The sequence below is a fragment of the Galendromus occidentalis genome, unplaced genomic scaffold, assembly GCF_000255335.2.
Source record: "Galendromus occidentalis unplaced genomic scaffold, Mocc_1.1 scf7180000077212, whole genome shotgun sequence".
Classification (NCBI taxonomy): domain Eukaryota; kingdom Metazoa; phylum Arthropoda; class Arachnida; order Mesostigmata; family Phytoseiidae; genus Galendromus; species Galendromus occidentalis.
In genome coordinates this window covers 49,339-183,354 of record NW_003805200.1, presented here as the reverse complement: position 1 = coordinate 183,354, position 134,016 = coordinate 49,339, and the positions used below count along the sequence as shown (strand labels likewise).

Here is a 134,016-nt window from a genome sequence, read left to right as displayed (position 1 = left end):
ATACATTGGAGCATTTCCCAAGCTCAGTAGGGAGACGAGGGCCTCGAGCTGTTTTCGAGTGAATAGTAGGAGCGTGGATAATAATCAGCCAGACATCTGGATTCTATTTGCGGGCGATGCCGTCGGGAACTCTATCTTCTTTCTGTCGCGTGTTCACCCTTCTGTCCACGTTCGAATGCAATATAATCCTAGGTTTTTCATCTTCACCTAGGGGCGGCTCGGAGAGACCTTTGAATACGGCTCGTAACTCATGAGTCGTGGGTGCATCGCGAGCGTAACGAACTAATGCCGAATAGTGACCCAAATCGATCTCGATATCTGCGCTATCGAACAGCGTCGGCCTCGCTTCGAGCTCGAATTTCAGTCGCGTTCGTACCGATGTGAACTAGTACGTTGATGGAAAATTAATAACAAGTCGTTCCGCGGACCACTTTCACTTTGGTCAATTCAGACAAGAAGCAGCTTGTTCCTCTGAAAATTCCTCGAAAAATTCTTGCCTTTTCCCACCGCTCAAGAGGGAGAAGTGAGAAACTCGCTTCGCTCGCTTAGAAGAGATTTCTCGGCAGTTGAATCGATCTCGCTCTGACCCCTCGATCCTCCCCCTCGGAAGCCTCGCGCGCCCCCTGATATCATTTGTCTGCTTATTCCGACGCCTGAAGCGTTTCCGAAACTCCCGGCCCGTCAGCTATCTACTCATGGACGTGGATATTTATCGCGATGAACTGGGATATATTATCTTATGAATACATAGATGCCGATTACGATACTAACCTCGGACATTGTAGGGGAACAGAGGTCGCGGAAAGATATACCAGAGCGATGATCACTGACCGAGATGCCACGCGCGGTGGCCCTGTCTTTCACAACGCGAGCTGCACGACGACGCGCACGTCGTTGAAGGAATAAACTTCCGCCTCGTGAGATCGACGAGTTTAACTTCGTTTCTCGGCTCCAGCGATACATGTGCCAAGATGAACACACGCACGTCATGTAGCGTTTTATAAACCTGATGCGTCTCGCGGCGTGTTTTGGCCTGGCTTATGAAGTCATAATACGTTTCGCTCAAAACATCACGGTAGGATGATCCTATGGCCCCACCAAAGGTGTCTCGGCATTCGACGGCGCCGATGGTGCAAAATGCAAGAGACCAGGAACAAAGGAATAGGCAGCTCAAGAGGGTTCATTCCCCCAAACTCAGGGGGAGCCAACTCCGGGAGTAGGTATTGTTAGTGTTCTGCGCCTGCTCTCCATAACTGCGCCTGCGCGCCTGATCAGGAACACTATCGTCGTCCTCTAGCAAAAGCATGAGCAGACAATAAAAACGGCCACTTTAATTTCGTCTACGACGGTTGACGCACGTGTCTTTCCTCATCCTAGGAAATCCCCGTAATTCTCAGTACCAAGGTCCTAATTCTAATAGGTATTCATCCTCGACGCCGTCGGCGGAGGCCATCATCAAGTAGAGATCAAAGCTCGAACGAAGCGCCGAGAGGTGTAGCTCACCCAGCCTCGACCGACTTTCCCCGAAGACCCTTCGACTGAGTACGGGAAGGGCTCAGCTTTGAGAGAATCTTTTCGCGACGGGGTTCGGTACTTGCCACCGCCGGTTTGACCGAGCGTTCCTCTCGATGGAATTTCGGAATCGATGCCGTGCTGTGCAGGAAACTAAGAATTGCTTCTCTCAAATCTTCGGCGAGATGAGAGGATGTCGATTCTATATCTTATAGTTGATCAACTGGTTTCGTAAGAAGCATGCAATCTTTGCAACTGATCCTCCCGCTTGGGTTCAGCGTGCAGCCGACTTCCCGGTGAAGTATTGATACTCCGAAAGCAGTCAAGAAAGTGAACTTGAACACAATAGTCGATGCTACCCATGAGGTTTCCGGTACACATGAGGCAGAGTTGAGCGAGCCGACTCCTGCGACGATATCGTGTGTGGTCATGGCGATACGATCGTCTCGGGCTCACAGGCTCGAGCCCTGTCAACACAGCTGAACAACAATCGACTCTCTCGACTTTTGTAAGGTCTGAAGTCTATATTGTTGATAGATCGGACGGAATCGCGGAGAAGACTCAAGATGAGATTCTCTGTACTGCACGGAGTCAACGTTTATTGAATGCCTTATGGAACTGCTCATAAAACGCTATCGATTCCGCGCTGATGCGCGGCCGCACTGCATCGAGCGCCTGGAGGAAGTGACGCTTTCCGATGGCCGAGATCTCGAACGACTCTTCCAGTGCCTTCATGACCGCCTCCTGGACCACGGCAACGATCTGAAAAGACGGAGTGAGATTCGGCCGACAGAGACACTTCATTCAGACGGAGAGGATGGAATAATGGAGACTTCCTTATGAGAATTTTTACCACCTACCTCTGCACCGGAGTATCCTTCGGTTTTCACAACGAGATCATCGATCAAAACGTCTTCAGCAGCCTGACGCTCACTCAGTTCGATACGGAGGATTTCTCGTCGGGTATCGGTGTCCGGTAGCGGAACGTAGACCACACAGTCCAGACGGCCAGGTCGTAGAAGAGCCTGCTCGGAAGAATGTCTTTACTAATCGGAGCAATAAATTGTATGATTTATTTGATGGGACAGCCGATGAGTTGGATATATTTATTGAGGAGCTTCGAGATATATCGTACTCGCACCTCATCAATCATATCCGGTCTATTAGTTGCGGCGATCAAGATGACATTCTCGAGGCCTTCGATACCATCGATTTCAGTGAGCAACTGGGCCAGAACTCGGTCTCCGACGCCACTGCCGCCGGACGACGTATTCCGTTTGGTTGCGATGGCATCTGCAAATCGGATTAGACCAGTGGATGAGCGCTGACGAGGATCTCCCTGTCAGATTCACGTGATTGCTCGGAGTCGATCCAGCAGATATCGATTGTGCGATAGAGGCAGAATTGCTTCGCTGTCAAGCGTAGTTCGAGGTCGAATATTCCTCATTGACCCGTGATGGTTTCTCGACATTTGAAACAGACCTATCTCATCGAAGAACACCACGGCGGGGGCCACATTCCGAGCTCTCCGGAACAGATCTCTCACAGCTTTCTCGCTATCGCCCACCCACTTCGAGAAGAGTTCGGAGCCGTTGACAGCCAAGAAATTCAATGAGCTCTCCGTGGCCAAGGCTCTAGCGATCATAGTCTTCGAGCATCCTGGAGGACCGTACATGAGCAATCCACTCGGAGGTTTGATCTTGAACCTGTATCATCCGAAACGTCCCATTATCGAATGGCAGGGCGAGTCGTTTATCGAGTACTTGTTCGACCCGGAGTCGGAGACTCGGGTCTGAGGCTCACATGGTGGAAATCAGCATGAGAGAGCTACCTCTGGAAGGCTTCCTTGTGTAGGATTGGCCACTCGACGCACTGCCGGAAACGTTTTTTCACGTCTTCCATTCCACCGATATCCTTCCAATTCACCTTCGGAATTTCCAGAACGACGTCGCGCATCTCGAGGGGCCGCACAACCTGGGCAACGGATTTTTTTAAGAGTCCTCCCGATGAGTTTCGAGGGAAGCATCGCCTTCCCCCAAGAATTCCAATGTCTGAATCGATAAGCGAATACTTCGTCGGCGGAGCGATCTTGGACCGTACCTTGACAGCTTGCTTCAGATGTCCAGCTCTGATGCAGATCTCTCCTGGGTCTCTCATCGACGTAGCCAGTGCCTCCCTCACCAATGTCTCGATATTCGCACCCGTATAGCCATGCAGTGACAGAGTTACCTGAGACCCGGAAAGATGACCAAGTTAATGGGGTTTGGTAGGGCTATCGAGCTGTGGCAAATGACGTTGTCGCTTTCAGTTATCTCACCTCGGTGAGCTCAAGGTCCGTAACATCGTGCGGCATATCACGTAGACTCAACTTGAGGATTTCAAGCCGCTCGTCGGAGGAGGGGATTGTTATCTCAATTTCTCGATCGAACAATGCTTGAAGAATTTCATCCACATTGGACGGCTTGTTGGTGGTCGCTATCACCAGCGTCTGGAAGGTCGAAATTATAGTTCAAGTCTCATCTCAGAGCATGGAAATCGAATAGTGTCGATGGTGGGCTCTGCACCGGATCACCTGCTCAGGGAGCCGTTTGAGGAATGCTACGAGTCTCCCTTGCGATTCCTTATCCTTCCTGCTGCTGAAGGCATCGAGGTTATCAACGAGAACTAGACTCGTCGAAGCCTTCTTCGCGAGGCGAGAGGTTTCGTGGGCGTCGCCGCCCAATCTGAGGATTGGAAGAAGATCCGATCAACTCCAGGGTGAGTGATCTCTTCTGTTAGAAGTAACAAATGAGAGTAGGAGATTCACCGAGCATTCACAAACACTCACACCTTGACAGCGTTCTCTGTGGTTACTTCCACGATCTCCAAGCTCAGATCGGCGGCGGCTGCCCTGACCAGGAGGGATTTTCCGGTACCCGGCGGACCTACCAGCAGAAGCCGTCGCGGAGGGAACTTGCCTGGGGACCAGAACCTTTTAACTCTTGGCAATCTCTGACAACAATAATTCATTCGAAAGACGCTCGAATATGTTGGCGGAGAATCGTCGTGGTCAAATATATCTATCTATCAGGGCAGCCATTCGGGCTGCGGGACGTACCGAGGTAGAGCAGTTTCCGGACTTTTTCTTCAGGTATCCGGGTCAGCCCTTGAAGTGTTTGCTTCTGAAGCCGGAGGCCGCCGATATCATCATAGCTCATTTGGTTTTCAGGATGCTCCTCATTCGGCTCCTGAGCTTTCGCGATAGTTATTTCAGTGCGCTGGCTCAACCTGTAGTATCAGGGATCATATCTATCAGCCGGGCAATTCGACTACACGGGTAGCGATCGGAGATTCCCTAAAAGCGAAACGATTTTCCCAATTCTATCGAAATCGTCCTACAGAAGAGTCAGAATACCTGAAGAAAAGATTGGACTCTCCATCGATAGAGAGGTTTCCGAGGGATGCCTCCAGGGAGCGATTTTCGGCCAGAGCTTTCCGTACTTTTAGTTGGACGATTTCGCATAAATGTGCGAGCTTTATCACGGATCCTCTCTGAAGGCAACTGGAAACTGGAAGAAGCCACGTTTGTCTGAGCGTTCCCCTGGAGTTTGATGAATATGTCTCTATGCAGCCAAAACTATATATATCAACGATAAATTCAAACGGATACATGGGATGGAAATCACGGAGAGAAGAAGCGAAGTCCCGCTGAAGAAGCGGATTCCCGATCTCGTATGTCGGTGGTAAGATTCGTACTTACAGAACTTTCTCCGGAAGGCCTCGATCAAGACACCGTCGTCATTGACCTCCCCGTCGAGCACTTCCAACTCCAGACTGGAGCATTCCGGAACTTTGGAGTCGTATGGCCGCAGCGCGATCCGGGTTCCGGAATGGATATTTCGGTCCGGCATCAGGGGACAAACGGCGAGGAAACTCAGCGCCTAAGGTTGCGGCAGCTCATTCGAAGACTTTCCCGAGCGATTTGATAGGGATGAGGATGAAAGAATATGGAGGTGCGAGCTCACCGAATTCGGCCAAGCGACTTTCAGAGAAGCGAGACCGGTTGCTGTCGAAACGTGAACATATCCACCGCATTTCGCGCCGCAAATTTTCATCGTTGACGGATTCAGGAAAATCGCCTGTTGCTGGAAGGGCATCGAGAGCTTCTCGAGGTCAGGATCTGCGGAATGAACGTACAATGGTCTGAATGATCAGAATTAGGTTTTCTCCAGCGGAGGGCCCATGCATTGGTCGTGGGAAGACTCGATTTATAGATGCTCTAGTCGAAATCACTAGCCCGAACTTACCTCGATTCCTGATCTCGCGAACAGTCGCGTGGAGTATTCCGTCCCGTATGAACTCGTAGTCGGGATCCGATTCAGCCGTCAGATTGCCGCAGTCAGCTTCGTGCTTCTCACGGTCTTTCGGTAAGACTAACACGGAGCACTTGGCACATTCACTGAGGTCGCACTTCTCTTCTCTCTTCTTGGCTGACATCCCAGGACCGGGTAGCACTTCAGAGAGATTCGCGAAAACTTCCGACGATGGTCTCGAACAGGAAAATTCTCTCAAAAACGAAGCCTTCCTGGCAGCAGACTCATACTACTAGGGGCACGTCTTCCTAATCGGTTCGAACAGAACAGCTTCCTTTATTTGTTTATCCTGTATCGTGACAGATATCGTCTGCTATAGTCGTCATTGACTGGCGGCGATCTCACGTATCAGAACCAAGGCCTGCCCGTCCGATCGATCCCGTCCGTTCACGGCAGGGTTCTCCCAGATGCGTTTTGAGCGTCGAGAAGGTGACTTGCCCCCACGGATTCAAACGCGTGCTCTGTGACATCACGCTCCTTGCTTCAGAGAGGGCCGTCGTCTGCTCTGAACAACAACAGCGCGAATAAAGACCGGAGTCCCGTCGTCGCCGACGAAGAACACGGCTGAGAAGCGGTAAAGCGCGTCCGGCACGCTGCTCTTGAGCGAAGAACCGGCTTATCTGTGATCTACCCGGTCGTTCCCGGTTCCACACAGGCGAACTGAGCCGAGAGAGCCGTCCTCAGTCGGAGACTCATGGGAGCAGTACCGTGCTACGACGAAGGAGGTGCTCATAGCAAGCAGGGACCCGAATGTTTTGGTATCTTCGAGGAGATCGGATGAATCTCCGATTGAGGATCCGATGATGACCCCCCCCTTTCCTCCGACCGATTCAGAGGAAGCAGCGAGGATACAGTCTTTTGAAAATCGTCAGAAGAGCAGTCGATCAGCTGGAAGGTCCAGATGGAGAGGGAAGAATCAGCCGACGGTCCCGCTACTGAGATGATCAGTTTAATCAGGGAGCTTCATCATGCCTCGGGCGGGGGGAGGACTTGCTTCACGTTTCCACGTTTCACGTTCATGGTTATTCACGTGCTTGAGTTCGACCCCTCTTCTGGCAGGAGGTTCGAAATCGACCGAACGAACTAGGTCTCTCTCGGGCTGAAGTATACATTACCCGGACACATTTTTACGGTATATAGAATTTTACGGTATATAGTGTTGTGCATGTAGATAGATCACGCATGAAACGCCGGATTTCCGGAAAACGGGGTTGACCAGCTCTCAGGCGGGACGGGTAAGTTTGACAATATGTGAACCTGGACTCGAGTCCGCAAACATTTTGACTCTGACGCGAAGATGAGGGAGGGAAAGAGGGACCTATCACCGACAACGAAAAAACAGGCTCATCAGGTTCAGATTTGAAAACGGGACACTTTTGTTCGGATAAAAACATATCATTGCCGCGCCACCATTCGTTTACCTATCGTATAAAATTGCTCGCATCTTGGAGAAGTTCTTGGGAAGTAGGCGAATCTGCGGGACAGTAGATCTCCGGATCATAAGCGAACAAGGGACAAGAGAAAAGTGACAGTCGGGGGAATAGCGTCGGATGTCGCATACGAGTACGAAACAGATATGGACGAGAGGACTTCATCTCCGGGGACCATTGAGTGCATTCCAGGATGCGTCTTCGAAGACGACCTTGTGGAACTCGAGTAGCAGCGATAGTCGCAGTGCTGATTGACGAGAGGTTGCTATGCATCCTAGAAGGAATTCTCCCGTGACTTGATCTGAGACTCAGCACAGTCGATTGTCTGACTTGGGTAGCTACGTGCGAACACTGAATTATCCCATCGGCGATCCACGGTGACGTCGGCTCCCTATGGTGGCTCCAGAAGCTGAATGATGCATAGTAGGCGCGCTCCGAAGCCTCTCGCGGTAGCACTAAGGCCATTCCCGTGATGAGATTTGGATCGAAGACTAGGGTTCGTTTTCTTCATTTTTTATTCGATTCTGGAGCATCTCTGATCGGGGAGCATGATGGGACAAGATTGGACGGAATACATTCCTCCTGGTCGCCCAGACCGGGTCCGGAAGACATTATCAATCTTCGACGCGCGTGTTAGGAACTGCACGTCGAGTGCCGTATCAATACTTGGCCGAGCTATGTATATCTGGCCGCGGATCTCTTCACGATACACGTTGCTGGAGGCCGGGGAACACATGGGAGAAGACTGGTGCAAAGGATGAACCTAGGATACGCTCACTATAATATTGTACCTCCACCGGCACAATACTACACATTTCACTGATGCTGATACATCTCCTCTCATGGCATCTAATGGGCTTGCCCGAAGCCCAGAAATCGTACTCCCCCCCCCGCCATCGGGATCCTTCATAAAATGAGAGATTTCGATGTTCCATCGAGCATTCGCTTCCGACTTGACGCGAGATTCAAGCCGAGCCAAACGGATTTCGATCTTCCCACAAGGCGACGCTCCCGTTCGGGAGAATTCCGGGATGCTAGCAGTTTCAAGCTCTGCGAATCCCTCATAAGAAGCATGGCTCCACATGAGGAGCACTACCCAAGACGGGAAGCTCCAAGTGTATTATTGCATTGCGAAAAGTAATTGTTCGTCCCGGCTTGTTTGACTGCCTCGTTGCTCCGACACCTGCGGAGGAATGTAGTTGCTTGCACTCGGATTGCAATTGCTGGAATTCGGTAGCTGCCCGACAAAGGCAAGAAGAGTCTACATAGTGCGACGCCGCATAGCAGAACCAAGACAGCGGACTCTGCGAAGAGCGAGGCATCTCGAGTGGGTGCGCGTCGTCATACGACGGTGTCTTATGATCTGGCGCTCCAGATATGAGGTCTCTCTCACTCGTCGCTGTCTCGAATCGGATGACATAACGATCTCTCGATAGTTGCATGCTTCGCCATGCTCGCAGCCCAGGGATATGAGCGTGTAGACATTTTCCGGGTTACATGAGGACCTTCCCGCGGCTGATCCCGTAACGATGAGCACGAACAAGCTGGCCGGCCGACCGACCCGGGGCATCACGCATTGACGTGCCGACGGACACAGTTCTTAGAATTTCATTCTACGACGTCGGCGTCGTACCGCGGGTCCGTCCACCGTTCGAGGTCTCGGTCGTCTACATCCGTAGAGTGCGAGTTTTGTCGATTCTTCAGTGCGGAACTTTCTCGAATTCATTCAGAGAAACGACGGGAATCCCTTGTCGTCCGGTCGATTTCGAGCCGAAAATATCTCTTCTGACAACCCGAGAATTGGATCGACTGATGTCGTTGGTGGTGTAATTCGGGGAGGGGCAGAGAGGGAGAGAGGGGAAGGGAAGCGAATAAGCGATGACGACGGGAGGACTATCGACGAAGGACGTCGTCGTCGGGGCAAGTGAGGAGTTAAGGCGCGGAGAGAATAGATGAGAACTTGTTCTCGGTGATGGCTGTTCTTTTCGGTAGGGCGTCCGATTACCATATTGAATAAAAGGAGGAAACAGAGCAATGGGAGTGGCCGCTTGGGGGAACACGAGCTCCATGGAGATCATGAACCAACGCGAATCAAGAAGAACACCCTCGAGATCCGGGAGGAAAAACGAAAAGCTCCGAAAGAGAGAGAGAGAGCGAGAGATTCTCCGGGTCAAGTGTGAGTAAGTGAGCGCCGCCCGTTGTACTGAAATTTGTCTAGGGAATTAGACCTCCCCTACTTCATCGCCTTTGAAAGGCCAATCCGGCGAAGGGTGACACGTCCTCGGACACGACTTAACGCGCATTCACTCTCCACCCAGGGTCGAGTGGGCATCTTGATATTGATGGAGTCTGAATGTTTCAGATCAAATCGCCCTGGTGGCCGCACGGGGAAGGTCAGAAGGCTGTTGCCGCGGCGAAACCTACTCTAATCCGTTCGTATGAGTTCGCATGGCGAAGCACCTTCGGCGCGTACCGAGCCACCCTCACGGTAATCTTAGCGTGGATATCTCGGTGTAGTCGCAGCAGAATATTCGCACTTAAAATGATCTCATTCACTGTTCTTACAAATCCCACAAGGGTTTCTGACGGCTGATTTTCTTGCACGTTTTCCTCACTACCGCTCTCATTCCGCTGTTCGCCTGATAGCTGGTTGCTACGCTTCCCACTATTCTTACCGACCGAAAACTCCCGTTTCCGAGAGAGAACATGTTTCTCTTTCTTTCACAAGCCCTCGCAGCTTACAAAGTGCAGTTTTCCACAACACGCGATCGATATTCAGTCGTCGATTGTGTGTTCCCCATGAGCATTTCGCTCAAACGGCATGGGGACCCTCTCACACCCCTCGATCGTTTATGGAATTAAAGATTGAATCCATCGCAAGCCGGTTCTGATTCCTCCGAAAAGATATTCGCCCGTCCCGAATTCCATGACGATTCCGCGGGCATGAGCGAGGAAGAAGTCGAATAGACCCAGGTGAAAAGGGGGAAACCCACAACCGAGAACAGGAAGCAGACCGTGAGGTTATTCCGAGGAGTCATGAAGATCGTCGAAGCAGACTTGATCCTCTGCTGAATCAAGCCGAGCCCTTCTCTGATGGGAGGCAGCACCAGCCCACCACAGCAGGGCTACGACTCCTTGGTTGGTTTTTCAAGCGAGGGTAAGTCAGTCGCCCCACGGCTCGCAATTTCGATCTCTACGCAGCGGCTGACGTGCACTCAACAGTCATGCTGCGTCGAACGCTATCTATGAGGACTGATTCGTTAGTCCCGTTAATTTTTTGAGTGGCGCCCTGTATCCGGCTGTCAATGTCGATTATCCCATACCCCATACCTGATCTCCGTATCTTGAGACCGCGTATGTCGTCTTGCCCTATCAAGGTATCCCGAGGTGGAAGATAGCAGAACTCTGATGGAGGGGGCAAATGGGACGCTACGCCTTGGATTCGAGATCCTAGGGATTGTTTAATTGCGTCAGAATGACGACATGAACGACGGCCCCGGGGACATGGATGCTGAGTGAGTCGCAGGGCAAGGAATTTCGTGACGATTTTCATTCAGGATCCGGCGGCACGGGAATCTGGAAAGCTGATGACGATGCTTAGACTTCCAGCACCGGAAGTCCCCACAGTGAAGTACAGGATAGTTGAGAACACGAGCAAAGTGGATCGGTTGAAATCAAGAGTGCTGCTTGGCGTTTTGTATGTGACATATGTGACGGCGATCAGAACGCATCCGATGATTCGACGTCCTCCCGTCGGTCGACGGCTTCCACCAATGGAAGAATCTCTGCTTGGAATACGCAAAAGTCTCGGCTGTTATCGGGAGATATTTCGTTGCACGCCGGCGTCGGATCGCGATGGAGACGCATTTTGATTCGTGGCTTGGCGGGGTGGCTTCTCTGGCTGGCTGCTTGCTTGGTGGGTAGCTTGGTCCGCCGGTCGCTCGGTCGATCAGTGAGGTTAGAAGATCCGCTCGCTATTCGAGGCAGTGAGCCGGAATAACCCGCCGGATGGATTCTTCCCCTATAGCCTTCGCTCAAATCCTCCATATTTCCTTCAACTAAATATGTCTGCTTTTATGGAGATAAGACACCCGGCCTAGCCTCCTCCCGTGCCCACATTCGCTCGCTCACTCGCATCAATCCACCCGCTCCCGCGCTCGCTCCTTCGCTCGCGCGTTCGTTTCTGCTTCCCTGCAACAGCTTCCTTGCGATTCTTACAAGCGGAGCGTTCTTACGACTGACCAACAAGTCTTTTGTGGAGTCGCAGGGAAACCCCCCTACGACCTTATTCCTCGGTTGCTGGCGCAACCGTACACATTGATCGAGATATCTGACATCAGTTCGGAATCCCCTCTCTCCTGGACGCTGCGCAAACAAATACCCGTCTGTGTTCTTCGTCGTTGGATTTGAGGGAAAATTCAACTAGCGTCGGAATCCCGCGATGTGACTGCGGTAAAATCAGATTCCTGACCGAGCGTAAAAACTTAGCTGCGAATTGATCCAATTTGAGATGCTCGCGAATCCTGGAAAGGTCGATGGGCAGACTAGGAAAGTTAGCGCGCGGTATAAAACTTGAGAGTCGCCGACAAGGTCGAGAGACGATTAGCTGTACACTGTGAACAACGTAGCTATGCAGCCAACCCAAGCGCATTCGCAATACCCTCCATCGGGCGTTTACGCCTCTAACATTTACCGCGTGAATCAGCACCCCGACGCCCACTACCATGGCGATGGTCGGTCCTACCTACCGCACCCCAGCCCCACGCACAATCACGCTGAAAAGAGAAATGCGCAACAGACCCCAACGAAGAAGGTCATCCGCATTCAGGACGATCCTCATCACTGCGATTGGGCTGAGAAGAGAATCCGGTAAGATTCTCCATCATCCGTGCACGTTCGAAGCGGAAGCAGTCACTATCGGTGACTACGTCTGACTTTCCGATGAGCCATTTGCTGGACTCTCACTCAGTCTGATTTCAATACGACCCTCGCGATATTTGAATGAGTTTCCCCTTGGATGAATTTCAGATCTCTTTCATTTTGCATTGTGGGCCTACTCTTCATCATGATCATCCAAGGCACTATTCAGGCGATGTTGGTGGACAAAGTCTACAACGGGAAACTTCTCGAGGCTATGAGCGAGAGGAATTAATCAAATGAATAAATCAATCTCCACTTATTATGAGGTGGAAAGACATTATTAGGAATCACTCGGATGGTGTCGAACAACAATATTGGCCGAGGAACAAGGTCAGGGATTCTACCTGACATAGGCCTCTGCTGAAGGCTAAAGAAGAAGAGCTTGCATTCCATCTTATGGAATCCATATGTCTACCACGAGTATGCGGAAAAATCCTCGAGAAATGAAGGAACTCTCGGGTCAGCACTCCGTTGCCGTTTATTATAATGGATGGATGAGAGAGATGGTCATCAGTCCGCGGGGCAGCGACGACGATTCGTCGAGCATCCTTCAGAAGTGTTTGTATTTCTGACTTTCTTGGAAAAAGCGATATGTCAGTGAGCAGAGGAATATCACATTGAGAACGAACACGACGAAAACGAACATCGAAGTCGGAATCGGCGACTCGTCGTGGACGCACTGTCTCCTGAGGATCAGGACCTTCGGAGGCGGGTCCTCCGCTTGTGGGCTGCAACGTGGATCGTCGCACACGTAACGGTTCTCGTTGAAGACTCTCGAAGGTTCGCATGGGTTTCCCGAGAAGCGGACATTCGCTGCGGAAACATCCGGGTACGACGGCGCATTCACGAGCGACTGCGGTCTGCGGAAATCTTGAGTCGGGTGGTAGGATCTCATGATGGGCTGCGCGGGCTCACCGGGTGGAGCTTGGTCGCTCGACGGATCGAAATTCGTCAGATCATCATTGACTTCCATCGCGAGTTCGAACGATGGGCTCCGCTGCGGTGGTTGCCCGTGGGACGGCGCGTTCTCAGGCGAAGTCGTCTCCGCGAATCCCAGGACTTTCCCCGGCGACGCTAGGCCGTCATGTTCAGGTTGGGTCTGCGGTACGTTCATGCGAACGTGCGGCGATGGTCGCGGGAGATTCACCGGTGTGGTCATTATGCGATTAAAGATGAAACCTTCTGCTCACAACTTCGTTATTCTAGCCTTCGAGCAGATGGATGGAATGACTGGAAGCGTAAAATAATCGGAGCGAATATTTATATCCGTCCCAATCTTCTCTTGTGATCTCTGGTCTCGCATTCTCGGAATCGATCGCTAGCGCATGCCGTAAGCTGTAGGCCCGAGAAGTTCTCTTTGGCAGCGTGGAGCTCATATCATTTTCCGGATTAGACGGCAGTGGGCAATCGTCCGAGCTTCTGACGCGAGGATCGGAAAGCACTTGGCGAAGCGCACGATGTTTTGAATCAGCGATTCCACTCCAACGTCGAGTCTTGGAGTCTCTGAAGAAGGCGGGGCATTTTCTCGCATCGGGAGGGTCGGGAGGTATTTGGGAAACTCCGACCGAGGCTCAGGACTCAGGTTTCTTCAAGACCGCGAGTCCTTGCGGAATCATCTGTCTGATACTTATTTCGGAGGGCAATGAATTTTTCGCCCGGGAGTGATGCTAATATTCTTTTCCACCAACTTTCCAGCATGCAGTCCATGTGCGAAGAACAACGATATGGCTTCTGGGAGAATTGATTGCGGTAAAACCGAGAAAATATGCGGCGCGAAGGATATTATATCGTTCATATCCATTTTCGCTGTTGTGTTTCTGCTGCTGATGGCCGTGGTAACCCTTATGACGGGAAACGACGATGACTTCCCTTTCGAATTAGAAGAAACAGCTGCTCAACGGCGAGCGAGGGGACCGGATTTGCTCCCAGATTATATCGATTCGCACCAGAAGCTCGGTATCGACGCCAAATGGAGAGATATCCAGAAAGAAACTGCAAACATAGCGGTCGATCATGGTGTGAACTTACAAGAGGACGATGAGAACTCGGTCCTCGCAGCTCGGGACGCCCAGGCCCCTTCGAACGTATTGAGCTCGATTGACGGGACAAGAAAAAGAGTCCCATGATAGAAACCCCGTTCGATGCGCGTTAGACTACGGGGTTGGAATCTCCGTGCCACAGGATCGGAAGTCGGGACACTTCGGAATCGCGATGTGACTCCGTGAGCAGGCGCGTCGTCGCGGAGCGCATGTTGTGCAGAATATTTTTCGTTGGTTTCGATTGTTCAACGCTGAAGTTCCCGGGTCTGACTCGTCTCGATCGCTGCGAACTTTAGTTCTTCTTCGGTGAATAACAACAGTGAATGACCGTCGGGCAAGGCAAGGCTACTGTGGAGCTGGGGGAGTCGAATTATCCGCGGCAAGAAAAATAAATCGTTGAAGACAACTCGTTCGCGCCATGATCACTAAATCACTACCACCAACAGAGGCGAGATGAATTCCGCACATCTTGGGGCGAGCTATTCCTCGAAATGAACGAAAATAATGCGGAACGCGGATTCACCTCGCTGGGTAAGAATCCTCCGCCTATTCGTCCGAAAGAGGCCGTCGGAATTCCAGCGTCGAGGGTCAGACATGTGAAGCTCGTCAGGGTAACGACGAGAACGAGGAGTCCTGATTTCCTTTCGGAAATAATGCAAAGATACAATCTGAGGGAAAGATTCGACTGCTCGAAGCCCGAATTTGCTCTAATTGTTTGGGTTGTGTTCTGCATGGCATTCCTAGGACTCTCGAGCCTCTCGAACATGAGGGAACCCGACGACTATGATCCAAAGTACCCTCTCATGCCTGACTATTACGAGGGCACCAAACTTTCGATCGGAGCCAAGTGGATTGACTATCGTAGGCGAATGGAGAGACAATATTCCGAAGATGTAGAAGAGCAAGCCGTGGAAATCGATTGGGACTTCGACTGATGACCATGGCGAGTATTGATCGGTTTGCGTGGCTAGAGGCTTGGGGCATCCCAGCATCCGTTGTGATAGTATTGGGGTTGCCCCCCCCTCCCCCCTGCAGTCGATGCTTTGCAAGTGTGAATATTCGTTCTTTCATTATTCATGAAATATAATTTTGGATACACTACTGTCCGTCTATTTGCTTTCCGGAACAGATATCCGTCGGAACGGCGACCGTAGTTCACTCGATGGGATCGTACTCGGGCGCTCGGCGCAGCTCTACTTTCGAAGTGAGCCGCATTCTTGCATAAGCAATTATGCCGGACAGGAATAATATGAGACCGCTCTATCGGGCATGTTCCCTGTTCTTTGATCTGTCGTTGCTGTGATTGTCTCGGTCACAAAGTCGAATGTTCTGCTCACGGTTGCTTGTATCTCTATTGCATGCGCACGATTTGCGCATAGCCTCCGCCGACAGTTTTGGGTTTCGACCAAATTAGTACTGCTTACATTTCCTGCGGGTACCCGCATTCGGGTACTTTACATTTTGATTCGCCGCCACGAAGGCTCCTCTCTCTCTCGCGCGCCATCCTCGTTCTTGATTTCAGCATGATATTTCCTGCTTGATTTCGCCTCCGTGGTCTTGTAATTCTCAGAGCTTCGCATTCTGGTCTAACTCATTATCAGTTGTTCGTCAGACGTTCCATATCCGCGACGCATGCCGCACGGGAGGTGCCGACAATCCGGAATGCCCCGTCTGGATTGACTCGACAATCCAATCCAATGATCATCTACTCCGGTGTCGTCCACTGAATCGGAACGACGAGTCTGATCAGGTGATCGATCGATCCAGCTATGTGTGTACGGCCGGCTTCACCTGATGTTGGCGAGTTTTCGACGAAATTCACTTATTGTTACGCTTCGGTCGACGGCGGCGGTGGTGGCGTTTAGGTAGCAATTTTAAAGCAATTTTGTGTGGGCGGCTCCTGTTCAGGGGGCTTCATCAAGTTCGCTTTCGGAGGCGTTCCCGTTTCACTCGCTTCGCTTATCTGCGGCTCTATGAACAAGAATGGATTAATGGCTCTCAATCGAAAGAGTCGATTAGAGAGAAATTCTGACATCGGTTCTCTGTTTGGTTCTCGTGCTCGGGATTGAGTTCCGAAGGGGCGAGACACGAAACTCGTACTTTCTGTACACCTGCTGAAGGGACCCACTCCCCGTGATTCCTATCGTCAGCTTTGTGGTGAATCGTCTGCCCAATTGATTTGAAGCGTTCGCGTCATGATTCCGAGCGAGCTCTGTTCAGTCCCCTCGGAAACGGAGAATTCAGAATTCCCTCATGCTGTCACTCTGTTATTCTGAATGCGGCAGCGTAGCGGCATTCGACTTGGGAGAGCTTTGGGTGTCTCCGCGGCATTGACAGTCTTAGGACAAGTTCCTCTGCGCATGCAGTATAGCTCTTTGAAAACTATATGTGTACAACTCCGCGAAACTTTGACCGGCTCTGTCGTCAAGATGGGAGAATGTCGATTCAGAGTGTACAGATTTGCCACGAACACATCCGACACATGTATCCGAGCTCGAGTTCATCGCGGAGTTACGGCCGGGCAGGCCTCTGACGAACTTTGGCGAGCCTACAGGGTCGCGTTCGAATTCTTTCCGAGCCAAAGGTCTCTTGTATGCGATGTGATGCAGATTCACGGCATAGCAAGCAAGTTGAGTCGCTGCTGCTGCCGACAAACATGCTATTACGTCGACGACGATCACTACCTTCTATGGAAAATTATACAGTTCGTTGTCGCCATTTAGCGAGTGAATCGAGTGGCGGCGTACAAACGCCGCCCCACTGAATCAGGGGCAATATCGGCTCACAGCTGCGTGCCAGCGCTATTAGGCTGGAATTTATTCGCAGAAATACAGACGTGTGCGTCAAACTCTTCGGAATCCACTCGATTGCCCAGCTTGAATAAGTACAAGAGCCGAGAGAGAGGAGAACGAGTCAACTACTGTTCGGGTATTGCTTTCCGTTGCCTGCAGTCCTTTCGTCGGTCGGTCGGTCCGACGAGACGGGCCGCGCTCGTCGTTCCATGAGTTCGACCGGCCATCTTCGATGTGAATGGGTATCGGCCGATCATTAACCGACGAGCAAGAAGGAGAGCAACGACAACTTCTCGAACCTTGTAAGACAGGGATCTGCTCGAATGAAGCCTCGCATCTGTGAAGTCATTCATTTTTTTCTCCTGAAGACTCGACAATGATACCGCAGAAGCATCGTGTCCGCTCCAAAACTTATTCCGTCCACGGAGTCCGCGAATCGAAGGCGGGACGGATGAGCTCCGGGAGCTCTCGGGGAGGACACTCGAGTCCTGAGCGATTTCGGCAATCTCGCTCGGAGCGCCATCCCTGAATCCAGGTTTCCGTTTCCCTCAAACACTACCCCGCATGAGACGCAGAAGCTGGTATTTTGAATTCCGTCCGGAATCCCAACGGTCGCTTCGGCCGCACATTAGCGGATGCTCCCGATCAGATATTCTGAGCGAGTCTCCGATATCAAACAGACATTACCTGGAGGACATCAAACGAAAGCCAAAAATACCCCAGCGGGACGACTCCGGGAGTACGGCGGATCGCAGCGAAATCTCCGACCTGATGTAATCCAGAATTCGGGAGCGAAGAGGAAAAAACCCCGAGTACATGTCCGTCCTCCGGTTGGCCGACCAAGCGGACTGCCGGACGTTCGCCCGCCGTTTTAAAGTCAACTCGGATCGGATCTCGAATGGCGAATGCCGTGGGGCTACCGCCGCGGAGGAGCCGCCGCACCTTTCGCAGTCGCTTGATGAGGTCGTTAGTGGTTCACGGATTCTTTTTCGTTTTAAACAAATATTAATGGCCTTTCTTTTTAGAGTGTCAAGAGCCGAGCGTCTGCTTTCAGGAGCGGGCCTGGCTTCCCATGGACAGGTCACACATGTTAATTATAAGGGATCTCTCTCTTGGGACCAGCTGACATCGCGTCCTTAACTGTTTCGCTATGTGACAGACGCCCTACTTCGCCTCATGGCAGACATCGACGACGACGTTGACGCGCGACGGCGCGGCCTTCCGAGCGGCTTCATCTCAAGCTGTGAACAGCACCGGGAAAGTGGCGAGAACTTAACCTCACGGACCGCCCCATGAACATCGGTGAGAGCGTCTCGAGTTTCGTCAGTGTTTCGGTCAACTGAATGGTTCGGTGAATAGATAGTTGAACCGGTGAGGGATGAACCTTCAGGCCCCCGGGCCCTTCTGTCACTTCTGTTTTTGCTCAAAGTTCCCAGACGAATCTTCAAGGAGGCCTGATACGATTTTTCCGTCTTCCACAGACGTATTTTATATGTCAACATGTAGTACAATATGTATCACGCCTACTCCTGTGTTGATGTTCGACTTTGCACTACAAGGTGGTTGCACATTCGAGTCGGAAGAGGCTGGATTTCGGAGGGAAAAGACTCTCTCTTTTAAGCCAAATCCATTCCGCAGCCGCTACCGCCCTGCGGAAGCCATTAATCTTAGCCATTGAAACTTGCTCCTTCCATTTGATAGATGGTCTGAACTATGAAACTCTGCGGCTTGATCGTCGACCGGCCCTCAGGACTGCAGCGGGGCGTGAAATACCGAGCTACAAGGAGATATTTCGACCATTCATCCATCCATTCATTTCAATTGATTACCAATCATCCTTCAGACGTGGGGAATCTATTACCGCTGCCTCTCTCGACGATGCCGTTCACCCCGCCTCTTGAGTTTTTTTCCTCGAACTGGAAAAAGCAGCGTACCGCTATCGTCATGGCTCCGACCTCATGTGCCTCTTATTGCGATACGAGCTGATCTGCGTACGCGCCGAACCGGGCGGAATCATATCGTAACCTTGAAGGGCGTCCTGATCGTTCGTCCAAGTCGTCTTCGCGTCCAATCTGGCGGGAAATGACCCCTCCACGCAAGTCTCTGCCGAGGGCTTCCCGACTTTTGCTGAAAATAATGGGCGAACAAGGGACTCGGCATTTGTGTTTCTTCTCGAATTCGGATTTCGTGCCCTCAAGATTTCGACGGGTGCGGAGATGTGTTTCATGAATCAGTGACGCGGTCTCTCCAACGAAATCCCCGACTCCGAGATAGCTCCAAGAGCACCTTGTTCCCCTTACCGAGCCGCATACAGATAGTCCAATCTCGATGCTGTCCGTCGTGAAGTCCCCATACGAGAGTGTCTCGGACAGGGAAACTGAATGTCGGCGAGCCCGGCAGCCGACAGTCAGCGCTATTCATTCGTTGTCCGAAGCCTCGGTCATAGCTGATGTTTTGCCGTCGACAGCTCCCACTCGGACGTTGGGTCGATGGATTGTAGTCATGCCGGTGCGCATCGTATTGCGGAAATGAGTCGCTGCTAGCGTCGTGAAAGAGTTTGCCGATCATCTTTCCGGGCCCAGACTCTGATCCCTCGAGTTTTGTTTCGACGATTCGGGGAAAATGTCCCGCTAAACGCACGAGCACGACTGGGGGACCGAGAAACATCCAAGAGAGGAACGGATCCTCTCGTCCGGAGGGCCTGATCCCTATGCGAGGCACTTCGCAATAATACTCGAATACCATGTAATCATTCAGTATGTGTGAGGATTTGGCCTTCGGCTGTAAGTGTATTCCGGTCCGAAATCCCACGGGCGTCGTCGACGCGATACCGGCAGAGCGGCTCACGCCGCGAAGGTCCACGTTACGCGGCTGAGTTGCTCGCTGTGGCAGAAGTATCCTCAGCTTAGAATGCCGACCGGATCTGTCTTTTGGTTGGTCTGTTGGTCGTTCCTTTGTTGGTCGGTTGGTGTTCGTCGGTCATAAAGGGAGCGCCAGCCGTCGGAGGGGCGCCCAATGGCCCAACCGGGAGTTGTTCCGGACAGCGTCCTGCACTCACCATAATGTGGTGGTCGAGCCAGGATTCGGCCAGTTGGGACACCTTGGCCACGTCGGCTTGTTCTTGCCAAACACCTTCAAGTGTGTCGAACCCAGTGCTGAGCAGAGTCCTGCAAGCAGGTTCTCGCAGGGAAGATTCCTGGTCGTGGCGGTATTTGATGAAAATTCGAAACTCTTCCGACTACGATTTTCCTACTATCAAATATCTTCCCGACAGTTTCGAAGTCCCTTGTCTCCGGCTCAAAACACCCGACCCACGTAGCGCTTGAACGCCTCGCGTCCGACTCGTGGTGCTCGACGCTCAAAACGTTCGGAGTTTACAACCAGCACGGCTGTCTTCGCAGCAACGAGAAGCAAGAGTTGGCAAGGTAGGGGCTGGGGCAATGATCGGGCGAGCCGGGAGGGCAAGATGGTAAACCCGAGAAAAGGTTGTCGTGTTCCGATCGTGACCTCTTCGTCGACGTTGTCGTCGTCCTGGTCGCTGTTGTCGTCGTGGGCGTCGTCGTCCTCTTCGTCCTCTCCGTCGTCGTCGTTCTCCTCCTCCCCCTCGTCTTGGATGTCGTTTTGTCTTTGATGTTAATCTGGTTACGACGGAGGCGTTTCTTGTGCCGAATCTCCTTTCTTTGATGTTGAGAGCCGAGTATTCTGCTCTTCGTATCCAACTACTATTCACCTTTCTCACAGATACAAACGGACTCGCTCCTCGACCTCCAGCTACCAATCCCGTTCGCTGTGTACTCCCGTCCGCCTACCTGCTGACTGACTGGCTGGCTGTCTATCCGTTTGTCAGTCCATCTATCCCTCATTCATTCATCCGTGCGTCCTTCTATCCATCCGAACGCGGCTTCTATCCATTCTCTCTTCGTGTTCATCCCTCTGTCGTCGATCGCTCGCTCGCTCAGAGGACGGTTGGAGGAAAAATCAAATTTGCGTTTTACCGGAAGGAGCTCAAGCACTCAAGGCGAATCGAGCGGCGGCGCTCCGTCAGAAGCTTTTTTACTTTTCTTCTTCGACTTCCACCCGTGTTAATTATGTATCCGACTCGCTCCACCGTTGCGCACCGTGTGTGGTTGTGTGCCACTGTGTCCCCGACTGTGCCTTTACGGCCCTCGATGTGAATTGTTGATTTGCAAATTGTGTTCGATCCTCCTTGACTGGATACCAGCAGTCACCAGATGGCGGTGGGCACGGAGTGGAGTGCAGACTAACTTCTTCATTCTCCTCGTTCATTTCGTATTCGACTGGTACGACATGCTCGTCGTGGACGAAACGGCGCGCCTCGATTCGTCAAGCTCCCGAAAAAAAACTGATTCCCTGATGTCTCGCGAGAGATGGAGCTCACGATTGGGAGCAGAATTCCAACCTTCGAGGAACTCCTTCCTGAAGAGCTCGTCGCTCTCGCTGCCGGTTATGAGTTTGATTCCAATCGGGGACTGACCGTACGACTTGTCATAGTGCGGAAGGAATGAGATCAACTGAAATACTCTCGCGATTGGAAAATCCCACTCTTTGCGGGAAGCCGCTCATCAGGCAACATGAAATGCATGGGGTCGAGCGTTTTTTTTCCCGATTGATAGTTCCTGACGGGCTGGGTCCAAAAAAGCTGCAACGAATTCTACAGATAAGCTCTATCACGCGGAAAAAGGTTCCTCGGGAGAAATTCTCATTTCCCGGCTCCGAAGCCCGACTCCCCCGAATTGAATTTGTCGTAGCTTCATCGGGCGCAGCTAGGACGCAGTCGAGAAGTATCGATAGAGGAGACAGTACTCAATTCGATTAATTTTTATCTTGCCCCATATCGTGCCCGATGAGTGGCTTCCCGAGCACAGTGAAGATCCCTAGTTGCCAGCACACATAAATTTCGGTTTCGGAGATTCAGGTTAGGTCGCCTCTCATCTGGGTCTGCGCCCACGGTGGCTTTCGATTTCCGAGGTTTCTCCCTCTTGAAAATCGGCGAGTTTTTTAATGTGGGCGGCGGTAGCTACGGCACTCCCTTGGCTGCTGTCGGTTTTTTCCGAATTTCTCTGAATTTCTGCTCGAACTTCAGGCTAGCGGTGAAATCTAATCGAACGAGCTCGCGAAGGCGGCCACCGTCTTTGGACTTTCTTTCATTTTCTTCATCATTTTCGTTAGTCTGCGCTCTCTTTCCCAATCGGACTACTGCGAGTGGCTCCACTGAGTAGATCATAGCGCACACACACACACATGTAGTTCGAAGAAAAGCCTTTCAATTTTCGACGTGCGCGAAGTTAGCTAACTACCGATCGAGCAAGCGAAGGAGCGATTGGGCCGTCGGTCACTCAGCGAGCAAGCGCCGGTCGCTCAGCTCAATTGGTCTTTCGCTTTCTCAAAGTAATTTAACGATTATTACGATTCACAGTTAGTCTGGATGACGTTCGGATCGATTGGGAGCACCAGAACGCCAACAACGAATCGGTTTCTCTAAATTGTTTTTTCGTTTGGTCTCTTGTTTGAAAATTACTCAGTTTCGATTATCGTCTAGAATTACTCAACGAATGAGAAAGCCGTACGGAGTCGGTGATTATCAATTAGCAAGCTCCGGGGACTGATTTCGGAGCGTACATCATACCGGGGCACAGCGAAAGAACTCGTGTGTCTCATCGGCATCTCAGGTTCCTCGAGCTCTTGTCCATCACTGGGGCGCTCCGATTGAATGGAAATCGGAAATTGGTCCCCGCAGATCGCGAACTCGATCGGGAGCTTGAGTTTGCCTGCTTGGCTTTTTCACCTAAATGAAAGAGTTCACGTTGGGTAGCATTTTTCGCGCTCAGATTCACGATTTGAAGCTCGAGCAGTCCAAGCGCATCACATTCCACAATCGGAATGTCCTCGGCGATTATAACTCAGAGTGATTATTATTGTACCTTCAACAGTAGGTGTACTCGTTCAACTCGTGCGCGTACCCATTATCATGCTGGCATTCGTAACAGATTCCGCCACGCGGTTTTGTGGACTTGCGTCGGCCGGCTCCTTGCCGCGTCCGTTTACGACTCGGAATCGTCCGCGTTCCGGTTTCAAGTTCCCCTACGTTTTGTTTTGTGGGGTCGGGTTTCATGGAGTATCGCGAATCACTTAAAGTCGAGTCGACTTGTCGAACAAACGACTCTCAATTCGATAAACGTTTTCTACGTTTCGGGGCAATTTGCTGAAGGTGGGAAGCAGCGTCATCGGACAGAAGCAATTTCGTTGTGTTCAGGTGGCCCGTTAGCCAATTCACTCAACGAACTCGAGTGAACATCTTTTCGCAGACTGCTCGGTTAGCCAAAGCTGCTGATCCAGTGGGGAATCCAAGAAGTAAAAATGCGTTTATCAAGAAGCTACTTGAACGGTATTTAACAATGACCGATCGTGGCTTCCATCGATGTCCTGATGGATCACGTCGCACAACTCGAAGAAGTGAAGAATATTTTTCAGAAGTCTCGAGAATAGACTACGAGGTAGAACGACGAAGACCAAACCGGGTCGAGGACGAACCCCATCGACTGATCATCATCCATGTTGCCGTACTGTGGAAGCAGAAAATATTCTTAGATATTCTCAGCAAACGGCGGGATTCGCGGCATCCCGCGGCCGTCATTGTACGTAACCCCATGGAAAATTATCGATGGCCACAGCTCTACCGATAAGGCACGTCGCTATGATAACTTACTGATCATTCCGGGAGCTCTTGAGCGATTCCGCCATCGAAATTAAACTATTCCCGCCGAATCGTATCAATGCAGCCATTCGAATCGGTCAGCGGGGGTCGAGTGATTTCCCGGCACGTTACCCGAAAGTGAGAGGATCGTAGCGCATTCCCAACTGGGATTGACCCTCCAAACTCGAGCCGAACTCCGTTCTTCTTAATACCGTGGAAAAAAACTTGCTGGAAGCTTTGCTGGAGAAAATTGGAGATCGACGCCGTTGCAGGCTCCTCGGTTGCGCTTCTGAAGGAAATCTATGGGGGAAAAAATGAGCCAAGAACACACGTCGACCGGCAGCGCGTAAAGAAGCCGAGGTGACAGGACCGAAAGAAAGCAGCGTCAAGCGGATCCGTGCGTTGGCTACCAGCGAGCCCGCGAGTGTGAGTGCTGAGTTTGAAATGTTTGCGAGCCATCCAACTGGCAAAATTGGCCGAAGCCAGCCGTCGTTGTCGTCGTCATACCCTGGAGAGAATCTGCTGCCGCTGCTGCTGCTGCCAGCGGTGCCCTTTTTCTTCCGCTCTATCTTCTCACGGCCTGTGCAACCTCTTTTTCCCACCAGCCTGAGATCTTCCCCGGAATGCACGACTCAATCCCGTCGCATCCTCATTGATCGTACCGTCCGCTAATTTCCATGAGGTTCCCAGAGGATCGACGAGGGGCCCAGATATTTTTCGCCCCGGCTCTTTTGAACTCCTCTCGCGGTCTTCCACCGGGTCAGCGATCGTCCACGGAGGGAGCGGGGGCAGCGCGGACCGGGGCGAGAGCGAAGATGAGCTCCAAATCCTTTGACGGGAATCCTGAGAGAAAGAAGGGAAGTTTTCGCTGGAACACCCTGTCTGCAATGATGCGGGATCGCTTGATTCGATAGCGAGAGAGTTGAATGGAACCGCTTGAGAGAGGTTTCGAGAGCTGGGATCGATACGGCACGGCGGAGCTAGGAGGGCAGCTAGGGACCAACGCGGACGGGGTTGAGAGAGGACGAGGGGGTGCTATGTTTGAGTTGCTCTCAACGTCCCGCGACTAGCTCGGTCGGTCGCCTCATTCGTTCGTTGATTCGTGATGTTTGGCGACCACTCTCAGAAGGGTAACCATTGCTAGGCGTTCTCCGAGTAGCCGATATTAACAATGCTCCTCCTGGCGACTAGCTTCCTTTGAGCGCAGTAAACATACCTCGCGAGACTTCATGACACACACCCACGTCTCATAAGACAGTTTACGAGTGGCGAAACTCGACAAACAACCATGTTTCTCTCGCTCATTCGATTAGAGCGAACTAGAGCAAATAATCGCCTCGATAGGGCTCCCCAGTGATAAACACCCGGAAGTTGCATGGATATTTCCAGGACTCCACTGGAAACGATACGGAGACCCCCTCCCGTCCCAATCGAGGTCTGCGCATTCCGTCCACGACGATCAACGACTCGCCACGCTTTCGAGTGTCGGATGCTCAGGTTCGGCGATGAAATGGAAATTCGGAACGACTCGTCCAGCAGACCCTCACCGATTCGCGAGTCATTTTGAGCAAGCGATTTAGGGACTTGCTCCGAGCCCTTATCTCGAGGGAAAGACTTGTCCTCGTTCAGAACGAAGTCTCGTTGAAGTTTATTCTTCTTGGAAAGCCACGAGTCCCGAGTCCCGAATCACTTCCGTGCAAGTCATATCTGAGTCGAACAGCCACCCTCGTCCCTCGACGAATCACAAGAGTTGACGCCGAACTAGCGAAGCTCGCGGTGAGCACAACCACAAGCCGACTCGGCGGAAACGAAGCGAAAATCGCTCGAACTGAATCGAATTATGGAATCGCCAATTCTCTGGCCATGGAATCTAAGGAATCAAGTATCGAGAAGAAACGACGTGAGGTCACTCACGAATCCTCATGAGTCCGATTTAGATAGTCGGGGGTAATATAATCATGCGAGAGGTATCTCTGGCTCGAATCAGATCCGGTGACTGGAAGTGATAAATGGTAGATGCTAATCGACCTGAGCGATCCGAGGTTTGCGATCGCGAGATCAAGCTGTGAAGCTGGTCTTTTAGTGAAGTGGGAGTTCACGCCCAGCTCTTATAGAGCTCGGAGATGCGCCTCCTGTCCCTGAGCCATCGAGCCCATTTCTATCTCTTTCGTCCATCCGTTCGTCTGCTCGAGTCTTTGTCACTCCGCAATAAATAAGCACAGAAGACCCACAGTGATTGTGGGCTACAACCATCATTCAGGTGATGGGTGCTCGCTCGCTCGATCGCCGTCTCCGACCAATCGCCGCGCCGTACCGAGCGGAGTCAAATGTCGACGACTCGAGCATGCTCACGGTAGGGATAGAGGAGCTGCTGGATCGAGTAGGCCTAACAATGCGACCCGAGCCCTAAATTCTGAGGTGATGATACCCATATTAATGGCTGCATTGTGCTCCGCGAGGGATGGGAAGGGACGGGACAGTGTGATCAAGAATGCTAGAAACTGTTTGCTCCGTCCCGGTCGGAGCGGCCGCCAGCGGTGTCGCGAATACCGCCGCCCTGTCAGCAGAAGGAGGGATTCTATGGCGAGTCTGACTGCATAGAATCCTGAGTGTCGCGGATGAGGAGTCGTCTAACGGGGGAACGTCGATCAGGGTGCCTATACATTTGCGCGCAAGTCAACTTGCGCGCAGCGTCGATTTGAGCGCAGGTACAACTAGCGCGCACCTTCAATTTGAGCGCAGCTTCGATCAGCGCGCACCTCCAATTTGAGCGCAGCTCCAACTAGCGCGCAGCTCCGAATTGAGCGCGGTACCGATATGAGCGCAGATACGATTTGCGCGCACCGCTGATTTGGCGGATAGATGATTCGTTGAGACTTTCGGAGGATATAGTCAGGAGTTAGATGTGAACGCGGGCAGTATGTAGAAGAAGAACAAAAAATTAATCACGTGAACTTCACACTCCATTCGACTGAACGTCAATTAATTCATTCAAGAAAATTCCGATGATCTGAGTCAGACTATCACAGACTATCGCACAAGCTTTTCTTCTGTCAGGACTAAGACTATTTCAGGACTAAAAGACACATCGATCCTCACAATTTTATATTGTGTGCAATGGCCTTCAAATATTCCAACCTCGGACGATTGGTATAGAATTCGACGACCTCTGCCAGCCGTTTCGTTCGATCTCGATAAAACTTCCTCGGTTTGCTGGTACGTTCTTGAGCGAGAGAGTTCGTTACCGTGAATTCTGTTTTAGCTTGCTCCACTCTCAGGCATTCCAAAAGCTTAGGCAGGGTTGGGTGCTGGGCGCCTAAACTCAGAAAAAATTACCTAAAGGAACTTAATAAACTCAGATCGACCCGCCACGGTTTACTCCAACGTTATTGAGTCTGTCGTCACCATCGCGGTTGGCGGGCAGGTAACTTCCCGTTTTTCGCAAGATCATGAGTGCTCATGACTAGTCTATAGCCGGGAGGTAGCGCAAGATAACAGTTGGTATCACCGTTCAATATGTGATTAGTGTGTTCGAGCTATTCCGAATAAATTAAGTGACGCTCCGTCTTTTTGCTGGCCTTCACATCTGAACCATTTCTCCACGAAAGTCTCAACGAATCATCTATCCGCCAAACCGCGGTGCGCGCAAATCGTATCTGCGCTCATATCGGTACCGCGCTCAATTTGGAGGCACGCGCTAATCGGAGCTGCGCTCAAGTTGGAGGTGCGCGCTGATCGAGGCTGCGCTCAAATTGGAGGTGCGCGCTAGTTGTACCTGCGCTCAAATCGACGCTGCGCGCAAGTTGACTTGCGCGCAAATGTATAGGCACCGTCGATCAGAGCTCCCGGACGTCCTCTGTCGATCCAAGTCTCCGTGATCCGTGGAAAAACGAGCTGATCCACTTTACCCATCCTTGATTGCTGTTCTTCGTCGAAGACTCATCCGAGACGCTATACTTCAGTCATTTTTTTTGTTCATCAGTGACTTGCTCGCTTGTTGACTCGGTCTTTGTTGCTGCTTGTTTGTTTCCTCTCCTGCCCAGCTCATTTTTCAGACCCAAACTCAAACACGCCCAATAGAATGCGACTGCCCGAAACGAAAACTTGGTGACAATGCCCGAAAGGGAGTCTATTGCTGTCCTGGCTGCTGTATTGCAGTGCGGACAAGAGTTGCGTGAAGAAAATGCTTCGAGAAAAAGAGAGAGCGTAACCAGCATTCTGAATGTCTTGCTAGTTTTGCTCAAAACACCCGAGCGAGACACGCCTTTATATCGTACTTTCCTCGTTACACCTCTGAATCACAAGTTTGGCTTTCTTTCGCAAACAAGTCATAGAGCTGAACAGGGGCTCGAACCCACGCTCGCAATCACAACTTTTTCCTTGCGCGCCCGCTCCCCCCTCTCCATTCAAGTCAGCTAAGTTCGGTCGCGATGCTATTATTTTTCGTCACTCTGATTTTTTCCCACTACCGATGAGTCTCTACCGGGAGGTCTGTCCGAAGCTGCTCAGGCTAGGCCGTTGCGAGTCATGAGGAACTGCTTTCGTGTTGCAGCGCTAACTCTGAGCTGATTTTACTCACATTGCGCGATCTCCAGGAGATGAGGGTGGACCAACGACCTTTGGATCGGCGTGAATCATCTCCCGACTACGAGACTGAGTTCCCACCAATTCTTCCCTAATTCCTAAGCATCATTGGTCTGAGCTAGCTAGCATGTCGGAAGGTATCTGCAATTCCCGACCCCTGACTCAAAACGGGGAACTCAAACTGAAAACGAATTTGGTTGATTGCGGAACGCGTCCCGAAATTTTCGGCTCTCTAAGCTCGGTGGGTACTCCCGGAATTCACCGAATTATTTTCCAGCTCCCGTCTCGGCCCTCAGTGCCTCTCCAAACATCGGGACTTCCAGTTTGCCGAGTCCACAATGGAGTCTCTCAGGTGAAGTTTTGTTTGAACTGATGATGGAGTAGATGATGAACTCTGCGCTCCTGTAGATGGAGACGGCGACTCCGGAGTCTTGAACACAACTAGCGATGTTATTGAGTTGAATGCAAACTCTGCTACGCTTCATTTAGCTTCGCGAATGCCTGGGATCGACCATGGGTGGTGACTGGAGGTGCTGGTTGGCTCGATGTCGTAGCTCGAGTCACCCGTATTCCGAGATCGACCAAAGAACGTATTGTTCTCTATAGGCGTGAAGCACTTGGCTGCGAGACCTCAGTAGCAGCAGCCGCATCAGCATCAGAATTCATGCTGACAATAAATCAGCGTCGCTGTTCACAACGCATTGCTCTGTTGTGACACCGGGCTTTTAGCAGTGTCGCTGGCAGGACGGACAGACGGACGGACAGGAGCACAACCAGACACAGGAAAGTCGAGGCGATCGGTATTCTGCGGGGAGAGGTACAGGCTCGGTGATAGTGGTGGCAGTGGCTTTGCTCAGTCGATTGTTCGGTTCTCCACTACTCGTCGAAACTGTCGGAGCGGAGAGCCAGCCTAGGCCACCTAGGGTGAGATCTCGGTGACTTATTGAGAAGAGCGAGAGCATTCGACAACGATCCGGGACCGAACGAGTTCCGAATCCGAATTCGACCAAAACCCGATTTGAAAACGGAAAACTTCCGTTAGAAATCCGTTCAGAGACTGAGAGTGTGGGGCTCGGGATGCTATTTCGATTGATTCATGAATTCCGCCTTCAATTGGAATTAATTATCATCAGTAAACAATTCGGAGTCCACAGGGAATAGCTTGGAGCTCACCGATCCGCGGACTGACAGCAGGGAGATTCTCGCGTTTTGCAGGCCAGATACCGCCGTCTTTCCATTCGCCGATCGTTCACCATTCAGATAGCAGTCGTCTTCTCCTGGTGATGGGCGGTGTTGCGGCTGAACCTCAAAACCGCAAACGCGCCAACCAATGGGATGGCAAAAGAGTGTTACCCAAGTACCCTCACCCGAAGGCGAGCCATCGACAGCCTGCCTGCCTGGCCGCGTTCCATCAACCGGCTGCTGCGGGCGTATGAAAAAGGAGACAGAGAGAGGTGCACTCTAACCGCAAAACCACAAAACTAAAAGGAGAAGACGACAGTCCATCCTCCTTCTTCCATCCTTCCCCTCCCATCGCTATAGATACGGGCCTCCCCGCCAACCGCTCTTTCGCCCTAAACCGCAGAGTCTGCCTACTTGTGGTTTTCAGGCGGAGTGAAAGACACCTCCTTAAATTATGATGCACGACCGACCATCCTTGTCCTGCCTCGCGGATTTCTGATTCCTCCTCTTTTCCCTCCTGTTTCGATCGAACGACTCTCGGATCTGCCTCGAATCGACTCGAAAGTTTCGGTCGACTCGCGCTCTCCTACATCGGATTTCATCAATTCGAATTTTCTTCTCGGCTCGCGAGCGTTCAATCAGTTCTCGCTTCCGAAATTTCGTCGACATCGATTTCGGCGGCGAACTCAACTGGCTGTGAAGCCTCTTCCGGAACCGCTTGGTGCGGATACCGTTGAAGTGATGGCTGCGGACATCGTTCACGATTCTCCGAGCGGTAGTCGTGGGCGATTGTGTCGTCGTATCGTTGACCGCTCACGGCTTCCATATGTCCGGCGATTGAATCTCGACCGATCCAAAATCAATGAGAGACGATGACGGCATTGTAGTCCGTGGAGGCGTCGTCGGTCCACTCTCTCCGCGGCCGACTGACTGCACATTCACGACACGAAAATATCCAGGCTGCGACTGACCAGCGACCGAGCACCGTTAGCGTGAGCGACTTCCTTCCGATGCTCGATGCGTGGGAGCCGCTCGTGCCTTCACGGCAACCTCAGCAGTTTTTTGCTCGATACCTCACTCTCACAGAGCCGAAAGCTCACTCATGCGCGGTTCTGTTCTGAGCGCGGTGCGCTAGCACGGCGAAGAGATTCGTGGCGAGGCGAAATTTTCAGATCCCTTCGTGCAATTGATTTCCTTCTCCGGTACCAAAATTTCATTTCTCGGAGCTCGAGGCCAAAATATAGACATTTGAAAAGTTCACCGATGTGGAAACCAAGTGGAATCTGCGCGAAATTATTTCGGATGACACATGCGCCCCTACAAAAAGGAGAAAGCCAATTGAGCTACCATTGAGGCAAAACACAAATGCACACCGAGGGTTGAGAATCGATTTCGTAATTGCGGTGAAATCTTCGCTGGCCAACGCGCAGACCGACGGCCGAGCATAAATCAAGAGAAGCCCGATGATGGATCCAACATTCATAATACTGTTACGTTCGCTTCTCTTTCTTTTCTCTCATAATCTGTTCGCTGGCTCATCGCAGTTGGCCAAGCGTCCGTTCGACGGCCAGGCCTCTCTCTGTGGGATCACGACCTCGCCCCGATCACGACCAGCTGGCTGCTAGCATTACTCACAATTATTTCGATTTCAAGTCGACTCTCGAGCGAACCAACAACAGAAAAGACAACGACAACCGACAGCAGGGGAGTGATACAGAAGATGGCGGGGTAAAGTTCAGCAGAAACTCGTCGAGCTAGAGACAGCACGAGCCATACCCCTCTGTTTCCTCAGAGGCCGCCCGAGACCACGACGACGCGGCGGCAACTCGTTATCGGCTTCCGTCTTGAAAAGCGGAGAGCGAACTTGCCCTATTGTTTGCCAAAGTCCTGGTTAGCCTCAGGCATTTCTTGAGCCGGGCCGGGAAGCAGGACCGAGAGTTTCTCAACGATCGACTGGCCCATATCTCCCACCGGAAACCATCGGAGGACGTGTACGAGCGCAAGACCGAAAAATGAGCAGAATGACCGAAAGATATACCGCTTCGAAAAAATGAATCTGAGCACCGCGGGGGGAAGGGAGGGGGGAACTCCGCACAGAATAAGCGAAACAACCAGCGGAATACATTGGGCAGCAACCTGGTGTTTCGTTCTGCCTGTTAGTACGCTAGGTACTAGGTGGTCCCCCACGCGAATTTCACGCCAATCGAGATTGCCATCGCGCACCGAGGATGCATCTGACCAGCCCGACAGGCTTGCTTTGCTTCCTCACATAAGCAGCACCTTCGAACAACGCAACAGAGATACGAGAAAACGAGGAAAAACCGAAGAACGGAATGGCACCTCCAGGGAATTCAAATCTGCAGCAAGAGGAACTTCTTTCATCAGGAAGCGTCGTCCCTGGTCCGACGGGGGTCTATCGGGCTACGGAGACGGATTATTCTCCAAGTTAAGGCCACTCGAATGAAGGTTGGACAACCCGGTTCAGGACAAGGAGTATTTTGGTGGGAACTCTGAGTCCGGAGACGGGCACCCCTTCCTGAGGTTGTCCACAGTTTCCCTCTCGCGATACTGCAAACAGATCGCTTGTTTGTATGGCTTGTCTGGTTTCTCGGTAGTTTAGAAAACAAGCTGCTGGCGTCCGAGCCATATTCCTCGGTGGTCTTGCGTCAGCGATGTTGTTCCTCCTGCAAACAATGCCGAAGGCGTTTGTCTGACTGAGACTCCATGCGTCTGTGTGCCGGCCTGCCACCCTCCTGGAGTTGAGTCTCACGCTAACGATGCTCAGAAGTGCCACGCGAGTTCCGACAGAGCTCAATACCTGCCTCCCGCGTTGACACTTGTGCGTTTAGCCACGTCGCAACTTTGTCAGTACAAGACGAACCATAAAACTATTCCCAGGAGGGAGTTTTGCTATTCCGGAATTTGATCGAGAGTGTCAAGGGGCGAAGCCATGATGATCGGGCAATCTAGACCTGACTTGAGGGAAGTAAAGTTGGACAAACGAAAGCACCGAGAATTTGATTCCATAGCCATTCTATGACAGGATCTGGGCTTTCTGCTGCGAGCGGTGTGCCTGTACCGGCTGTCTGTTTCCGCGGTATCTGATGAGCGAGTTGATGTATGATGCGGTTTTCGTGACTGGACGACGCTAAATTGCGATGAGGCCTTTGCACCGACCGCGAACGACGAAGAAGAAGCGTTTACACCATCACGAGTGGAAATTATCAGACTCTCATTCCTCCATTTCTCTGTCTGCCTGATCATCTATCCATCCATCTATCTCGACATCGGCCGCTGGCTCGCTTCTAGCGTCACGGGTTTCTGCGGCTGGCAATTTCCACCCGATGTCAACCCAGAACATCGCGAATATCCGAATGCTCTTCGACGATTCGAAGTTTGAGAAAAGAAATCGGTGACATCATTCATATCCTCGGCCTCCGGGTGAGTCCCGGACCGCTTCCGATGCATTTCTGTGAAAGCTTACATATAATGTAGGTACATTGCACGAAAAAAGAACGTGGAGATGAATTCCGCAGATTGGGGGGAATAGGCGAGGAAACTCCTAATCTGTCATCGAAATCCCTTAGATGTGCGGGCGGGACGTCGACGTAGCGGCTCTTGTCGGGAGCTTCAGGTCTGTACCCTCGCCCTTCGCGCCCAACGCGCAAAAGTCCAAAGTCTTGAAAGACGAAGTCTCTCTTTCTCAAGTTTGAGAGGAAAATACCTCCTATGGTCACACGGACGGTTTTGTCAAATATTAGCGCGTTCGTCAGAACCGTGCGACTTCATTTCACGGAGTTTGTCCCAATTATTTCCGCTTGAATGCTCGCGTTTAAATTTCTTTCGTCCTAAGAATTTCTACACTCGACTAGACCGTCCGAAGAGACGACCGACCGCTCAAACGAACGCGACTGAACGAGCCGACCCACAGCGATAATACAGACGTCACCGTCTGACGGCTACTGACTTCTGACTGATTGACTTCTTCGTTCAGCTTCACTTTTGAACTTCGTCACTTGTGGATCGACCGGCGAGCCGAGACCGAGAGAACCGGAGCGAACCGAACTCCCGACTGGCTGACGAATCGCTTCTCGCGGCAACTGGCACAATCTATCAGAAGCATTTGTTGGACAATTCGTTGATTTGCCTAATCTGATCCATCATTTTCTCCGCTCAATTCGTCCACGAGCTCCGTCCCGGCTCCGTCTTCAGAGAGTCGGACTTGTGAATTTCGAGCTTTAGAAACGACTTGGCAAGGAAGAAGCTTATCATTGTCCGCGGTGACGAAGGCTTTCGTGGTGGAGTCGTCGAATTGTGAAGGTTTTCGTAAGTCCGAGCGCGTGGGTCCAAACACTTCCATTGTTAGGTCGATTGAATGCGGCTTTGCTTCTGCTTTCTTCGAGGGTCTCAGACCGTCTCTTCCCGTTCGCGGTGACTCTTTCATTGTGCAGGTCAGCTTTTCCGCTCTCCGACTCATTTTCTCCATTCGCGGCCCTTGATTAGGCATGAGCCGATATTTTGACCTGATTCAGGTCCGGTTTGCTCGCTCTCCTCATTGATCCGCTGTGGTGGTAGAAGGAATTGGTGCGATCTCCCGAGGAATCGTGGGGAAACATACTACGGGAGGTACAGAAAACCAAACTTGTGCCTCGGACACAAGGTCTTTTTCGGAGGGAAGGGAGCCGAATGAGGAAGTCTCGTACCCATATGGCGGTTTCTCCGAGTTTGGTGGAAACGGGGAAGGGGAAATCAGAGATCAGACTGGGTCCAGTGAGGTGAGCTGGTCAGTGACTGAGCGTTTGCAGCCGTCCCGCACTGATCTTGTCGTTTGGGCGAGAGCGAGTGTGTCTTTTTATTTCTACTCGGAACTGGTCCGAGGAATGATGAGTCACGTTAATCCCTTGCTTCCCACACCGGTGCAAGTGCGGGCAGAGGCGGCGGGGAAGACGCACTCCCTCACTCTCCTCGGCTCGGGTCGATTGTGTCGCTATACTACGTCTATGACGCTCTCGCTTATTTGCTGCTTCGGTCTCCTCCGAGAACCGAGTGACCCATCGCATTACACTCATCCACGTCGATCTAAACTATCAGGCGATAGCAGGCTTGACCGGTATATCACTCCCTCGGACCCCGTTTCGCCATTACTCTTTCTGCTCGGTCGGTTTCTCTTCGGACACACTTCGATGATATGCGTGCTGTCTTTGAGCCAGAGATCCCTGCGCGATGGCTAGCACATCGATACTGGAGTTCACGCCGATCATATGCACAGAGTACGTCATCCACGTCCGGCGAAACGGACCAAAAAACCTAAAATATCTCTCCCACAGATGTTTCGAATCAGCTTACGATTCCAAGGACATTGAGTCTGTCACGAACTCGACTCCGAATCGAGATGAGCTCTCGGATTTTTCCCGTGATTTCGCTTTCCGACGATTCCGACAAAATTCGTGAGAGACTGAGCGAGCGTTATTGCTCTTCAATTTTCACCGGAAATTCTGCTTGGCAGGGAAACCGGTCATGCGGCGTGAGCAAGGAAGTCTGTGCCCCTCATGTCTTTCTCGCGAGCGTGTCTCCTCCCGCAAAAAGGAGAACAGCAAACGACATCGGGTTGGACGCTTCGGGTGCTCGCAGCTTTGCTCGATGCCTGTCGCTCCCTCTGGCGACTGCTAAGCGCACTGTTGTGGTCGTCATGATGGTGGTGGTGGTGGTAGTGGTGAGGATGGTCGTCGACGACGTCCTCTTCCCTTCAGGAGTAAGCTCGAGGGGAGGGGGAGCTCAAGAGATCCTTGAGCGTTCGTTGCAGCGCCGTGCAAGCCTCGACTCTTCCGCGGCGCTCATCCGCCAACCAACCGCGTCCCACCCTTTGGTATACCACTTCGAGCGGCTTCTTTCCTTCCTCCTTGCTGCTGCTGCTGCGGTGCGAGTGTGGCCGCCGGTTGTGTGGGACTCGAGCTTGCTCTCCCTGGTTTCTGCTGCTGCTCCCGCTGCCGCCGCTACTGGTGGCGGTGGTGCTGCCGCCGCCGCCGCCGTGAGTGTGTATCCTATCCATGGTGGTGCGACGGCGGCACGCAGCAGCAGCAGCAGCTGCAGCCGCTGTGGTGGTGTGGGGCGGCTATGCGCGCGGTGTGTGGTGGGACGGCTCGTGGAGAGGAGCTCCACAAGGGGGCTGGGCCATCCAGAGCAAGTCGGTCGGACTGAAGCTCTCTCAGCGTTCGCCTTCATCCACTGAGTGAGTGAGTGAGCCGCTCGCCACCAACCAGCGGCCAAAGCAAGCAACCAAACCGACCAACCAACAGAGCCTGGCGAGAAGGCATTCAGATAGGCGAGCCGTGCCGCCACAGGAGGAGGCAGTCGTCGCTTGCTTCGCAAAGCCTGAACCACTGTCAGCTGGCTGAGACCGGAGCGGTGTCCTGGGTCCGCGCAACCCCAGTGCCGGTTAACCCGGATAAGCGAGCGGAATTTCCTTAAATTCACCGAAAACCTGGACAATCAGTTTGGAAATCAGCAGTCGAGCAGCACGCGGTGCGTGTCGTGCCGCGTGACACGTTTGTGACCCCTTGTGATAGAACTGTTGCCTGTCAGGTGACCGAAGAACGTTCTGGGAGACGTGTCAGGTTTCTCGATGGATGGACAGTGAATCCAGTGCTTGATGAATTGATTGCCGGCCGGGAGAAGGAGCACCGAAACCGATCAGTCGACGCTGAAAGTCGATACTAAGGGCTCAATCGACTGAGTGACGGACTGAGTGACTGACTGGTTGACTGATTGATTGATCGATCGATCGATCACTCGATAGACTCGACCATTCGTTCATCGATCGACGATTGGTCTACGGTGACAACCCTGCTAACGGCTGACAAGGTGATGGTGGTGGTGGTGGTGTTGTCAACATCATCATCATCATCATCCGTGGCGGAATCCTCTTGTCATCGGAGAGTGACGACCAGCCAAACCGGTCGAATCTAATTTTTTCCCGGAGGAAACCAACGAAACCGACTCCAGAAGTGCCGGAGGGCGGCGAAGGTGAATTTTCGTGCAAAACAGTACAACAACCAAAAAAAAACAGGAAGGTCTGACGGTATCTCGCAAGAGATGTCGGCCGCGGCGATAGTCCCCATGTTGTCGTCTCCGTCGCCGCGAAGACGACGGACGACACGTAACGGAGAAACGACGAACGGTTCGCAGTCGGGGGCGAATCCGCAGGTTCTGGATGAGGCGCAACTGCTTCCGGGCGAGCGTGTTCTCAACCAGATCCTGTCGGAACACCCCGGTGAACTCTGTCGAACCGGAGCGCCCAATGTCGTTTGTTCGTCGCTACCGTCTCACTGGAGGTCTAACAAGACCCTTCCAGTGGCATTTAAGGTTGTTGTACTCAGTGATGTCTGTGATGGAACCCTGGTGACCCTGCGTGCCGGCAACGACGAGAACTACTGTGCGGAGCTCAGAAATTCAACTGCTGTTCTCAAGAATCAGGTGGCCAAGTTCAACGATCTCCGCTTTGTTGGAAGGAGTGGAAGAGGTGAGTTTCTGTTTTCCGTCCTTTGCCCCCCCTCCCTCTGCCATTCCCGCCATAAATAATAAGCTTTGGGAGCAACGGGAGATTTTCCGGACGTAGGGACGGGCGTCAGGACAAAACCCCTGTACACCCCGAGCGTGTGGTGCGCTCCTCGGCGCGGACGTCAGGTCGCTTTTGTCGATGACACGATCCCTATCAAACACCGCCATCCTTGTTATTAGGAGGCAACGCGAGCTGGGTGTCTGTATAACTGTTCGGCTGCGAGCCGATTCTCTCAGGATAACTAATCCTCTGGAACGACGACGAGGATCGCAGTAAAACAAAGCAAGCACTTTTGTCCGCCGCCTCCACCCCGGTTGCGTGTGCCGAGTAGGGTCTGAGCTCTCTGATATCCACGCTTGCAACTGTTGTCGACGGTCGGCGTGCTGTGTCAGATGCTTCGATGGACAACACTCCAAACGTTACAGCCATTGAGCCCCAGATCGAAAAATGAGTAGATCGATCAGTCGAGTTATCCAGAGTCGATCCAAGATGAACGAGTTGCACTCCAGGCAGACGGCACACTGAGCGGTTTACATGCTCCTAATTCTCGCCACAGTCTTCGAATAAGGGGCGGAAGATCGAGATCTTCCACCAGTAGGTATGAAACCCCTCCCTGGGACAATTGAACGAGGAGTTGAATTGAATCACATCCCTGAGTCCGTGGAAACCGATGAAGAACGGATCAGGAGACAGCTATGTGTCATTAGCGCTTAAGCGATTTATGTAACTGACACCGGTGTATGTACGTACGTGTCTCTTCGGTCACGTCGGGGTGACATAACACGACACCGACAGAGCCGCTAAGAGCTCTTCTACCCCGCTCTGTCAGGCTCCCCAGCATAAATTGATATCAGTCAAAGGGTAGCAGAGCTGTTGAATTAGTTTCGGATGCGTGAGCTCCTCATGATTCCATGCACGATAATAGCGACCGCGCGCGGGAGAGCCCCTCACCGCTCCAGCCACGACGAGCGCCTGCTCAACGAAGGACAAAGTTTACCGCAGAAACTGTCCGCAAACTTCCATTAGGGCTGTGACACGATCTTCGTGCCTCATGGGGGAAAACCCGACTCCTCTTGTCCTGCTACGGGGAAGCGCAGAGAGTCTCGCTGCATATGCGACAGTCCCGGTAAAATGTCGCGCTCTCGAGCTATTTGAATGGTGGCTTTCGCACGCGCGCGCGCAATAGAGTGATGGAGGAAGGATGAAAAGTTTAGGATGTTTAGCTTGCCGCCAGTGGTAGGCTTGTTGTAAAAGGCCAAGAGCAAGCCATAAATTGCGTTTGTAGAACAAGCAACTCAAACTGCCGCGGCGCCACTTTACCGCAAGCGAGGGGCAACCGGAGCAGTAGCGGCAGACATTCTGCCAACATTTATCAAGTCGGCAAAAGGCAAAATCGTCTCACTTGCATAGGCGCACCCGAAGTCTCGCTCTAACTCTCGGAGGGTACACACGGGCCCTACGCAGCCCGATCGAATCCGGGTCCAAACTCCAGCTCAGTGTTGACACCAGTGGAAAATAGTGGAATATAGCATGGAATAGAGAAACTTGAGGTAGCTTCGTACCGGAGAGGGGGAGGGGGGTTGGGAGGGAAGTTAGTTTCCCGGAGTTCGTATTTTATAAACCCCTTGGTCTTGGATCGGGAAGAACGAACGATTCGCTAATCAGGCAGCTGCGGGGTCTGAACCCCACCAGTTCGCCACTGAGCTGATGAGTTCTCGCGGAAAGAAGTAGACGTTGCTGAGTCAGTTCGTTGCGGTGGAAAGTTAGCTCGGTGGGGGAGGCATTTGGCTGAAAGACTTCTTTCGTTTGTTGTTGCGGTGGTCCCCAGTTTGCTGTCGCTGGCGGTAGATGTGGTGGTGGTATTGGTGGCGTGGTGAATAATTTGCACCTCGGCAGCTGTACAAGAGCAAACCAACAGATGGGGAAGGGGTGCAGGTGGGCTCGGGCCACCGATCGGGGCTCAGCTACGCAAAGGACGCTGGAACCAAACGCGGGGCTGGGTGGGTTTCTGGGGCGGCCACGACCGCTTTCATTACCTCCACCTAGTTCGGTCTGTCGGCGGCTCGATCACAAGCGAACGAGCGAATGAACGTACGAAGTAGCTCCAGCCACTGGTCGCCGCAAGGGTGCCAATTGACTTCCTGCCCGCCGACCCCAGTTTGCTCCCATTCTGTACGGACTTGCCAAACGCTCCAGCCCGGTAGACCAAGGTCTATCAGAGAGCTCATTGAAGGCCCGACACGTAAGGAACAGTCAAGCAGTAGTTGGCTAAGCGACCCGACCGGCGCCCTCCCTCACCGCGGGGCTAGCAGGATCAGTCTCCGAGATTCCATGACGGCCTCCGAGATAGTCAGCTGGTCCGGCTGAGCGGCTCCCGGGACGGGGGAAATCCCACACAAGATGTGCTGGGATTCCCCCGCAGACTCGCATGGAAAACGCGGAGAAAGAGACAAAGCGCCCGAACGGAATATTTGTCAACCGTTTGCTCAGTCGTTCGACCCAAACTCAGTAGCGTGCTCGAATGGCCGCTAACACCGATGCCGCCACGGATACCACCGGTACACGGAACGGAGCCACGCGGGTGATGGCACGCATCTCGACCTCTGTCTGAACACTCGGAAAGCTCGTCGGGACTTCCCTCGATCAGAGGACGTTTGCGATCGGACTCTCCGTCATCATCTCGCGTACTACGAGTGGAATCATTTTTTTCGAAAAACCAATTCTCAAGTCGATTGCGGGAAATGCTTTCGATGGGTTGCGAGCTCATTAATGCTTGACAGAGAACAGCGTGACCAGGTATCGGAAATCATCATGCGCTCCGATCTTAGCGAGTTTTTCTCTTTACCCTATGGTTCATTATGACCCTTTTGTCTGTGTCAATGTATTTAGCGAACTGGGCGTATGACCCTTAGTTGGAGGTTGGTCAAGTTGAAAGGATCGTGTCACGGATTGCGTGCCACCTTCATAGTCTACGCCCTTTCCGGCCGAACGACCGGTCGATCGACCGTTTGACTGTTTTCGATAGCAAGCCGAGCCCGGGTTGAAGAATCTATCATTATCATGCGGAGGACCACCGTCGCCGACAGCGAGGACTACAATCTCTCGGAGAAATTGAGAGGAAGCCAAACTTTAAAATGGGGCGGTTTGCCGGGGTCGAAGAAGGATGAGGGAGGGTACTAAGGAGAGTTTGAGAGGCGTCTCCGTCTTAAACACAAGCTCGGCGAACGGCTCGCTTTTCCCGAGTGTGGTTGCGAGACGCTCCCTCGGAAAAGAACTCGCTTGGACGGCTAACACGAATTGGAGGGCGTGACTCTTGTTTACCGACCACAAACGGAAACGACGGCCCAGCTGACCGAAACAGAGGGCGAACTGACCGACAGAGTGAGTCGAACAGAGAGTTTCTCAAGTCTCTCGCGGAGATGTCGTGACAGATCGATTTCTGGCGGTCATCCATCTGAGAGCTGGGATTTGCTCCATTCGACTAGCTCTGATCAAACGCAGTCGCTGCGTCCGACCGAGGCGAAACATGCTACAGAATAAAGTACATTCAAACTTCGGACATTCGACGCACGCACGCTCGCTCGCTTCACGACAAGGACTGTCGATGTTATATTCGATATATACGATCGAAGGACTCCGCCATCAATTCTTAAGCTCCTCTGTTCTGAGACCAGGCTCGTGGAGTATAGACCCCTCTGCAGAGCAGAGATCAGCCCACTGCGGATTTGGGGCTATCGATGACGCAAAATTATCGCTCGGCATCCTTCACCCGGATGATGCTGAGGAAAACCTGATCAAGGGCACCTTCGGAGACGAAAGCGTTCCGAGGTCGGCAGAGAGGATATATTTATTCCTCGTTGACATTCGATTAAGTCGAAGGGGAACCCGTGAGAATCCGAAACAAAAGACACGAGCTCACTAAATAAGCCTGCCCGTGATCAATGCCGAGGATCAGGAGGAAAAGGTAGACGGAGGAAGAAAAGACGAAATAGGAGTTCAGGGAGTGGTGAGGGACACAAAAGACGACACAAAAGGTTGGCGACACTGAATCCCCTGCTCGCTCTCCGAGCTCAATCGGGAGAGATATCGAGAGTGTTTGATAGCGAGAGTTTGAAACCGAAAAAGGACAAAAAAAATAAAGAGGAAAAGTCGACACCGACTCAACGAGCGGCCGGCCGACGGGAGAGGATACAACAAAGAAGAACGACGGGCAAACGGAGAAGAAGGCGGGCCCGATATCTTGGCCAGACCCTTCTGGACAGACCCACAGACATACGCACCGACTTCTTGACTCTTGGTTCGTCGTCGTCGTCGTTGTTTTGAATTGCAAATTTTGAAACGCTGCCGCCGCCGCTGCTACCACTACTACTACCACTACCACCAGCAACGGTAGCTGCCTCTACTAAAGCAGCGACGTCGATGGTGATTCGACGCTCGAGCCATTCTCACACAGATATTCTTCAACGACAACAACGGCGACGACGACGACGGCTACCACCACCGCACGAAATGCGAGTTTCGAGATCGAGCGGACGAGCGCCGTTTTCGGCCCAGGAAGCGGGAGTGAGCGAAGTGTGTGCGACAGTCAAGGTTGCCTTCCACGCTGGAAAGTTCGAGGCGGCGGTGGCGGCGGCGGCGGCTTCTTGTTCGTCAAGTCTTTGTGAACGGATGGGACGACCGTGTGTCATTATGATGAGCCGTTCTTCAAAAAAGTTTCGGCCAACGACGACCATGTCGTCCACTTGATTGTCGTCCACTCGCGGACCCGGCCATCCTCCATCTATGTAGTGGGGCGAGCTAACTAGTCGCGAGTTCCTCGACCATGAACAGGAAAAGAGAGCTCAGGGGTCTGCGTAAGCGGTGCACAAGGAAACTTGACCAACTGCGGAGGCGGTACATTTTCCTCTCCCTGGGACCGTCCCGACTACGACTCGCTCGACGACAGGGAATGTCCCACGCAGACATATCATGCTCGTGTCGCAGTAATTCTTGCGTGCCCCGTTGCCCTCGGCTCATGGAGCGTCATCTGCATGAATCCACCCGGATCGATTGTACAGTGGAGAATCATGTTTCTCAAGCTTCTTTACGGAATTACTCGAATTCACGCCTCTCAAGCCTTTCCTTTCCACGCGGATCCTCAAACCCGTTTCTGTCGTCTGCGGTGTCTGCGGTAGCGAGGCTGTGTTAAGATGCAAGGCAATACCTCAGGCTGTAACTGCCACTTGAAGAACAGACGAGTGGAGCAACGAACGTACAATTCACACGTAATTAATTTAACATTGCCGTTCTTTTCCCTGCCTGTCGAGCTCTTTTTCCTCCCTCAAGAGAACCAATCTCCTCGCGGCTGTGGAAGACCGCAGCCCTTTCATGGCAGCCAGCATTGAGGTGGCCTGATCCGGCGCTCGGTCCGTGAAGCAACGACGGCGACACTAGCGGAGCGGGGAGCGGAGGAACGCAAACTACCTTATCCAAACGAAATTCAGCGCCCTTCTCTCATCCTGATGCAATCCAGAGCGTCTCTAAGGATTCGTACAACTCGATCACTTTACAAACGCCCCGTCTCGCAAGTGAGAGCGCTCTTGCTGCTGCTGCTGCTGCTGCTGCTGCCATCACCGCAAGCAACCGACGGACCGACACAACAATAGCCTTCCTTTCCTCGAATTCACGCGGAGGGAAAAAATTAGGCACGAGGCAGGCAGAGAGCGGCAGGCACAAGCGATTCGAAGCTGTGACGGAAAACCAACGGAAACTCCCGTGTGGAATTTTTTTCTATCGAAATGAAGAACTCGCGCCGGAGGATCGCCATCGATCGAGATGACGAAATCGGGGCACGCTCCGATTCGTCTGAGATTCATCTGATGGAAAGCTTCAGGATGAGTCCATGCAGGCGGCTGAGCGGGCCGGTGATAGTGTGAGAGCGCAGGCGGACGACGCGAAGAATGTTAATCTTCGAATGCTATTTCTTTATTGCTATTGATTTATCAGTCTGAATCTCAGGCCTGCCTGCCCGGTTCCCGATCGTCGTCGTCGTCGTTGTCTTCCTGGCTCCTTCCTTTCTTCTCTTGAGTCTTCCTGGTTCAGCTCCATCCTCTGTCGTCTCCAAATCGACAAACAGACGAACGAACGAACGAAAGAACGATCGGTCGGCCGGCCGCACTGTCAGTGGAGCCAGTCACTGAGTTAATGATATTTCATCGGCCTACGCATTGAATACGAAAGAATCCTAATGGAACAAAAAGGCACCGACTACTCACTTAGATAAATCACCTCTCTTCAATACTATCAGCAGCTGCTGGTCCTGCAGTTGGGTCGATGGCGTCCGTGCGGCGATCGTATCGTCGTCCATTTAGCAACCTCATTCATCTGCTTTTTGATTCACTCTTCCGACTAGATACATTGTACTAAAGGATGCAACTGTGCGGAATAGCGGAGGGAAGAAAAAAGCGGCGGGAGCAATAAATTCCTATATTCCCGGGTCACCATGCTCCAAGTCTCTCGTCAATCGGATTAAATATTAATTTTGGTCGCTTACCAGTCTGCTCTGGAGAAATCCGGGGAATCGGCCCATTCCCGATGAGATTATCTGCGTGAGACATGGCGCTCTTCGTTGCGTTCTCGGCGGCTAGTTGCGCGCACCGCGTCTGCGGAACACCGTGGCTAAATTTCGAGTCGAAATATTCTGCGAAACTCTCGCGAGTACTTCTTCTCGCTCGAAGGGCTCCGCGACTGTGCCCGTGCGGATATCCGCGAAAAAGTACTCTTCCGGCGGTCCTCGACGGGAAAATGGAATCCCCGCTCGGAGGACGAGATTCAAGATCAAAAACGCGACAACTTTTCCGGCGCGACTGAACGCGAAGAGATAACAGAGTCTGCCAACTGATTGCTCCTCCGTCGCGAGCTGCTGTTTGCTCTCGGACTGTGAGTGAGTCAGTCCGTCAGTCTGTCCGTGATATCCCCCGCTGGTGTTGTTCGTTGCTTTCGGTTTAGCGATGTTGAAGTAGAGCCGAAACGAAGCGGAGCGTGAGATGCAGACAGCCACTAAAACACGAAGAGCAAAAATCTGTAATGAAAGATGACCCCCAGCGGACGCCCTCCAGTGGCTCGCAAGCGACAACAGGAGCCGCGCTTTTAATCTGGCATCTCTCAGCGGAATCCCGCTACAGTTTGCTTGCCACACGCTCTCTCGCTACCGAATTCCATGCGGCGGCGGAGGAAGAAACGCAAGAATGATTGAATGCTCATGAGAATAAATTCCGCGGTGGAATGACTCAGAACTCGTGTTCCCCTTAAATTCTGCACTGTGCCGATTTCGAACGAAATGAATCCTGGACTGGATCCGGCATTCCGATGTCGGATGCGATCCGAATTGCTGAGAATCGACTCGGATTCTACATTGATCACGGCGCAATGATCGCTGATCCTCGACGAGGTGCTTGCTTGAGGCCATAAGGAGCGCTTCCTGAAGGATGTCCCGGCTTACTCGGCGGCAGCCCTCGCAAGCCAGCCACTCGGTCGTCGTCGTCTGATACTGTATGCCGAGGAGGGAAACTGGTGCGAGGGGTAACGCATGGAGAAGGTCGACAAAGCACGCTCCGGGAGCGAGGAGCTCTCTCCGCTTGCAAGCTCGCAATCCTAGCTCGACTAGGTAGCTGGCTTACCATGGAGTGCTCAGCTGCAACGACTGTCTGGTGGGCGCTTGCTAATCTTCAATCTAGCTCTGGGTGAGCGGGCGCGTGGTGGGTAGGCAGGCAGGCAGGATGCTTTGCGGGAGGGTGGGTGCTCGCTCGCTCGGCCAGGGAGGTCGCCAGGTCGCCGACTAAGACGACGAACAGCAGCCGCCGCCGCCGCCACTACTACTACGGGAAGAGGGGAATCAAAAGAGGAAGATGATGACGCCGCGGCCGACAACAAAGAGAAGGATATCCGAGTAGGCCACTGCGCACAGCAAGAGGACAGACAGCCCAGCGAGCGAGACGGTCGAGCATCGAGCCATAAAAGGAACAAACAAAGGCTGGTCCGATAAACACAGCTTATGCGCCGACACATCCATGATTCATAATGAGTGAGATCACTCACTGCGCGGAGAGCACTGTTCTTTGAGAAACGATGACCGATAGAAAGAGCCTAAGGCAAGAAGCAGAATCCTGAGAGTGTCACGAACGATTTTCCTCCGGGAATCCTCGATTGAATGCTAATGATAAATCGTTCTCATTCCAGGTGAGTTCACATTTAGGAGGAATTGCGTCCATCGGTAGAATTCAAGGCATACTGTCAAGGAATGCGGGATTTGGCAGCATCTCGTATCGAGCTACAGTGACGCGCTATGGATGGAAGTCATCCGCCGCCGCCGCCGCAGTAGTCTCTTCCGCATCGCTCTTGCCGCCGCCACCACCGTTGCTAGAGCTAAAGAAGACTTGGCTGCATCGGAGGAGCTTTTTAACAGTCACTTGAGAATTGAGAGTGGCTGGTTGGCTTCTCCTTTTACCTGGGTACCTACCTCTTGCCATCCAATCGACTCCGCGGACGGCTCGACAAGGGCATCGTGCAATAGCAGCAGCAGCGAAAAGGCAAGCAAAAGTAGGCCTTGGTGGTGTTCTTTCGTCAGCCGACGCGCAAGTCCATAGACGGACAGGAAGGCAAGCAGGAAGCGGGTACGCAACGACCAGCCTAAGTAATCCCCAAGCCACACGGGATGGGAAACGAACAGCTAGCCAGGCAGCCAATCTTCCCACTGGCTGCAAGGCCCAAAAGAAACGGGGCCGGGCAAAGCTACTCAGTCGTTGGTTGGACCAAGCGACCCATCGATTCGGCCGCTCTCAACCGGCCTGCCGTGGCTGGCTAAATCAAAAGGACTGCTCAGTGGCGGATGACCACAATTGAAATGTACCTTAATTGTAGCCTACGTCCTGGAGGGTCTCGACCCCGAGATCGTTGTATCGCGACCCGGCCGGCCCGCCGGCTGACTAGCTGACTGGCTGGCTGGCTGCTCGGCTGCCTCGATCATCTATTCGCCTTTAACCACCACCAGCACCCACCACTGAACTAGTCAGTGAGGCAGGGCTCGCGGAGCTGCTCGCGTTCTACGAGCGGACGACCTACGGCGGGATGTGTCTGCGGGTAGTAGGCGGGAAAGTGGTGGTTATTAGCTCCAGCCAAGCAAGCTACCAACGAACCGAACCCGAGCGGGGGCAACCAACTTGCGAGGCAACCCGAGAAGCTGACTTGCTCGGCGAACCCACAAAAGCCCATTATTGCATGGTAGTAGGGGTAGGTAAGAGACGTGTGTGGACGTAGTTCGTCAGCCATACGAAACCATAGGCTAGTCGAGCTTAATGAATGGAATCTCGAGCGTAGGGGAGGCGAGGAATGCCGCCAGAAGGAAAAAAACTCCACCGACCCCAAGGCGGAGCGGAACAAGGACGAGTCCCGAAAAGAATGCCGAGCGAATTTTTCGGTTGGAGCTGTACCTTCTCGGTGAGCTCAAGGAGTGCACGGCGTCCTGGAAAAAGGAAAAAAAAACACTCATTGTCTGTACTAATCTTTGTCTGCGCACAACGATTTCCTGCGAAAATGACGCGTGGACAGCGGCAGTCATTTACTTACCTCCATCCGTCGGAAATTGAAAACGGAAAACTCGTGATTACGGCGAGTTACGCGGCGTGTTGAGCGACGGCCACGTCCGACCTTTTATTTCTCTTCTCTGCCACGCTCACATGGAAATCCGTTATTAACAGTCCGTGAAGATTGCCAAGTCCCCGGCCAATGATGAGGAATAACTCCTTTTCGAGATCATTCCTCTGACGGAGCATACGGACTGAGCTCGGGAGCGAGACGACCTAGTCGCCCGCCGAGTTTCCCATCTCTCGCTCAGCTGGTGCTGAGGAGCTGCTTTTTGCTGATAATTGCAGACGACACAGTAATTGATACTCTCCGCCAGCTCGGCAGCGATCGAGAAGCATCGTCATTGAGGTCTCGGCGGTGGTACTCGGTCGCATCTTCTCCACCACCACCGCACCGCTGTCGTCGTCGTTGCCGCAGCAGCCGCCGCTGCCACTGCCACCGCCACCACTACCATTCTTCGATTATGTCTGCGAGCAAGTCTGCTGCTCGACGTCTGTCCGACCGAGTGAGCGACTGGCAAGCTGACTGAGCTCCGACGGCATCGGAGACGACGACGGCGACCGACCGACCTGAGCAGCCGCTGGTTAAAATTGATTTCGAATGTTCTCCGCTTGAGATTTTTGTTCGAGAAGCAACCGAGCAGGGCGCTATTCAGGCACGCAGCCAGGCAAACCACCTATGCTTCTTGAGAACCTCTCTTGACCCCTGGGCCTCAATAATTGTGGATGGATTTCATTACGGATCGTTTCGTTCTTTTTAGCAACGACGTCGAGCAATGGCGGAGCTCGGCATGTGTTCGTACAGACAGTTGTTTCCTCGCTCGTTCGGTTATTGGGGAATTATGTTCGAGCGGTCTCGTTCGCATTCAGAGAAAAATGAATCGGAGGTGACTCGGAAACGCCTCCGAAGCCCATTCCACAAAATAAAAGGGCGAGAGCTGTGGCTCGAACTCTGTGGACTTTATCTAGTCCGATGTATCTCTGCCACATGGTGAAATGTTAAGAACACTCCGATACTTTGAAGTTTTGACAACTTTGATTGCGACATATCTTGTCACTCATTTTCCTCGCGAGGTGACCGAGTAACTCAATGAACGCTTCAATGGGCGGAACTCGATAGCTGTGACGACAATGATGACAACAATGGTGATGATGATTTTTTGCGGGTTCTTTCTTTGAATATCTGTTGGTTCCCTACTTTTTCTTTCACTCCTCGGCCTCGTTCCCCGCGTCCCGTCGTCGAAATTCTCGCTGTATTCCTCTCCGTGTGTGTCTTCCATTGTTCGTTCGGAGTTTCGACGCGAATATTTAAAAGTTAAACTAGCCAAGGAAAGCCAGCGACGAGACGGGTGCTCACTTTGACAAGTCAGTGAGGAGAGAGAAATGTGAGAGCAACAGATGGTCCGGGCTTGCAAACTTCCTCGACTACTCAAAAGCCGATGGATGTTCCCGAAACCAGCCGATAACCATCGTCCGTTGAGCACCGAAGCTCCAGAGACAGATCCCCCTTGCGTTGCCGTAATCCGCGGACAGCGCTGGTCTACGGAAGAGTGAATAGACAGACAGACAGACGGAGGATTCCCCAACGGACGTTTTTCTCGGACTTTCCACGAGCGATTATTATTCCATGCCATAAGCTGTATACGATGTTTCATGGAGCGATCTTGGTTCCTCCTACCACTGAAAGAGTGAGTTAGAGTTCCCTTCGGTATCTCTGTTGGATTCGGGTGGAGTTGTTGAGTCATCAGAGAGAGATCCCGAGAGTCAGCCAGTGACCAACCAACTCGAGGCGAGTGCGCGAGCGGGCGAGCCCGCGATGAATTTTAATATCCGCCCTCGACTGCGCATGAGCAAGAGTCTACGATAAATATCTCAGCCAGACCCTTAAAAAATATCGATCCGTCTCTGAATATGCCTTCAATGCCTCGTCGCTGTCGACAGCTGTCCGAATGACGACCGTCGCCACCAAACATTCTTATGCGGTTTCAAGGGTGTCACATAGCTACGCAAAGGGATCGCAGTGGTGGCAAACGAGCGGCATTGTTTGAAAATTCTCCAACCGATGTACGTAGGGGAAGTTGTTCTGCTTCTTTGTTGTGGCTCGTTTCCTGAAATGTACATAGAGTAGCACCACCAACATCCCGAACAACAACGAAGACTAGCACCAACACCACGACGAGACCCACAACACAAGGAGGAGGCAGCAGAGTTAGCTGGTATTGTGAAGTTGACGACTCAATTCCATGTTGGAGGGCGGATCGTGTATGGTCTGTGTGAGAATCCTAATCGTTTTGTCATTGTCTAGCCACTATTGGCTGCTGCTGGCAGCGAGCGGGCGGGCGGTCTGCGTTCAGTTCACCTCGAACATGTTGTAAAGTCGAGGAACGCCCCGTGGATGCTTCGTCGCTCATGCACAGTACCTACACATTTACACATGGACCCGGGCCAGCAGCTTGTTGAGGGGTGTGTATCATCCAACCCCTAGCTTTGTACCCACCACCCAGGACCTAGGTCTCGAACTTATTCACCTCTGTTTGTCAGTTCCGAAAAGAGCGGGAGCCCTGTCCCCTCGGACTGCCGGAGGTGGATGGTAGCGACTTGGGTATTCCGGTGCAATTCGAATATTTCGAATTATCTCGGTCTTCCAACCAGAACCGAGCGTCGGTTGTGACACCAGACGCCGTCGTGTGGAAAACCTGCAGAAGACCGACTCCTCGACTCATGGATGAGTTGATGGCTCGAGGCGACTTGTGAAGCGAGCTTCTATGCCGCAACTGCACAACCGTTATCTCGTGCCGCTAGGACTCGGAAAAACGGTGCTGTTGCTGCAGCAGCCGAACTCGGCTTCTCGTTCGACGCGCCGAGGCTTTTCTATGACGTTTTTCAGAGCGGCCAGAAAACAAGGCGCACAGCGTTTTTCCCTTCTTCTGAAGCCTCATGGTTTTGAGTGACGGACAGCCGAACGGGGGATGGCTGCCCGAGCGACGACGATGAATGGACGAACGGGAGCAAAAGTTGAAGGAGCCATTTTTCGGATCACTGCCGCCTTGTTGCTGCAGGGCTCTTTCCTTCGTTCGCTTGCTTCTCTGTCGTGGGCGTGCACGCTCCCGTACCTCAAGGCGATTTCAAGGCAAGGGCCATCGCACATCCTGAAGACACAGCGTTGGACCGACGGCCGACAGACCAACTGACCAAACGGATAAACGGAGTAGAAATGGAAGAGCGCTCGCTTCAGATGGCGCGATACGCGCGGTAGAGCCGCTCCGGAGCGAATAACTTCCAGAATCGGCGGACGGATGGATGGATGGACAGACAGACGTATAGTCTGAGTGACTGACGGCTTGCCCTGTTTGAATTTCTCGGCCAGAACAGCGGTATCTGATTCAGTGGGTGGGTGGGCGGTTGGGTGTGTGGTGTCTGTTAAACAAATGCCTCAAGATTAGACCGACGATAGATAGAGCGATAAATAGGGAAAACGACCTACGGACCGACGACGGCGGATAGACCGTTGTGATCGGGTCTGCGCTAGCTCGCCCGTCCGCCGGACAAACTCCTCCGTTCGAGTTGTTGGTTCAGAACAACGAGAAGATGATACTCTGGCTAAGTGGGTTAAGATGGAGATCCCTGGCGCCTTAGGGGCGCTTTCTCTCCCGCTGCCTTGTCCCTCTGTCAGCAGCCAGTCTCTGTATTCGGCAGTCCCAGCGAGCGAGCGAGCGTCCTTTCCAACCGGGTCATTGGATCCGTGTTAGAGCGGAGCCACCACCACCACCACGAAAACCACTTCTGTGATTGCGGCAGGCAACTCGGTTACTTGTTGGTCGCCGCGGTGGCAGCGTCGTCCTCGTAGTTCATGTTGCTTCAATCGAAGTTGCGGTCCCGACTCTCATTCCCGTAGTGGAGTCAATAGAAAATCGAGGAGAAGGGTAAAGCCAGCGACTTGTGAGTGAGTGGGGGTCCGTAGAGGAGAGAATCGCGACCAGTGTGACGACAACGGCGCGGCGTCGGGAGCGTCGGCTGCTGCGACCGGCGCGGCGGCGGCGGTCGTCGTCGTCGTCGACGAAAAGTCACAGCGGCCACGGCACGAGGAGGCTGCGGTGCCGCTTCATTGGTTATCGCCGGTGGTCGTAGACTCCGCCTCGTTCAATGTCTCAGTCACGCGCATGCGCTCCGATACCGCGCCGGGTCGATCCGCTCGCTCGCTCGCTCATTGCCAATTAGATCAATGTTGGTCGATGGATCGGATTTTGTTCCGGACGAGACGGATGACTTTGTTCAAGCTTTGATCGTCTTCTTTGCATTATTCCGTTGAACGCGATTTCGAGACCACGATGCGGGCCCCGAGGCCGCGTGTATTCGCACCTTCTATGGAGCTTGATGATCGCCGTTGTTAGATGCGTGTCCGAACCGCTCAAAATTCCACCCGGGCTCAGTCGGGAATCTTGGGGGAAATAAGGAAATTTACATTTTGAGCTCTCAATCCAATGTTCATCCCAGTGAATTTTTATTCCTCATTTCCTCGGGAGTTGTGGAAATTAATGAAGTGAGGCACGCTTGGAATATAAGAATATCTGACGTTCATTTTGAAAGTGAAGTCTCTCCGTGGTCGACAGCGTTGTCAATGCTGTCGTCGTCACTGTTGTCGTTGTTGTTGTTGCTGTTGACGACACTTGACATCGTCGTCCGGATCAAGACGGATGACCCGGCTCCTCGGTTGGCTCGTTGACTAGCCTCCGACTGACTCGCGGAACGACTTGCGCTTCGACATAGAAGACCCTCCCCGCTCCTCCGCTTGCCCAGCCGATCGGTGTCGCAACCGTACGCAGGATTCTCCGAGACCGAATTCGGAAACCCCGCCGTTAAGGCTCACTGTGTAGTCTGGGAGACGGGAGACAGTCTTGAGATGGGTATCCGGTGAACCTCTACGAAGATCCTGCGATATTTATCCGGACAGTTCCCTCACCGATGTGCTACAGGTATCCCGGCGCTTTCGATAAGCTCTCGAAACCACCGTCTGTTTCTGTCTGCTCGGTCTCAAGTGCGGAACGTCGTTTTAGCGTCGTCCGCTCAAAGGGCGACCCATGTCTCAGAGAGCGGGCGGAAAGAAAGCCTCTGATGGGAGGAGCACAAGAGCTTATTAATTTCGACGGTTTAAAGTAAGAGATCGGCTCTAGTTTGGAAAGTCAGCGACCACCATCCAGCGGCAGTTCCCGAGCGGTCCTCTTTCTTCCGGCGCAGAGAACGACTGACTGAGTGAAAAAGCGAGATAGGGAGGTTGGTTAGTTGGGCAACGAGCGACCGAGTGCACCCACCGCCAAGAGTCGTAATGGCCCGAGGCATATTGTCAAGCTGTGGAATGTAGAGAGCAGCTCTGAAGCTCTCTGCCGCGTACAATTATGAGCAGCAGCAGCAGCAGTAGAAGGGGCGCCTGCAGCGGGGGCAAGACCGACCATCCAACCACCGGGATATGAGGTTTGTCGACAGAGACCGCCTCGGGTCATGTATTGGAAGACGCTAATACACGAGCCGCGAAGACAGACGGACGAACGGAGAACGACTACAAGCAACTTTCGTTCGTTCGTTCTTTCGTTTTCGTTGTCGATCAAAATCGTCTCGTAGTCGGGAACGCAGCCTCGAACCGAACGCTGATTCGCTTGGAATTTCCATCCTCAGAAGGGGACACGGGAAGGAATCGCTGCTTGACTTCGAGCGACCGATATCTCCAGGTCCGGCATCCGTATCGAGCTGGAGACAGACAGCTCAAAAAAGAAGTTCCGTAACTCGACGAACTCCGTCGGACAGTGCGATGACGTGGACATTGATTGGGGAGAGGGGGAAATCTCCTTGATTTTGAGACGGGTTCCGAGGCGACACGCATCGAACAAAACGAACGGACAGGGGAACGAACAACGAGAGAAGTATCAATGAATTGGGACAGCGACCGGGCAGCGAGCTCGCCAGCTCCGTTGCCATTCAAGTGCTAATCGCTTAAGTGCATTACAAGGGATCCTCATCAAAGATTCACCAAGCAAGTGGACGTGGGAAGTTGGGAGTCGGTCGTTCGGTTTCTCGGTCGCCGTTCATCCGTTTGCTCGGTGGGAGATTTTGCCAACTGACCAAACGGGGTAGTCACCCAAAGCAGGCGCTAGATCGCAATCATGACGGCACGCCAGTGCTAACAGCATTAACGGCGGTCGAATGAACCGCGGAACGATGATGAGACGGGATCAAGGCGCAGAACTCATCAAATTCATCATTTCTGACCGGTGGCGGCGGCCACGGCGGCCGCTCGAGTCTTAAACGAGATGGTCCCCATCATCACGTGAGCAAATGATTCGTTCCCGCGGCGGTATGTTGCTGCAACTGGCGGAATGTGTAAATTTACTCTGGCTACTCGTAGCGTAGGACAGACTTAGCGATTCGATGACTTGCCCAGCGTGGGAGATGCAGGCAACGGTTCCCATGCTTGCCGAATCATTCCATCGGACGAGCGTTCTTCTCCCGCAACTCAGCCACTGAGCCGATTTACTCCGCAGCCCCGTGTGTAGTTTCGACGACCAGCGAATGCAGAATCTATCGCGACGATTACCCTTGCCTGATGGATTATATTTCTGGACGCTCATTCAGTCGCTCAGAAGTTTCGTTTCTCTCCCGACCGTCGAGTATCTAACTCTCGAAGGGAGAATTTCACTTTCGCGGGTTCTGTTCTCGGGTTGCTCTGGAAAAGCCCGAGAGCGATGCTCACCGACTAAATTAAGATAGAAAAGGAGCGAGCTGATTAAGTCGTTTATGCTTTCATGAACTGGACCTAGCATGAATAATTTCCAGAAGAAGACTGATTCTCGTTTTGATTCGCGGTAATTTCGCCACCGAAAATCGCCCGCCGTCTCGGTCCGTGCAATACTGTTCCCGCGCATTTTTCTTTGACGAGGGATATCTTCGTCTCGTGTTTTTTGAGCATTTTCCTTCTTCTTCTTTTTTTTCGGTTCTCCTGTTGTTCGGTGGCTGCGGCGGTCGCGGTTATCTGAGCCGATCTGAACATCAAGCGACACAGCAATTAGTTGTTAAGTGAGTTTAACGCCCGTCCTACACCGTCGTCCTCGTAGTTTCGCTCATCTTGTCCACGTCGTCGTCGTCCACGTTGTCGGGAGGCGACCGCGCGTCTGTTTCTGTTACCATAAAGCACCGAAACCGACTCCGGTGAGTGAGCCGGACTGTGAGCACCGAGAACGGGCGACCGAGCGACTTGATGTGGGGCAATTACGTGCGATAGCATCATCATCGTCTTCGTTGTCGTCGACGTCGTCGTCATCTGGTGCTGCTGGTGGTGTTCCGTGTTCTTCATGTCGACTTTGGTTGTTTGTCGTTGCTGGACGCTACTGCCACCGCCGACTACGTTTTCAGCGAGTACACAGTGAGAATTTTCTTAACATCGTAGCAACACTGACCCTCCATCGCTAATTCGTCTCTGACTGAGTGTAGATTCGGATTCAGATATCTCAGTAAAATTATGAAGACGCCCATCTGGAAACCAGCGGGTATGCGGTTGAGTTGTCCATTAACGACGGTTAGCAGCAACGATGGACCGTCCCGGGGCTCTATGAATGACCGACCAGATGATTGACGACTGGTCGTGCTCTTTTGCGTCTAACTAGACGATGATACATCCGAAACTTGCCCGCTCCTCCCGCTGCTGTTTCTGCTGCTGCTGCTGCTTGTGGATCGACGTCCCCTCCTCTCTGTCCTCGTTGGTCCGATATTCTGTCCCGTCGTGCATCGACTCACAAACCTAGCGATGATGATAATGAAGCCTATCAGGTGTATCTTCAGTGTTGTCCTGATGAGGCTGATTATCTTGAACGACCGCGGCGAGGAATAGGGTACTCGTCCGTCCACTCGGCTGTTAATAACACGTTGCGTCAAACTGATTCCATTAATAGGCGTCGTCGTCGACGACATTCGCCTCAATCGGCAATATCGAACTCGTATGCACTGACCGAGGGATGCCATTTCGGTTTTTTCTCCTCGAACGACTTGTCGTTCGGTCGGCAGGCCGGTGGGCTCGTTTGTGTATCGCTTGCTCGCTCGCTAGATCACTGGCGTAGAGAAGAGGCGGCGGTGGTAGCGGTGGTGGTGACGGTGGGTGTACCTAGCCTGCCCTTTACGGAGAAAAGGAACAACAACAACAGCCTTGGCGGCACCACCAGTAAGAGCAGGACGAATAGCAGAACACATGAAGAGGATCCTGACTGCAAGCCAACTCGCTTCATTGCGTCTGTTGTCCTATTTGATATGGCTCATTGTTTACTGTCTCTATCGCCCATGCCTCAGTCGCTCGGTCTCACCATCGTTGCATGTTCGTTCGGTCTTGCCCCTGGCGGACAGCTAGTCCCGGCACATTGTCCCGTTTTCCGGGGAAACAGCAGAGAGCTGAGGATGTCTACCTATCTGCTCATTCTTCGCTTGGACGACGTGATCGCTTTCTTATCGAGAAGCCAGTCATCACGGATCCGGTATGCTTCTCATCATCATGTTCGATTTAAGCCGCGGGAGAATAATGAGGAGCCCTGGATCCACATTCCGGATTCCTCGTCCCCCGGTCATTGCGGGAGGACTCGCATAATTTTTCGCGGGTTTCTTTCATTGCTCCGTCGCGACGCCGGTCAACGGGAGACTCTTTCGAACATGAATTATTCTCTTCGGCCTCCGGCTCTAAACGGACGCAGACGATGGAATATTGGAATTAATGAAAATAACACGAAGAGAGAAAATACAGAACCGGGTTCGGATATCATAAGTCGCTCATTAGATTATGAAGCAACGAAAGTCGACAAGCCGCCCGGTCTCGGCAGCCAACCGAAGAGCTAGTCGGTCCATCCGTGGCTCTGTCTGTCAGCTTGGCAACTACCCCTGGGTTTGAGGAGCGAGTGCGGCCTGCTGATAACCTCTCCGGGTGACGACTGCTATATTTTATAGACCGCCACCAAAGCGAGCAACCCGTCCCCTTGGTCGACAGGCCTTCAGCCTCCATCCTCGGCTGCTCGCGCTCGCTCGCCCGCCCGTCGCCTCTCTGTGTGTTAACCTGACAGCCAGTTCTAAAGGCTGAATGCGTTCGAATGTCCCTTTCGTTGCACAACCCGTTCAGTAGCGGCGACGACGACGACGACTACTTGAAGCTCGGGGTCGGATTTTTATTGAGACATCCCTTCAAAGCGTAATAATCTACTTTGCTTGCCGCACAATAGCCTGTACTACCGGCTCTGGAAGGAGCACTTGCTGCGCGTCTCGATGACTTTATTCGTTTCTCCACACCTCGTTTCGATGATGCACCGCGAGGAAGGGCGAGAATTATTTTTTCATTCCGCGTGAGTTCGATTCGATTGCGAACACCCCCCTCACTCTGGTTGTTTCCGACAATTCGTCCCCCCCGGGTGACCGCGAGAAATCCCGTAAGGACAGTAGCCGACGAGCACTGTTTCTGCGAGTCGCTGTGAGGTAATTTTCTGATCGAACGGCTCCACCTGTACACGCCATGCCCCGATGGAGCAAATAGCAAGCAGCCGAGCGAGCGGCCAGTCAACGGTCAGGTAGGTATTATATTGTTTATGCCGGCCGGGCACGAAAAAAAGAACGCCGGAAGGCGCGGCGGCAGGAGCAGAAACATCGATTTGTGGACTGCAATGTGCAATATGTATGGCTTGTGATGGAGCACCGGCATCTAACACCCTTGCTCACCGGTATCGATCTCCCGTGACTACGGGGTTTATTCGCTCGCTCGCTTTTCCGTTCGTTCGGTCGGTCGATCTTCAATCCATTGACCGACCCGCCGACCGTCCGTTCGAACATGGGTCCGAATCGCCCTCCGCCTGTTTATGCCGTGACACGAGCCTGGAGGAAATAACGTGAGCTCAGATCTGCTTATGTCGGATGGGTTTAAAATCGACCTCAGGCGCCAAGCGTACGACGCCATCCAGGAGCGGATGACAAATCGAGGCCAGCGCGGAATAATCGCGATGGAAAGGGCTCGATTCGAGGAGCAAAATGAACGAGCAGCAGAATAGAAATTTGAACGGGTCTAAACGGAGTTGTACGCCACCGGACGAGCCATTAGTCGGATTGGCATCTTCATTAGGCTTCTGTGTCCATCGGAGAATCTCGTCGCTGTCGCCGTCATTCCCTGAGTGCCGCTGCTGTTGCCGAGAATTCGGAGATGAATGGATGAAGAAGGGAAGGCGGTTTTTTGAGAGTTTCTCCGTCTTTCCTTTGAATGGACGAATTCCATCCTTCTGGCATCGACGTCCGATGATCGGAGGGCCGCGAGAGTGGCACAGAGCGTCCACGACGCGACGGACAAATTATAGCTAATCGCATTCGATGTCATTCCGCTGGCGTGTTCCGACGCACATCATACACACACGTTCTCATAGAAGAGGGAATGAGGAGCTTCTATTTCGATTTACGACTGATCAGCAGAATGGAGGAAGCGAGCTTGTTCCGACCGGCTCCGATCTCGGCAGGTATGCAATCTTATCGCTTTCGAATACCGGCTCGATATCTAGGTAGCCAGATCACAAACGAAAGTCCCTTCTTTATCAAAACAGAGGGGGTAGATGCTGATGATGCGTTCAGCAAACGGAACAACTCTCCTGAAGAGATTCTGGTTCTCAGTGACCGATCTATTCGACGAGGAAGAACCGCGGAGACTGTCGTCAGCGAAATTACTCCCTTACGAGAGCTCACCTATTTGGATAGAAACATAAACCCAGCGAGAGATAGCACTCGCTCGGAAAGTCATAAATCACTCAACAATATTTGTATGATCGTATTGACCCCTCGTCGTAGTTCGACGTTGTGCCTATCGTCGATGCCCCGATCGCCGTTTTCGCTGTCGTGATAGAATCTGGCTGTGTACTTTGGAGGAGCATACTTGGAATTTCTCGCTGAGGCGAAAAATGCCTCTGCTCCGCTCGCTTATCTTGTATCGAGTCTCGAATAATTGCGAGCGATTTCGTCCCTCCGCTACGCGTCTTGACGGCCGCAACCATTTGTCCATCTAACATGTTGGTTGCGTTCGTGTTGTGCTCAAGTTCGCTCGGTCGGGTCGTTTTACGATTCCGATGCCTATGTTCTCCGTTTTCCGATCTCCACGAAACTTCCTTGATCCTGCCACCCATCACCAACGATATAATTTGCTTAATCATGATTATCGGCCTTATCGAGCTGTGATTGGAAACTTCTTAGACTAACTCGCCACAAGCCCATTCTATCGCTCACATGCTCTCCCTATCCCGCCGTATCCCTCAGTCAGTAATGGTGGGGACTGCGGCGGCGTGGTCGTATCCCGCCACCGAAGCGTTGTCGAGTCATGTGGGTGAGACGGGCGACGGCGGCGTATGTGTGACCCGTCGTCCAAGAAGGGTTAAGAAGTTAATTACGGTAAAACATCTTCATCTCGGCTCCTTCTTCTTGATAAATTAAGGAGTCCACCCTCACTCACTCTATCGCCGGCTGGGTTCGCTCACTCACTACCCAGGGCGTCAGGCAGCCCAAGACTACGGTCGCCGCTGCGTTGGCTCTCCCCTCAGATGAGCTCTTCGTTCGCTCCCTCCTTCCTCGATTTTTTTCCTGGCGGCCCCCGAGACCTTCCCCGACTCCCCATTCTCCCGGCTCTTCGAAAGGAGGAATTTGCCTCTCGTCAGGTGTTAAGCTGTCGCCGCTACGGCTTCATAAATTAAGAATGGCATCGTCGTCGTCAACTCGGGGGCGAGCGCTGTGGAAGTTTGCGAGCCGGAAGGGAAAAAGTCGGATTCGCAAACCTTCTCCAGCAAACGACCGTCATACTATGACACGACCATCTCGACGACAAAAAACCACCGCGCTCGCCGCCACGCAACCTGTCGACAGCTGCTCTCTCAAAAACCATCTCGTACTGCTCTGAAATAATGCTCTACGATTCTATGAGTTCAGATTCTCGGTTGGGGCCCGTCCGGCAATCAGGCTTCGTCTGAGCTGGGGTATCGGCGGCGTTTCCTCAATTTCTTCCGACGGAAAAGGGGAATGGATGACTTGTTCCATAAACACAGAAGGTCGAAGCATGATAATCTAAAGCGGGAGCAGCCATAATTGATGAGCTACGAGAGAGTCACTGGGATATGGCTGGTGAAAACGAATTCAGTCCGAACTCAACAGCTTATAAAACGACGCTGACGATGATGCAGCTAAAGGCAGAGAAAAATCCTATAATCCTATAATTTCGAAATTCTACCCTCACCTCCACGCCCGCAGCAAGGCACGCCACATTGGTTCCTGAAGTTAGGACGAGAGGAGGGAATTGTGTTTTTTATGGCAGCACTTTAGGCCATAAGTGTCGCGTCACCAATGCCGTGAATATTCTGCGAGCCACCGAAAGAGCGGAATCTGACTCCTTCGCTCGCTTTTCCCCGCGGGAGTCTCTGATTCCGGCTCGGTAGGACGAGTTTTGAATTCCGGGGGGAATAACTGTTTTCGGATTTCGGTGTCAGAATTTTCGGAGATCGAATGCCAGCCATTTGAGAAATTCTCTCGCTCGCTCCGAGTCGGGCCAGCATTGGCTTTCGGGGCTCGCCCAGCTCGAGAGACTCCCGGATCTCGGTCCTGACTCGCTCCGCGAGTGTAGGCTCGGAAGCGTTTTTTAACTCCCATCTTTTCCATCAACGATTCTTCCGCGCGAGTTTCAAAGTGCGTGGCGCAAGTGTCTGTGAGTGTTTGTGTGCGGAATATTTTTTGTCGTCAGATCCAATTTATTAAGATGTTTTAAAAGCCTGCGTTTTTTTGTATGTGTGGGGTGTATCCCGTCGCTATGGGAGCCATCATCCGTGAGATGCGCGCACGCCGCTACGCATGCATTCGGGGAGAAGATTTGCTCGCTAAAAAACAAAACACTTTCATTTTGCTCCAACGACGATGACGACAGAAGCGGCGGCTGCTTCACTCGCGGCCCGCTAAAAGGCTTTCAGTCAAGTGCGAGTAAACGAACGATCTACCTTGCCGCCACCGATGAACGACGACCCCAATGAGAGCAGGGAGAAGATCCTCCGTGCAAGGTAACGAAAAATCCGTCAATTCCAAAAACGGCATCGCGTGTACCACTTCGACGAGCCTTGTGTCGATGTCGCGAGCGACTCAAGGGAGGCACAAGGCTCGGAATCAATACCGAACAATTACAAGATCACGCAGAGCAACCTCGAAAATTCGAGATCTACCGGACACCGGACCTCAGTAGAAAATCGAGGATACGCGAGCTCTGGATTCTCGTCCCAACTCTCGGTGTCTCCTCCACAGCATCGTTCTCGTCTTTGTTTCTTTATTTTCGGTTATTTTCTTCATCCTCCTTGAGCCGCGGCTCCTTTCTGTGGTGTGTCCTGGTTCCTTCTCCGTCTTCCTCTTCCAAATTAACTTAATACCACCGGGCAAACGTTCTGCACGGAGCCCGACCTCCCACCCGTGGACCGACTTTCTGTCAGTCTGCCGACCTGGCGTGCGAGTTATTAGCGGGTTCCACAAAGCCGTCGGCGGGATCGAGTTGTCCCCTCCAGCGGTTCCCGTCCAGCTGCTCTCAGAGCTCAAAAGCTGCCGCTTCATCACCGACATCAAGTTGAGTGATACCTTGTCCCGGGACGCAGAACGTTTTGCTCTGGATGGCTTCTTGGTAATTGCCAATCTCTGCGGTAGCCCTCAAGCCTCATTCTCCTGGAGAGACTCTACCCTCACCACTACTACCACACCACCACTACTACCGCCGGCCGGCAGTGGCGGCTCACTGCTTGCCCGTCGTCCTGGAGGTGGTGGTGGTCTACGTTTTTGGGAGATACCTCTGATACCCTCTCAGACTTTTCCCTGATGGCAGCGCTACGGGTCGTTCGTTGGCTGGCTGGCTAGCGGACCGACGGACGGCCGACGGCTGAACCCTGCGATCCCCCGCCCTTATTCTTTCCGCGCGGCTCCTGCTCGACCAGAGAAGGACTTTATGACGTTATCGTAAAAGCCATCCAGCTGTGGTTCGGCCGGCAAGTTTTGTCAAGCCCGCTTAATAACTGGCAGCCCGCGGAGGAAAAAGCTGCACCGCTTTTTGAACTTTACGCCATCCGAGAGAGTCAGGGGAGCTGCTCAAAGCGTGCGGCTCCATCCCTGGACTCTTATTTAACTCCTCTTTCTGCTGGTTTTCTCCCCCTCGCTTATCCTGGCTGGCTGGCCGGCAGGCCGACTCGCTCGCTGGCTGGCTGGCAGAAAGAGACACCCTGGATCCTAGCTCTGAATTGGAGTCCGATTGGAGCCTTTGTCGTCGTCGCCGTCGTGTGGTTCTCGAGGTTGGATTAGAATATTATATTGGTGGATACAGTGAAGACTTGCCGTCGGCGGCGGCGGCAGCTGCCGTGGTTGTCGACTGCTTTCTGTTTGCCCTGATCGCTAATGAGGACGGTGAGCGCCAGCCCACGAAACCAGCCTCATAGTCGACTTTTGATTAAACCACCCAGGGCCGCTAGAGCGACTTTGAACCGCTGAAATACCGAGACCCATCGTTTCAACGAAGTGCTACCTCCATCATGAAATCTTGTGTTTTCGCTGACCAGGGGTGGGGAAGTCGACGATGTTCTTGCTCTCAATTTTCCGGACCGTACCGACGATTTCGAATCGACTCGCAGGCTGGAGGCGCTCATTTACTCGATGTCTAGGCGCTCTCGTATGGAAACGGAGTCGCTTGTACGCGGATAAGTTCGGCTCAACTGTTGATGGTCATCCAGATAATGGTCATTGTTGGGATAATGATGATGGTCTCGGTGACGAACGAGTCGAAAGAAAAGAGAAAATAGTGGATGCGGCAGCGAGCAATACGATCCCTTGCGATACCGAACGCTTGACCGACCGGTGTATCTTTTCGTCCAGCTAAAATAAAGCCATAAAAATCCTACTCCCACTGCTCCGATATCGAATGACAGCTGACCTCTGAGGCTTTTTCTCCCCGATCCACCGACGGGTGCGAGCCAATGGTCGAGATAGAGCGGTCGAAACAAACATACGAGACAACAACGACGGCGGCGACGACAACAACAACAAATTGGAAAGAACACATCGCGGAGAGTCTTCTTTCGACTTTAGAAGCTCGGGGATGCATCTCACCGCTGAGAACGAGCATACTCGAGGAATGTATGCTGAGGATTTGGAGATCTGATCGGTAGTCCCCGAAACAAGCCTAGGGACGAATCGTTCCGCATTGAAAATCTATGAAGATTCTCCATGTCGAAATTAGCCTCCTGACCTCTCGTTCCTCCCTCTCAGTGCCTTCGCTCGCGCGTCGGCTTCGCATTCATACAGGCAAACTGAATCGCAAGCCGAACAGTCGCGTAGAACTCCTCAAAGTCAGCCAACCAGTGAGCTGGGGTCGGCCGAGCTCGAGTGAATTTCGCCTCGGTCATTCAGTGGGGGGAGACTGCGGGAACGAGGGGGACGAGCGGGAGGCGACGGGAGGGAGCACGGGAGATCGGGTCGCCGCTCGGAAGGACAGCTCACCATGTCAGCATAATGGGTGTCGAAGGCTATCAGATTGGACACTACCACAGTCGCGGCGCACCGTCCCAAGATATATGGGTTCGGGGTGGGTGCATCATGCACATATCTGACGCGGTCGCAGAAGACGCTCCAGTGTTCGACGGGCGGCTCTCGTTCCGAAAGTCGCTCGTCGCCGAGGTTCCTCTCGGTCAGTGACGAAAACAGACTTGAGACTAAAATTCTCAGGGGTCGCATTTTTTTACCCCTGATTCGACTCGAAAAAGGACTGCTCGGAAGCGGTGACCACGACCGGAGGCGATGGCAGCGAAATCCACCACATGCTTCTCCTACGTTGAGCCGAGGCTGACGACACTGCGTACGGGAAGAAGCGAGCGGCGTCCCCACGTGGCTCTGAAAGTGCGGCATTCTCACGCAGGGACAGACCTTCTCTTGCATGTCAATGAGTCCTCGCTCGATGCTCCTCGCACTTCGCATTATGCGGTCGTCCGAATGCGGAGCTGTCACAAAACACGCCACCACCGAAAAACGTTTCTCGAGCCCAATTCTGTGGAAGTATCTCGGAGGCTTGTCTTCGTGACATCCTCCGCGTCCTGATGAACGAAATTCTCCAAGACGTAACCACTACTTCCCTCTGGCTTGCGACACGTGTTTTATGGTACGGTTAAAGAAGCCTGCGATCTACGGATACCGTCCACGGATTATTCGTGTGTCTTAGGAACTGTAGTGGTAAGAAACGTGTGCTAATGGTAGGCGACGTTTTTCTTGTGAGCGGCGAACTGCCGGCAGTGACTTCTATGAACCGATACGCTAGAGCCGCACAATGAACAAAAGTTTGTTCTGAGGATTCCGTAGTTCCTCTACAACCGAACGGACCATTCATCATGATCCGGTATAATTTCTTTTTTCTCTCTTGTTGTCGGTTACGGCGACGGACGAGCCGTGTTCTTCCCGGCGGCAGATATGAGCTCAAGACGAAAACGAAAACAGCGCCAACAACCATTAGTTTCCGAATGTAGGAGTCGTTGGTGTCGTTGCTTAGGTGAGTTGAGATGAACCGGGTCGCTGTTTCTCCTGCCGGGGCGTCAGTAGCGGCGGAGCTCGTGAGATCTGCTTGCCCGATAATTAGCGTCCCATGCTGCTCTACACGATGTTTCGGTCGCGATTGCGGCAACGTCTCGTGCATGTTCTCATATAATGATGACAGTAGGAATAATTGTGATGATCGACGAAGCACCAGTAGCGATACTGCGCGCCGGATCCCTCGGAGATCGCGAACACTCTCCACCCGGGAAGTGTGTTCCATGACCGGTGTACCTTTCGCCAGTGTTCCATCTGAGGCTACGCAGGAATTATTCCAACAAACCACTCGTCCATTCAGTGCGCGGACGCCATTGTCGTCCTCGCGTCGCGAGCGAAATTCGGTGGTACGTCTTTGCCTTTGTCCACGTCCTTCGGAGTCTCCGCCCCTTTCGTCGATGATAATTGATATTTTCATCGGCCGTCTCGCTGTGTCGCCATTCTCTCACAAGATGCTCCCGACGTTCATTCGTCCGCACGTTCTGGATGATGTCGACGGTGGTGATGATGATGATGATGATGATGATGCTAATGCTCATAATGTCCTTTTGTCCTTTAACAATGAAATTACAACGTCTCAGGTGGCAGCCAGGTGCTCGTCGAAGAATCGATAGCGACAACCGACCGACGTTCGATTGTTGTCTCTGCACCGTGGTCGATGTTCTTGTTAATGGTGATGAGGTTTACCATCGGCATTCCGATAAATCTCCAGAACGGTAATGGCGTCGACACAGTTTTCGTGAATCCAGTGTACGCACGGCATCGTACATTCACGAGAAAACCAAACTGCCATTGACATCTTTTTCCCTTCGATACGAGAAAATGCGAGGGAGAGGGACCGAGGCATTGGCCCTAGATGTCGATATCGTGCGTTCCTGAAAAAAATCCCCGAAGGACTCCTGCGAGGCCGAAACGAAGCGAGGTCCCTTTCTTCGAATTCACTCAAAAAAATCCAGAAGCCACAAAATCATCACCGCCGAGAGCTCAACGGGTCGCGTGCAGCCGAAGTTTTCGCGACTGGCAGAGTGCAGGACGTTGCGGTCGCTCCAGAGGTCAACCTCGATACCTTATTGTTGAGGTCGTGGCAGTTTTCGTTTCGAACATCGACGGCTCCCACCACAGAGGAAGATTGAAACCCAGCTGGAGCTGCGGTTTTCGCATAAAAAATGGCGGAGGAAGTCGCCGACTAGTCTGCTAGAACCGGAGTCAACGAGGAAACCACCGACGACCCGTCTGCGCAAGCATACTCTGCTTGCGGCTTGGCACAATGGCGATTTCTTGACTACACATACTGGACGTTGAAGACCGCCGCGACAGGCTCGATATCGAAAATGAGCTCTGTCCCAACGATCACTTTCGAATTGACTCGTTTTGACGGGTAGCCCTGCATTGATCCGGCTCGTGGGGGCAACAACTCCTTGATCGGGCGGACCGCGATAGCGTTAAGTAATCTCAAAGGACACTCGGTGCGTGAGTGAAGCCACCCATTGGGTAGATCAGAGGCTCTTGCTCGCTTGGGTGGTGGGTAGGTGGGTAGCAGGCCACCTACCTCCTACCTAAGGGAGAGATCGGCCAAGATTTCAGTTAGGCAGGCAGGCGGGCAGGCGAGCAGCCAACAAGCCAGTCAGTAAAGCAACCTACCAACCCCGAGCACAGCTGTCTTTCGGGTGACTGCTGGAATAGAACACAGCACCGAGCGAGGAGCGACATGTCAAAATATTATGGCTTAGTTCACCCTGTACGACGAGAGAGTGAGCAGCCACACAGTCAGCCGGGTTGGCAGGCAGCGAAGCAAGCAAGCGAATGAACGAAACGAATGAGCGCGCGACCAACGACGAAGCTAATTCGCTTCTGATTCCACCATATCCACCAGTCCACTCGCTGACTGAGCAACAACCTAAAGTCACTCTGTCAGTCAAGGAGCCAAAACGAGAGCTTTGTGACCATGAAAAACTATCGCGCGCGTCAGGATTTCCTTGAGTCGGATCCGCCGATCGACTCTGCCGCGATCGCCACGCTCCCGCAGACTCGGATGCAACAAGCCGAGTTATGAACGAATGCCGGAGCTCTCCATGTTGGTCTTGCTGACGCTGCACCGCTGTCAGATTGGATTGAGGTTTATTTTTTTGCGCAATCACACAACAATGACGAGCCACGGTCTGGCGGTGAACTACTAAACGATTTCGGGGATTTGCGGCGAATGCAACGGCGTTGTTGACGACAACGACCGCCAACATCACGTTAGAGGATAAAATGTCGAATGCGACGTTGTAAAGCGAGCTCGCCGGTTCTTCGATCCTCTGTGATCCGCCGCCGCTGCTGCTGCTGCTACTTCGATGTAGTCTGTGTGAGAGTGCAACAACGGCCAGCTTGCGAGTGGCCGGCTTGTCGATGCTGTGCTCAGCGTATCTAATAATGTTGTCTTCAGATCTCCGATGCTGATCCGATGTTGATCCGTATTTATTTCCCCGACAAACCAACCGCTGTCGTCGTTGCCCGCCGCTTCGCAAACCACCCCAGCAAACATCTAAGCCAGTTGCGAGCGAACAGACAGGCGAAAAAGCTTCCTCTGAGAATCACCGATTCGAACGACTTCTTCACACGTTGACGGTGAACGTAAGATCTCGAATCGAATTGTGAGATCTCGAATCGAACAGGGCCCATCCGCAGCTCCCCGATTCCCGTCTTCATAATCACGGGGAACGACTAGAATGAATGCGAAGGCGGTATCTGGAGAAATTGCAAGATGAGCAATCTCTCAGAATTCCCTAATTCTCCAGAAATGGGGAAGATTTTCCGATCGGATCTCCGATCTATCCCTTGTTACGCTCCTGAATCGGTGATTATTCCATCCCTGACCCGCCCCGGGATCGTCTCTGGAGATGCTCGTCGATGAATAATCGGCAAATCGGATCAGGCTCAGCGAAGTCACAGATCGTAAAATTTACACCTCGGTTTCTGAACGGAAGGTTTGATTTTGGCTTTTCTCGTGTTCTCCCATTGCTCTTGTTGTTGTCGGCAGCGGCGGTGGCCGCGACGACCAATGTCATCATCGACAATAGAACGGGATTAACTGCTTAGAGCCCCGTTCGGTCTGCGCCGAGCCGATCAAGCGAGCAACTGAGCTCGCTCGGTATCCAGTTGCTTCCACCCGGTAGGCAGAAGCTCGCTGGATACTTTGAGTACGTACCTGGTCGGAGCACAATGACTGAGTGAGCCGAGCAATCAAGCAAAGAAGAAGCGAAGAATTCAGCTTGCGAGTCGAATAGCAATTTTTATGAGGTTCCTCCGTTAACATCCGAGAATGCTGCGTGCACTTCGCTCTGTGTTGCTCTCTGTTGACAGCTTAAGCTAAAAGTCAAACAACATCTGCGCTTCGGTGGCGTAGCGATACTCGGTGAAGGTGGTGGTTTATGCGGCCATCGGAGGTGGTGGAATCGGTAACACTTCATGAAGTGGTGAAACCACACAAACCAAATATTTTCTTAACAGGTTCTATCAAAGCAACGAAATTGATTGTTTTGCTTGTGGTGGTCGCGGCTCATGAAGACTACCTGCTGCCGCTCGGGCGGTCGGCTCTGCGCAGGTCGTCGGAGCACAGGTGTCTGAATTCTCGATTCGGCAGGAAGTGCTTCCATGACAGACGTGTGTTTTTGCAAGGGAACAAAGCTCAGAAAAATCCACAGCATCTCAAGACGGGGAGAAACAAGAAAAGAAGGATCGATTGAGAGTGGAGGAGTGCGCGACGACCATACTATCATGAAGATTCTCGCCGGCCCCTCCACATGAGACGACCTTGTCTTGGGGAATACGCTTCTCGATCTCGTCCACTGACACGGTACTCCTGCACGACACCGGGTTTCTCTGATATAGCTCAATATCTGTATCTCGGACCGAGAGAGAGTCGAGTCCACCCGATCTTCCCTGTGTGGATCGAGCACTCTGCGAACTTCATTTTAAAGAACGTCACTACTTGGAGCGATGTTAGTTTTCCCGATGATGCTCATTTCGGGGCACACGAATATACGCGGACGGATTTTCCGCAGCCCGAGAGAGGAGTCATCATGGTGTTTGGAGGCAAAAGAATACGTCTGCTGAGCTTTCCGCACTCGAATCTTGGTAGACGCTGGTGAAGACCGGAATTCTTGCACGCCTGCTCGCGCTAGATCGAACGACTCGGGTATTCTCGAAATCTCTTCATGCTTTGGACCGGGGTTTGCTCTTTCACTTTGGTCGCTTCCGCATGGAAATCCGAGCGAGTGAAAACAAGAGACGTTTGGGTAGAATGACGATCCAGGGAGGAGAATGCGTCACGAAAGGATTGCAAGAGACCGTAGCAGGAGAAAACATCCACTTCAAGGGCGTAGAGACGACAGGGGCTTGTACTGTCGAGGAAGGGGTACCGGCAGACATGACAAGGGTGACGCCTGAGACAGAGATGAGAAAAAAAAAGGGGGAACAACCGAACACAACCCCGTGGCGCCTGGGAGGAATCGTATTGCTGTTGTTGTTCCCGTCGGAATCGGACGATTTCGGCTTCGTCTTTGAGAGAGCTCACAATTCTACCAGGACACCACGATTCCCGTAGTCCGATGTACATTCCCTCTCAGATATTCCAATCCTGCGTACGAAAATATCCCAAGAACTCTCCTGTTTAGCACTGATCTCCGGAATTCTTTCCTGCGTGGAACAAGACGGGATCGCCAACAAATTCAATCGTTCCGACGAATGGTTTTTCGCACTCTCGTGCGTTCGTAAGTGCCGTGCCACTGCGAACCATGCGGTGAGCGGTGGAGAACTTGAATTCATTGATTTCTAACCACGCTTTCTTTGCTCTTCTTTCAGGTAAGATTACCGTGAGAAAGTCGGCCTGTGATTTTTACCTATGACTCTCAAATGAAGAATCGAGATAAAAATCCACAATTCACTGCGGAACAAACGAGATGTGTTTGTTCAACAATGGCACCGCCACCAATGACGCAGTGCTGGCGGCAGTACTGCGTCGGACCCTCGACGTGGGTGACAAGCAACATACCGAATGGCCCCTCGGATTCAGTTGTTATTATCCGGAACGGAATACGCGGCTTGCGTTGACGGACTCGCCGAATGGGTCTCTTTCGGAGGCGAAAGCGCGAGAGAGACGCTCAAGTAGTAAGAACGAACTTCATCCATCCATCCACCTGCTTTCAGTTATTCTGGGTGGTCTTATTGAAGTGCCAACCTCATTGAAGCGCGGCTGGCTGGCCGCTGCTGCCATAAAACACCATAAGCGTCTACCGCGTAAGCTACCAAATGACGAAACCCGCCGAATAGATGGTCGAGTGACGATCACGGTTGTCTTCTTCGAGGGAATGACCCAATTATGTGAGAGGAGGATTATTAGCGCGAAAGTCATGCGACGAGTTTCGTGCTGCACATCTACATGGAAAGAGGTTCTGATCTCTCAGTCAGTTGGCGAATTCGCTCGAGGAGCTGCCCGACTCTCCAAATTTTCCCTCCGTTCTCCCTCGCTATCGATTCCTAGTAGATTGTTTGAACCCGTTTACGGATCTCATTCATGCTCAGGGAGATCGACCGTATTCAAATATCGGGCTTCGTTCGATGATCCGAACTGAGGCATGTCGACTCCATCATCAACGTGATCATTGAGGAGCTCTCGACGACGACTACGATGATGATGATGAAGATGATCACTTGCTGTCAGTTTCTTGCTGAAGATCGCCCGAGTCAGTCAGTCAGTCAGTCAGGTCGTCGAGTAATCGTCTCTAACGTAAAGAGCCGCCAGAATCGAGGCCTCTGACATGTCGTTCGACATTGTTGTTGTTGTCGTCGTCGTCGTTGTTGTGGACGTCGAACTTCTTGTTGCTGGCTGTGGCTACGGCGGTGGCTACCGTGGCCCTTCTGATGGCGCTTAATGGCGATTTTATTCAGGAAAATATAGACGACTCCGGAGCAGCATCAGAAGAGGAAAAAGACGACAACGAGGTGTGGTCGTCGAATTGGGCGAGTCGCTCGCTCGGTGGACGTCGATCTTGTTGGTAACAGCAGCGGCGGCGGCGGCAAGTGCGGCTAGCAATGCTCCAACATGACAGCGGTAGCAGAATCAGCGGCAGTTTGGATCATCGGATACGAAACTACGCGGCTACCGACTTGCGGGTCGCTTGGTGGCTCGCCGGCCCGGTCGATCGGCCTTCTCAGCCGGAGGACCGACCGGGTTAAAGCTCAATTAATCAACAATACGTCTGATATGCCCGTTCGGTATCTCTCACGCGGAAACAGTCGCGCACACGGACAGAAACGCCTCCGTGAAGGTTCACGCTTCACCGGAGAAAATTGAATCACTCCATATGATATCCGTCAAAGCATATTTTACGGAATCGATCTGTTCGAGGCGGATTGAAGGACTGCCCGACGCGGAATCGTAGATTGCTCGCTTCGAAGTTTGTGAGAGCTTTCAATGCGGACACAATCACTCATTCTTGGCGCTGTGCGGTCCAGAGAAGGAGAAACCAAACCGAAAGCCTCTGAAGAGCAGATGACGGCCTCGTGTTAATGACGTGCTCACTCGGCATCGACGACATCGCACAAATAAACAAACTCACTCACATCATGCAGAGCAGGCATTCGACGGGGAGCTGCTGAAAGAAACATCAGAGATAGCATCTTGAACGGTCTCTATCGTGACTCGAGACGGCTAAGTCAATAACGTGAGCTCGGTCCTCAGTGGCCGCGACGCGGACCTGTCCGGTAGTGACGGTAACGCGACGGTAGACCGACGTCAGTGGCATGGCGTTGTTCACTACTTTCATCAGCGTGCTTCGACATGATCGCGGTGAGAGCGCCGTGTCGTGTTTATCACTACTGTGTGTTTTCCCGTCTTGTTCGACCGGGCAGACGGGCAAGCGAACGAAGGAGTGAGCGACATCGTGTCCGACTGTGGTGACTCGCCGAGTGTCTCGAATTTGAAATGCAAATTCTTACGCCAGTGAGCTCAGCTGCCCGCCTACCGTCAGGCTACTGGCGAAGCCGCCGACGGACTGTTCCAACGACGTCCGCGCCTTCGACCTATGGAAGAGGAAGCGTGGCCAGGACCGTCCTGCCTTGCTTGCGTCGGCGTCCTGTTTTCGTTGCTCCTGGCTTCTCGATGTCTCATGCTTCAATTCAATGCGAAACTCGATATCGCTTCCGAGATCGAATCTTGGATTTTTTTCCCATTCGGAATTCCCGAGTCGGAAGTACTCGGTACGTCGGCGGGTCTCGATCGTGGACGACCGAACGAAACCTTGTCAGTCGAGTCGACTTCAAATCAGGTTGAGGTCCGCTCCCCGGGAAAAGTGGAGACCGTCGGCGCTCCTCTCGCTGCCGCCGCGATCATCGACGACGGAGTGATGCCCTCGAGACTGTGGTCCGGAGAGGCAAACCACATCGAATATGCTAATTGTGATTTCCAATCAGCAGCGAGTCAGCCCGACGAACCCCCGAGGAGTTGTTCGCGACGAGATCGCAAGCGATAGCCAGCTCGGAGGAGCAAGCGAGATTCTCAACCGGATCCACTCTCCCAGAGGATGATCCATCTCGATGACATTTGGGGATGAGCATTACGAATCGTTAATCCGGAATCCTAGCATCCAGCAGCGGCGGCACTGAGTCCTCCAGCGACCAAAAAAAAAAACGCGGAACTCTGAGCAGATGAGCTGCTCGCCACCAGTGGACGCTCGCCAGCCAATAGAATGCAGACTCATACGCATCGAATCCGAGAGAAGACGACAGTTCGAGGCCAGGGTTATAATCCTTAAAAAAGCGGCGCATCTGCCAGTCTGTACAGAGTTCCACTTAAACTACTTATACTCGATGCGGACGACTCCGACCAACCGTCTGTGAGGTTGGCGAGTCTCTGTCAAGGTAGCGAGGAAAAAGAGAAGGAAACCAAATCCACACCGAGGCGCTCGTTCCGGATCCTTCTCAACGAAGACGGCGATGAATCCACGACGGTCCGTAGAGTAAATCGTCTTCGGGGGCCGCCTAAATTCTTTGCTCCTGTGTCTCTATAATTAGTCAAGTATTTCATTGAGTAATTTTTCTTGCGAATGAAATAGCGGTGTCCGCTCAATTGTTGGTTAACGGTTGACCGTGCTCGAAGTTTTCTTGTTCGCACTGTTTTTTCGCCAAATTGTGAAAGTCAGCTCTTACGGTTGAACGAAGTACGGGAGGCCGCGAAATGTCGTCGCACTCCGGGTCGACTCGCAGTCTTCGAAGCAAAAGTTTCGATGCACTCCGGTCCTGAACTCGATCGAATCATCGGCTGAGCTCCCCCCTGGTTCTGGTTTTCGTACGATTTTCCGATTGGCAAGAAATTCAAAGGGCATCGGACAACTAGAGTCAAGTGGCAGCGAGCGAAGGTATCTTGTTTTCGGTGTTTGGTCGCTTTGGTCAGCCGATTCTTCTGGCTCCTCTTTGATGATCGTGTGATATTTGCAGAAACATTACGGACAAGCGTCACACCTTGTTTCGGGGCCTCCAAATCACCATTCGGTAGCTGGATGACGACGACGCTGTAGGAGAAAACCGAAGAAGGCCCTCAATGAACTTCTTCGTTTTTTCTCCCTCGTTTTTGCTTTGCGTTCGTTCCGATGATCGACACGAAAGCTCGTCGCGGATTCACGCTAAGCTCCGGTGTCTTTTTCGTTTCTGATCCTCCGGGTCCCGATGGACGATGAGGACGACGGCGGAGGCGGCGGCCGCGGCATACCGTCGAGAGCCTTGATCCTCGGAAAAATGCACTCCTCCCGAGCCGTTCGGGACTGCTGCCAGAGTGCAGAAATCACCCATCATCGGAACAAGAAAACTCGTTTCCGTAAACCGCAAGGCTGTCTCATTATTAGCAGCGACAGCGATCGGCCCTGTGTCGCCAGGAAAGAGAACGAGTGGGAAAACTCATGCAAAAATAGCTTCGAAGGGCCCCCGTAAAGAAACTCGAGATCCGGTCTTACTTCCGGTCGAGGACAGAGGACACTGGGAAGTGTCTCAGAGGAAGTTTCGGAGGGGAGGTCGTTCGCGCCGGTGCAGAGAAGTCTTCCGGGGGTCTGAGGAACATCGGGAAGATGTGCGAATGGAGCAAGGGGGATTCCGGACGCGACGGCACGGGGATCTTACGGACGGGGGACATCGGAGGGCCACAGGGGAGTTCTTTATTAAAATATAAGTGCGTCTTCGCTGGCTCGCTGCCCGTTCGCTCGCTTGCTCGCTCGACCAGTCGTCCTTAGTCTTTTCTTCGCTGTTCCCCCTGGCATAAGAAGTCCCGACCAGCTAGATAATGAAGCGTCTCTCTACGAGAGAGCCCCTCTTCCCCATCATATATTATTACTCCTTCCTTCTCGTCGTATTATTGTTTTAATAAGAATGGACCAGTTGATCCGTGTGTGTGTGTGAGCGGGATTAATAATATGATCACCAAGGGATCTGGGGAAAGGCCGTCGCCGCTGCCGTCGTCGTCGCATGAAGGGCTAGGCCATTGAATGTTGGTCGGTGGCTCGCTCGCTCGCTCAGTTGGTCGTTCGGTCGACCGGCCGGCCGGCAGGCTCACTGCTGCATGCTTGAAGAGTACGGTGGATATGCCGGGTGTGGAGAATACGGTGGATAGATTCGAGGGAGCAGAGCCGGGAGCGAAAAAGGCGGGGGTTCATATGAAGGAGCCGTCAAGCCTTCAATAGATGTCAGTTGATGAGCGATTGCTTCTCTTGATTTCTCCCGCTCTCACTTCGCCTGATGAAGGCTTGGATCAACGAGGGCATTCTCTGGACAAAATCCACCCACCGTGGCCGGCGCGCCGGCCGGCGGGTCTCCCCGCCCTGAAAACCATCTCCTTATCCTCCATTATTGCGTTGACAAGCACTTCGACAACTGCCTACGACATAATGAAGATAGATGAATTGGTATATGAATGTGTCCCGACTCAATCGAGAGGATACTGAGCTCTCCCGTACTGTATTCTCAGGAATCATCCCTACGGCTGTCTCTGATTCGGGAATTTTCGTGGGAGGACCGATTCTCTCTCAGGAAGATCACGAGAAGTGAACATCCTCGGTATAGGTCGAAGGTATCGCCCAACGAACCGCAGCACGCCGCAGAGCCGGAGCTGTGGGTTGCGTCGAGCCGCAGGGTTTCGACAAGCTTTCATGCCTGCTCGCTGCTGCTTTCGCCGCACAATTCGTTCACAATCAGAACAGCAGACCGAGCTCGTCAAGTCTGACTGAGCTCCGGTCTCTTGGGTACCGAGGGCATTTTTGCTCTCGACGAACAAGTGAGAGAAACAAACACGAAGGAGAACCCCCCTCGAGCCTTGAGAAGGAAAAGAAAGAAAAACCAATGCAAACCCCTGCTGCGTTCCGATCCCTCGACGCAAACCGGCTTGGGCTCTGGGGTAAATTTAGCGTGAGATTTGAATCAGATTATCTGCGCCGAGATACGAAGACTCCACCGAGGCATTCGGTGGGCTCGTCAATTGACAGTTCTTCCCCATTCTCTCCATCGACGTTCGAGGAACGAGAGCGTTCTGGATGAGGATGATCGCCAACAGAGCGAGCTCGGGACCGGGGAGCTACAGATGATGCAGAAAAAAGAAGAACTGGATGCTGGTTCGATGGAGATTCCGAGCTCAGATCGACTATATTCGATCGGGTACCGTACCGATAGACATTCGGAAGGTTTTGAGCCTCTTTTGAGTTTCTCAAACGATCGGCCTGATTGTCCATCACTTGATGTGTCAATTCCAAGCGGACTTTATTTGAGCCCCTCAAAAGTTAGACTTGGAGACACTCGTAAAGGAACGTCGCTTGGCGAAACGATGAAGGTAATTTCAAAAGTTTGTTTGCTTCTGTTTTCCATTTCTGTCGAGGTGGTTTCGGTCAGCCGCTTAGTCGTTCCCCGTTGTTCTCGGGCGCCCGTGAACCCGCATTGTCTAATTAGATATTCTGACCGCGTGGCGCATTCTTTTCTTCAAACTCAGATTCAGCTCCATTTCGTGGGGAATTTCTGCTAAGTGTCTGAGTTTGTTCATCCGGTGATGTGTCATTTTTCTCGAGCAAGACTGCTCTGTTCTGCCGGGGCCCGCCTCGGAGCGCTTCTCTCCATATGCGTTAACGTATTCGCTACAGCAGCGTTGCGCCTAATCGAGATCCTGAATGCTGGCGTGGCTGGTTCTGGATCCCGCAGGCTCGAAAGACGATGACGAAGACTCCGCAAAGACAATTCAGGATACTCTTGAGCGATATTCTTGAAGTCTCTCATGGGGGGGGGCGATTCAGTCGATGTCGAGTCGCGTGGAATTCGTCCTCGATTCGTCCAGCCCAACGTTCCTCGCCATTTCGGCCAAGAAATGAGTAGGCTCGACTTTGAGTTCCCCCCTTGTCTTTCTCATCGACACTCACAGATGTATCCATCGGCCAGGAGGGAGGAGAGAACGAGAAAATAACGACGACGACTAGCATCGATTCAGCAAGATGAATTTCGTTGGTGCCGAAAGCCGAAACGGTTATTGGCAGTGGAGATCATTCGGCCGCTCGGATCGCTAGCTTCTTCTCTCGTTGCTTGTCCACCTTGGACAAGTGCAGCCACAGCGGCCGAAAGAGATGAAGGTGTGGCCGTAGCTGCCGCCGCGGCAGCCATCGAGTGGGTTAGGTCATAATTGCACCAACAGCCACAGATAGCAATGGCGAGCTGTCCGTGTTTCTGACTGTCGGCCACAACTGTCATTTGCTCCAAGTTCTTCGGATGGTCGCTCTCCTGGCTTATTTTGCTTGGCCACTCGCGTCGACTCGAGGCTTGGTGAATGTTTGGTCGGTCGGTCGGACGTACGGTCGAATGGAAGGATCGACGCTCGCTTGCTTGTCCGGCCGATTTGTTGGTCGGACAGCATTTTGCAGCGGCCGCGAGCGAGCGAATGCGGTCGATCGACATATTTTATCCCGAATGAGTGTTTTATGCAGCGGGTGTCATTGCCTGAGCTGGGGGACTTCTGGGACCTCGATCGAACATTTCGCCTCGCTGTCGTTCGCCACCAGGGAGAGTTCGCACGATTTCTCGACGATAATGTCTCGACTCGAACCCAGAGAAATTCGTGTTCGGGTTTTCTGGAATCGATTCTCAGGCGGGACGATTCGAGTTTTTCCGTCGAAGAGATCTCCCTTGAGCTTAATGAGAGCGATCTGACTTCTTACCGACGGGCTTGCGGTCGACTTCACCGAGCGAGTGAGCTATGCAGATATCCCAAGTGTCCAAAGAAGAAATGAACGTACCGGCAGGCCGGGTGGTTGATTCATTGGATACTCGCGACGCGACATTCTTGTTTAAGTGGCGACCGCAATAGTTGAGAACATGTCGTCGTGTACCCCCTAATCGCAGCCGCACCCATAGTGCGCTGCTGCCGACGACATGAAGTGCATGCAACAACAGCCGCAGACTGTGAAATTTCTGATGTTGTTGCTGCTGCCGCTGCCGCCGCTCAATTTCCCTACGACACATCTATTACACCCGCCACTACCGAAAGGAAGCAGAATGGCACTGAAGCAGACGGGGTGTTCGTAAAGGCAGATGGGTCGCGTCTCTCTTCTCTTAGGAAGGCTTTCGGAAGTAGAGTCGAGGGCGAATATTTCCGTGGCCAGCAGGAGATTCTCGTCCGTCAAGTAGGGCAAGTAAAGTACTTCATCCAACGGATCCGTGACTGACTTGCTAACCGGCCAGACGGTTGTCTTTGGTAAGTGGCAATGCACGAACGGCCTGTGAGCAGGAAGACGGTGAATTCGCGCAGTTTGTCGGGACATAAAGGCTCGAGAGCAGTTTGGGAGGATTGTCGTCGTCAATCGTGGGAGGGCAACAAGACGAAACAAAACGCTCAAACCGTCCAAAGAAGAGCGGCGGAGATTTCACAAACAATTGTGAGAATCCCACCGCTCCTGTCGTACCGGGCGAATTCCGAAGAGACGCTTCTTGAGGAAATACGCCTCATCGGATCGCGGTTTCTGTCGGCTCAGAAGCAGCATCGAATTTCTGATTGTATCAAGCTCGGAACATATCGGCGGAATTTATCGCCTGCTAATGCATCACAAGAATACCTCGGAGACATGGGGCTGCCCAGCGCTCGGCTGTTATTTAGTTGGATGGAATAGAAATGAACACTGACAGACGACCACATTCTATCAGCCAGCACCGACGAATGCGGAGTCAGCACTTTGTCAGTTCCCCCATCGTTTCCCTGTTATGTATACGGGACGGGTTTTGTGTCTGACGTTTCTTAATGTGGTGTCGGTGGCGGCAGAATCACCACCTAGAATCGCCACCACCACCGCCACCGCCGCCGCCGAAGTCGAGCTTTCGAATAACATCGAGCTCGGACAACCTAATAGGTCAGTCAGAAATCACGACTCATAAAAATAATCGGAGCAATAAATTAAGCGGTGGCTTGAGTAATTTCAGCAGAGAGAAATTTCACTGCTGCCGTTCTAGTCGACTTCGAATCCGCCGACTTCAACTACAACTGAGTCGGCCGCTTTCCCTGATCGCGGTTGTCAGAATGACACTGAAGCGGGCGCGAATTATGACTTCTGGGCCCGCATCGGTGTCGTCTGCGCTGTCTAAACTGCAACAAGAACAACAGGAAGAAAAATTCAAAACTTCATCTTGTGCTGCCGATGCCACTCCATGAAATTTTCTCCCTACGGCTGCCGCTGTCCGGCTGTCCGGACGCATAAATCTTGGTTAGAAGTCCGCTCGACGTCGCCTGTTCCTCTTCGGGCGAGCGACGATCTTCGAGGCGGTTAGTCGTCGGTCGCGAACGGCGTCCAATGATGGTCGGCGACCATTTTGCCGAAATTCCATAGTGTTTGGGTTTTATCGGTGTTTTATGAAAATGTGCCTTCCCATGCTGTCATGGCGAAGACGTTCGCTCATAACAATTATCGTCGCTTCGAGAATGTAACCGAATCGCTTCTCGGCCCCCAGCACAACACTCGAAAGGAAACAGGAACTTCGCGAGCCGTGAGTTCAATCTCGGTCAGTAAATGAGTCTCTCATTAGATCTGCCAGAATATTCCGTTTCTGGATCCATTGCTCACATGTTCGAATCGATCCGGATCGAGTCTTTGTATCAGACCGAGCGAGGTTTTCGTTGGGAACGTCCCGTCGACGTACGGATCCGGCGAGAGAAATCGTTTCAAATAATTTATAATTTACTTCATGTCGTTCGCCCTTGTCGGTTCGGTGGTTTCCTTCTCCACCGATTGCGCGTTCGTCTACTCGTAGATGAGCCCTCGGTCAGTTGAAATCGAATCGGACGTGATAATCAAACGGTGACCGCTTAGCATGAATCGTTATGCGGGTATTTGACTAAGATACACTGACCGTGGCCGTAAGTGTTTCGGTCACGGCATCGCTATGAGCCTTGGCTGGGGCTTTGTTCAGCTTCAGAGTGTCTCTGTACATTCTTTCCTCTGGAGGACACAGGAAGGAATCCGGAGTACCTAGGTACCACCTGAGTCAAAGCTGTGGGATTTTCGCCGGAGCCGACCTCGCTAAGGTTTCCTACGCATGGCGATTCGGGTCCGCCGACTCCGTACGAGAGACCGAGCTATCGTGCCGCAAGGCATGCGAGGAAAAAGAAACGCGGGCGCGGCCGGGCCATCCAATATAGAGTACGTTTTGACTTTGCTCTCAATTTGTCATAATGTTAATTATGAAACAGCTTTTGCAGTAGCAGCCGGAGCAGCAGAAGCAGCGACGATCAAAAAGTGTCGCACTTGAGACCGTTACGGCGACTTAATGAATATTGTGCTCTGTTCGCTGGGCGAGACTTTACATACATGCATATTAGCGCATATTCTCTCAAACCATAACGCGCACATATGGTACCCATGGAAATGGTTCGCGCGAACGGAGCTCACATCGATGAGACTAGCGATGATCATTCCGACGGAGACGACGTCGACGACCACCTTAATGATTATGGAAAGAAGCTCGTGTACGAAAGTGGGCGAAAACAGATGAGCTGATCTTGCAAATTCCCCGATCGGATTCCATCTCGAGGATTCGCGGGAAGCGCCAATCGACGTATCGTTCCTGGGTATTGTAATAGCTCGGGGCTCCGGTGTGTATTCTCCACCTGACCGGTATCCTGTCCACTTGGCATAGATGAGGACGGCCGTTCTTTTTTTGGTCGTCGCTCGGGAGGCAAGCATGTTCGGTCACGAGTGAAATCCTTCTGCGTCGAGGATGCGACGAGGCGGCCTCACCCGTCAGGAAGGAATAAGGATTGGGAGAACATGCTCGAGAGGGCGTTATCTCGATCATATTGTCGCTACTTGGCTCGTCTAGCACCGGACATAGGATCTATCTCCGATGGTGCGACTCGACCGAGCTGCGAGGACGCTTTTTCGGTTTGTTCCGTTGTCTAATATCATCGTACTCCGTCGTCGTCGTCGTTGTTGTCAGTGTGTGCTGTAGCTCCCGCTATATTGCGATTTCCCGTAGGCGGAGGCGAGCGCTCAATATCTGATGTGACGCGGGAAAACCGAACACCGCCAGAGAGGGAGGAGAATCGCAAGCGGAGAAATAGACACCGGGACGCGGCTTCGAGGGTCACCCGCTGAGCCGCTCGATCCAAACCGAGTCTGAATATCTCCCTCTGTTTTTTCCTGTTTTCACCCTTCTCCACGATGAGTGAATCAGGCGAGAATCGAGTCGTCGCCGCCGCCGCCACCGACGACGATGGAAACGACAGTAACTCTAGCTTCCGATGACGCATTATCGCTCGAGTGAGATTCTTTTTTTTGTGCGCCTCTTCCCTCCACCACCACCGCTGACACCGATGCACCTGCACTCCCAACTGCCTCGAGAGCCTGTTCAAACCGCTCGGGCTCGCGAACGGCTTGCCGAGCAGCTTGCCATAGGGCTTGCGAAGCGTTCGATTGCGAGACAGATTAGAGCGATGCAATGCGAGCGCCGAAACTAACCGACGACGGCAGGCAGACGGGCAGGCAGACGGGCGAGCGAGCGACCGAGGGAGCTCGCGGATGAATGAAAGACTCCAAAAGAGGCGCATCTTCTGCACGCTGCCGATACCCAATTGAACGCGATTTGCGTCAGCTGTTCCTTGGAAAAATGAGCGATCCGGCAATGAAACCGAACTTGACGAAGTGGAGAAGCCCAGGGAAAGGAGAGGCTAGGGATCGAAAACTGCCATAGGAATATCTCGACGCGATGATTTGCGGAATCCGCAGAATAGCGAGAAATTTCGCGAGCTCGTCAAAGTTGAGTGCCCCCCTCACATCGGAATCAATCGCAGTGGGTTATGCCCGACTCGGATCCCATCTCTGCAAACTTGCTTCCTTCGGAATTTAGAAAAGTACGCTCCGACTAAAAGCTCCGAATCACCACTCTTAAGTGCTTCGGCAAGTGCAGGTGCCAGTGGTGGTCGAGTAACTCGTTTATAGGTTCCATATGACAGAAGAGAGCGTGAGGGTTGGCACAGGAATCGGCCAAGCGACCGACCGACCGACTTACTGACTGACTGCCGGGGTATGAATCACTTGATTGAATGAATGGCGGGGGGCGGATCGTCCGACGAGGCAGGCGAGCAAGCGGGCGAGATTTCTTTGTGGAGATCAAATGAAGCTGAAGTGCTATCGCATCCTATAGCAGGTGCATCTTGTGGTATCCTCGTAGCCTCCCCATACTCCTCCCTATCCCTCGTCGCGACCACATCGGGGAACAACTCTAGCGTACATCTTCAATGGACATTTCTCGGTTTGCTGCGTCTCTCGACTTGATAGCCAGATGGATGGGTTGCTGGCTGCCGACGGGCGCGTGAATTAAGCCACAAGCGTTAACGAAAGCCTGAGCGAGCTTCACTTTCGGTTAACGCTTGAATTTCTTCTCGGACGCTAATTATCCCTTGCCTCTGTCCGAAGTATTTTACTCTCCCGTTGTCCCGCGCGCTGCACCGATCCGTCTTGGCCGCCACATCACCGCCTTCCACTGGTCTTCTATCACCGCCTCGTTGGGTCCTGTGGCTCTGCGATTTCTGGACCCTGAGGGTTCTCTGACGCATCATACTCCGCAAGATCAGGCGGAATTTCTCGGACGACGTCATTCTTCCATTCGGATCGTGTTTCGCTCGATATGGAAACGCCTTCCGTGAGTTTCTGTCGACCGACACTCCATTGAGCTCCGAGAGGTTTGGGAACCCACGCGAATCGTTTCCGTTTCACCACAACATTATCGTGAATTTTCCGTTCGCCGCAGCGGATAAATTCCAGTGGTGTCCAGACCGAATCCGGCGAATCCGTTCCTATCGGACCGGCTCGCTCGAAGATGAATCACGCTCGAGTGGGGAGATGATTACTTAATCGCGGAACGAGAACGTGTTGATTCGAACGGCCGGATCAGTACGGACAGAGGCAACGGAAAGTAGAGGACACCGACCCATGAGGCTCCACGGGACGAGATATACCTGAACACGATGGAGGAATGAACGGGGAGTCTGCTCGTCCGAGCGTCCGTTCTTCGTCTCATAGTCCACCGAGTCAGTCGACGCGTCGTAGCGAGTCCCGGGGCGACGAGCGCTGTAATCGGTGTCATTACGATTGCCTCGGCGTGTAATTTACTCCGCAGAAAACAGAAGAGAAAAAAGCACGGAGAACGATGGTTGGAACCACCGACTTTCTGCCACAGATGTTGACGTTTATGCGGTTCATCTTCCGACTCTCGTTTAGTAAGCACCGATGTTCCCCGCGGCCACGAGCCCCACGCACCGATATCGCTCTCAGGATTCTGGCCGCGCCTTTTAGAATCACGTACGAGAAGAAGTCGTTCCGTCAAACGACTCGCCTACAGCGAAGCTTGTGGAACGGAGAAAATTCAGGTCCTGGTGAATTACCTGTACGGAAAATCGTCGGCGGATCCTTGTCGGCGCTCGGTGACGCCAATCATAACAATGGAATCCGAGTTGTAAATTTCCGTGTCATCGTGAGATATGTCAACGTCTCCTTTATTGTCCCTCCGTCTTTCGAGGAATGTCTTTCACCGAGCGAGAAGAATAAGTGAGCGGACTTATTTTCCTCTTTCCAAGCGTGCGACGGGGAAAACCAGGGAAAAGGGATTATGACGCAGATGATGGGGACCACCTTGTGTCGGGTGCGCCACAAGTTGGAGAATGCCATCGGAAGGAAGGAAGTAGGTAGGCACGCCATTCCCGCGAAAGCCCGTCAGGGTGTCGTTCGGTCGAAGGGAGCGAGGGCCCGCCAGACTGAGATCACGCCGAGGAGATGAAGACACGTGGGAAGTTGGTCGGACAAGTGGATGAAAATAGGCGTGCAGGCAAAGCCGCCGCAGCCGCACGGTGAACAAAGAGATGGGGCAGGCTTACCGAAGGAGGCAATCAGGATATCCAGGAGCTGTGGAGATGCAGCCAGTCGGTGGGTAGGTGGGTGGCTGGAGGCCGAGTGAGCGAGCGGGCCGTCCGACCGCCCGACCAACCAACCTACTCACATATACTAAAGCTCACCGAAGCAGAAAGCCAGCCTACCATTAACGTTATTGTGGGTGAACTCCTACCGCTGCCCGTCTCCATAGGAGAAGAACGACGGCGACGTCGACGGCAAGAAGAAGAAGCAGCGGCAGCAGGAAGAGGAGGCCGTCTCATTGCGCACAGAACCCTTGCAACAAGGCAGGCTCCCGACGAACGAACGAACGAAGGAGGACCATAATGGCCAAACAGGAAACGGAAGTCAATTCTTGTCCGACGACGGCGCGGCGGCTCGTGCACCAGTCCGGGCACCAGAGGCGATGTCGGTAGCGCGTCCGACGGTCTCCATGGAGAGCAGAGATCCAAGCGGAGTGTGTAGTCGCCTACGAACCAGCAACGAAGGGAGCGACCGACCGACCGACCGACCGACCGACCGACCAGCAAGACAGCCAGCCCGAACGGCGGGCATCCAACCAACGACCATCTAGTCAGGAGATGATGATCTTCTTGGAAGGAGCAGGAACAGGAGAAGCAAGAGGCCTAACCGGATAGCTCGCTGGCCCATTCATCAGGCCCTTATCTAATGGTATCTCACAATGCCTTATTTCCTCTCGAGTCATCTCAAGCGACCGACCGAACAGCCAACCGCCCGACCAAGAGACCAAGCGACCTACCAACCATCGGGTCGAGGAGGCAAGTCGATCGTCGTGGCCGCCGCCGCCACTTATCCTGTTCTCCTCTCTCGTTCTCGATAGAACAACCGACAGTGTCCTACTGTATCCTGGACTTTTATCTCTGGGTTTTTTCTCGTGTTGACCATCGGTCTGCCGCCATGTTTTCCGTCTTCAGGCGTTTCCTTTCCATCCTCCTGTCGGGGACATTGTGTGACGCCTGGACGCGTCATAAGCGAAACACGTCAACGGCGCCGACAACGACTGGCGATGGGACTTGACGTTTGATTAAGTGAGAGCGGGGATGCGATTTTGTCGCGAGTCCTCCGACTCCATCGCTCCTCGCGATTCTCACTCTCGTCGATCTTTTCCCATTTGACCTCTGCTCTGCTTCCGTCATTCCGCCGATTTTCTTTCCCTTCGTCCGCTACCGGTCCCCTTGAGCTCCAGCGATGGGAGATGTCGTCGACATACGCCGGGGGACATATCGAGACGCTAGACGAACCACCCGGAAGGGTACCGCGGCGATCCATGATCATTGCGGATTTTTCCGAAAATACCACAAGTCAGTGACAATGATTGGCGATTCTGCCTGCTTCTATCAGAGGAGTGATGGGTCTCTCAACATGGTTTTCGGAAGCCCTGACGCACCAGTTGGTATCGTTCCTCTGGGAGGAACCGCGGCCCTACTCCGTTGTTCGTTCTAGGCAATGGAATTAGCTCTCGCGAGATATAACGATTGCGTTCCTTTGTGCGGGAGGTTGTTGCCGTCGACGCAGATTTCTCTGCTTTTTTGCTGTCTTCTCCCACCGAGCCGCGCTCAGGTTGCTCCACTGACGAACATCGTTGGACTTGGAGATGAGTGGGAGACCGAGCCACTTTCTCCATTGTCAAAGCACCGAAAGGCTCTTCTTGGTTTTTTTCGACTTCTCCATTCTTCTCTACAAAGCTCCGCTGCCACTGAATGAGATTTTATTCCTCGAGGGCCATCAAAGAGACCCGCAAGCCTGCGTCTACTCTCGCAACTTTGTGGCAAGTTGTCTTCGGCCTGTCCAATGGACTGGAGCGGGGTGGCATGGGGTTGGGCTTCATGAATCGAAGAGGGCCGAATGGAAAGAGAACATCCACTGGCATCAACAACAAGACCGAATGGGCTTCGCGAAACGATTCCAAGATCTAATGACGAGCTGCCATCACTACCAACCACGCCGACCGCTGGATTCCACTGGATCCCGGGAGAGCAGGAGAGGGGCCGAATATATTCGTCCCGAGCAGCAGAAAAGGCACAAAACGATAGGGCCGGACCATTCCCTGGTGGGAACAAATCTGAGGAGGGACGATGAGATTCGCTTCCACCTGAGATTCCATTCGTCGCTGATGTAGAGCTATTCCGCTCGATAAAAGCTGGAGCTAGTAGATACGTCAGTCCCGAAACGTTAAAATTGGAATTTCGGAACAATGTCGAGAAAGCACGCCGCACCCCCCTCTAGGTCGAGCGCGGATTTGTTGAGCGAGTCGGCGTCTGTGAGTTGTCATTCCCACAAGAAATCCAGCCAGCAGTGCAGGCAAACAAGCAAGGAATGAACCAAGGAACGAAGGGGTGATGAACTTTGGTTCTCGAGTTTCTGAGCAAACAATTTGAGCGACGGCAGCGTCGGCTTCCTTCACCCTAGGGACGAAGTAAACGCTTCTCCTTAGAATGCTTCCCAGCTCTGACTCCTGTCGTTGTCGTCGGTGTGGCGGTGATTGTCCACAACTTCATGTCCCCCCGTCGTTTGCTATGCTCTCCAGGTCCGAGCAGACGGCCGCCGACCGCCACTCCGCTGTAACTACTCCTAGTCAGAGAATGAGGGGGGAAAGGGGAACGGAAGGGAGCGCGAGAAGGAGTCTAACTTTGTCCCGTGTAGACTTTCTCTAGGAGCATTCAAATTATGTCGGATACATTGCACGCTACTCGAGCACTGCCAGCATCATCACTATTCAACGACTCGCGATTTCTCTCCGAAAAAAAAACCTCACGCTCCAAGTGCACTTCAGGCTTTTAGATCTCGATTCCCTGAGGAACGTGGTGTAGACGATTTGAGAGTGACAATTTCACTCCTAAAAAACCCAGGTCCGGGCTCGCGAATGCAAGAATAAGCTCAGGGAGGGCGCCGAAAAAATTACCGTGGGAGACAGATTTTTCATCAGAAGCAAACCCGCTCGCTTGCTTGCCCGAACAATTTGGACAAGCTTTGCATTCGGCGGCCAATTTTGATAATTTCACTCTCGGTCACATTCGACCGAAGTTAGAGCGGTAGTGGACACGGTGGCCAAGACTATCAACTTGTCCCGGGAGCTGTGAGAAAGTAGAAAATCTTTTCCATAGAAAGCTCCGAGCAAAACCGAATGCCTCGCGAGATTCGGTGTCATCATGGGCCGTCCGTCCGACCAATAAACCGATGAAGCGTCGCTGGCGTCGCAATGCCACGGTAGCGCACCGGAGGTGAATCATGTTTGTTGAAGCCGTTGAGGTTGACAGCAACAGCATCGATGATCGCGTCCGGCCTAAGACGAGCAGAAGTGGTAATTTTCCGAACGCCTTTCGCCCTGAAGCGTTTCTACCGCCACCGGATTCCGCCACCGAAATTTTTCGGTCGGGTGACACGTTTGCGTCTACTTGAAAACTTCCATATCTCCTTGCTAGCGTCAGTTAACGTTTTTGACGGCAATTCCGGCGCTCTTATGCACAACGATCACCGCAGCGTGTTCGTCGTATGATGCTGAACATGCGCCGCATCGTCAGGACGACGAAGATGATGATCATCACCGCGGTTCCAGGTGATGATATGCTCAACGTTTAATGACAGTTCTGTGCTTGGGTCGAAAGTTCCGGCGCACGAAAACACCACGCTCGTTCTTCGGATGTATCACAATGCGACACCTCGCCGAGGCATTTGGATGCGCGAGCTTCGAGCACTCCGATACGCTCCCAGCGTTACTAGCAGACCAAAACCATGAGTGACGTAATTAACGCTTCGCACCTTACGGTCGACGACGACGACGACGGCTGCGACAATGGACGGTCGGCAGCTATGCTCGGTGGGTCGTCGTGTAGAGTTCTCGTACGGCACAGCTATTCCAACAGTTGGTCGGCGGCGGTCCATGTTCGCCCTGCAGTAATCAGGCAGATGCTATCGAGACAGGGTATCAAGGAACAATGTCCTACGAGCAAAACACCTGAAAGCGGTCGTTTTTTTCCGCGCTGTATTTGTCTCCGTCGGGTCGCCCTTCCGTGTTCCGACGACATGCTCGGAGTTGGGTCTCGGATCCGCCAGATAAACATCGTGAGCTAGCCAGTCAGCGACCGTTCAAGATCGGATGGATAATAAGGACCCTTGACCGGTAGACAAACGCTCGCGGAGGTAAATGCAGTAACCCAAGAACGGGTGGGGCATGCCGAAACCAGTGGCGGTGAGCTGTTATCATACTTGTCAGTGCGGTGCATTATTGTTATCGATTGCTGATCGCGTTGTCGTCGGCGTAGACGATGCGAAATTATGGCTCGCCCTGCGTCAAATCCGCATAGGGAGCACCCACTTGGAGAGAAGTAACCAGAGAAGCTACTTCGGCTTCTGATTTCCACTCCCAGTGTTGAGGCCTGCGGGAGTGGCCTTCCTGTCGGTCTTACCTCGATCAGTCGGTCGGCCGGGCGGCTGGCCGGCCGGCTTCTCGTCCATCCAGCTACTTGATGCTAGACAAATAAGACTGAAGCGGCCAACACCGACTGTCGATCCAGAGCAGCAACAACAACGACGACGACGATGATCGACGTAAGATCTGTTCAATACTGGCGGGCCGCGACCATGAAATCGATGGGAAGGAAACGTACGGACCGCTGCCATCGAGCAACGGGCGAAGCAGAGGGAAGACAGCAGCAGGTACGCAGGCAGACGATTTTCTGGTTGGCGTCCGAAGCGGTCGTCTTTCACTGCAGTCATATTTCACTGACGGCTCCCGAATTCCTCGCTAAGAGATCAGGCTCTCATTCAGGGGTAGAGATGTTATAGCTGTCGGTTACGGTCGACGTTGACGGACGAAAAACGCAGAAGGAGTCATACGAGCAAAAATTTTAACTACCCTTAAATAGAAGTATATATTAGCGATTAGGCGAGCAAGCGAACGAACGACCGAGCGGACGAGCGAGCAACCAACGACCGATAGCGCGACCAGGCGAGCACTCCTGAGAGGCACCCATAAGTCACAAGTAATTCGGTAACATGACGCCGCCACCGTCGCACCGTAGATGGCCGCTCATTCGCGGCTCATTCACGTCGAATGACAGTCTTCGTCGCGGTCGTCGCCATCAGATCATGATGATTATCATTCTGTCGATCGGTTTTTTTAAGCGTTGCCAACAATCGGCGACGCCTACTTATACCCTGGGAAGCCGCGAGTTCTTATTATGAAATCCCTCGGTTTTCCGAATTCGGAGCCCAGCTCACCTGTTCCCCCGGGAGCGGGATGTTCGGCATGATCGGAGAAACCTCATGTGAACGCTCTCAAAGTTTTTTCCCGGATCCTGACTCCGGTTGTGATTTGTGATTCCGTCTCTAAAACGTGTTTTATATATTCCAGGTAAAAGTTTCACTCTGACAATAACGATCGGAACGAGTCCCCCGCAAATTGCCATGTACCAGAAGGCCATCAAGGTTACCGTCGACGGACCCCGCGAGCCACGACGTGAGTTTCCGTAGTTTCTATTCCCCATGCACGGGAGCTCGACGAGGGGGTGACTCCCATTCGTTGAGTTTCACATTGTCTGATAGACTTCGGATCTGAATGATCGATCGCCGCACGAATGCCTGAACCGACGATAATTTCTGTTGACGTATAGCGATTGCGAGTAGACGATTTATATTCCCCATAAGTTTCTTGTATACCGTGATTCGGTCTCGCAATGCCTACCATGAGGTACGACATCGCTCCGGCGAAGAGATCGAAATGCGTTCGAAGAGTAGAGATCGTCGCCAAGGACCGACCGACGGTAGCGCAAAAAAGAGAGACTTAGGATATCGACCCATGAATGGACTCCAAATCCGCCCACCCACAAAAATGCAGAAACGGTATTGATCAAAAGCTCTCGGTAAAGTTCTAAGGTGGGACAACGAGTTGCGCATAACAGTCCTCAAATACATAGTGTAAGAATCACGATAATGATGGATATGCGCGCCTGTTGTTGAATTCGGCCCATCTGTCCAATAGTTGACGACGCGGAGACGGATATACGTCGCGTCGTCCCGAGCAGCCGACGAATTTTCCCCCGAGCGGGTGAGCGTCGAGCATTTCACCCTCGACTCGTCGATGGCGTTTGTCACCGAGAAACTACTGTCGCCATGAGGGATCTTATCGTGGTCCTAGTCAAAACAGAGATAAATGAACACACGGTCGGATACTCGTACGTATATGTACGAATAAACGCGGATAAGTACGACGAAAACGAGCGTCGTCGGATGAATACCCGCTCAGTCGAATGCCATTTGACAGCGTGCGTGTAGAAAACTCTCCCATTGCGTGCCTTAAACGGTTGACTTAGGCAACCTTCAGAAACACGGCTCACATACACACTTAGTGTACATATCTTCTATCCGTCTCGGAGCGGTGGCAGCAGCAGGTCTGAGGAAAAACAGACAGTCAGCCAGTCATTCGGTGTATTTGCACAGATTATCGCCTTGAAGGATCTTGGTGTTTCGCGGGAGACTGTCGCCGCTTATGTTCATCGTCGACATGATCCGTACGTTTACACAGGTATAAATGGCTTTTGAGTTAGCCACTATCTCCAGAATCAATGAGGGTGCTCCGCTTGCTTCTGCTACTGCTGCTGCCGTTCGTCTTTGGCCCAGACCTCGGACGCAGCATCCGTCACCCATACCTGACCAGTGGTTTTCTTGCTTGTCTCATCTGATCTCTCTTTCCCCGCTAAATGTTCCCCTAATCGACGCTTATCTGCTCGAATGTTCTTCTGGGCGATTCGTCTCACCCCCAGTCCGGATCATGGGTATGGTTTTGAGTCGCCGTGGATCGGGAACAATTTCCGCAAGCTAAAACATCCGCGCATCACGTGCGGTACCATCCATGTCGCTGACACGGGAGATCTTCCCTACACCTTATGAACGACCGGCTTCGCCACATCGGCAATGTAAAGACGATCCTTGCTTCGCTTATCTATCAAGATGTTGTCAGTTTTCTCCCGAGGTCGATTCGCTGGATGTCGATACCACATGTGGCCAGACAATCTCTTCGCGGCAACTTCGTCCCATCTTCATCTGTTGTGTTCTCCCACCGCTGTCCCGGATCTCTTGGAAACAGGAGTTCAAGCCGCTGTCGGCTCCGTCCACCCGGAGCTTGCTCGAGGAATAATATCGTACTCCGTTGAGAGCGTCATTCCCCTCGAGACAGTTTTTCATTTTGAAAGATCCTCTCTCGGTTCAAGTGCTGACCAACAATACCGACGACGAATGTTCGTACAGACGGAAGGCGGAAGATTGTGCTAAGTGTTCCTAAAGGATTCTCGTCGCTCGGTCGTGGTCGTCAGCGATGCCTTCCTCGAAGCCGTCGCGCCGTCGTCCTTCTCGCTCTGCTCGTAGCTGAGGCAAAAATCAATGTGGTGGGTTTGGTGGAAAAGTTAACAAAGATAAATAGGGCAATTTAAGCCAGCCCGCTATCGAGGTCGTCGTGCCGTCGTCGTTCAAAGAATCGGAGAGCGTTGAGGGCGGCGGCTCTGAAGAGCGAGGTTATGGATTTATTGGGCGCCCGCCACCGCTACCATCGTGGCCACCATCACCATTTTCAACTCACCACTCAGTCAGCCAGCACGCCAGCCTACCCGCCTGCCGGCTTCTGACGTGGGCGGTTGCGTATCAGGATACGACGCTGATTCCGTTCCTCCTCATTTCCTTCTCCACGCCACAGGCGCCCCTCATGAGGTGGAAGACCCTTGTTCGGATGAGAAAATTTGGAATTAGATTCCTCTTCGAGGAGTCTTCGCCGCTGTGCTCGATCATGTCTGAGTTTCACGTATTCTCCTCCGATCAGCGCGGGATTTTTTGTTCTCTCCGAGTTCACATGTTTCCCCCGTATTGCGATCGGTCGAGTGGGAGGGAAGAGGGGGGGAGGGAGACGGAGGATGGAATAAGAGGAGGGGGAGAGTGACGAAGCTTATGATTCGTTGAACAAAGTGTGATTTTTAATCCTTTCAACGACCCGAATACGGGGTGGCGCGTTACTCTCTCCGGCACCCGGCTCCGCCGTTGTCTGGTTTTCGAGCCGATATATCGATCGATCGGCGGTCTCTCCCTCTGACCAGCGATCTTCGGCATTCAAAATGAGATCGCTTCCGATATTTCCACTTTGGAGACTCTACGAAGCTCGGCTCTCCGCAACCGGTTAGTTAGCCAAGCAAACCAGCCAGCCCGCCCGCCTGCCTGCTTTCATGCTTGATTGCCATATGGAGTCGGTCTCTCGTCGGCCGGCCGCTCGCCTAGGTGAGACAGGGGTTCGATCAAACTTCTCAGCCAAGGCGCGCCGGAACCTTGGGCGGCAAGCGAAGGCTGGAGCAAACGTTCCGCGAAGCCTAGCCCATTGAGAACAGGTTCATCTCACGAAACGGACCTCATCGACGAGTCGGTTGTAGTTCTTGCTGTTGTCCGCCCCATTTCACGGAATGCACCTGTCTCACTTGTGAGTGAACCGGATTGCATTGAGCGTTCGTGTCCGATCGAAACGCCTAATCCAACCGCAATAATTGACTCGCCCGGCTCCGTGGCAGCCTGCGGAGAGTCTAGTGATTCGTGCTTTGTTCATGATTCTCACTTCTCACCCATTACGTTGATGATCCATTCGTCTCTGGATCGGTGTTCGGTCTTTCGGCCGAGGAGCATTCGGCTTTCGGGGTGTTCAGAGTTTTGCTCCGAGTGATCGTGTACCTAGAGCTCCCGGAGTCGGAAGGAGCGAGTCTCTACGTCTTATCGTCTGTTGCTGAAGGAAAGATGATTAATACATGAACAGATCCTCGCTGCCCCTTCGCCGAGCTGGCCACGGCCACCGATGGGAATGAAATGGGAAAGATAGCGAGAGAAAACTAAATCAACGTCTCTGGCGAAGACAAATCTATCTATTGGGATCGCGCGAATAATATCCGCACCTCAGCGACCTATCAATAAGCCGACCTGCGCTGAAACCCCGACTCGGCAAGGCTTGGGCTACAGTTCGTCAAATTAATGGAGCCTGCTAAGCGGTCATCAATTCAGCTCTTAGGGGACATCTACATCTTTTGTACTTTTCGATCCAGCTCATTGGATCGGAGCCCGGCGAGTCGACGTTTTAAAAGGACACGAGTTCGTCCCTATCGTGATAGCGGGAATAAATCGCGGAGTTTCCCGAAGAGAGCCAATCATTTTGAAATCCTCACGGAAGAATTATTCTAATAATTTTCCCATTTGAATTCGCAGGCCAACAACAACAACTTCGCGCCTTCGCTTCGGCGTTCGGCGCGAGACCACCGCCCTTCTTAGATCCCCTGCGCGAGTGGGATGCGTTGCGTCGCAAAAACCCCGACTGGGGCCTCGAATTGCAACGGCGTCACCACTCGACGAATTCTTCCAATACTACGCCCAGTTCAGGTAAATATCTCGCAGCAAGCTCTCTGGTTTCGTGCTCGTTATCGTGGGAGCGCGCGGAACTCGGGCTCCTTTCCTGTCGACGTATGTTCGGAAGGGTTGCGGTGCGAATTCCTTCTTCCCGGTCCAGACGGGCTCCTTGACGGAGAGGAGACGAAAAACAAGACGCAGCTGCCGCTATTGACAGGCAGGCTTGCCGGCCGGCGGAGAAAAGCAAACATGGACTTCTGCGTTTTTTTGAGGTTAACCTCGTTGTTCCCCGGTTGAGTGGGAAAAGGAAGAAGCACCGCGGATGGCCTCCGGACGGAGCGACGTACGATCCCTGTTTGCAGCTCGGTCGCTTTCTTGGTCGGTTGGCTGGTTGCTTGGTTGGTTGAACGGTTGGCGAAAGGAAACCGAGCCGCGTCGACGGAGCATGCCGCTCCTCGAGCAGACCGACAGACTCAAATCCTGCCGGGACTGAACATTTTTTACCACCGCAAACTTCAGCCACATCGAAAAGTGTTGCCAAACTCCTCAGAGGATTCCGACGTCGTTTGCTGCCACGTCGGCGGCGGTTGCTGTTGATGCCATCGACCGACCAGCTAGCCGGCGAAAGAAGCCAAATGTTGTCTTTTTCGTTCCAAACTTATCCCGTCGCCTTCCTCGGTGAGCTCGAGAAAGAGAGGTCGCGGGAGTGATAGTGTATGTGTGGAGTGAATTGAAACAAATCGTCAAGAACCTCTGGTCAGTTGAGGCTCAGTTAGAAATGTCTCGGAAATGGAGAAAAATCACCACCGGTCTGAAAACCGCCTGCAGCTTACCCACAAGCGTCTCCGTTCTTCCTCAGTCTACCCCTCGCTTCTGCTGCTGCTTCTCCGCTCCATTCGAAAATGGACTCCGAACCTAAACGCCTAACATTAACGTATGCGAACGGGTCCACCATCGAGTGGGCTGTCGGCTCTGCGAGAATCTCGGAAACATTCCTGACGGTTTCGGAAAGGGCAGTCTCTGGAGATAATCGATCTCTCGAAGCAAATTCTCACAAGGTCCTTCGTCCGAATGTATTCCTTCTGCCTCAAATCTTCATTTTATTCATGTGAGCCTGCTCTCAGCTCGCTAGCCCGTAATGTGTTGGATCCCCTGGCCCCCTTCTCCGCGAAACCCGTAGACCTCTCTCGGAAATTCCTCGAAAGAGAATCGGAGGCGAGAACCATTCGCGGAGTTTTTTCCCCATCTCGGAGGCTCCGCTCCTTTATTTGATCCTTGTCTTCGTTCGAATGCGTCGAGATTTTTCTTTGGAGCGATATTCTACAAATGCAGCGACACCTTCGCTTTCGTTTCCTATTCCGCTCGTCCTCTTGGATCAAAGCGGAACAAATAAGAGATTCTCAGAAATGTTCCATTTTGAATGAATCGTCCAGGGATCAATTCTTCAATTCCGAAAAGGCTTCTCGTCGTCATAGGGTTGCATTCGCTGCTGCTGCCGCAGCTGCACTAGTTGTCGGGGCTGCTGCTACTGCTATACGTCCCTTGGAGGATATATGCTTACGAGCGACGAGCGGAGCCTTTTGTCACAATTGCATGCAAACACACCCTTTTGTTTACAAATAATGACGATTCCATGTTCCGCTCGGAGTTGAGCGACGCGCCAGGTGATTTGAGTGCAAAATCATGTTCGGCCTCAAGCCTTCCCGCGCCATGCCCACCATAGACCAACCGACCGATAGACCTGAGACATACCTTGCCTACAGACAGCCGGCTGCCGAGAGATACCGCGGCATCCGTTTTGCTTTCAGATATGCGTTGTTGGAACGCATACATATACATATATCCACACGAACAAATACACGCATCCATCTCAGCTCCGTATGGAACTCAGGAAGAAGCTCTATCGAGATTCTCCCAGAGGATATGAATATCTATGGCAGGATTCCGACTCGAGATTCATAAATTATAGAGTCCTGCTTATGCAGAACGATCTATGGATACCTGGAGAGCCTCGAATCCCGAGGTCCCGAAGAAGGATGACATAGACGCAAGCTGACCATCTTCGATTAAGTATCTCGTTCTTGATTCCGGCAGACGGAGCACCTCTCGGACCGGTGGGAGACCATTGGCCCTCGGGCTACGCAGGAGGAGGCGGCGGAGGAGGTGGAGGGGCCGGACAAGTCGCTTTCGGTCCTTTTGGACTGGGTGGCCCTCCTCAGCAACCGATATCGCCGTCAGACTTCTCGAACGAGTCCAGGGACAACAACAGCAATACCGTCACTACCCAAGACAACCCCTCGAGACCAACCTCGCCCGGTAAGCATACCTTCCCGCGTGGACCAAATCGTTTTGGAATATTTCCGCGAATAGATTCAATGATCGTGTCCCGCGGCCAGTATTCACAGCAACATCTAATCAGTGTTGCTAACTTGTTGACGGACCGAGCGCGTAAGCGAAGGAACGAGATTCATTGTTACCACTTGAACGCATTGTCATTGGAGCGAAGTTACCCTTTCGAGCTATTCCGCGCGCCGCCGCTCAGTAGCCCGTCACTGCCACCGCCGCCGTCGTCTTCTCCCTCACTCGCTCGCGCACGCTCCCTGCCTCGGTTCGTCGGCGAGACGGAGGGTACAGGGAACGTGCGGATGTTGAGTACGCGGTCGCTGTCTGGCTGATATTGTAAATTCCGAACCGCTCCGCTAATCAGCTCGATCTCATTAAGCAAGCGAGTGTGTTGCCTTCAAAGTCGTTCGGGCGACGTTCTCGCCACTCTTGTTGTCTCGCCATTCCGAGATCATGATCGACTCAGCCCCCGTTGCTTGTTGTTTCAAAGTGCTGGACCGAGGTGGAGGGTCCATGAATATGTAGTATTCAAGATGTGGTAAGACGGGGCGACGAGTCACGCAATCGGCATGCTCATCGCTCGGAAAGGTCACCCGAATCCCCCTCATACGGTAGATTCCAGGATTTCTTCACAAATAGAAGCGGTCGCGAAGGCGGTGTGGCCGTGTTGACCTCCAGGCTGCCCAAGTCTTGTTTCGACTGCGGGATCGAGCCGGCGACCGAAAGGCTCGCTCGACCGAGCGACTGACTGACTGGCCGGCTGGCTGACTGGTTCGGTCGCCCCTGAAAGGAAAATAGGGGAAGCATTCAGAGCTCTCCGGCTGGCCCTGCATAAGGCCACACTCATTTCCGCTTCGTCTTTAATTGAACCGGAAGGCACGTTCCTTCCTATCCCGTTCTCTTAGTTCTCTCCCCCCCCCTCGCTCTTCCAATGGCCCTGGGGTTCTCTGCGAGTTCCCATTGGGTTCTCTCTCTCTATGTCTGGGCGAGCTTTTCCCCTCTATATCCAAGTCTCTCTCAATCTGAGCGAGCAGAAGTCCGCTCAACGGCAAGTTCCCCCGGCTCGGTTCCTTAGTTGTGGCGTTCCCCTCGTTTCAACCAGCCGGCCTCAGTCACTCAGCCACTTCCGTTCTGCTTTTCGGACTCAAGCCAAAAGTCATGACGGCCGCCAATACGAAGTTGCTTTGAGAGTTCGCTCCATGGGCTCCTTCCTATCAATGCCCGCCCCGTTCATCGGCGTAGCGACCTTCCTCCCGAGCGCGTTCTGAAAAATTCGGCAAATTATCTGATGGAGGTCGATGATGGGGGTCCGTTCAAAAAGTCCACTATTCATTGAGACGCTGACGATTTTGGCCCAGATCCGTGATTCCCGCATTCCTCAAACTCTGACTCGTCGCCCCCCGGGATAGTTGAAGAATCGGCAATCATCATCATTGTGGATGACGTCCGATGTGACGTACCGTATACCTCCGGCACGGCAGTTGCTATTCAATTGTTGCCGTGTCGAACTCCATTCCTCGGATGGAGGGGAGTATTATGACGACGAGCAGGGAAGCGAGAGGGAACATACGAGCAGAGATCGAACCACTAGTTCACGAGATGGCCAGCGGGCTCATTGGATGTTGTCGGGCTGAGCCGACCGACGACGACGATCCAAGTCGAGGCAAGCCAACTTCATCGGGCTGCGCTCTCTCTTCCTGGGTGACTCAAACTGTTTATGAGCTTGCCTTATCTAGCCTGGCGGCTGCTACAATAGGCTACAGAGCGGCGACCGGCGGTGGCGGGATCTCGCTCGCTCGTACCTCTCGGCGAGCAGCAACAGAGAATCCCGTGAAGCCTCTGACATCAGGCTTCTTTGGGCTTTCCATGAGATGTTGTACGCTCCCCCACGTACCCCGCCCACCCGCTTGGTCATTCGTCCGTCTGCCTGCCGGCATTGATCCATAGACCTTATCCCCGCTTCACAACAGTTGCCAGCACTCGAGTAGCCCTCGAGAACTCCGGCGCCGAAGCAGTTGTTCCATTCAAAGAGATGAACAGATCAATACGGTTTTTTTCTCTCTCCCGTCTTTATCTCCTCATCCATATTCTGACTGATCTACAGCCGAGATCGAACAGGAATTCTTGATTCGGAGAGCAGTGAAAGCATGAACCTCTCTGAAATTACGTACAATCGCTTATCTCTCTCGTTCAGGAAGCGCTTAGCTTCGGTCGTCTCAGTAATAATATCCTCTGATTCCAGGCTCGACAGCCGAGCGCACGTCGCCTGCGACGTCGCCGACGGGCGTCAAGAGCGTGTTGCCTCCCCCGGCTTCGGATACCCCCCTCAACCTTCTTCGCTACAACTGTAGTGCAGCTGCGGTCGCAGTGGCGGCGGCAGCTGCTCAGGATCTCTGTCTGTCTGAAAGGCTCACTGAACTCCGTCAAGGCCTTGCAGGTCTCAGTCAAAACTCCATACAGGTACGTCGGAAATCTTGCAAATATACTAACGAAATGTCGTGCCGGCGTAGTATAGTCGAGCGGTCAGCCAGAAACGCCGGTCCGAATGCTGCAGTCGGCTGATTCCCGAGGACACCGAGGGAGGTTCCCATGGTTTCCGCTTCCTTCAAGCCAATCACGGAGCGGATCCCACAGGCCGTGCCTGGTCGAAGTTCGCTTATCGACCTCATCGTCACATGCTCCCAGAGCCTATCGCGTATCAGCCGGCCCTGAAAGATGAAGCCGATATCGCGACCGATTTTGTCCATTTGAAGAAAATCGGTCAGAGCCGCAGGAAATTCAGGAGGGATTCCTCAGGAGCGAAGGATCCCCATCCTGGATAAGCGTTTCTCAGGAGACCTCGTCATCTTCCAGTCAGCGAGTTTTTAAACAACAACTTATGCGTCGGTGATGTTTGTGGCGGCAGACTTCGATAACACTAAGCTTGAATGATTTGGAGAATGCCATCTGGTATCGGCGGGGCGGCAGGGGAGCATTAGAGACCTCCGAGAGGAGATTCCCGCTGCCAAGCTGAGCAAAACAGCGATTTTGCGAGTTATCTGAAGAGCAGCCACATCCAGCTCGCTCGCCTCCTCGCTGCGGCGTGGCTTTGGTTGACTCGCTCGATTCGGTCTGTGAGTGTTGGTAATTAAAACTGGATTAGAGCAGCTCATGCTTTCGCTGGTCGCAGCAGCAGAAGAAGGAGAGGAAGGCAAAAAAACTAGGAGCACGACCGACGAATGCAAGCTCTTCTATTTTCTGTTTTCGCTCCCTGACGCGCACTCTTTTCCTTTTTCTCCTGCCAGTCTGTCCGCTTGCCCCGAAACGGTGTCGAAGTTGCGACGAGCTTACTCGAAAGTTTTGCAAACTCGGAAGCGTTAATGATTTTGCTCGCGTGCCTCTGCGCAGTGGTTGCTCCTATTTGATTCGAGAGCTGCAGGCTCGGCACCGCGGCTTGCTCTCGCACCTTGGATGATTCGTTTCGAGCTGTTAAAGCGGCTTTTTCATCTGGGAGCTGTAGTAAGCCGTATAGCGCACCCGCGTGCAGATGTCAAAATTATTCTCCGCTCTGGAGCTTCATGCCGGGAATCCCTTTGCGCGAGTCGGTGTCCAACCAATCGACGCTGGAAGCGTACTTCCCAGCTCAGCGGCTCCGAACATCAGCACGTGGAAACGGGGAACCGAGCGCTCAAGTGCATCGAGCTGCTTGTCGAGCGTATTGTTTGTTTCCGAGTAGTGGTCCTACTCGGTCGGCTTAGCTCATGTGCTGGTAGATATGGCTGTTAATCCCGTTTCGGTCAACGCGAGCAGCTCCGCAGAAAGCTCTCCGACGGAACGTTCGCTCCGTATGAATTCAATTAGGCAGTGGCTTCGAGCTGACGTATATTGACTCATGCTCATTCGGACGGTGTGGGCCACCACTCGTCGTTCGCTCGAAGCCACAGACCACGACTTCCACCGCAACTCGTTTGCCCACAGAGGCTGATAGCGCCATCTGACGGCTTTGCACCGAATTCCCTCCGAGTCCCTGCGAGGAAAACCGTTGGCGGCCGACCCATCGACCGCCCGCAAACCACGCGGCTGGAACCGCCGACCACCGGGGCCTGCGTGAGGGGCCGCCAACCACCACGCGCGCACATGGGCGCTCCACTCGGGGCCAGCTAAATACCGGTCGATGGGTGAAGGGACTTGCCACAAGACGGGCTCATCACTTAGCGCTCTCGCTTCCGTCCAATCTCTCAGGGAACCGTTGTTATCGCCATAATAATAATAATAATGATGGTGGTCCCGATTGAGATGCGCCGATCGTGACCGAATGTAAATAAGAAGTCAAACAAATCAGTGCGAGGGTGCTCTCGACTAGGGAATTTGCAGTCAGCCTGTCAGCTAGCCATGCTCACTCAGCAGGGCCTCGGGGTGTGTTTGATGGGCGCGCGCGCGAGCGAGCATGCGTGTGTAGCTCACGTGGAGATGTCCCTCGACGCAGCGGGAAGCATTTTCCCAACCTCGAGGGGGACTGCAATCCCTTGCTGAAAGACGAGATCTCTAATCATCCAGACCCCATCGGTCGGTGCACTCCTCTTATTCCTCTCTCACTCATGCTTCTCGCTTGCACTCGCTCTGGGCCGTTCAAATGCTCCTTGCAGAACTACTGCGTTTCTCCCCTTCACGTATGACGGGCGTGGCATCAGGGGTGTTCTGGATCGAGATGCGGTCTTCCGATTGTGCTCCCTTTCCTCCCCGGCTCCCTGACAAAATCATGCTGAGCTTGACGCATGCAAATGATCACTCAGTCTTCGTGCTTGTTGGAGCAACAGAAGCTCGTTGTCGGTGTCGTTGCGTGGCGAATCTCGCCGCCAACAGAATCGTTGATGGAGTGGTTTACATGATTCGCTCCTTCAGCGCCTCAAGGAGACTTCGTTAGTATGACGGTTCTACGGCCGAGCGCGTGGACGTCGTTCTGCAGAAGATGGAATGTCCAACGTAACGAGAACTGAAGTTTAGGCGATCTTCGAGCGGAACAGTGGATTTATCTCGAGCAAGAATGATTGCGGTTTCGCGAGTAAATTCCTCACAGGGTCCGGAAGTCGGTATTGCATGAGATGACGTACGCAACGCGGCTTATCCGATGCTTACGATTACTTTCAGAGCAACCCGGTGACAACGCAAGCTGCAGCAATGAGTACTCTGTTATCGCAGAATCCTTATGCAGCGGCGTATGCGAATTTTCTGCAGAGTCAATACCATCAACAGAACGGGACATCTGGTCTCTACCCGGCTCACCCGGCGCTGCTATATCCCGGTAAGCTTCTGATTTCGCCCTTGCTGTTGCTCTCCCTCCTCTATCTACCAACAGACTCGGGTACTTGTTGTCTGCGGCCCAGGCGTTCCCGACCAACGTCTCCCGCCGAGGAGATGATGTTCCTATCGACGCCTCCGCCAAGATAAGAAAGCCGGCTGATCCATGAGCAACGAACTCAATTTCGCTTCTCGCACCACAGGTCTCTACGGTGCCGCACTGGCTCCTCACGGTTCGACGGCGTTCCACATACCGGGCTTGAATGCCACCGGTCTGAACGTGAAGACTCGATCGAGGTCGTCGTCCCCTCAGCGGCCAGCGAGTGGACATCCGTCAAGTCCGGTGCCGAGCTCAAGAAGTTCAGGATCGCCGAGGGGGCGGTCCTCGCCGCCGGTGTCGGTTGATGATACATCCGATTGCGAACAGAGAAACCGAGAGAATAGTTCCCCTCCGAGTTCTCCAGGAACCTCGAACAACACACACAGCAGATGCAAGAAGAGGAGTTCGGGCGAAGATAGCGATTCAGATTCGCAGGAAGACGTCAAGAAGAAAAAGGACGACGAGAAGACATTGTGGAGGCCATATTGAAAGCGTTCCTGCCGTGTTTCTTTCTACCCTCTCTCCCTTCCTCGCTCCATGAGGAAAAACAACACGGGAGAAAAACGTGGTCCCGACGAATTTGATTACCCATTTTCCGTGGGATCCACCAACTCAGAGTTTGTCTGTTGACCGAAAATCGAAACTTTCGGCGAAACTGACGGCGGTATACGCAACTCTGAGATTCCGGATGATATCCGCAAAGAGAAAGAAGGAACATGTGTCGGGTTACGAAAATCGAGAATACCTCGCACTGAAGTCTTCGTCAGCACTTCTGCTTCGAACAGCAATTCTCATGAAGGTGGGTTGAGCTTCTCGTTTTCTCGTACGTATTCCCAGGTGCGGGAGGAATCGTTTCGCCATTGAGATCCTCCGGCTTACGGATACCCATATCCGATGATGAGCTCTCCTGTGTTTGAAATAGAATTTCGGGAATTCGTTTCCGGCAAGTCGATGCTCAAATTGTTTGGAATCATTCGAGTTTGATGGACTTGGGCTTCGTCCCGACTGTTGCAAGAAAGTTAATGTGCAGCCGGTCCTTCGGCGGGTCGGACCGGCAGCTTTCAAAGCAAAGACCTGTTGGCGCAGCTTTTAATGGGCTCATAGAAGAATCATGATGCCGCTGTCTCCTAATGCTAATAATCAATTTATGAACGAGGTGTACATAGATAAAAGTCTACTCAGACGAAACCATCTGCCGTCGGTTCTTCAAACCCGACGTCGGCAGCTGATTCCACTGATTCGGTAGCGAATTGTTTTAGCCGAATGCTAATTGAATATGAGCGCCATTGAGCAAGGTAACGCATTCTGTATGAAGGTGCAGCGAACCTGCGCCGTTGCCGTCGAAGCAGGGACAGGGCATTTCGCCCGCTTTCCCCGGGAATTCCTTTATTCTTCCTGAGAGTTTCTCTGAGAATTTCGTGCTTCGATTCCTGCGGCTGCTGAGACTGCCGATGGTGGTGGCGCGGCGGCAGCGCGCGGCGGCTGCCTCTTTCAAGATGTCATATTTCGTGGCCATTCTGTACATGTGAGCCTCGGCTCCCTATCGCTTTCTCCTTCTGGGAGCAAGAGGGTGTTTAACCCCAATAAACGAAATCTCTTTCGCCAAGCCACCCAAGCTCCCCGCTCCACTGAAGCGTGGCTCCCATACAAATACCATATCATATGAAGCATATCTCCCTTCCTCTCTTCTTGCGTTCCCGACGACCAGCGACTCGCTACCCCTCGGTCCCCCGATCGCTCTGCCAGGGTGGGTGGGTGACTGGCGGGCTGGCTCACTCACTCACTGGCTGGCTGGTCCCTCTTCACTGGCGCTTCGACTACGAGTGATCGTTAAAGCGATATGTTTGTGCAGGCAGAGGTTACCGACAGCTATCGAATGCGGGCGCACGAGCACAAATCGCATTGAAAGCACGAGCAGAAGGCTGAGCGAATGCGTGTCGGTGCGAATTGCAAACCGTACTTGCACAGTCCGAATCACCGCCATTTTCGGTATTGACGTCCCTACCACCAGCCAGCTGCTACTGCGGACTCCCAACAGAACCGCATCGGTCGAATGCTAAGCCGAGCCCCTCACCTCGGTCGGTAGTTATAGCAGTAGCTCAATCGAAAGCCTCGCATGTACTGATTCCGCCGAAGCAGCAGGTTCGCCCTGATATGAGGGTAAGGTGGCAGTGCTAAGTGTCCGATCAAACATTACTTATGTTTGTTTGCTCGATCGTTGTTGGCGTTCTCATGGCCCGTCTGTTTGCTGCTGCTGCTACTGCCGCTCGAGTGTCGAATCGAAATTGGAGGGAACGATGTGAAACATGGTCGGTAAACAAAGGGAGGCCAGAGGTTACCGTCTGTGATGCGTTATTTGGATTCCTCCGTCGGCTCACACCCGAGAGGGGGCTTTCCGAAATAAATATAAATTCAGTGAAGCCGGAAGATGACCTCGAAAGACTCGATCGATTCTCAGCGGAGCGGCTTGCGCTCGGTGCCGTCGCTGGCGAGAGATCGCTTGTTGCGCTTTACAGGGATCCGAGTCTTGACTTTTTACGTCATTCGTTCCGCAGGCTTTTGCGAGAGTCGCGTAGACAATGACTTAGCTTCGAAACTCCCACTCGTATTCTACTCTGAGCCTACATGTATCGAGCGTTCGGATCCCGCTTTTCTCGAAAAGAGGTCGGATCGAAAAAGTCGCCCTATTCCACGCTTGTCCCCTCGCGATTCATCGGTCGAGATCAACTTTTAAATCCATTTCATACTGCTCTCTGTGTGCCTAATGTCAGTTGAGCTTTAGTGGACTCCGCCGATCTCGTCGTTGTCGCAGCCGCGTAGACCCGCTCAAGGTGGGGTGATTTTTTTTTCTTCAGGCTCGAGGGGAAATTCGAGGTCTTGTGGCGACAAGGGGAGGCTCTATGGATGGGGGTTGTTAATAAATATACGAGCGTCAATTGGAATCATTACGAATGCATTAGAAAACCAGCGAACTCTGGAGCCCACCATGCCTTGTTTAATGAGGCCTCGCTTCGCCGCCATACCCTAGGAAGCGATCTGCGTCACTCCGTCTGTCGCTCATTCGCTCGCGCTCTCGTTCGCCTGCCCGTCGGTTTGTCTGCAAATGTCGAAATCGAGATTCAGTGGTCATATTTCGTCGAAGAAGACAAAAAGAAGGGTCGTCGTCGTCTTCTTCTCGAAAATATCGCCTGCCATCAATCGAGAAGAGGCGTAAAGAGAAGGCGGCTCGCGGGTCACCCTTCTCCTCTCCGCTGGGTGTGAAACTGTCTGGCACTAACCTCCAATTTGAGCCGTGTTGTCAACTCACAGGAAGAGATTCACGGGTGAGAGATGTCACGTGCCCGGTGGAAGGTGAGGCTTGTTCCCATGATGTGTTAATATTCCCTTTTTAGTGGGGATTAACGCGAACTCGCTACACTGTACGATGGTTTGTATGATGTTCACACATTACTGGCAGGCGGGTTGACAAGCTCTGGACGCTCGAGAACATCTCCTCCGGCCACAAACCGCACATCTTTATCCGATTAGTAGGCGACGACGAACATGGAACACACACTCCGGTCTTTTCACCGGTGGCTTCACGCATCCAACACGCCGAGATTACATCATCGATGCTGTCGTCTTCGTTCGGCACTATTGTCAGGCAAAAGTGGGCGCGAGCAGCGAACTCTCGTGAGAAAAAAAATCGCTCCCTCTGAAACCCTCCAGATATATCGCTCTGGGGAACATATATCCGATTCCGTGCTCCCGTTCGAGATTTGATCAAGAGAAGCGGATCCATCGGAAGGCGGACTGCACAAGGCTTGACTAGAGATCCGAGAGACTGGATTCAGAGCTAGAGTCTGCTCACGGAACGTTTCCGTGAGCAGTAGTTTCGCTAAAGACCGTGGAGTTCCATTGAGCTGTAGTCCCCTTCGACGTTCGAGGTCCTCTTCAACACGGACGTCAAATTCAATTTTGAACCCTTCTCCCGAAACATCCACGAGATATCCGTCTAATTGACCCACAAAACCCCGTTGTTTACCGTTCCATTTTTAGCCACTTTTCTGGCTCAAGCAATCAAACACTTCAGGAAGCATGAATAATCGTTGGCGGCGAAATTACCAAACGCCCAGTCTCCGGTAAATTAGGCGGCCGTATTTAAAGCAAGACCCGAAGAGCATCTTGAACACGAGAGTGATGTTTATAAATTTAGTTGTCGCGACTGACCGCCCACAATTTTACCCCAAGAAAATCTATTCATCATATTCATTTCAACAGCGGCGTTCCTTGATAATCTCCCGATTTTTTCGCCGTTGGAGATGCGGAAAATATAATTATCAGTGAAAAGCATCGTACGACGACAAGAATTCCCGAAAACTTTAGAACATAGCTGAGTCCCGCGGATCTCGCTCGTGGGTCAATTCAGAGCACGGTCCTCGTTCGAACTAGCTCATGAGACGAAACCTCGTTGCGAGTGGACAGAGAGGAATCCTCCGAATGTGGATCTCTGTGCAAGCGAGAGCGGTGCGGATGATTGTATGAGGACGAATGTTCTCTGTTCCATCTGGTGAGACCAGACCACGGAAGTGTGAGACAGACATGCGAACCGAACCCGCAAGGTTCCGACTTTGAATTTCCACCTAGTCGACCGAGGACCTTGAATCGACGATTTTCGATTTGAGGGCAATATTCGTCGCAACCATTCTTTTCCGCGGAAAAAACGATGGCGATGGCACATTGATGGTGGTGTTGTGGTTGTTCTCGAAGATAGTGGCGGTCTGGCAAAGTAATCTAGCCGTAACCGAGTTTCAATAGAACAATTAGCTCGTGCGTTCGTTCAGTCTGGTGTTACCGCGGCCGCGTGGCGTTTCAGTGCAGAGACTGAGAAGAAACGACGTCGGAAAAACCAGCGGCCTCGGCGGCTGGGGGAGAAGATGAAGAACATTCGCCACAACGGGAACTCACCACGGAAGCGAGAAACAACCGACAGACGGTTGGTCGGTGGCTCGGTTGGCCGGACAAACCGACCGGGGGAAATTCTGCATCGGAACAGCAAGCGCGGCGTTCGCACAAAACACTCGCATCGCTGATGATCGCCCCGAAATCGAGTTTTAATTCCCTTACAAACTTCTGAAACTACTCGACTTTTTGGTCCACTTGACCGCTGTGTTTCTGGGATGCGTTACGAATGCGATCCGCTGCGACCGTCTGTCAGCCTTTGACTTTGCAAGTCAGTCGAAATGTCTTTCGGTCCATGCGAACCATCTCTGAGTACGAAATCATCGCGCGGATACTGTCGATCCGGAGGTTCGTCGTTACAGGAATGAGCTCCGTAACTAGTGAATGTAATAAGCTCGCCAGAGGAAGCACCCAACTCACGGAGTTCTCTTCTGTCTTCCAGGTGCAACCAGTCAACTGTACATAGCTCACGTCCCAACCCGGTCGATATGTCGTAGAATGAGAGAAAACGAAATTTCCGCAAGCCAAGCTTCTGTACACACAATGAGTCAAGATGGACAAGCGTACCACCGGTGGACAACTGTAACATCAACCAAAATAGGACAACGGTTCTACAAGGAACGATGCAAGTCCAAGTCACGACAATTTCAAGCTTGAGGGACTGCTCTTGTTCGAATTCACATTCGGACCGTTCCAACGACAAGAACATCAACGACAGAGAAAAGCGAATCGCTCGATTCAGAAAGTTATTTATATTCTAAGCGCGAATTCCACATTCCTTACAATGGCAACAGAGAGTCCGGAACGGAATTGAATCGGTCGAAGCCCACCTCGAGATACAGAGACAGAAATACGCAAATGTATGCTGAGACATGAGTCCCGTGAAACGTGAGACATTCGATTCAGGACTCGTCTAGAGCCTAAGGTATTAGAAAACGCCTTCGTGCAGGAGTAGATCGCTGTAAGAATTATTATCGACTCCGTAGCTGTTGCTTCCTTCCAAGTGCGGGCAGCTCTCTGTCGTCAATGTAACTCAGTGGATTAGGAATTCGTTTAATTGTAAATAGTAGAGTAATGTGTCCACGGCGATAGAGGGCGAACGTGACGACAAGGTACTATGGATAACTATTAATGTCTTCACTATTATTACTATTCGAACCATGCCGCGTCCTGAGTGTCGAAACCGAAACGTCAGGACGCCGGTGAGGAAGAATACAGCGCGGACAAGAGTAAGAGAGAATTCAGACAAGTGATTCCAGAGCGGAGAAGAGAAAAAAAATGTCTCAGTGATCAGCAACATTCTCAATAGGAAACACTACAGAACCCTTTTTCCGAATTGAGCGATGAAGTAATAAAAGGAGCATGGATGGAAACATTTGGTTCCAATAAATGTTTTACACTGAAAATGATTCGTTGTCTTTTCATCGGGGGCTCGCGTGTGCTCTTCGCTTCGCATGCTACCTCCAATTCGAAATAGCGGGATCCTTCCGATGAGAATGGGAAGAGATGGAGGGAGCGTCCATTTTCCGGGTGCTCGTCGTGTGCGACCGCATTGAGGCACCTCGGTCTGATGGTGTCCTTCTATGCAGAGCGTCGATATCCGAGACCTAGTGGGTACACGGATGTGTACGGAAAGTTCCCGCGGGAGCTCCGTATATTCGTCACTTGAAAGCAGCACCAGCAGTCGGATTCGGGCAAAAATTTACGTTTCCAGGAACGACGCCTCGTCTCATCAAAGAAGGCGTCAGTATGACACGCGGAACGGTAACATCCCGGACAAAAACAGATTTCATTTGGACGCGGTCGCTCATGAGACTCCTTATTAACTGAGACACGGAAGGCGCGGCGTTCGAGACTGAAAGTTTGGAGGACGAGGGAAATTACGATGATCATTCGACTGGTGCTGGTGTTTGGCTATATCTAGACGAATTTGGAACTTTTTGCAAGCATTGGCGCAACTCGGTTTCGATTCATATCCCCCTCCGACTGCGATATCACACTCCGTCACAATAGATTCAGATGAGAAATCTGGATTGCATATTGGAAATAGTGATCTTGCAATTATTATTCCCTACGACTTCCGGTTTCGTCGCCAGACGGCCCTAAACGCACGTGGCAGAATCACCTTGATCCTCTTGTATGGTCTAGGTTCAAGCACATATGGAGACGCGCGCCGACAACCTTAACCGTTTTTCCATGTCGTAGTTCCTGATTCCACGAGGCTTCGTGGAGATCCCGCTCGGAACGTGGGTCGGGATGGGTTTGCCGACACTGATTGAGTCGCAGTGTTGAGTACGGCCGGGGAGATAAGTTGCGGGTAGATCACGGAGAGTGTTCTCGGGTATCTCACATAAAGAGAATTCCGTCGGATCCAGGGGCATCGCCAGCGAGCTAGCTAGCTAGCGAGCCATCGCAAACACTTGAGCCGCCAAAGACAACACAGCGAGGATTACGAAGAAAATGCGGCCGCCTGATGAGGAGATGAACATCGGTACACAGTGTGTGGTTTCGCGATCGACGCTATCAAAACATTCGGCTCGGATACAACGGGGTGACTCGTACTATCTTCATTCAACCACTACACTCAGACGATCGGAGTATGCTCATGTCTGGCACGAGGACAACCTCTCTCAACGGGCAGCTCCAATCGTGCTCCCCGATGTCGGAACGATTCCTTCCTTCCATCCATCTCGTCGTACTTGAACAACGGCGATGCTTCACGAACGACAAGTGTTCTTCACCACACACGCAAACACTTTCACCCCGAACTATAATCTGGCTGGAGCCAAAACAAATACGTACCGGCTTCCGGTTGGCAAACAGATTCTCATCTTTGATTCAGACTTTCGGCGATATCAAAACACCGGATTTTTCAGTTTCCCCATCGTATATGTGCCATTATGAGAACCGAAAACTCCGTATTAGCCGGACTCCCGATCTCCACATTGATCGTTCCTGCGAAATCGCGATCCGCCGTGTCGTAATCTCAGAATCGGATTGTACCTGGAGCCAATGTAGGCCGGACTCTTCAGAATTATTGGCGCTTGTTCCGAGTGCATTCTGGAGCATTACATCACATCAGAAGATTTTTTCATCGGGATAATGATGAAGCGTTGGAAGCGCTGCCTTCAGAGCAGTCACTCAGGCAGCCGGTAGCGAAAAGCCATCTGCTCACATGCCTGTCTTCTTTTCTCTATGTTTGGGTGTGCATGTGTTCTGGCAGTTCCTCTCAATATCATTGCACTCACTCGTCGTTCTGCCGCTGCCGCGGCTGCTATTCAACAGTAGCGCCGGCGATTGAGAGATCGGAGGGAGACTTTTGCGCTATCTCGATAAGTAGATCGAACGATAGAGATGTTATCGTTGAGCGTTTAGCTTCGATGGCTTACAAGCGGCCCAGAGCGACGACCGAAAACCAACTAAGCAACCGAGCAAGCAGTCTGTAGTGGGAAGGTAGGTGAGGAGCAGGCTACTTGCAGGCAGGCTTAAATTGAGTAGTAAATTTAGTACAGCAACAACGACAGCAGCAGCGGCGGCGGCAGCAGCAGCAGCCAGCCGCGGTGATCGTGGTGGTGAAGCTGTTCGAGTTTCTTCTGGGAGGTCGGCGTATTGTATTCGAGGGCAGTAAAAGTAGTGTTGAGGGCCAACAATCCATTGACCGTAGAGCATGCGAGCGGAGCCTCGTTCAAATACAGCCAAACGGAGCGAGCCTACACGAAAGCCAACTGAAAGAGTGGCTACTGCCCACAGACCAGTCATACCGAGCGAGCGAGCGAGCTACCGATCGGGACGCGGAGAGCGCGAGAAAGAGGAACAACGAAAGAAATGACTGAAGAGAAAGACTGCAAGTGGCGAGCTCCGAATTCTTCGGCCGCGGACTTGCACAAATGCACTGTCCCAAACCACAATGAGCCCTTTTGCCGGAAGTCTAACGCAACGCCAAGCAGAACCATTACTGACGAAAAAAGTTGCACGGGGCACCTGCAAATAACTCGTATCGTAATTGTCATGATCTCCATGTCGCACCGTCTCGACAGAAAGCCAGCTGAGCTGCGAGGTTGTACCCTTCTTCTGAGGTTATTGAGTTGCCCTCTGAGTTCGCTATAACTCTGAAATTATCAGATCCGTTTTCGCTTGTAATCTGTGTAGAGAATCGTCGAGATTCCTACTTGATGCTTCCTGATTCACGGATCGTCGAGTCGTAGCTGACTTGGTGGGAGTTCTGGTGATCATCGGGTCTCGGACGACTTGAGGAATATTAAAAGTAAAAAAACTGAGTGAGGAAGAAAAACAAAGCTGATCTGATAAACCATCAAAACAACATCATCCAACGTCTGTGAAATGCTTGTTCGGAAAATGTTCTAATCACAAGATCCTAACAAAGTTAGAAAAGTATCTCTTCGGAAAACGCTGTGGTCTCGTGGCATTACCGCGAGAAGCAGCCCTGGAGCTGGGACACGAGAAACTGGCGGGCAGACATCACGCAACGATCACGGATGGGTGCAACGCAAAAGTGTTGTGATTAATAAATTAGAATTAACCGCTTCGCCTACTCGCTCGCCCGCTCAGTAGCTATCCAGTTCTCCGGGCTGAGAAAAAAAGATGCCGCGTGTTCCGTACAGCTCACATTTGGAGAAGTCTCGGGCAGAAGTGACGGAAAATCATCTGGCCAAAGGGGTGAAGACTATACAGCCAACTTAACGGTTAGCTCATTAAAATTATCCCATAAGCGACCGCGTAGCCCCGGGGATAACTTCCAGTCAGATCCCTCCGGGATCCCTTCTTTACAGACTTCTCGGATCTCCACAATGAAGAAGTCTAGACCTCATCGCCGCGGATCCGGAGCAGCCGAGCGAGACGCATTCGTGGATCAGTTCGCCTTGTCGTGGCTGCTCCGGGTTGAGATGGCGTGGGTGAACGATATCTCGACCACAAATTCGCCACATAGTAGTTCTCGTGCTAACACAACTTCCAGAACCAGACACGATACCTACGTCGGATCGCTCAATTGAGTGAAGTTACGTTCAGACAATCCGGAGCCTTGGAACGTCCATTTAGAAAACTTCGAAACCCACGAATCGAGTCGACCCGCTGACGACCTGCAGTAATTTTCATTTAAATCTGCAATCCAGTGCTACAGTCTACTACAGACGAGCATCGATTACGAAGTTTGGAGTCTCCGAGAATTGCGGGTGGTCGCTACCGGCGCGACGCAGCGCCGAAAAACTTCGGTCTAGTTAGCGAACGTAGCGGAGCTTCAGGAGTACTTGAAGGCTTTCCTGTGATTGCGTTGAGTTTCATGAACTAACTGAAACGCGTCGTTTCTGAATGCTTCATTGTGGTTTGCTGAAAGTATGGACACGGAGTTGCCCTGAGTGAGCCGAAGTGAAACGCTCGGCTTTTCTGCGGCATAAGAGCTAACATCGTCTAGGGACTCGCGAGTCCGCTCGGGAGCATGCATTTGCTGCGTCGCCCGCTCCTGGGACATACTGCAGATCAGCAGTTAGCTATGCGCAGACTGCAACAATATTTTTCCGGACATTTCTGAAATGAGCTTCAATTTTAGCAGTGGTCCTGGTAGATGATGCCATGCCGCAGCGTCCAGGTGGACAACAACGATGGCGAAGCCGCTGCTGCATCCACCGCCGCGGCGCCATCCCATATTGAGTGTACTCTAGTATATCTCCAGCACTCGAGGAGCAAACGAGATTATTCAAAATTGTGTAAAGCGAGGTTAGAGCGAGGGGAGTTGGGTTGGTTGACTGGCTGTCTGCCTGCCTGCCCAGCTAGCTGGATGTTCTCTCCGTCTCCGCACTCAAGAGATCTTGAAGAGTATCGTAGCTCCGAGAGGACTCTCCACTTAAAAGCTCCGCGCGGAACCAAGTGAACATTTTCACTAAACGTTCACCTCGAAGCTTTTTGAGTGCACTACCACGCCACTAACAATGAAGGCCACTTCACGCCCATGAAACACACACGCTCGCTGGCATTCTGGCTAGCTGGTTGGCCAGGCGGCGACTTGCGACGACCATCTATGCAACAAACCAACCATGCAACGACGAGGATATAATAGAATAGACTCCGCAGATTTGAGGTTTGCGGGGCCTTGAATGAGCGAGCTCTCCGAAGCCCTTCTAGTTTCCGATCTCTTGTCTGATGTGTATCCGAATTGAGGGGAAGGGAAGGGGGCTTCAGAATGATCGTTCTCCTGAGCGGAGCATGTTGCGCTTCAGGATATGGAACTATCCGCATGAATAGCCTTGAGCCTCGAGCAACGAGATCTGATCAGTGATCTTCGCTTTGAGCTCAAAGGTTCTGAAAGTTAAACGACAAACGGTCGTCTTATGAGCAAAGCGGCTAAACCCTCATCGTCATGAGCAGCAGCGCCTCGATTCACTCGTCGGTCTCCGAATAAAACTTCTCTAATTTACTATTTCTCTTGAAACCAGCCAATCTGGCTCGGGAGGGTGTTCACCGTTAATTTCATCATATGGTTTGTTGGTGAGGCTGAACTCGAGCTCCTTGCGAACGTTGCCGGAGGCTTCTTGTTTTCCTTAACTCAATAAGGCGATTCTTATGCCTGTGCCACCGCCGCTGCGTTCGGTACTCGGAGAAAAGAAGAGCGAGGAAACAAGCTCGGCCGTTCAGCCTGCAAGCCAAATCGCAGCTGAGTTGGTCGTGCGCGCTGTTTCAGAGTAGTAGGTTGCAAGTGGCGATACAGCTTTTTTGTGAAGATTGATCGCCCCGTATTAGTCTAAATTAGGTTATGACACCAACGACGACCAGGACAACGACGACAACTATCGCTGACGAGAGCAAAACTTCTGCCGGCTAGTTTTAAACTTTACAAAAAATCTTTCAAACACCTCGCCGAGGACATCTCCGTGATCGACATCGTCGCGATGTCGTTCTTCCTCTCGACTCGGTGACTCACAGGTGATTGGAGAGCGAATCGGTCCGCAGCCGACTTCGGAGTGGACCCGGGGCAGATTTCGAGTCCATTTTCTCTCGGGCGTCCGGCTCTCATGCGAAGGCGACAACGTGTACCGTGAGGTTTTTATAGACATGTCTTAATTCACGAATTATTATTCTGGATAGGGGACTCTGTTTCACCCTTTTTTTCCGGTGTTGTTTCTGTGATGAGGGGAATTGAATCAAGATTTCATTATTTGCGTCACTGCCCGCCGCTTAGTTTCACCTTTTTTCCCCGGACTTTTTTTCCCTTCAAGTTTTTATTCCCGCCGCTGGGCACAGAGCGGAGCGCTCACGGGCTGCGCATCACTTGCCCGGAGCTTCAGCTTACAACCGATGTGCGATAAACTTTCAACTTTTCTCCGAGCTGGAACCTAACTGAATGAACGCTTCGGTGGCACGCTTTGTGATTTGGTTGTTTCTGTTCTGGAGCGAAGCTCCACGAAATTTCTGCGGCGAAGCACTATTCACGTGAGGGCGTCCGGGATGAAGAGCTCGGAGCGCGTGGTCGGCCTTCCTCCAGGCATCGAAGGTAGGTGAGCATTTTATGCAGAGCGAGACGAATAGCGACCCGCTGAGGTTGCATCCATGGGGAACCTCTGGTCCGTCTCCTTGGAAGACGGTCGCCCGCGGTCGCGGATGAAGACCAAATCACTCTGTTATTATCTACATGATGATTAGCTGTATGATACCTCGACCGATTATCGGGTCGGTATCCCATTATGCCCGGAAGTCTCTCGCATTCTCCGTTCCCGTTCATCAGGAACTTCGTCTCGTCATAGGTGGACGGGGAAACTTTCCTGGAGCTCACGGCCTTCCACGGAGCAGCGGTTAACGGGGGAGCTCATGGGGGAAGCCGAGCGCGGGAGTCACCAACCGTTAAGACGCTGTCGAGAAAGTGAAGGTCGCCAGTGTTTCCTCTGCCACCAAATCTCTCCGAGAGTGTTGTATTGTGGTTCGCTCGTGTTGACGAGACCACTCCGAGCTCTACAATGTTCTAGCCGCTCAATGTTTGAGCCGCGGTCCTTGTCGTCGGGATGCTTTTTTTTATGACGGCCTGATACTGTCCGTGCGTATGCGAAGCACTCGTTGAAAATATGCAAATTGTTTCAAATTGCAACATCATATGCATCAACACTGTCGTCGCAGTCATCGTCGTTCCTGGCGTCATGGGAAACAAGATTGTCGAAGCGAGCGAACGAAAGCATCGACTAACCTGTCCGAATGAGCCTCTTGAAATCGGAGTCCTGTCAAAACCTCATCTGGAGCTCGTCTCGCCAGTCAACCTGGCCGACTGCCACTCTGCAGCCAAGACCTCACTGATGGACTTCAATGCAGTCCTTCAGTCAGAGCTGGAGGAACCGAGTAGTCAGTGCGAAATACTGCAAGCAGACATCTCCATCGGAGTCTCTCGTTCGCGGTCGAGCCGGACCCTCAGCCTCGAACTCCCAACAAGCGAAACGACAGACCCGTGGCTTCTGTGGTATGAGGTCCTCCCGTCGGTTCTCAACGGCGATGATCACTGCCGAGTCACAGCTTCAACCGAATCGCAATACGCCACCTATTCTATCTGTGATATCCGAGACATCTCTCAGTTAGCCGGAGATCGGGTTTCGAGGAAGAAAGCCAACTTGAACGTGTGTGTGTGCGTGCGTGTTTGGGTCTCTTCATGTGTGTGTGTGTGCAAAAAGGGGATTGCTCGAGCGATAGAAGCGACGCGGCGGCACTGCAACTACAGATGGGGAAAGAGGGAGGGGAAGGGGGGTGGGGGAAATACAGATAGAAAACGAGAGCAGAGAGACACGGTCTCGATGGACGACCCCAATTGAGGTGTCCGGCCGAGACTAAGGAAAAGAACGAAGCCTCCGAGACGTAAGGTTTCCAATAAGTCGGTTGGGTCGACTTTTATAGATGTTGGCATTCTCTCCGACGGCCAACGACTGCGGTATAAAACTGCGTCGTCGTCTGTGCCGCAGTAGTTGCTGTGCCAAGACCACAGAGCAAATTCCTTCGGCTCTATATAACCTCGCCCGAATGACCACATTGGTTGGAAAAAGGACCAGTGGCCTGCCGAGTAGGAAAGTCCACCAAAGAAGGAATGTGTTCCGTGCGAGACTCACAATTTAATCTTGATACCCTCCCGCACTGACGGCAGCTCGAATCCAGCCAGTTCGGGCGCGCGTACCCGTCGAGGGACATTATCGGGTCATGAACGGGGACCTGGCCATCCTTCTTCGTGTGCTTCAATCCAGTCTGATTCTTCATGGCTCCAGTTGACTCTGAATCTCGTTCGACTGATCTGCGCAGCCTCAATCCGAGCGCTGACGGCTGATATTTGTTTTTTCGGAGGACTTTAGGACCGGATCCGGTCTAGGAATCATTGGAATATACCAAAAAAAATGAGTTTCTCATTATGATTTTTCCCCCGAAAGTGGCGATTCGGAGAGCAGCTCGCTCCATTATGCGGGAGATCGCGGACGATATCATGCAGTCGGCTGGCACCAAACTTTGCACCTATACAGAATCAATGGAACTATTTCTGATCGCAGGATCGGCTGACCCTCGAACCGGAAAGATTTCTCCGAATTTGACCCCGATCTCGACAGTTTCGCTGATGACTCCGGTCATTAGGACGACTCACACGACTCGGTTAGTGGCTATTATTCCTATTGTTGTTACAGTTGACGATATTATGATCGCACAACTTGGGTCATGCAAATGGCTTTGTTTGGACCCGAACTCTGGGCCTTGTCTATGTTGTTGTCCGACTCCATGCTGTATGCATATCGGAAGGAGGTGCAGACCGACAGAAAACCAATCAATGGATCGCTGGTGTGGCGGACGAATAGCATAAACAAAATGAGGTGCTGTTGACTCTAGATCATTCTATTCACTAATCATGTTAACTCGCCGGGTCTTGACACTCGGCGCATCAGGGTCCTCCGTTGTTTAGGTTACTCAATAGACAGCCGCGCGGATAGCCATTCGACCAGAGAGAGTCGTCGTTGTCCCTCCGTTCGACAGCAGCAAGTCGGCAGCGGGACTCGAAGTGATTTTTTTTGGTAGATGTTGGGGTGCCTCTCTCTTCGCGCTCTCATTGTATGGTATACACATATCTACTCGGCGTGTGTGTGTGTGCGGCTGTGAGCATGGTGTGACCCCGCGGGTAACCCGAGATGTCACAATTGACCAGTAGAATGCCTAATGATGTGAGTGCGAAACCAGCGGAACGCAGTTTGAGGTTCGCTGTGTAATCAATATATCGAGGACGAATCACCCCGATCGACTTCCTCCTTTCCACTCTAATAAATTCTCTTTTTTCTCGACCGAATACCAAGGCTTCGCGGTCTAACAGGTCTCGAGAAAACTCGATAATCGGGTGAATACTTATCAAGAGTTCCGTACCTCCCTCAGAGCCTCACTTTCAAAATGAAGCTTTGCAGCACCTTCACGGCGGTTTTCGCATTCACTCCCATTTAGACCATGATTGGTGGGATAAGTAAACGGCCGAACAAAGCGGAAAACATCCGAGTGACGGCGGAACCCAGACCGCTCTGGGAATATGATCCCCGGAGTGCAGAATCAGATTCGGCGAAGGCTTCATTCTTGGAAACCACTATAACCGTCGCCGCGAAACGGGAGCCGCAAGGAAGAAGCGATTATGACCACTGAAAAAGTGAGACACGAATTAATGGATTCCGAATGAAGAAAACAAAGAAGAGCTCCGCCAAAAAGCAGGACCCTCACCAGAGGAATTTTACGCGATTCTCAAGGAACGACCGCAATTTCGTGGCCAGAGGTAGATGCAGAGAATCATCTGATAGCAGCAGCAAGCCAACTGACTGAAACTGTCTCAGATCCGACAAAACGTAGTAGTGGACCATCGTATCTTATCAGCAGGCAATCAGACTACAAAAGACTCTTCCTCGAAGTTCAACCCGTTCTGTTTATGGGGATATATTTAATCTCCCTAAGCATCCATCAAGCCGGCGGCGGGCGAACCAGCGGACATTCGAGCTATTTCTTTCACGACGCGAGAACGAGCGGCTCTTCTGGCAAGCAGGGGCCAACGGAACACCCCGCGATGCTTTTTGAGAGGAGCCGGAATCCTGAACACAGATGAATAGAGGAACCATGCGAAAAACATCAATTGGGTGACGGGTTACGCCGACGGATCTCCGTCGAGCTCACCCATTCATCCATAATCTATCTCTTCCAGTCACAAGGACTTCAACTCCCGTTCTTGCCGAGCAGCACCAGTCGAAGATTTTGAACAAAGACGTCAACAGGTGGAATTTCCGTATTCGCGCCTCGGCAAGACCGAAAGTGTGACAGTTTCCTAAGAAATGAATTGCCGTTTCGAGACATAGGCGTCTTTGCGCTTTCCTTTGTTGCCTGTCCGAAGGCTTGCGCGTTCGCCAAAAAACAAACGCCTGTATCTGAGTCAGCAGACACAAAGATTTCATGCGTTAGTAGTAGGAGGAATCGACACCATTTTTTTCTCGCTAGGAAATTCTCGAGCCAGCGGTCATTTCGTTCGTCCGTTTGTCCCCCGTGCGTCCCGCCGCTCCGCTTGCTGCGCCGCCACCGCTGCTGCTGGTCTGTTAGGGTGTCGAATTCGGCCATTTCCGTGCTACCCTTCGGTTCATTCTCTTGGTGATTTTCGCCAGTGGTCGCTCGTCGCGGACGATGTTGCTGCTGGTGCTACTGTTCTAAGGTGGCTTGTGGGCGATCCCATAAGTGACCATTGTCTCCGTCGTATTCTCGATCCTCATCGTCGTTGTCGACTTCGCGGTGGTGGCGGCGGCGGCGAACCAGCTCCGGCGGTAGCGGTGGCGTGCCAAGTGACCCGTGCCACCGTGAAGTACCGCCCGCTCGTCCCCTGTTCGACCATTCCTCGGTTCGGCCGTCCGTGTGTCCATTCGTCAATGGTCTCTAACGGCAAAGACGCCATCTGCAACGTCAAAACGCAATGTTTCTCGCGGCTCGCCTGGTCGAACGGCTACCGACGCAGCGGCGACGCGGGATGATGGGGGACAGAAGACAAGAAAAAATGAAACAGAAGCATCATCGGCAAGAGCCGAGAGGTAAAAAAAATGAAACAACGAGAACCATGACGACCAGACAATTCACGAGAGTAGACGAATGGTGGCTGGTAGCCTCGTTGCTCGGAACGAGATAGATGGGTGGTGGGTGGGTTGTGTGGCAGTGAGCTCGGTACGAGCTGCGCCGCCGGCTAAGTGACGTGATTTGGCAAATCTCACGTCGTCTGTATTTTCTGGTTAGCCAAAGATGCTGCTTTCAAAAAGGCTTCATGTCCCCACGACATCATCTTGTTCAATCGACATCGCCTCGAACGGCACAGCGCTAAGTATGCACACCGGGACGGAGTCAGGATACAGATTTTCCGCCTGGGTCTTGTAGAGCAATTTAGGGCAAAGCTTGCCATTCTTGATCTTCGTTCGCTCGGTGCCCCTCAATATTTCTGCCGGGAAGCCACTCGACAACGTAATCATCTATAGAGGGTTTCCGCGGGGAAAGATTCCGATTTTACGTGAGATGAACCTGATCAAGCGACTATTCGTCGAAACGCGGAAATATGCGGTTGGCTCCATGTTATCCATCTCGTGGAAGACCGCAACGAACCTTCCGGTTCCTCGGCGATACCCGAGACCTTGAACTCTGGCCGCTCAGCTCACTCAGGGAACTCCCGGAGCCAATAGCATCTTATAGTCGAGTAATTGCCGGTCCTGACGAGCCGTGAGAATTTCCGGAAGAGATGGGATATCATCCGAGGAGAATCGCGTCTGAATATTAGGATATTCGAACTGACTGTCTCAGGTGTCCCTCCGCGTTCCCACCTCTTCTCTCGATCTGTGGACGAGTAGATGTGTTGGTGTGTATGATAGAGAGGAGAGTCTCACAGAGAGGGGGAGGACTCGTTGTGTTGTTTCTAATGGAAGGTTTGCCCCGGGGCTCTCCTACAGATCATCCACTAACAGGAGCCGGCTCGTTCTCGTCGCTGTCGCATTTTTCGCTCTCGTCGTCCTGCTGCGTCTTCGCCAGGTACCGCTCTCCCTTCCTCTTTGGTCGACCGTACGTCTGACAACTCGCACGCGGAATCCAGGCTCGATCTGATCCTTGCGAAACGTCACGTCAGCCGCCAAAGATGTGTTACTGAATTATTTGCTCCACAACACCTGCCATTGATGTTGTATGCAACACTTGCCTATCCCAGTCAGGTCCGCTTTTACTTCTCCATCTGCGCAATTATACGCATGGTATGTGAGGAATTCCGCCTCTACAGCTCCGACTCGCTATGCTTCCATAAGACGCAATCTCCGAAGTCGTCGTGCCGACATAATTGAGCGCGGCACAACGAACGTCACTCAGTTAATCTCCCAACATTGAAGCTCGTGGAAAGACCCGAGAAATAAGGAATAATTTATTCGAGGCCTTGACGAATCCGAACTTGCGGATGAGGCAGAGGGAATGATTTTGTTCCGGCAGGTGACAAACGGCAGACCCAGAGGGGAGCACCCAGAGTCGAAGGAGAAACTTGAGGTGGGGAACCATCAATGGGAGAGCTCGAAATCAAAATCAAAACCTTCTGATCTAGATCATTCCATCAGTGGCGAAAGGTGATTGTCGACCGAGACGTGGGATTCGTCAATCCGGCGCCGGTGGCGGACGGCGGAGATTTGCAGCCGTGAGACGGTGGTCGGTTATGGTGACAGAGGAGAAGGAGGAGGTATCGGAGTCTTTTGCTGTTCGCCCTAATCCCCAGTGAAAAGTGCCGAGCTTCGGTCGGTCGGTCGCAAGGAAAAGGAAGCTGGCAGGCGGAGGTCGGGCAGACGCTATCCGCAGGCCATCCGCTCCTCTGATGGGATATTTCTTTATCATCCTCGCCATCATCCTGTTTATTTTTTACCAATCTGCCTCTTGCTGCCGGTGTTGTGCAGCCGCCGCTCGTCCGAATGCCTGCCCCCTCGAAGATAAGCTCCGCATCATAACCCGTATCCCGGGGCAACTCCATTGCGCTGTGTCGCAACCCGCCGCCTCTAACCAGATATCCTTCATGCCGAGCCCGCTGCCGAACGGCGGGTGAGGGATCGAGAGCGATCGCGGCTGGCGGCGGCGTTTCGCGACGGCGATGCGGTTTTGACTCTTTGTTGGAGTTGAATCAAGATGCGCCCATGGAATTGGCGTCTGACTCGGAGGCTCGGACTGTCAGCTCGGCTTCCCTCCAACTCTGATCGTTCAGGGACGATAATTTGCAGACTTCCTAGCACCGAACCGGAGTCGATCTAGTGCTCGAAGTTTCTCTCTTAGCTCCGAAAGTCTCCATGAATCTCAACAACTCGAGTCGCTAACGAAGCGACGATTTCTTTTTCCCGCGTAGTCCCTTTTCAAGTTTCCCGAGTTCCGCTTGGCGCCGTGTTGATTTTGCCGTCGCCGTCGTCATACCCTACGACAACGGCGACGTTGTTGTTGTAGTCGAAAGTTGGCTTATTATCGGTTCAGGAAAAAGTGTTCAAACTCGAGTTAAGTCTAATAGATAGTCGTCCAAGTGTTGACAAAGCCTCTGAAGGAAAGTTTACTGCGCGCTCTTGCGCTGCCGCCGTCTCTACGACCCCATAGAAAGGCAGCAACGAGCGCCTTAGAGTTTATGTCAAAACACACAGAAGCCGCACAGGCCCGCCGCAGCAAACAACATGCCACTACTTTCTTCAGATCACACAGACTCCTCTCAAGCAGCTCCTGCAAGACACTCCCGGGTGAGGTGTCAACGTCCTGGTCATAAACGGGCGACGGAGATATCTTCGCGACACAAATCTGAGATGCGAAAAATCTCGGGCTGCTCAATATATCCCCGCGCACTCAAAACGAGGCGCGCAAGGCGGTGAACCCGCCGGACTTGAGATTATATCGGTCCTCTAATGAGATGCCCAAAACAACAATCTCCGTGGATATCATTCGCATTCATTGGAAACACGTCCGTCTCCTGACTCTGGATCCATGATTGAGTCATCGCGATGGGTGAATACTTCTTCGATCGCTGTTAATATTTAGTCGCGTTTCGGCTCCCGATGCTGAATCGACTTGAAAACGCTCAGTCCTTCCTCGTGTAGAAGGGTGACCCATAATGCTACTGCTTTATGACCCTCCGACCTGGGCGGGTTCACTTATTATTGTGTTCATCAATTGAGATAAGCTCAGGAGGGCTATTGAGAGGTACCACAAGCCCTGTCCGAACCGAAAATTACTTAATGGAGTGTTTCTGGATCCCCCTGGGAGTGAGGGGTCCAGGAGGCAATCCCGAGATTTTCTCCTCGTGGAAGAGGATCCTTCCCTCATTATGCGGGAAGAGGCTCCCGGTGTCGACAATTCGATGCGCGGCTTGATGAGCCTCGGAACGCTGTGAACTCCTTCGCAGTCTGTCCGCATCATGTTCAAGAATACGATCATGTGGCCTTTGCATCATTTTCTCCAATACTTCCCGAAGAGACATACATTCGCGCATTCCGGGTGAAGAATACATGTATTGTCTTCTGGAGGCCTTCCTTCGCTGGATAGGGTCCCCTCTCGGTGATTCTTTTCACAGTATCGGTCGTCCTCCTGATAAGAGTCAATTCAATCTTGAAAAACGTTCAGAGCGGAGGTCGTATCGAACAAGGGACCATCGTGGCATAAGCGCGTTGAACGCCGACGAAACGTTCAGCAGCGACTGAGTCTACGACGAGATGGCGAGTCACAAGCTTTTTCTGCGAGTGCGTGAGTGTGTAAGCGCGTAATATATTCGCCAGCTTATGTTTCATGACAGCGACTATGACTTATGGCTATGCGTCGTTATGGCTTCCCTTAAGAAAAAAAGATTCGCGCTAGAGGGGAGGCATCGGGGAAATAGCCGGAGACAAAGAGGAGATCAGGAGATCAAGTGAAATAAGAACGGAGCGGGGTGCAGTCTCGAAGAACAAGCCGGGGCGACGATGAACGAGGAGTCTAATTTGTTCTCGTCCTGACAGTTCCTCGTGACGCTCTCCCGACACTAACCGCCGTCGCCAAGAGTATCACCACGACACTCCACCACAGTTCTGAGAGTGAGCTATCACTCGGGGACAATTCTCAGATTCAATCGAGTTCCAACGGGATCCTCAATGAGAGCGATTTGAGACGGTTCTGAGAATCAACGATGGGGAAAAATATGAGCGGATGGAAACAAACGACACGAGCCGGAAATGTGACTCGGACCTGCACGGTGTAGTCGGAGAGAGATTCGCCATCTCACGCCTCTACCTTATTCCTCGGCCGAGGACGCAAAATGATCCCTCGGAAGGCGCGGGAATATGACTTCGATTCGATATGCCGCTGGTGTATGCAGCTATTCTCGCCACCTCACCAATCGCCTGCTCCCGGCCAGCAAACTCACCGCCATCCGCCTAAGCGAAGGCGGCAGCCAACGGAGGATGTGATAGTCGGGCGTTCTTTCTCATGATACGGTAAGCTTTATGGGAATCTTATCGCGAGCCGACACTCCACGGCAAAGATCGTCGCCAGAGTTCTTCCGCGGTGCTACGCAGGAATACGACGTCCCGTCACCGACGAAGTCAGCGGGCACTCGGCGGAGGGGTCGCAAGCGTGAGCAGCGTCCGGGAGCATCCTCTCGGAGAGCGTCGAAGTCAGTTCGCTTCTTACGGCACATTCGGATGTCAGAAGCTAAACGACACAATGAAACGTTAGCCCCTTACTCCCTTACCCAAGCGATAAGGCATCGAGAAATCCGGATATTTCCTTCGCCGGACCGTCCAGAAGTTTGGTGAGTCGGATCGAGGCCCCTCCACCTATCCTCCCGATCATTACCCGGAAGGATGAAGTAGATATTCAAATGCTCGGGGGTCCCCTCGAGCCGATCATCAGGTCCTAAACCGATTAGGAATAGGTGCGAGAAGCATTCAAGCTGGAACCGGAGAAAAGGCAAACAGGCCCTCTCGCGAAATTATTTTTCTCCGAAAGTTAGGTATCGCTCCGAGTGTATTATCCATGTGGTGCCGGTAGTGAAGAGAGTGGCGCCCCCTGGCGGGGATCCTACTCACGGCGCAGCGTCGGCAGCCTCCGATCGCGGAACCACTCGCGTTGCGCGAAAAAGGAGTCGGTCGAGGGATGAGCCTTCGCTCGTGAATCCTTGATTCATCGATACATTGAGAATGATTTCCGAATTTCAGGATATCCCCTGAATTCAATGAGGGATGTGAAAAATCTTCCCCATCGGAACAAGCGGGAAACAATCTCTAGGGATACCCCGGGCGGGCATAATTGGTGCCTCGATTGAGGAACTCATTCGGTGAGCATCCCAAGGATCTCCGGGATCATTCACAGAGCATCATAGTTCCTTTCGAGATTCCACGGTCCCCGCTAGAAAGATACGGGCCATGCCGGCTGGTCTCCCCTACCGTATAAAACGGCACGGGCCGAATTTCATTCGCCCATCCTCGAAACTCTGTTCTGTGGAGAGTTTCCTATCATCCCATTCGTCGGGACAACCTATGAGGGGATTCGCAGTCCGACACTGCCTTCCACGCCATGGAGAGCGTTCCGTTCGGGAGGAGTGAGCTGTCGAAGGAATGGAGGACGCTCCCATACCCAGTAACGACCAGTTCGGAAGTCGTAACCAGACGAACGATCTGTCATTCTAAATGTGTGACTACAGTCATTGGCTTCTACTCAGCAGCCGCCGGCACCACGGGCTCGTCCCAAGGAGCGAAATGATATGCATTTCTCGAGTCGATTTGTCGGTAGCGGAGCGAGATCACTCCCAGAGAAAACGAATAGTGGAGAACAAAAACTTGTATAAGGAAACTACCGAGTGAAGGAGTCGTTCTTGATCCTATTCCGTCTTCGGAAGAATCGAATTTGTCATCGTTCCGAGAAGCTAGACGGGCGGGCAGAAGACGGGGCGAGAACGACGAGAAAACTTCAAAGGGTGATCTGTAGTTATGCAGGAGGATTTTTGCGCCCTTCATGAATGCCAACCATCAGACGGATCGAGACACTTCCTCGCGGAGCGAGCACCGCGGTCCTTTCGTTGATATGGATATTCGAAAAGGAACCGCGCTTGTCGCTTCGAGAACGTGTAGATTTTCCGCCTCCCGGTTGGTCTTGCAGAGTCTGGGCTTCGAAAACATTCCGAAAGATCATTTGCCGAGCTCCTGACTGCGGCAGAAGCCTGTATCAACAATCAGCATCGAAGAGAGAAGTCTTTTTATGACGGCCGCGACAAAAATCGAGAGAGTCTTTTTGTCAAGCCGAGAATCTTTCGTTTCACTTGAGACCATCTGCGATTGGGTATGGGAGAACGATTCGGTATATGTCCCCCAGCGGCATGGCTGCCGTGGCCACCACCTACGAGACCATAAATGACTCATGTGTTCATACGTGCTCGTGCATGCCCACGAATAAACGCTCGGCGTCTCCCGCCTTTCCCCTGCTCCCAGACTCAACTCTGCCCCCGCAAGAGCTCACCTCAACGACCAACAGCAAGATCCGGCTCGACCTCCCTCCCTTTACAATAGTTCCCTGCGAATGAGGTGAGAATTCGAGATACCGTACTTCTCGGAAATCGTCCCGATATTCCCATTGAGCCGGGAGAATGCCTCCAAATAGGCTCAAAGTGAGATGATCGACCGGAGTCGAAGATCCCCAAGATCAAAGTATCGGGGAAAAATGTCAGGCACTCTGCCGTTGCGGAGGGAACGGATGTACATACATATGTATCTCGAGGCAGCTCCCAGCGATGCATGTTCGCGACCGTCAGAGCCTCTCTTTCCTCAAGCCATTCCTCACAGCTAATGGCTGGAGTCGGAGGTGAGCAGTCAGGGAACCGGGGATCGCATCCATAGGCCGATTCATCTACAAGTTTCGCCTTCTAAACCCGGAGCAGAAAAACGTCTCTGAGATGTCTCACCAGGCGTCCCTAGATGCGAGAGCCGAGAGGAACGCATTCGAGCTCCCGTCGAGACGTCGACGTCGCGGCGTCGGGACCTGGATGGGTTTGTCGCTTCGGACCCAAGAATGAGCGCTTGATGAATCTGCGCGTAGACGTATTTCCGTCTTCCCTCCTGGAGTCTTATCGTGGAGCATTGATGGTGACGATTTCATCGTGTTCCCACGGCGTTTTTTCCTGCACCATCCGATACGTACGATTATTCCTGAAATGCGTCGTGAGAGATGCGTATGTTCAAACATCCAGCGTGAACAGGACACGATGTTCAAGAACTTCTATAGCTGCCGGAGCTACGGGCGGATATGTGTGTTTATGCCGATGTGAGTGAGTGACGAACAAACAGTGAAGAAACGGCTTGCGCGGATTCCGTCAGAACAATTTAGCGAGACTCGAGAAAAAAAAGAACAACGGCGACGCACTCGAGGTTCGAAAACGGCGGAAGACGAAATCGAACTCGATCTGCTTTGAGCGAACTAGCGCATCGATAGGAGCAACCTACCCGAGGAGGGAAGAGAGAAAAAACAGGAATTGGGAAAAGAGACGCCAATACTTTGCTTCGTTTTTGCCGCTGCCTCCCTTCCCCTCCGACCGTTGTTGCCGTCGCGTCGTCGGTGTCGACAATGCCAACCGTGACGTCTTTGCTTGTGTCGTTGTTCACTACAAACATCTCGAGCGAAGCGACCCCGGCTCCGAGAGCTCGCTCTTCTTTCAGCCTTTGCTGTCGACGCGCGCCGGTCGAGCGGCCGTCAGTCGTCTCGCAGCCGTGTCTCATTCAAATGAACGAAATCGATGTACCTTCCAATGGCAGGTTGACTCGTTCGATGCGCGACCCTCGCTCGGTTGTCTTTTACGTTCGTTCGCTTGTTTTTTCGTTTGTTTGTATTGATTGTCGATTCAACTCACTTTTCCTGTTCCTCCCTCGACGCTCTCCGCTTAAGCCTTTTTTGGCGGGGTTTTGAGCCCTCCGCTACTGAGTGAGATTCTCCGTTTTTTCTCACGGAAATCTCCACCGGATTCTCAGTCCATTCCACCCAGATCCTCAGTTGGAAGCTCGAGACTTCTGTCGACTCACTCAGCTTCGTCAATATCCCAGCGAGTCATCAAATCCGTTCGGGGATTCGGACTCCCGAGACCTTGCACTTCTTCCGATTCGGTGATGCTCAGCTTTCAGAGTCATTACTCGATCCCTTCCGGCTCTGCTGTAGGTCCACAAGGAATCCGCGCCTTTATGTCGACGAAAATCGCTGACTCCTCCGCCCTCACCTATCCCGAACAGGTCTCGCAGCGAATATAGTATTTGGATCTATCTCCCAGCTACTTAAGCATTCAGTTCGAATGGGCTCGGCGATGGATTCGGCTACACGTCAGCTCAGTGGATGGTGTTGGCGAGGGCCAATGTCAGCGGAGCAGGGGAAATATCTCCTGATGTCTTTGTCTGAAAGCATCTTTCCGCTCATTGTCTCTCAGCTCGAGAGGAGGAGATGCCCTCACCAGAGTGGCGACTCCTCTTGGGCAAGATGCTGAGCAAAACCTGGGGCGAGTCGAGCACAAAAGAAGATGATGACGACACATAACGAGCCAAAGTGCTCACATGCTACTCAAAGAGACGCAAATGAGATTCTCCTCGGAGAAAGAGGGCGCAAGCGAAATAACAAGCCATGCTCCGTCATTTCGCCGGATTAACTTGGTGACGATTCAGTCATGGTCCTTTTCCTCCCTCACAAAAATATGACTGGGAATGCTCCTATCGAGTTGTCCTCTATTCCCATTCGATAATCCCCGCCGATCCCTGCGCTGCTTCTCCCGGGTGTTTATGCCTGTCCGGAGCCGATGTTGTGATGAGGAATATCGACCAACGTTCCTTCGGCTGGCTGGCTTTTTTTTTTACTCCTCGCCCGCGTTTTTTCTCTCGACGCATTCGCCCTTGTCGCTTCCGCTCGTGTAGCTTATTTCCAAAAGCTGCATTTGTTTCGCAAAGTCGCAAGCTCGAATGTCACTTAGCATGCTAGTTTCGCATTCGTGCGCGGAATTTGATGCAGGAATTCACTCTTACAGGGCTTATGAATGCCGAGGGCGGTGAGCATTGTTCATTTCCCCTGAATACCTTGTTGCTCTCATATGTGTCTCGTAATCTCGCTCATCCTCCCGAATCAGCCTTTCGTCTTCGTCGACGAAAATCCCCAGATCTAATTTGCGCCTCTCGGATTCCCTCCGACTAAAAGCCGCCGGCGAGCATCCGAAAGCTGTTTCTACAAAATGAGCGGGAGAAATTCATCAGAAACGAACGATGAAACCTCCCGATACGGCTCGGGTAGAAGCCGTTCACCCAAAGCGAAATCAGGAGATGATTGGAATCTTCCAGTCCCTCCCTTGCCTCCCTCCCCATCGATTCCTCTGAAGGGATCAATGCATGGAAAGTGGGAAAACTATATGGCCGGTCTCTCATGTTCGAGCGTGCGAGGCCGAAATCTCTAACGGCACAGGCTATTTGGCTAAACGAATTTGAAGCCAGCACATCTGAATTAAGACGGATAAGAACAAGGAGTACGAGCAGCGGGGGAACACGAGAGTTTCCTCGCAAGAACCATCCGTGACGAGGGTAGAAACGTGACAAATGTTTGATCATAAGCAAGAGCCAATGACGGGGGAGCGAACGACGGACGGACGGAGAGGGATGGCCGGACGATGAGCACGAGATGAGATCTTGTCTGGGTCAGATCTGCGACCGAGTTCCGCCCGGCTGCCATCCGTCGGATTTATCGTCTCGAAAGGAGCGGATTCTGCCGGCTTAGCGGCCTGCAAGACTCCCGGTTTCGACCCAGAACTAATTACCTTCCAATTTGCCGCCGCTGCGTCCTCCGTCGCGTCGTAGCTACCGCTGGCGCGCAACAAAGCTCCTTCCACGACTCAGACACGATATTATGAATTATGCAAGCCGATCACAACAACGGAGATACGCATCCGTCAAACAATCTATCCGGGGCTGAGATAGTCATCCGCGCGCAGCCATAACCGACAGAACCCTCAGAGTGCACCTATCCGATCTTCTCGGAGGAGATCCCATTTTATCCAACAGGAGCCTCGTCGCTATGATATCCGGCGAGCGGATTGAGGCATAAATATAAAAAACATTCTCACATTCGCCTGCTGGAAGCTCCCCGACAGGAGCGACCGGGACACCAATCCAACTCTGTTGCTGATCGTAAACCCCTCGTATAGATATTCGGCTAGAGGCTTCCACTGATTCAACCGTGTCTTACGTGCTCCTCACGACGAACATATGTACGTCCCTAGGCCTGACATTGCCTCGCGAACAAGTTCTCGGGATCGGAAGCAGGAACTCCAGTACTGCTGTGATTCTGCCATTCGAGATGATTCAGGGACATGATTTTCTAATGCGTATCCACGAGTTTGCGGCACCATCGAGGAAAAGCATCGTACCGTTGACCCCCTTCATGATAAATCTCTCGATAAGGATTCCGCTGTACGGATACGGGTGCTGGTGAAGCACGCCCGGGACGTCATCTCCTCGGAATCCGAACAATTCGTGAGTACGGGATTAATCTCATTGTACGAATTTCGCAAAATGGATCATCATTCGCGTCGTTCGCAAGCTGCTGCAAAGCGCGGCCTCGTTGTGAAAATCATTTATTTCGCCTCGTTCCTTTTTTTCTCGTGTTTTCCGCATTCGAATGTTCGCCAATGCTCGGTCGTTCGCTTCTCCGTGTCTTGTGTAGAACCTTTATTCTCGCTCGACGCCTTCGATTCCAAGCCATTTAGCTCTCGTGCCTGCTGCACGTTGTTCTAATACTCGCTGCATTGTGCGCTGCTAATGCTTTCGGCTTTTTCTTCGGAATAGGCACTGGGAGCGCGAAGTGGTAGGTAGCTAGGTAGCTGGCGGCGGCGTCTGCATAAGAGAAGTAAGGAGCGCGGGCGACCGACGGACGGACCGGGCCGAAAGGAGTCATATTCCAAGAACGACGAGGAATCCCGTCGAACAATCGCCCATTTATAGGGGGTGCTAAGCTGGCGGAGCTCTCCTTGCGAACGCAGCAAAAACACGAGAAAAATGAGTGCAGTATCGAAGTCTTTGGTTTTTTTTTCCGCTTCTGCCTGCGATAGCCGGCCCCCAGGACCGGTATTATCACACCACATTTTGGAGCTCGCCACTCTTCGCGCCGTGATCGGTCGTGATGTTTCACGATCTTGTCTGATTATTATTTTCTCGAGCGGATGAAGCCTCGGAAGTCCCATAGAAGAATATCCCTAGTTTCTGAATCGAACATTCGATCCTTCGAGCGGCTGGAATACCTTCACTTCGAAGTATTGCACGGTCGCTGCTGTGGGTAGTCCCCTCAAGGAGCTTTGGGATTGTCGTCGACGCAATATCTTCGCCGAATGAAGATCGAGGGAGGCTTTGATTTGTTCTTTTGGGCTCGTCAGCCGTGCCGGAAAGAGGAGACGAGGAAAGAAGGGCGACGCGATTAAATGCGCATTAGATGTCAGCTTTGAGCTGGCTGGCCGTCAGCTCCGTCCGTGCGCCCGATCCTCGCCCAGCCGATTGTCGCTTGCACTCACCACTGGTATCTACGTCGACATTTGTACTCTTCAATGCGAACGGAGATAAAATCGACGAATCCAACGCATAGCAAAGACGAATTAACCTTTCAAGATACGTCTTGTACGACGCATTCTGATTAAGATGAGGTGCCTCTCGAATTCCCATCCTGCTCCGATTCGCACAATTGTTGTCACTCAGAATGCGCCAAAGGGGCTTCCACCCGATCTGGCCGTCTCGGATCTCTTACCGACTGAGATGCCCAGTGAGGCATGCCGCTTGAATTCGGGTATTTGTACGACAGCGGAATAACCTCAGTCTTCTGGGGAAGCATTATTCCGAAATCGTAGATTTTCTCCTATCGGAATCGCCCCACGCCCACACTGCTTCCGTGATCCGATCTGATCAGACTCAGTGTCAGTCTCCTGCCCCTTCGAGGTGGTCAAAGCAGTGTTTCACTCGGCGGATAGGTGTCCTTGATTCCCTGAGACTTTGGGGAAGTAGATTCCCGAGTCCGGATGGTCTCCGCGCTGGTTTGACCCGCCATCGGTCGCTGTCCCCACGTAGAACTTTCCACGGATAATATGGTTTGCCCGGGAGACGTCCGTTCCGTATTCGCTTCCGATGCAGAATTCTCAGCTCGTGGATCTCGAGCGTCCCCGGTGGTAGGGTTTTGCGAAGTGATAGTCAGACAGTCATTCAGACAGTCGAGCACGGGAGGAGGGAGTTGCTTTGGTGTTAGAAGTTGTCCGACACCGAGATTCCACCTCAGGACGGCAGCACGCTTCAAAAGCAAACCCGCTTCGCCCCTGTGTACGGCGGCGTCGGATTGAACTTTGATCCTTTGTGGACTTTTGGCCAATTTGTTAGGCTTAAGGAAGCCTCTGCTGCTGCTTCGCCTACTCCTGCTACTGCTCCCACTTCCCAGTAGGCACGCCCACGTTTGACCCCAACCCTCGACTCGTCCATAGTCACCTAGTTCACCTCGATCATCTACACGCAGCCCCTCACATTTGGCTCCTGAGAAGAACCCTAAGGGCAGCTCCCTGCGGTAAGGGCAAACACACCGGTCTCGCGCCACTTCTCTCCTATTCCTTCTTCTCTCGTTCATGGTCCATCCATTTGTCTCAAAATCGAATAAGGTTTTCTGCGCCAGCCTGGAGCTCGAAATCACGGGAGGTTTCGAGCTCGTCCTCGGAGACGCCACTGGTATGCCTCCGGATCGAGGATCGAAGGATCGCCGATTCAGGCCTGGATCGGAGAGCCGTCTCAGAGTTACTAAATATTATCTCTCGGACTCTTGCTAATCCTCCCTGTATGGAAAAGTGTTTGCGTGTTATTATCCACTTTTGTGTTAGGTACACAGCTTAACTCTATTGCTAACTGCCAAACTGACGATAGCGAGCAAGCAGCGCAGGACAACTTCGAGGATTACTCCGAGGACGACGACAGCATCGGCCGGTGGACTTGGTTTACTGATGCAACAAAACTTTTCAAGGAGTTAATCCCTTTCGTCGTCGTAGAAATCGCTGCTACTGCTGCTTCTGCTGGCGGCACCACGGGCGCTGTTCCTGCCACCGGTGCGGCTTGTGAACTCGGATTGTCCAGCGCACGGCCATCGCCGGCCGGCCCGCAGCCAGCCAGCCGGGCAGGCTCCAAGGTAAGCCGCACAGACACGTCCCAACCAATATCCGTCGCCAGGCCGTGAGTGAGTGCTCTGCGGCAACAAATGCATGTCCTCCTATTTCTCCTGCGCAGGCCTACCTGTCGGTTGGTTGGCCGGTCGGTCGGTCGGTCGGCCGGCCGTTCGCCTGGACCTCCTCCCATCGCTGCTAAAAGCCACCTAGACACAGTTCTGTTTCGTGCCAGAGGTCGCTAAGACGCACAGTTACGCTAACGGAAGTAATTTCAGCACGTTTCAGCGGTTGTCAATGAATCCGATGACGGTTCCGGTGTTCGGCCGCGAGGGCGTCGTGCCGGCCGTGCAGAACCTTATTTTCACTTTGTTTCTGCGAGAGAATCATATTTAGCAAAGTGGCTGACAGACGAACAGCGGGCTACCATGCAGCGCTCGTATGGCTTCGGTTTGCCACGTAGCCCTGCGCGCGTCAGTATGTCTGTGGAAGTTCCGATTTGTAGTTCGAGGAGGCGATCGGGCAGCCGGGGACCACTGCTTGTGTACGGGCGAACAGAAGCAGCCAACTATGGAGACTGTGCCTTTTCGCTGTTATTAGGAATGACATCTCGCTTCAGAACGCGTCCATCTCACCTGTTGTCGAGATGCCGACCCAGCGAGCGAGCGGGGGCCTGGTCACTCTCGACCCTCTCTAGAGCTGGGTGAAAGTTTGTTGGTGCTCGATGAGCCCCAGCCACTGAGTCAGCGAGTCGATGTCCGGGCTATCGGACTTGTTCGCTCCTGTTTCAGGTGATTTCAGTCGATTTTCCTCTCCGTACCTCGAAGCCTCACACCGGTAACCTCGCGCATCGCAACCTTCTCATTTCATCCGCCCCTCCGTATTTGGAATAAACGAACGATCCGCATACGCCTGGAATTGAACATTCCGGCGTGGACGGTTGGTGCTTATCGGAGCTCTCCATAATCTGATCTAGCGATGCGCATCATTCTCTGGAGCATACGATGATTAGGGCTCCGATGTTTTCTTCCAGTGATCTTCAAGGACAAAATACGACAAATGCTTCATATCCGAGAGATATGATGCTTGACGCTAGCTCCGAATCGGAAGTAGATGGATGCGACGACTCACGCGTCTTTTCGAGATTTGGCAGCGGGGAAAATTCAGCAGTCCGCGATTCATCGATCATCGGCTCGGATTGTTGCAAACGAAGTTCTGCATGCTGCGACGTGCTTCTAGAAGCAGGAGGACCCCGGGAAGATTCTCGAAAGTCGTCGGTCATTCGGCGTCATCCCGGACTGGATACACCAATACTATCGCCACGATCTTAATTTCAGACGAACTTTCGGGCAGCGCATCGCGATCCTCGCACAGAACGCACCGGTCTCACATTTCACATGGATCGCGAGAGATTTCCCCTTCACGAGTAAATAATGTTGGCGTCCTTATCATCGAGTCGTTCATCGAGAGCGACTTTGCCGCTGCAGCCGCTCCTGCTGCCGGTGCGGCCAATGCTGCCGCCGCTGTCTGTACGGAGTGGATAGACGGAGGAAGGGAACGAAGGAATAAGACCGTCCAATGGACGAAGGCCTAAAAGACAAGGCCTGCGTCGCCCGCTTCATAAACAATAAACAACAAAATGAAAAATTGCCCCGATATTAAAACGAGATCCAGAGAGAAGTGGACACCACCCACGCACTCCCTGATGAGCTCCTGATCCGCGTTTGATGGCATACCGAGAGAGCATCTGGCAGTCGGCAGATTGCACCATTTACTTGATGAACACACGACTGCAGGTGACGCCAGTTGCAATCGCGCCGATGGACCCTCTTTCTGCACTATCGTCACATCCCGAAAAAGACGGCTCCTCGAAAGAACTTTTTGTGCAGCAGCGGTCCTTTGCACGGCCCGGCATCTGCAATACATTCTCGTTGACGAAGGCTCGTTCGATCGCCCTGAAATTTGTATCCCCACCGTTTTGCGTTCACAATGCGTCCTTGCTGTTTCTCCCATAAAGGGTCGTCTCGGATTGACGGTCGGGCGGATACAGAAGGCCGGAGCTCTAAGGGTACATTTTGCTCGTTGAAAACAGGTCCAGATGTTTCGAAGTCGTAAACTGTCAAGTGTGTATCTATTCCGACTGATTGGGAGCCTATGGCTCTTGTTGAGTTTGCGTATTGATTCGCGGGGGTCAAGCGACCGAATAGAGGGTGGGCCTGAATAACGATTTACTCGTCGACGCATCTGATTTCTCACAAATTGGAACATTCAATAAGTAGAGTCGTTTTCGGTATTCTCCCTCATCGATCAGCGCCACGATGGATCCGAGCGTCAGTCGCGAAGGAGAATATTCCGTCCTCGGGAATTATCTGCGTCGAACTCGGAGCTCCTCTCGCGGCATCGTTCGATTTCGCTTCACCGGCTTCGTAGAGATCGTGTGCATTCGAATCGTCACGAACGTTTGACATGTTTCCAGCCTATCGACCCTTCTGTTGTGAATCATTAATCGCGTTTTAACGAAGCCCGGGCTCATTCGTCCTTCAGTCGCGAGTTGACACTGACCAGCTCATCTATTGGTTGCTTGGTTGGTTGACTCCTCGGAAATCCTCCAGTGATTAGAATCGCACCGCTCGTCCCCAGACCATGGCCGCTTTCACTCAATCCCGAGTAATCAGAGTGTTGGTATGGCTGGGGTGTCTCGCGGGCTTTCTCTACCAAACAAGCGGGATTATCGAAATGTACCGTGCCTACCCTTTCACCGTGACTATCATCGAAGAAGTTCGCAACCAGATAATGTTCCCAGGGATAACCGTTTGCCTAGAATCTTGGTAATTTTCTATCATCATTCACCGAATCTAGCGAGCTTTCCATCATTAAGGGCTCTCGTCGAGGTTCGGGACTCGCGAGCTCTACGTGGATGATGATCTCATGGAACGCTGAGACTTGACCTTTGGCCCCGCAGGATGAACGTATCGGCGTTGTGCGAGCACTACCCCGAAAAGTGCACCTCGAGAACGCAGAAGATATCTCCAGGTGTCTATTACATGCAGTACGATCCGGAGATGAGGAATAAATCTATGTTCTCCGTCAAAGACATCTTCCGTTGTACCATGAGATCCACTGTGACGACCTGCTTCTCCTTCAACTGTCTCGAAGTGTGAGTAAGTCCTACCCAAATCCTTGGAGCTCGAATTATGTAAAGCTTTGAACCCCGATTTTTCTCGCTCAGGATGCGGCCCACGTACTTCCGGCCTCCTGGATCGCAGTGCTATACCGTCGACGCCATCCAGTGGTCAGATGACGATCATCGTTTCAAGAAGTGCACGATGCCATGGACATGGGGTTCGATGGCGTTCTGAGAACTCGAGATTCCTCTGGCGAGAGATATCGATTTAGGGTGGATCTCTATAATATTTTTTTATCAGTGATCACTTTACCGCAGAACTGTCCCTCCGGGCGGCCTGGCAGCCGGATAAGACCTTGCGTCTCGTCAATACTCAGAAACTCCCGCTCGTCATCCATCGAACCGAAACTATTCCACCGGATAGATTGTCTTCTATCACAATCAAACCCGGAATGAGTTATACGGTTTCTGTAGCCCAGCAAACAGTCGAGCGACTGCCACCACCGTTCGCGTCGAAATGCACAGACTATCTATCCCGAGGGAAAAAAAGTCATTTCTTGGGATACCTCACTCAAGATGTGAGTCTGTCGCTGGGAACGATATCATTAGAGTGCATTGGCAGTATGTTTTTCTGCTTCAGCAGCGCCGTCGGCGAGGAGTGCTCCCTCTCGTTTACATAAACGGAGCACAAGATTTCCTATGCCCGGGATGATGCTTCCTCAATGTCTTATACATATGTCTCGCAGACACAGACTCGATCGATGTCCGCGAGAGACTGCGTAGCCTCAGTATTTAAGCATGGAGGATGCACCGGGGGTCGGTGATGCGCGAAGGGTTTTCGAATTCAAGTAATTTAGATTATTTACCCGGGGAATGATGCATGTTCGGATCTGCTTTCAGCTTTGCGTTCAAGAGTGCGTCGTGGAGGAGGAATACAAAACATGCGACTGCATAAGGAATACCCACGAATTCGGCGGATTTTTCCCGTATAAAACATGTGTAGTCGAGGAAATCAGTGAGTGCTCGAAATGAAGAGCTAAATGCTCGAAGATTGCCGTCCGAATATTTCTTTTCCCCACACTATTGCACTCTGAGATAATAGGTCAATGCACGGCATTGATGGAAGCTGTTTTCCAGTCGCCTGTGATAAAATACTGAGCAACATGACATTGCCGATGTGCATGAAGAAATGTGGGCCGCCGTGCAGGTCAGTCGGAGCACTTTATTTCCTCGGACGGAAATGAGTTCGTCCTCCAATTACACACTTTTTCTTACCCCTCGCAGCGAAACCACCTATGACGTTCGTTTGACGAGCCTTGGCGAAGACAAGCAGGAGAAAGGTCGGGAATCTTTCTCAGTGTCAGTGAAATTTTCTTCGGACTCCCAGAAGATTTTCCAGTATCAGCCAAAATTAAGCGTAAGCGAGACTCCCGCACCCAGCGAGCTGCCGCAGGAATTCTCCGGCCACGTTTCTTGAGCATAGGCCTCCGTGAGGCGTGAAATGATAGCTGTACGATTCCCCATATATGATTTCCCACCCGAATACCGGATCAGTCCGACTGAAAAAAGTTCTTGATGCACTCTACTCGGCACTGGCGATAACAAGCAGTCTAATATTCTCTATCGGACTTCCAAGTTGATAGAGGCCTTCGGATACATGGGAGGATATATCGGAATGTGGCTCGGGCTGTCGCTCTTCAAGCTGATCACCGACGCTGAAAGATGGATAAGGAAGTACCTCCTGGAGAGAGCCATTCAGAAGGCCAAGGAGAAAGTTATCGGCAACAGTAATTACGGCGGCACCGGAGACAACAATGATACCGATGATGTCAACAACGAGAAGTTAGGATCGATATCGGACAAGAAAAACGTCTACACGAAGACCACGGGTTACGGTCCCATTATGTGAGTTCAGTTTTCTGAAATCCCG

At 52.5% G+C, this 134,016-nt stretch overlaps 3 protein-coding genes and 1 pseudogene across 3 annotated transcripts in view; 2 read left to right on the top strand and 2 right to left on the bottom strand.

The window, feature by feature from the left end:
• Positions 1-2,092: 2,092 nt before the first annotated feature.
• LOC100903453 (ATPase family protein 2 homolog) lies at positions 2,093-4,779 on the bottom strand. The gene is made up of 10 exons (XM_003741846.2): positions 4,610-4,779; positions 4,340-4,469; positions 4,085-4,235; positions 3,830-4,000; positions 3,613-3,741; positions 3,344-3,486; positions 2,995-3,218; positions 2,654-2,805; positions 2,373-2,537; positions 2,093-2,274 (listed from the first exon to the last, which is right to left on the bottom strand). Exons 1-10 carry the CDS (start codon positions 4,707-4,709, stop codon positions 2,104-2,106), a joined length of 1,536 nt encoding a protein of 511 aa, XP_003741894.1. The 5' UTR covers positions 4,710-4,779; the 3' UTR covers positions 2,093-2,103.
• A 24-nt stretch (positions 4,780-4,803) lies between these two features.
• LOC100904173 (uncharacterized) lies at positions 4,804-6,126 on the bottom strand. The gene is made up of 5 exons (XM_003741851.2): positions 5,799-6,126; positions 5,517-5,671; positions 5,252-5,432; positions 4,907-5,060; positions 4,804-4,846 (listed from the first exon to the last, which is right to left on the bottom strand). Exons 1-5 carry the CDS (start codon positions 5,986-5,988, stop codon positions 4,804-4,806), a joined length of 723 nt encoding a protein of 240 aa, XP_003741899.1. The 5' UTR covers positions 5,989-6,126.
• Positions 6,127-36,618: 30,492 nt separating this feature from the next.
• On the top strand, positions 36,619-99,345 carry LOC114827977 (uncharacterized; annotated as a pseudogene).
• A 32,661-nt stretch (positions 99,346-132,006) lies between these two features.
• LOC100904029 (uncharacterized) overlaps positions 132,007-134,016 on the top strand; it is a 5,017-nt gene continuing 3,007 nt past the window's right edge. The window contains exons 1-7 of the mRNA XM_029111047.1: positions 132,007-132,119; positions 132,192-132,314; positions 132,544-132,664; positions 132,987-133,101; positions 133,224-133,293; positions 133,371-133,503; positions 133,723-133,991. Coding sequence (XP_028966880.1) covers positions 132,007-132,119; positions 132,192-132,314; positions 132,544-132,664; positions 132,987-133,101; positions 133,224-133,293; positions 133,371-133,503; positions 133,723-133,991 — 944 coding nt within the window. The remainder of the gene's footprint in view (positions 132,120-132,191; positions 132,315-132,543; positions 132,665-132,986; positions 133,102-133,223; positions 133,294-133,370; positions 133,504-133,722; positions 133,992-134,016) is intronic.

What these genes read in the sequence shown, in the direction of transcription:
- LOC100903453 (XM_003741846.2), bottom strand. Translation starts at nt 4,709, where the DNA reads ATGAGCTATGATGATATCGGCGGCCTCCGGCTTCAGAAGCAAACACTT. An exon ending in ATCTGAAGCAAGCTGTCAAG is followed by an intron (nt 3,487 to 3,612) that starts GTACGGTCCAAG and finishes TCCGTTGCCCAG; the next exon opens with GTTGTGCGGCCCCTCGAGAT. An exon ending in CACAAGGAAGCCTTCCAGAG is followed by an intron (nt 3,219 to 3,343) that starts GTAGCTCTCTCA and finishes CGGATGATACAG; the next exon opens with GTTCAAGATCAAACCTCCGA.
- LOC100904173 (XM_003741851.2), bottom strand. Translation starts at nt 5,988, where the DNA reads ATGTCAGCCAAGAAGAGAGAAGAGAAGTGCGACCTCAGTGAATGTGCC. An exon ending in GGCCTTCCGGAGAAAGTTCT is followed by an intron (nt 5,061 to 5,251) that starts GTAAGTACGAAT and finishes GGCTTCTTCCAG; the next exon opens with TTTCCAGTTGCCTTCAGAGA. An exon ending in GAGTCCAATCTTTTCTTCAG is followed by an intron (nt 4,847 to 4,906) that starts GTATTCTGACTC and finishes TTTCGCTTTTAG; the next exon opens with GGAATCTCCGATCGCTACCC.